The 144,179-nt window shown below is 39.6% G+C and overlaps 3 protein-coding genes and 2 long non-coding RNA genes across 11 annotated transcripts; 3 read left to right on the forward strand and 2 right to left on the reverse strand.

The window, feature by feature from the left end:
• Positions 1–221: 221 nt before the first annotated feature.
• On the forward strand, positions 222–2,318 carry si:ch73-257c13.2 (uncharacterized). Its single transcript, XM_051645722.1, has 4 exons — positions 222–534; positions 727–765; positions 843–939; positions 1,037–2,318. The coding sequence occupies exons 1-4, from the start codon at positions 431–433 to the stop codon at positions 1,976–1,978; spliced, it is 1,182 nt and encodes a 393-aa protein (XP_051501682.1). The 5' UTR covers positions 222–430; the 3' UTR covers positions 1,979–2,318.
• A 1,161-nt stretch (positions 2,319–3,479) lies between these two features.
• sec63 (SEC63 homolog, protein translocation regulator) lies at positions 3,480–19,950 on the forward strand. The gene is made up of 20 exons (XM_051645712.1): positions 3,480–3,698; positions 5,356–5,455; positions 5,689–5,803; positions 5,907–6,019; positions 6,309–6,370; positions 10,537–10,595; positions 10,714–10,764; positions 10,947–11,055; positions 11,164–11,258; positions 11,407–11,539; positions 12,042–12,134; positions 12,240–12,385; positions 14,430–14,577; positions 14,670–14,752; positions 15,076–15,132; positions 15,316–15,480; positions 15,568–15,729; positions 16,091–16,291; positions 17,041–17,145; positions 17,693–19,950. The coding sequence occupies exons 1-20, from the start codon at positions 3,575–3,577 to the stop codon at positions 17,828–17,830; spliced, it is 2,259 nt and encodes a 752-aa protein (XP_051501672.1). The 5' UTR covers positions 3,480–3,574; the 3' UTR covers positions 17,831–19,950.
• LOC127410450 (uncharacterized) lies at positions 12,231–28,511 on the reverse strand. 2 transcript variants are annotated; one of them, XR_007892127.1, is made up of 4 exons: positions 28,469–28,511; positions 26,078–26,161; positions 14,663–14,730; positions 12,231–12,377 (listed from the first exon to the last, which is right to left on the reverse strand). It is a non-coding gene; the product is annotated as an uncharacterized LOC127410450 (long non-coding RNA). The 2 variants fall into 2 exon arrangements; XR_007892126.1 differs by having other exon boundaries at positions 28,442–28,502.
• On the forward strand, positions 20,128–57,804 carry LOC127410443 (sex comb on midleg-like protein 4). 6 transcript variants are annotated; one of them, XR_007892124.1, is made up of 9 exons: positions 20,128–22,044; positions 29,013–29,253; positions 38,946–39,172; positions 41,474–41,600; positions 49,329–49,529; positions 50,454–50,648; positions 52,545–52,751; positions 53,044–53,202; positions 53,793–53,940. XR_007892124.1 is itself a non-coding variant. In XM_051645715.1 (9 exons), exons 2-9 carry the CDS (start codon positions 29,049–29,051, stop codon positions 53,916–53,918), a joined length of 1,419 nt encoding a protein of 472 aa, XP_051501675.1. In that variant the 5' UTR covers positions 20,128–22,044; positions 29,013–29,048; the 3' UTR covers positions 53,919–57,804. The 6 variants fall into 6 exon arrangements, 5 of the variants coding, with proteins under 5 accessions (XP_051501675.1, XP_051501676.1, XP_051501677.1 ...); XM_051645715.1 differs by having other exon boundaries at positions 53,072–53,202; positions 53,793–57,804; XM_051645716.1 differs by lacking the exon at positions 20,128–22,044 and adding an exon at positions 28,754–28,802 and having other exon boundaries at positions 53,072–53,202; positions 53,793–57,804.
• On the reverse strand, positions 42,646–50,635 carry LOC127410448 (uncharacterized). Its single transcript, XR_007892125.1, has 3 exons — positions 50,490–50,635; positions 49,370–49,506; positions 42,646–42,924 (listed from the first exon to the last, which is right to left on the reverse strand). It is a non-coding gene; the product is annotated as an uncharacterized LOC127410448 (long non-coding RNA).
• Positions 57,805–144,179: the final 86,375 nt, after the last annotated feature.

Raw genomic sequence — 144,179 nt, forward strand, 5'->3', positions numbered from 1 at the left:
ACCATTCACTTGCATTGTAAGGAAGTACAGATCTGAAATGTACTTCTAAAAATCTTTGTGTTCAGCTGAAGAAAGAAAGTCATACACATCTGGGATAGCATGAGGGTGAGTAAATGAAGAGAGAAGGGTCTAAAAGGGTCTGTATTTAAAATATTTATTTACTTATTGACTTTAATATAAGGCTATAAACATTATCATACATGGGCCTACCTACACAATAAAAACATTATAAAATTTAAAAATGGACAGCACATTTATGCTAAAAGGTATAAATAACAAATGTGGGAGACAAGCTGGCATATTACATTATCTCTGTGACAAACCAGTTCACAACTGGAAAAAAGAATCACATTGGAGGGAAAAGTCGATCTAGCAAATATGAGCGTTTTGCCACAAGAAGGCGACATTTCGAAACTCTGAGTCCGGAAACATGGCGCTGGAAACATGTATTGCTTTTTTATTAGCAGACAGTTACGATATTGACGATTTTTTAATTCTCAAGAAAAATGCATTTCGTAAACGCCGGAAAGCCAGGTGAATAAAAACTCTTCATCATCTCATAATGATGCCACCGCCTCGTTCGTGTTCATGCTGCGTTGTTTACACACCTTACAATAATTATGCTTGGTAACCTGCTGCAGCGCGTGGTTGTTGTTTTACTATTGGATATATTCCTGTTACCAGTAAAGTATCTTATACATATTATATTAATTTGTATTCCTATAGAATGAAGCAGAAAGTTGAACAGACTGACAAATTGCAAAGGTAAGATGATCCACAGTCTTTAGAAATTATGCTGTGTAGACAATGTTTATAATGAAGCTGTCTGTTTCACATATCAGAGGTGATGGCGAAAGACACATTTTCAATACAGTGCTACACAGCCTGTCGATCTGTGAGTTTAAGAGTCACTTTCAGTTGACACCAACCCAAACTGAGGTACTTGTTCTTCTTACAGGTATCTCATTTGTTAAAAGTATCAGAAATCAAGAGATTATTGATTATAAATCAAGTTGTTCTTTTCCTTTTCTTGTAGGAGTTGGTACGACTGCTGACACCCTGTAAATGGACTGCTATTAGGCAGGAGGGATGGACAGTGTGGCATGCAGTTCTTGCTAGTCTTTGGACTCTGTCGACCCAGGAGTCTTACCAAAGCGTAGCATGCCGCTTCCACGTCACAGAGTCACTCATTCGTGAACAGCTGGATGAATTCTGCACCCTTGTTACCAGCAACTTGGCTAACGCAATTCACTGGCCCCAGGGGGAGGAAGCAGAAATGTCTGTGGCCGGGTTCTTTTCCACTGTGGGGTTACCAGACACTCTCTGTGTAGTAGGAACCGGTTTCATTCCTATTGAAAAACCCACCGATGTGCCAGACCCAGAGGTTTATAAAGATGCAGGGCAGTCCTACTCTGTCAAACTCATGGCTTTTTGTGACCACAGGGGTTGTTTTACCTATGTGACAGCACAACACCCTAGAAACTGGCATAACTCAAGGGTCCTGTTAGCCACAGAGGTTGGCAAAGCACTGCAGGAAGACCCAGTGGCACTGCTACATGGCAAACACATCGTAGGTGATTCCACCTTCCCACTTTCAGAGCACTTTCTTACCCCGTTCCCTGATCATGGAACACTAGGACAGAAAAAGGTGTGTTATAACCAGAAAGTGCACGCAGCTCTTACAGTGGTACAAGGCTCCATCCATAATCTGAGGTCTTGCTTTCAAAGGATTAAATGTCTGCAGAAGCATTCCATATGCCAAACCAGTACAGCCGTCGAGGCCTGCTGTATTCTCCACAGCATGTTCCTAGAAACCTATAATGTGCCAGTGGACTGCATGGAGGATGACGTAACCCAAGAACCTTTCCATGAACTACCCTATGGGCACTCTGGAAGTCTTGGTGGAATATCTAAAAGACAAGACATTGCAGCCTCACTTGGACGAAGCACTAAAAAAAGGAAATATATGTACAAGTAAATATTTATTTGAAATTGAAGCTGTGGCATTATCACACGAGGTTGCATTTGATAATGTTTGGGAAAATATCCTATCTTAGATCATACTTTATTGGTTTAACATCATAAAAATGTCTTATATGTAGGCTAAATAAGGCAAAAAGCACAAAAATATATTTATTTTAATGTATGCATTAACACTGCAAAACCATGCATGTACTATGCTGGAGTGAAGTGTTTTTGCAAATTTTGCCTAATTGCAAGATTAAAAAGGACAGCTAACTTTTTGTTTAATCTCTGTAAGTATTTAAAGGGGTTGACTACAAAATATTTATAGTGTTTGTTCTTGTGAATTACACAACGTCAAGAATCTACTTCATACTTTTTTTGTTGCTTTTTTTATTTTTTTTATTGTAAACAGACCAATACAATAACAATCAGCATAAAACAGCAAAATTGTCACAAGAAGACTATTAAGAAATAACAGATACCAGATAAGTGACCTGGACATATAAATTAAAGCAATACAAATATAGTAATTTATTCATCAACTGATGTAGAGATTGAAAGCAGAGCAAATTAAGTACAAATAGTGGCAAAGCAATTACTACCATAAAGCGCATGCGTAGAACACGTACACTCCTCTGAAACGGCGCACAGATTTTTCGTGTTTCAGGCCTACGCAATACTAGAGATCTTATATATAAACATAAAAACCTCGGCGTTTTTAACCAAAGGAGAGAGCATACCGGTCAACTAGCATGTTACGACAGTTAGTCACCGTTTGCGGATACCATACAATCGAATAGGTAATGCCGTAAACTGACACCTACCTGTCGCAAAATTGTCCACGTCTTCTCTTACGTGAGAACCGTAGTAAACACCACACATGGTTTATTCCAAAGGGATTTTTAGTTCAGAACATGTTGAAGATTACCGGACAGACTGTCATTTCATTAAATGATGAGCTGTTTCCTCACAAAAGCAGTTTAGTCAGCACACTGAAATATCTCCCCCATAGACATCCATCCAAAAAACGGTCTCTGGTCTCCTCACCGATGTACCGCCATAGAATGTCCATGGTACCGCTGCGTTAAGGGCTCTGGTAATACCTAAACCAGCAAGCTGAGAGGCGTTATTAAATCACCAAAATAAAAGTCACTGACAATATTCGCGAAATACAAGCATATTCCACTGTGTAAATGGGTTGTAAATCCATTCTTTCGAAAATTTTCCAATTTAATTGAATTATGTTTTACGTACAATATACACAGAAAGTTGTATTGCCTGTGTTTCGTGAGTGACGGCACTATTTTCGAGCATATAAATATATATTCCCGCTGCACATTTGATGACGAGGGGTAAAAGAAAAAGTGAACAAATCGGTCATAATGCTATAAAATAGTAAACAATTCTGATCCATGATGCTTTTCAGGCAGTTGATGTATTAGTCACAATAAAAATAATCGAGACTTTTATTTTGAAAGCGATTGCTATCCGTGGCAGAAAATGCGTGGCCGCTGGCTTCATTCTCCCGCATATGTGAATAGTCCAACAGAGAAGAGACTGTTAGGGTGGTAAAGCGGCAGAAAATATCGGGGTTTAGTGCCGCTGCGAAATGGCTGGACAGCAGTTTCAGTACGACAACAGTGGCAACACGTTTTTCTATTTCCTCACGTCATTTGTGGGACTAATAGTCATCCCAGCCACCTATTACCTCTGGCCCCGGGATCAGAATGCGGGTAAGGCCCCATATGCTATTGCACGACCAGCTAACCAGTTACCTTGATCTGTTCTAATAGCCAGATTGTCACCCCTGTGAGGAGCGTTTGTTGACGTTTGATAACTGATTTTTAACAAAATGAGGGTCTGCTGTAAATTCAGTGATGGCTCGTTAAATTGTTGATATGTAGCATTAGCAGCTGACCCCCACTCAGTTAAACTACACTAAAGGGAATCAGTATTTTGTAATATTATTAATGGATCATGCTGATACGATGTTTGCACGAGTATTTCTTATGCTGACGCTTATTTGTGGTCCTGTACAGTTATAGAGCATCGTTATCTGGAGAGCTGAACTTCAGCCTGTCATGCAGCTCCAAGCAAACAGCATCATACAAGAGCTTTCAAAGTGTCTCACATGTTAAGGAGTAGGTCCATAAAAAGAAATGTATATTAGAGACACATCTTCTTAATTTATATAACCCCGGACGCCACCCCCAAAAGCATAATTATACCAGCCTGTTGGAGATGGTGTGGTATTTGATGCAACTTAAGAAATACAGTGTGTCTAAAATTAAAGTAGCAGTTACAGACATCTGTGGGCAACAATTGTTTTATATACACTCACTAAGCACTTTATTAGGAACACCTGTACATCTACTTATTCATGCAATTATCTAATCAGCCAATCATGTGGCAGGAGTGCAGTGCATAAAGTCATGCAGATATGGGTCAGGAGCTTCAGTTAATTTTCACATCAACCATCGTGGAGGGGGATGTGATCTCAGTGATTTCGACCGTGGCATGATTGTTGGTGCCAGATGGGCTAGTTTGAGTATTTCTGTAGCTGCTGATCTCTTGGGATTTTCACACACAACAGTCTCTAGAATTTACTCAGAATGGTGGCAAAAAATAAATCATCCAGGGATGATCAGGGGTGGCAGTTCTTTGGATGGAAACGCCTTGTTGATGAGAGCGGTCAACGGAGAATGGCCAGACTGGTTCGAGCTGACAGAAAGGCTACAGTAACTCAGATAACCACTCTGTACAATTGTAGAGAGCAGAATAGCATCTCAGAATGCACAACAGGTCAAACCTTGAGGCGGATGGGCTACAACAGCAGAAGACCATGTCTGGCACTTTATTAGGACCATAGTGTTCCTAATAAAGTTCTTAGTGAGTGTATAAATCCCTTTAGATAGTTTAAGAGATGGTTTTATTGTACAAAGATTCCCCCTGTCTTTTCCGTGTCTGTTATACAACAATAGTGTTTTTGGCACACTTGCAAACAGCTTGTGTAATATGGCGCGCAATGTAAGAGGGGCACACAGGAATCTGAATGTGAGTTCAGATTTAAAAAAAATCAAATGCCTTGAGGTTGCTTACCCAACTCACAAAATGTACCATGGTTCTTCAATGAGTATTTAGACATGGTAATACTGACACCGTTGTTGCACATGTTCTGTGATTACCATGACATGAATATGGTAATCACTGGGTATCATAGTATAAAAGTAGCATAGTATTGCCATCTGATAACCATTGTGCCATGGTAGCACCACAGTGCTTTTTTTTTTTTTTTTGTGAGTGGCCTTATGTTTGCATGGTGGATGTGAACCAGGTGGCAAAACATTGCCAATTTTCTGACTGTTGTCTGTTATGTAAATTTTTTCACAGAGCAATTACGGTTGAAGAGTTTACGAAGAGTTCATGGAAGATGTCTGTGGTATCGCCTTCGGCTTATGAAATCACAGCAGAGCATTGTTCCAACACTTAAGTGAGTGATTGTGTTTGCATGTGATTACTGTTAAGAGCGTTTCAGTGATATTAATCCCAACTTGCTTGTGTTGCCTGCCAGTACTTTTTAACATACTGCAGAAAGGTTTTTTTTGCAGTTTTTACGCATTTAGTGTTATCATTAATAAATCTGGGTAGTTACTGCTTGTTCTGTAACTTTGTGTATATAGCGTTAAATCTACCTCTTATTTTTATTCTCCTGTGTCATTTTAGAAAAGCAGCCCTGTTGTTTGGGTGGGCAGTATTTCTTTTACTGGCCTATAAGGTGTCTAAATTAGATCGTGAGTACCAGGAATATAACCCCTATGAGGTCCTCAACCTGGACGCAGTAAGGACAAAATTCTTTCTTCCCCTTTTGATAATCTCATTCTTAATCTAATCTTTAAAATACTTCCTTTTAAGATTTATAGATCTATTATATCTCTGTCTAGGGAGCATCTGTTGCTGAGATTAAGAAGCAATACAGAGTGCTGTCTTTAAAACACCATCCTGATAAAGGTGGAGATGAGGCCATGTTCATGAAGCTTGCTAAAGCTTACTCAGCGTAAGAATGTTTTCATCACCCATTTTATTAATTGTTGCTGCCTAAATGTAATGCTATGTTATTTATAGTAATTGAAACTTAGTTTTCATTATGCAGTGTGGAATGGGGGTGGGGTTTGGGGGAAACGACACGACACAATACAGTTCTTCAAAGCTTTTCATAAAAACATCATCCACTGTGGCAGAATTAAAGACTAAACCTTTCTATAGCTTGTCAGTATTGTGCAGCAATTAACGATCAATGGTTTTGACATTTTTGTAATTATGTCCACATTGATCATTTTTCACAGTTTGACTAATGAGGAATCCCGGAAAAATTGGGAGACTTATGGCAACCCTGATGGCCCAAGAGGTGAGGTGCCTTAACCTTTTAGCTTACATCCTAAAGACTCCGATATTCTTCCGGAGAAGTTCTTCTTTGTTCTTTGTTCAGGGGTAAAAAGAAGTTTAAAACAGCCGAGCAACGGTATACTGTTTGTAAACATTCAGACACCCGCCACACTACTGTGGAAGGCATTTAGAGGAGCATTTAAATATGAGGACGCTCAGTAAAACCTTAACTAATGTTACATTAAAATGCGTTTTCAATGACTTTATGCCTCATTCTATGAGTAGAATTCACATGAGGTTAGTGGTGCACCGATCAGGAAATTTGAGGCCGATACCGATCACCGATGTTTTTTTTTTTTTTTTCAACACTAAGATTGGCCAATACTGATACTGCTTTAAAAAAAAAAAAAAAACAAGTGCCCTTTGCCACACTTTTACAAGTTACAGTTGTGCTCAAAAGTTTGCATACCCTTGGAGAATTGGTAATATATGTACCATTTTTAAAGAAACCATGAGCAGGCAAAACACATTTCTTTTATTTCTTATGGGATTCATATTCAACTGTAGGTTATAACAGAATGGCACAATCATAAAACAAAACATGGCAACAAAGAAAAAAATGAAATGACCCCTGTTCAAAAGTCTGCATACCCTTAGTTCTTAATACTGTGTATTGCCCCCTTTAGCATCAGTGACAGTGTGCAATCTTTTGTAATAGTTGTCTATGAGGCCCCAAATTCTTGCAGGTTGTATAGCTGCCCATTCGTCTTGGCAAAATGCCTCCAGGTCATGCAAAGTCTTTGGTCGTCTTGCATGAACCGCACGTTTGAGATCTCCCCAGAGTGGCTCAATGATATTATGGTCAGGAGACTGTGATGGCCACTCCAGAATCTTCACCTTTCTCTGCTGTAACCACTGGAGGGTCAACTTGACCTTGTGCTTAGGGTCATTGTCGTGCTGGAAAGTCCAAGAGCATCCCATGCGCTGCTTTCGTGCAGAAGAATGCAAATTGTCTGCCAGTATTTTCTGATAACATGCTGCATTCATCTTGCCATCAATTTTCACAAGATTCCCTGTGCCTTTAGAGCTCACACACCCCCAAAACATCAGTGAACACCAGCATGCTTCACAGTGGGGATGGTATTCTTTTCACTATAGGCCTTGTTGTCCCCTCTTCAGACATAGCGCTTATGGTTGTGACCATAAAGCTCTATTTTGGTCTCGTCACTCCAAATTACAGTGTGCCAGAAGCTGTGAGGCGTGTCAAGGTGTTGTCGGGCATATTGTAACCGGGCTTTTTTGTGGCATTGGCGCAGTAAAGGCTTCTTTCTGGCAACTCGACCATGCAGCTCATTTTTGTTCAAGTATCGTTGTATTGTGCTCCTTGAAACAACCACACCGTCTTTTTTCCAGAGCAGCCTGTATTTCTCCTGAGGTTACCTGTGGGTTTTTCTTTGTATCCCGAACAATTCTTCTGGCAGTTGTGGCTGAAAACTTTCTTGGTCTACCTGACCTTGGCTTGGTATCAAGAGATCCCCGAATTTTCCACTTCTTAATAAGTGATTGAACAGTACTGACTGGCATTTTCAAGGCTTTGGATATATTTTTATATCCTTTTCCATCTTTATAAAGTTCCATTACCTTGTTACGCAGGTCTTTTGACAGTTCCACGTGAGAACTAACAAACTTATTGACTATTTATACACAGACACTAATTGCAATTTTAAAAGCCACAGGTGTGGGAAATTAACCTTTAATTGCCATTTAAACCTGTGTGTGTCACCTTGTGTGTCTGTAACAAGGCCAAACATTCAAGGGTATGTAAACTTTTGATCAGGGCCATTTGGGTGATTTCTGTTATCATTATGATTTAAAAAGGAGCCAAACAACTATGTGATAATAAATGGTTTCGTATGATCACTATCCTTAAATAAAAGAGTTTTTTTTGCATGATCAGTCTTATTTTCAAAATCAATGCCAAAATTTCACAATTTCTGCCAGGGTATGCAAACTTTTGAGCACAACTGTATATTCTGCAGTTATGTTTATGCCCCACACAGTAAAATTACATTAATTGTGAATTGCTAACATTTATTGGTATTGAAAACAGTTATGAATAGTGCTGTTGTCCATATCAAAGGTCATTGTGACATACTGGCCACCAATAAAAAACCTTGAGGGCATCACACACAGCAGAGATACGTTCAAAAATAAGAAAGTTGTCTATTACTAGCTCCAAAACTGCTTTATTTTTATTATTTTCAATAAAAAAAATGTTTACCGCCTTTGGCATTTTGTTGCGATACAAATCACTAATTAATAAGCAAATGCGTGAATGCGTGGTGCCGTTATATAAGGTTAAACAGTTATATCGCTTATTATTTAGTGGCATTGCGACCAACATCAGTCTGATTTAAATTGGGATGCTCAATTAAATTGGGAATAGCGCTGAGATGAGTGACTGATGAGATATTGAGAGCACCTGGAGAGCGTGGGTTCAGTTGGTTGTTTAATTGACACCGAGAGTGCTCATGTTGAAGGGGGAGAGGCTAATAGTGCTCATGATCGCTCAAACAGTCTCTATCGCTCCACACACACATCAGATTGTCATGACTCACGTTACATCACGTATACTCAGATTTGCATTTGCTTGTTTATTTTTTGTTTAATTTGTTTTTATGCCCGTTTGCAGTCTCTCTATCCACTCCGTGCTCACTGTGCAGTGAGTCAGAATAACTAATGTGTTGACTCTAGATATTGGTCAGCTTAATATTCATACACGTTATTCTTACACGTTTTAAAACAAACCGGCATATTTGTCTAAATTACAGCATGTCTGAAAGTTTAAATTCGTAAATGCTTAGAATTGCCCCCAACTCGCCCTCCAGTGGCCACACTGTATGCTTCAAGGGCTGAGCAGGCGCTCATTCATTAGAGTAGCAATGCATGTGTGCTACAAAAAAGATCTACCCTGAATCTAGGCATGATCAGCCGATCGCGATCATGGATTTAAGATGAAAATCAGCCTATTTAGATCAGTGGCCGATTGATCGTGCACCCCTACATGAGGTCAGTAAAAGATGCTTTTTCTAACCACTCGATGCGCCGATTGCACTCTGTTTTTGTAATTTATGATCACACTGATACAACTGCAAAGATTTGTGTATAAAGAGTGTTAATGGGAAGAATACAAACAAAAGAATGATGATAAGAGGGGCATATCTTACTATGGGCAGATGTGTGAATGGCTTTCACTGCAGAAGGCACATGAGTGTAGCAGCATATAAAACAAATGAGTGAATGGGCACTTCAGAGTATTTGAGTAGATTTGATTCCTTTTATAGGCTAATTAAACCAAAAAAAAATGCATGACATATTCTTGGAAAATGTCTCTACATGAACGATCGTACAGACTTAGGTAAATTTGCACCAGCTCGCTAATAAATGCACACCGGTGTGTACATGTTGACTGATCTTAACTGACTGAATGGCGTGAACAGGAATTAGCTGCCAGCCTCAAGGTAGGTGCAGCTCCAGGTCACACCTACCGATCACGTGGACCAATGGCAGTAAGAAGGTTTTTAGCAACCGGCAAGAAGTTTCGGTCACACTTTATATTAGGTGGCCTTAACTACTATGTACTAAACTAACATTTAATACATACCAGACTATGTATTTACTGTGTAACTACATGCTGTTCTGCAAAATTCCCACATTTATTGCTACTGAGGTTGAGGTACGGGTAGGTTTAGGAGTAAGGGCAGGGTTAGGATTAGTGGTTAGAGTTAGTTTTTGGGTAGGGTTAGATTAGGGTTAGGGGTAAAGTTAACAGTGTAACTACAAATGTAATCAAATGCAATTACTTAATTTAATTACAATGCAACAACATGTATATACATAAGTACATTGTATCAAATGGTTAAGTATGTAGTAGTTAAGGCCACCTAATATAAAGTGGGTCCGAAGATTTCCTAAAAGTTTGCCCAGGCCCGAACCAACAAAACAAACTTTAGAACACCTTTTTTTGGGGGGCCAGAGTTTGTTTTAAATGAGATCACATGCATTCGTTCTTTAATTTCGAATGAAGGATAGCAGGGTCTTAAGGGTTGATCCTTCAACATTTGTTACACTGAAAATAAAATAATTGTTCTGTTTTTTTCTCTCTATATTCTTTCCACTCTTAATCAGTGACAAGTTTTGGAATTGCTCTTCCTGCATGGATCGTTGACCAAAAAAACTCAATGCTGGTAAATTCCCATAATCATTGTTTTCCAGCTGGCATTTACAATTTTTCCATAATTATATTTGTTGCATAAGAGTGACATATTTGAATTGGCAAAATCTTCTTGTCTGTGCCCTTCTCAGGTGCTGCTGGTCTATGGATTGGCTTTTATGGTCATTCTTCCTGTGGTTGTGGTAAGGCAGTCTTCTAGTAGCAATCAGTAACTTTGACATTTAGTTTTAATTGAAAACGTATACCTTTTTGTATCTTTTAAATTTTTTTTTGTACATGCATTTTGTAAACTGTATTATTGAAACTCTTTAATTGATTAATACAAAGATAAACTCTTTAGTAATGTACATGCATTTGTGTTTAGGGCACATGGTGGTATCGTTCCATCCGTTACAGTGGTGATCAGATCCTGATCAACACAACACAGCTTTTCATGCACTTTATGTACAAAACACCTACAATGAACATGAAACGTAAGTGCACCACCATTTAGCGTGCATGCTTATTCTACACACCTTTCAGGATGTAATGTTGCCTGTGAGAAAAATAGGAGGTTCCTTAGTCTCTCCTTTGTTTGACAGGGTTGGTGATGGTGTTAACAGCAGCATTTGAGTTTGATCCTCGTAGTAACAAAGAGGCCATTATAAGACCAACAGACAACATTGAAGTTCCCCAGGTAAAATGTTCAGTTTCCTAAACATGTATACACAGATTGTGAAATGTGTTGTGGACATTTTTGTGCAAATGATTTGGAGTGCTTGAAGAAATGGCTGGTGATTTCTAATACTTGCATCCTAAAAAAAGTGTGCATATGTTTTTTGTAGTTGATTCGGGAGCTGGGGAACATTAATGTTAAGAAGAAGGAGCCTCCGTTCTGCTACCCCTACAGCCTGAAGGCTCGAGTCTTATTACTTGCACACCTTGCCAGGATGGAGGTTTCTGAGAACGTAGATGAAGGTAGTCCTTCACGCACCTGTCACAAGTGTCAGCCTTTGTTCTCATAATATTGCAGATCTTTAGACAACAACCTCTCTGACATAATTCATACTGACTAACATGCATCACATAACATGTTTATTTAGTTTTGGTTTATTCAGCGATAATTAATTATGATGGCTTAACTAAACGATCAATTTTATTAAACCCAGATGGGGTACGGTCATGACCTGACTGTACATTTATCCTATTTATTACACAGCTTTATACAAATAACAAAATGAATCAACATGAAATATTGATTTGAGTTTAAATTAGTTTATGATGTGAAACAAGACCTGAGAGTGATACAAGAGATATAAAACTAGCATAGCTATCTAGGAAATTGGGTGCCTGGAACAATGACCAGTTGTAATGTATACAGTCACTGTACAAAAATATTTGCTGCAATAAGAATCAACGATTCCAGAGGGTTCTGTAATTATTTATTGTTTATTAATTGGAAGATTTATATCCCCTTCAGATCAAAGGTTTGTGGAGAAGAAGTGTCCTGCCTTACTTCAGGAAATGATCAATGTTGGCTGTCAACTCACCATGATGGCAACCAGTAGAGGAGGTAAGTCAAAAAGACACCAATAAAACTCTTGAGCTAAGGCACACGTTGTCATTAATAAATGATTTATGGTTAAAATATGATTTTTGCTGGTGTTTGGTTTTATAGGCCTTCGAGCTCCCAGGCTGACTTCCATAGAGAACTGCATGAAGCTGTCTCAGATGGTGGTTCAGGGACTGCAGGAGGCCAAGTCTCCTCTACTGCAGCTGCCCCATTTTGAAGAGGAGCACCTCAGATACTGCATCTCTAAGAAGGTACAACAACAAATAGGGAAAGTGGGATGAGATAATTCGCTTTTCAAAAGTTGTCATCTAGGCAAGGAGAATTAATATTAAACAAATACACCTAATTATATTTCAGGATGCCTGCTTGCATTCAGATGAAAGAGCCTTTAACTTAAAGCCCAAAGTATACTTCGGTTGGCTAGCTTTTCAAATTTACTTCATTTGACTGAGGCATACACAGGCGGTTGTTGCACGCATACTTCGACTGCTATGAGAGACTGAACTATTTCTCTTCATTCAGTTTTTGACCCATAAATATGTTTTTATAGTCCTTCAGACTCGAGTTATACAAAAGCATGTATCTCCTGACCTCCTCGCACACGTTCTTGACCTCCACATCCACTGTTGTTGTTTTCACATTCGTCTCCTGTTGTTTAGCGGCAATTACATCTTTTAGCGCTTCTTCGTGACAGCAACGGAAGAATGAATGAATTCGTTGCCACCTTGTGGACCCACTAATTAGTGCAAATAAATCCAGGCGCATGGGCATTCTACGCGCATTCAGAGTACGCACGGTTAGTAAAATCGGGCTGCACATGTTCAGTGCCTAGCGTTCGTGACTGACCTAAGTATACTTTGGTCTGAAGGCCCTAAAATTAGTACTCCAGTGACACAATTTGCCCCATGTTAGGGTTAGGATGTCTCATCGGGAAATAAGTGTACAAATGGCTTTTACAAATTAAAATATCAACATATATTAGTTGTTTGTACTAAAAGCAATTTAACAATAGAATGTCCCATTGCGGTGTTGCTTTGCTGCACATTATTCACATTTTCATAAACCAGCCAAGAGAAGGTTTACTATTCAGACAATTTTCAACGTTTTTTTAATAGTTTTTCCTAGGGATGCACCGATGTATCGACCAGTTATTGATCAAATTAAAACCATCGGTAATCAGGATGACAACGTCAATATGGAAAAACCGATGGTTGATTTATAATTAATTAGTAACAAACTTTGTAAAATTCACAGAGTTTCAAATTCACAATCCAGAAATAATAATAGCCACAATATGTAGAAGGGTTGTGTAACGGGTAAGGATGGGCAAGGAGGTGGCGGGAACCGGCTGAGCAGTCAACGAAACATTTAATGACATAAATCAACTTAAACACACAGACACACACACAGCGGCCGCATGTCTCTCTCTCTCTCTCTCTCTCTCTCTCTCTCTCTCTCTCTCGAACTGGCGCCTCCGGCTCGTCTTTATCCCCCTCCCGACTGATTAGAACAATTCCATGCCCACCACCTCGTCACAGGTTGGCACTCCTAAGAATATGCAGTATTTATCTCTCTCGCATAAATGCGGAAAAAAACGCCATAAGTTGACGTGACAGTTGTGAAAGTGGCACTTACCTATAGGCTATATAATGAGGGAGACCATCCAAAATGCTTTGAAACCAGCAGACTTTGACTTCAGAGACATCAGTGTGATATCCATTAATGCTGCATGATTGATTGAATTAAGACTGAAATTGCAATATGGCCTTATGTGATTAGTAAACCTTAAAAGGCTGCGTTTTAAACTGCAAAAACAGAAGTGCAAAAATGTTTTGGAACTACAAAATGACCTTTTTTCATATCGATCGTCATCATGTAATCAGTCACTTTTTGTATCTTTTGTCTTTTTATCTTGTATTTATCTTTCACTGTGGCTCCCTTTAAAATGTTGGCCTGTCATGTGTTCAACAGATCCAGTGTTCTGTGGAATTAATTATTGTTAGAACAGTAAAAAAGGTTTTGTACCTCTTTGTAAATTTTTTGAGCATTCCTAAGTAAAACAGTGATCTGATGACAATATTAGGTAAGTTGCAAAATATCGGTATCATTATCAGTCTGTAGATTTTGTTAAAATCATAATCGGCCAAAAAGTTCCATCTGTGCATCCCTAGTTTTTCCAGCATTTGGATGCATAGCAGTCATACTACTTATACCACAGTTAAATAGTTGTTACTATGCAATGTCTATGTTTTTCAAAATCTGAATTTGGTTCCTCTGTGTTCTTCTCTCTCTCAGTATAAGGTGCGGACACTGCAGGATCTGGTCAGTCTGAAGGAATCTGACAGGAGAAACATGCTGAGATTCCTTGGGGAGGAGAAGTATGATGAGGTCATGGCAGTCTTAGGGAGCTTCCCTTACATCAACATGGAAACCAAACTTCAAGGTGGGTTTCTTCACTCTCAAGAATTCAGTAATTACTATTACTTGTGATTTAAAGATTTGAACTTTTTGTGTGTGTTTTTCCTCACTCCATAGTGCTGGATGATGAAGATAGCAATAACATCACTGCTGGATCCATCGTCACCGTTACGGTTACCTTGACAAGGAAGAGAATGTCTGTAAGTAGCACATTTAGTAGCACAAGTAGCACATTTACTAGAATGTCTCATTGGCTCAAAACACCCACCCAGTATGTTACTCATACTATAGCAGTTGATGTGTTGCATGTATGATATGAGATGATTGTCATGAATTGGTACGTGTTGCAGTTGCAGCAGGCATCCACAAGAGGTCAATGTTAAACTTGTTTGGATTATCAGTTAAGGATCAATTATAGCTAAATGGCTTTTTGATTTCTGTGACCAAGTTGTAGTGTTTCAGAACAATCTGTATTTGAATTCTTTACACAGAATAACAGTATACTAAATTTCTATTTGTTTAGGAGATGTTTGAGAAAGAGGAACCACCGCAGCCAACAGAGGAAACTAATACAGAGGAGGTGGTGATTTGTCTGCTTTTAATTAGCTACACATTTTAAATCACGATTTAATGATTTTAAAATGCATTAGTACTTTATCTTGCTACATGGTCGTTGTGATGTCCAAAGGTTACTTTGAATAGGTAAATTGATTATATTGAATAGTTGAATGATTTATTTATTTTTTATTTTTTTCATATGCAGCAAGGTGATGCCAAAAACAAAACAAAAGTCTGGCAAAACAAGAATAAAGGAGCAAAAAAAGCCAGCAAGTCCAAAAAGAAGAAACTGACTAAAAAGAAACCAGTCACCCAACAGCAAACAAAGGGAGACAAGGCTAAACAGGCCAATGGAAATGTGGCTGGAAATGTATGGAGCCAATTTGAACTCTGGATATGTTTGACTGGGTGTCTTTTTGCATTTGATTTCATTTAAATGCTGGTATTTCCTCCACAGGAAGTCGCTGCTCTTTCAAAAGAGGAAGAGGACGAGCTCTCTGATAAAGGCAGCGAATCAGATGAAGCAGAGGGAAACAAGGACTCGCCCAGTGAGAGAGACGACGAGAGTGACAAGCAAAGTGACACGGAGGTGGACGAGATTGCTGGAGATGATGAGGAGGTGTGTTTGTGTTGCAGACTCGGTTACTTTATAAAAATGGTTCTTGTTTTATTAGCTGTATATTATATAACATTATCAGTTCAATTAATTGCTGTCACCCTAATTGTTAGTATATAAATAATAGTTACATATTTAAATAGCTATAATGTAGTTTGCTTTTTGTAAGCAGCTTGAAGTATAGCTCACTTTTTTTTTCTTTTTTTTTTTTAAAGAGGGTAGCTTGACAATAGTTTAGCTACTTTAAATATTGAGTTGTCTGTAGCTTGGGAAGTTATAGTTTCAAAGTAAACTCCATAGGACTGGACTGCAAATGGCATTGAGTGCAGTACAGTTTTCTATAACCGGCATGTCTTTCCTGTAGGAATGGGAGGCCTTGCAACAAAGTATTCAGCGCCGTGAGAGGGCACTTTTGGAGACCAAGTCAAAGGTCACGCACCCTGTGTACAGCCTGTACTTCCCTGAAGAGAAGCAGGAGTGGTGGTGGCTCTATATCGCAGATAGGAAGGAACAGACACTGGTGTCTATGCCTAATCATGTGTGCACACTCAGAGACACAGAAGAGGTGAGGTTACAACCACTTGTTTACTGTCTATCACACTTTATTTATTATGGAGAGGAAGACCTTGCCTTGCTCCTTAAAAAAATCTGTTAATTGGTTTCCAGTTGTGGCAGTGGGTTGTGTCATGCTGGGATTGGGTAATGTTTTTGTCTAAGTGCACAGTCCCATTTGGAACAATGCAAGATTTTCAGTTTATTCATTAGGTGTTTTTTTTCTTTTTTTTTTTTCTTCTTTCAATTCTTGCAATAGGAAAACCAAGGCATTCAGAATGTAAATACATTATGCCAAAAGCAAATTACTTGAATTAATTGCAATTTGGTGTGCTTTCATTTTAATGTAGTAAAATATAATAAAAGAATGAGTGAGTGTTTTTCTGTGTGTGTGTGTGTGTGTGTGTGTGTGTGTGTATGAGAGAGAGAGACAGAGAGATGTGTTTGTGTGACTGGCTGAATGGTGCTAGTCTCCTGCACAGCAGTTTTTCCCATAGCCTGTTGCCAGGCAACCTCCATACTGCAGTCTCTGTCTATTTAAGGCACTAGTTACAAGGCAGCCAGACGCCCATCATAATTCTGTCTGACATAACAGGTGCCTCTTCTCTGTGAGGAACATGAGAATGTAAGGATGTAAACAAAAGGGTCATAGATCTCCTTCACATCTCAGCATTACTCCTTGTTCGCTGTTGTATTAGATTTTGATGAGTTTGCAGACGTGTAAAGTGAACAATGATTACGTTAACTTCTCATTTGTCCCAGGTTGAACTGAAATTCCCCGCTCCATCCAAAACCGGAAACTATCAGTATTCTGTGATTCTCAGATCAGATTCATACATGGGATTAGATCAGGTCAAGCCATTGAAGGTCAGTTTTTTTCTTTTTTTTTTTTTCTTCTAATATCACTTTGGAAAATGCTCTTTCCTATTTTATAAAATTGTCCTATGTGGCCTAATTTTCAAAAGCTATGTTTTATCTGTCCATCTATCTGTCCGTCTGTCCATCTGTCTGTCTGTCTGTCTATCTATCGCACGCTCGCTCTCTAGCTGTCTTATCGCGCGCTCTGTCTATTGCTCTCTTGCTATCTGTCTTATCGCGCGCTCGCTCTCTAGCTGTCTTATCGCGCGCGCTCTCTGTCTATTGCTCTCTCTCTTATCGCGTGCTCGCTCGCTCTGTCTATTGCTCTCTCTCTCACGCGCTCTCTCTATCTGTCTATTGCGCTCTCTCTATGTATATTGCTCTCTCTCGCACTCTCTCTATCTGTCTGTTGTGCTCTCTCTCTCTCTCTCTCTCTCCATCTATCTCTCTGTATCTATCTATTATGTTTCAGTTTCTTACATATATGAAGATTATGGTAGAAATGTGTTTAGGTATTTTCTAAAATCTTTGTGACCTTGGTTTTGTTTCTATTTAGCTGGAGGTTCATGAGGCGAAAGCCATGTTGGATAACCATCCACAGTGGGACATCCCAGAAACTGAGGAAGACGAGGATGACCAGGAGGACAGTGATGGTATTGAGGAGTCTGAGGAAGACGATGAAGACAACGACTAAACCAACCAATCAATTCATACAAACTTAAACACAGCTCACACGCCCGTGTGCCCACTCATGTTCACACTCACACACACACACACAAACAGACCTACATACCCACATAGCCTCAGACATCTGCTGTCTTCAGGGCCACAACAAGGACATTGACGCCCCATTTTCCTGTTTCAAACTCTCATGAATCACAAATTTGTCCAAACCTCTTATTTCGGCAATCATAAGACTTGAAGAACTGTTGGTTATCTTTCCCTGCATTCATCCAGCCATTATCAGATATTGAATGGTTGTTGGTGGGGTCCAGCTGTGTGTCAGATTTCTCTCCACTTAATGAAAGGTGTCTGACCAACCAATGCATCAGAAAAATAAAAACTAGACTACTGCTAAAAAAAAATTACACACTTCATGACTGTCATTTCCCAAAGTTGCAGTGTATTCTTCAAGGGTATTTTCAAACTTCATCATTTTGTAGTTTTATGTAGTTTATTAGAATGCAGATTTACCAGCTGTTCCCACTTTGACGTGGCCATGTGAAGCATAATCTAGAGCAAGCATGAACCACAGGGACACATGTGTGCGTACTGAGGTTGAGCAGGAATTCGGGGGAACCACTGTGGGTTGTATTTCAGTTTGACTCCATGGTCATGAAGCCTGGAAGTAAAGTGCTGTACATTTATAAATCTGTTTTGCCTTCTTCAAACTTTTCGTCAACAATGGAGGTTGTTTCAGCCTCACAAAGAAATAATGACTGCAGACGTTCCACGGCCAGGTCTACAGTTTAGTCCTGATTTAATGCCAAATGTTGCTAGAACTGCTATTCTGCTCTTCCACACATAAGCAGGTTGATATCAGGAGGCTTTCTTGGCACTCTGTTATCGCAAGGCCTAATTTCCGTTGTACTTTTTTTTTTTTTTTTTTTTTCAGATTTGGAACCGCCTTTAAGACAATTGACATTTGTTATTGATATTTGTTGACTTTTTAAACTGGAAACAGGAAATCCCCCACGGTTGCTGACTGCAACTGTTACAAAGACACAGTGTCTCTAGTAGAGACCTATTGCTATTGATTAGACTAATTCATTATTCATTGGCCATAGAACGAAAAACATTTTTTTTTTTTTTAATAACTTTAGAACAAATGTTTCCATTTTATTTCCATGGATCACTGGATCTAAATGCCTCAGTCATAGCTCATAGTTTATTTGTATTTATTTTTTTATTTTTTTGGTCTTACATTCCACTCAACAAATATGAACGCCTTATTCACTGTACAGATTTTTTTACTGGCCACAAATAAGGTTCCATCATCTATTGCAGATGGTTTGTGATACAGAAGCACCAATAAGATTGCAGGGAATAATTAAGGGTCCGTTTTTATTTCTGTAAATTTTTCTTAATTTTCTTTTTGTGGGGGGAAGTGTGGCAACAAGGCTAAAAAAGAAGTATAAAATGTGGCTTTTTTTGTGGATGTATTTGAATCCCCATTAAAATATATTTTCACTAGTGTAAGGTGTGACAGCGTATTGAATGCGCTGATGTAGTGATTGTGGAAAAGACTGTCTGCTCTGTGCTTTTGTCAAACATTGAGAGAGGTTAAGCCAACTGAGATACAAATATTTCAAATGTAATCTCTCCATTCATTGTTGATTTGCCTTTTTATTTCTGTCATAAATTTATCACAAGAATTGAGATTTTCTCGTTTGTTCCCAATAGCTAATGTATGTGTTTTAGAATTCTTTTTTGGACAACTGCAGATATTTAGTAGGAAATTCTTTTAATTATTTTCCACCTCTTTGTTCATTTGCATAGTGCAATCTTTATTACAGAGGAAAATTTTATTCTGACTGCATGTAACACATTCAAAACCAGTTTTATAAAATGGTAAAGGTTTTACAGATAAACAGACATTTTAGTATTATTGCTCCAACAAAGAATGTAGCCTCAGAATTCATGTTGTGTACTGAATGCAGTGATTCAAGTGTACAGATTATGAGAAATCAAGTCTTCGCATACACACACACACACACACACAGAGACTCACCGGCCAGAGAAAAGGCTTTTGCCTATGAAACAGTATCTGCCACTTTTGTTTACAAGGAAACTGTCATTGTAAATTGAAAATATATATTATTTGTATTTAAATAATTTCAAATAAAATAACTTTTAAATGACTTTCTTTTTTGGTTACCTTAACACACATATAGTTGGGGTTTTGGGTATTTTTTTACCCTGACAATTTTGATAAATAAAAAAGGGGTTTTATAAGAACTTCATAGACTAGACTAAGCTTTAATCTTGTAAGTCAATGTCCTATCCATTATTTAAAAAAAAAAAAAAATGTTTCTGTAGCTTCAACTGGAGGCTCTAATAGATCCTGCATGTTCAGACTTCTTTGAAAGTTTTCATTGAATTGTGGATTTGCCATATTGAATTAGGCTATATGACAGCCAGTTCTCCTAAATGTTTTATGTCTGTATTTTGAGAAGCTCTCCAAGCCTCTGCATCTCATGAATTTGAATGTCGATTTAATTTTATTAAATAGTCTTGAGTGTAAATGCGTTCCATAATTCTTCATATTAACGGTAATACTCACCGATAGCTAATTGTTGCAGTTTGGAGCAATGGAATTAATGTATCAAACCAAAACCAACGTCTAAACAAAATACTATAGGCTATATGTTTAAAAGAAAAAAAAAAAGGAATGTCTAATTCGCACCTTATTGTGACGAGACACTGATTTCCGTGGAATTGTCGGGCTTGTGTGCGTTCAGTGGCGTGTAAACTCAAATTGTGCCGTATTTCTAAATGTTGTACGTCACACGCATGACTGTCATGTTTTAAGTGGGTCTGTAGCCTATATATTGTAGCCTACTACATCAAAATCTTGTTTGTCCTAATTTTTTCACTAACCTTGCGTGTCGTCCGGAACAGGTTGCGATACATATTCACACGCAAATCTAACATAGGTGAGATCTTTTTTCCATCTGATTTGAATAGATTTCAGGAAGTCAACAAGATTAAAGAGCAAACTGACAGATTTTAAACACAGGCTATTTAAATAACTGTAAATGTTTTTTTTTTTTTTTTTTTTTTTTTTTTTTAATACTGAATCTCATTAATAAGGATCAAATGACAACTGAATGCATAAAATCATGAAAGACAAATAGTAGATTTTTTTTTCTTCATTTAAAACGTTTAAGATTCATCTATCCACAAAGTTGGAAAAACATTCAAATTAAACATCCACATAAATCAGCACACAACTTTACCAAAATATAGCCTACCACCAATATGAACTGACCCATATTTATAGGCCAGGCTTATTCTTTTAGTTCATTTTCTTTTTAAATTCTGGAGGGTCCACTTAGAGGAATGGCAGAGGGGGTTATAACAGCCCATTGGTAATATGTTGATTTCGCATTCAAGTAAAAAACTTAATAACAAAGATTTATGTGATGTTTAAAATAACGTAACTGATACATCTATTTTTGGTGGGTTGGTTTTTATGTAAATGGCTCTTAGATGCTGTGATGAAGAAAATGACGTTGTTGATGCAACAGCCTACATATCTTAAAAAAAAAAAAAAAAAAACAAAGAAAAAGAAAAAGAAAAGAAAAGAAAAAACACTTTTAAGCAAATCGAAAATTCTGAAACGCTGCATTATTATGCACGTAAGTGACAATAACCTGATAGGAAACATTGTGTTTAGCCCCGACACCTCCTAGGGATTTCATTAACAAGCTTTATGTGGGGTTTTCAAGTTGGCATGTTCCGAAACCCAATAACCGAATAGAGATTTCAAGCTCCACATACAGTATACACAGGGGCTAATGCAGTATTTATGCAATAGATTTTTTAGGATACAGTCGGATATCCTGTATGGGTGTTTATGTATTCTCCATCGTTTCGCATACCTTGGCGAAATATGTAAACGTTTCACCATACGCCCCAGTGTCTTGCCTTTTAATTAGATCCCCGGTGTGCGGATCAGCTTGGCACCGTCTCTACGTGCGAAACCGGCTGTTTTTTTTTGTTTGTTTTTTGTTTTTTTGCTCCGGGAACCCTGGCCACGGTCCTCGCGCGACTTCACTTCAGCACCGGCGGCGCGGGAAGAAAATCGAGCCCGGAGTCCAGCTCCTGCTCTTGGGGCAGATTGTTCTGCACAACTCGATCGGATGGATGACAATCTAAATGTTTGGTCACCTACAAACGCACGAGGTAAATAATTGTGGCACGAGCTCATTTTCCCAAATGGATCTTTGCTGATTTCAGTGTCATTTGAGACGGCAAGTTGAATGAGGCAAAAATGAAATGGCCACAGTAATGCTGTTTGGCTGGTGATTAATCAACATTATCGGCTATAATAACGTACTGTTCGGTGCCTGTAGATCTGTTTATCAGATGGAGTGCATGTTAATCAGTCACTCGTACAGTCTACTAATTTCCACACTAATGGTGCGCATAGGTACCCTAATTTTTTTATGTGAAAAATCTCTGAGATGTAGACGTTGGTATAACCGTCAAATAAATCATTTTTAGTACATGTTTGAATTATTTCCCACCATCTACCGAATAGAAATTTGAGTGGTTTATTTTGCTGAGTCAGTACATTTACCTATAAATGTTTTTTATTTATTGTGTTTTTTTAGAAACAACGTAAAGAATTCAGTTTTTTAGTCGTGAGGTTGTTTTTGTGCTATAAGGTACACGGTGTTAAATCCGCTGGGACAAAATACCTGCCCCACCTGTGCCACCGCTTGTTTTGCCGGCAATATCTCTAAAGTCTTATGCTAAAGGCCTACAGTTTTAACCTTGGAGTTATAGTGAGATTTGTGATTAATAAATGTGAATGTAATGTGCAATTTATTGCTTTCAGGTAAGTAAACTGCTTTTCAGACCAAAAAAATAAATAAAAAATTTGTTTAATGTTGGCCAATTGTCTATTAGCCTGTTGATTTCCCTTAGTTGATCAGATTTTAGATTTAACATGAAACTTTGAAATCATTAATCTAATAGTCATCATTGTCGGATAATTATTAATTCTCTTGCAATGGGTTTTGGAAAAGAGTGACTTCAGAGGTTAAGCACACTTGAAATTACAGTTGAAGTCAGTAGATTACATACACCTTAGCCAAATACATTTAAACTCAGTTTTTCACAATTCCTGACATTTAATCGTAGAAAACTTTCCCTGTCTTATGTCAGTTAGGATTACTATTTTAATAATGTGAAATGTCAGAATATTAGTAGAGAGAATTATTTATTTCAGCTTTTATTTCTTTCATCACATTCCCAGTGGGTCAGAAGTTTACATACAATGCTAGTATTTGGTAGCATTGCCTTTATTTGTTTAACTTGGGTCAAATTTTTTGGGTAGCCTTCCACAAGCTTCTCACAGAACTGGTGTAACTGAGTCATGTTTGTAGGCCTCCTTGCTCGCACACGCTTTTAGTTCGGCCCACAAATTTTCTGTCGGATTGAGGTCAGGGCTTTGTGATGGCCACTCCGATACCTTGACTTTGTTGTCCTTAAGCCATTTTGCCACAACTTTCGAGGTATGCTTGGGGTCATTGTCCATTTGGAAGACCCATTTGCGACTGAGCTTTAACTTCCTGGCAGATGTCTTGAGATGTTGCTTCAATATATCCACATAACTTTACTTCCTCATGATGCCATCTATTTTGTGAAGTGCACCAGTCCCTCCTGCAGCAAAGCACCCCCACAACATGACGCTGCCACCCACATGCTTCACCGTTGGAATGATGTTCTTTGGCTTGCAAGGCTCACCCTTTTCCCTCCAAACAGAACAATGGTCATTATGGCCAAACAGTTAAATTTTTGTTTCATCAGACCAGAGGATGTTTCTCCAAAAAGAAAGATCTTTGTTCTCATGTGCACTTGCAAACTGTAGTCTGGCTTTTTTTATGGTGGTTTTGGAGCAGTGGCTTCTTCCTTGCTGAGCAGTCTTTCAGGTTATGTCGTTATAAGACTCGTTTTACTGTGGATATAGACACTTGTCTACCTGTTTCCTCCAGCATCTTCACAAGGTACTTTGCTGTTGTTCTGGGATTGATTTGCACTTTTCGCACCAAACTACGTTCATCTCTAGGAGACAGAATGAGTCTCCTTCTGAGCAGTATGACGGCTGCGTGGTCTCATGGTGTTTATACTTGCGTACTATTGTTTGTACAGATGAACGTGGTACCTTCAGGCATTTGGAAATTGCTCCCAAGGATTAACCAGACTTGTGGGGGTCCGCAATTTTTTTTTTTCTTCTTCTGGGGTCTTGGCTGATTTCTTTTGATTTTCCCATTATGTCAAGCAACGACGCACAGAGTTTGAAGGTAGGCCTTAAAATACATCCACATACACCTCCAATTGACTCCAATTAGCCAATTAGCCTATCAGAAGTTAATTGGCTTGACATCATTTTCTGGAACTTTCCAAGCTGCTTAAAGGCACAGTTAACTTAGTGTATGTAAACTTCTGACCCACTGGAATTTTGATATAGTCAATTAAAAGTGAAACAATCTGTCTGTGAACAATTGTTGGAAAAATTACTTGTGTCATGCACAAAGTAGATGTCCTAAACGACTTGCCAAAACTATGGTTTGTTAATATGAAATCTATGGAGTGGTTAAAAAATGAGTTTTAATGACTTCAACCTAAATGTATGTAAACTTCTGACTTTAACTGTAGGTCCTTTTCCTCTGTGACACACACACACACACACACACACACACACACACACACACACACACACACACACACACACACACGCATGTTGGTTTTGCTATACTTGTGAGGACCCTCCATGGACATAATGATTTTTATACTGTACAAACTATAGATTCTATCCCCTAACCCTATCCCTAAACCTAACCCTCACAGAAACCTTTTTGCATTTTTACATTTTCAAAAAGACATCATTTAATATGCCATTTCCCTTGTGAGGACCACCCAAAAGGTCCTCACAACCAGAAATGTCCTCACAGAACAGGTTGATTTTCAATACATGGTCCTCACAAGTATAGCAAAACCTGTACACACATACACACACACACACACACACACACACACACACACACACACTTGCACACACAGTGCAGTGGTGTGTGTATTAACAGACCCTCAGGCAGTGTGTCAGAGTGAATAAGTGGATACACACAGACTTTATTATTGGTCCAAATAAGCCACTAGAGATGGGCTGTGTGAAAGTGTGTGTGGTTACAAGGTTAGAGAAACACACTCCAGTCACAGAGCAATTCAGGGTCATGCAAAAACCAGCCTTGCCCTTTCAAAGTTTGTGGTATGGTCTGTGTGAGGAAATACCACTGCCAGATAGATAAATAATTTTCTGTTGACCTTGTACCGAGACATCAGAGAAATGAGCAGGATATTGTGGAGCGTCATACATGTCCATTTAAAATTCACACTCCGCTCTGATCTGAACAGTAGGCCTGAAATAAGACATTATTGTTGATTAATGGCTTCAGAAGTTGCTAATCTTTTAGTGGTAGACAGAATGCTTTTTCATGGGCCAGTGAGCTTGGCGATTTTCTGAAGTGATTCTTGAGAGTATGATTATGATTGAGATTTAAATTGGTGAAATTTCAGATTTCAGAGTCTTCAGCATGTACTACCATATTTATCTGTTTATGAAAACCTTCAGCACCTAACCATTAAGTATATTGCCATTGTTAGATCCTGCACTTTTCTGATTGCATTGCTCTTGCTATATTTTCATGAATTTGCCTTTTTTAACGGTCACTACAATAAATACTTAAGTAGCCTAATACTTGCTTAATTTAAAATTTATATAATTTCATTACATTTTTCTTGAACTTTTTCTAATTCTGATCTTTATTGAAAAAATATTGATGCATTGTGCAATATGTAATATTATGAGAATGATTTTTAACTTTTGCTCTCCCTTCAATGTAATAAAGTTAAAAAGACCCAAACAAAGGTGGTTTCCTGATAAATTAAATTGAGGGTGGGGGCTTGATTATTAAGGGATAGAAAATGAGCACATCAGAGCTGGGACTAATTCACAGTGTTTTATCACTTTAAACTTTAATTATTTACCAAACTATGATTTACCATTTGGGGTAGAAAACAGTTTGCAATGCAACTTCCTCCTTGTACTTCTTGCTTATTGCCCCATAGCCCTAATCAAAACTGAGATATTCAAATATTGAGAATACAGGTACAGTAAAGCTAGAGGGAAGTGTATTTGAATATTGCTCACCGATTGAAGTCCAGAATGAAATTCAATCTTCTTGGTTTTCTGACTGGACCTAACAGTGACAGTGATAGTCAGGGCTCTTCACTTCTATTACACAAGACATCAGAACGAAGGGTTATTTCATTTATTTGAGTAGGCAAAATAGGCTCTGTACTGTACACTGTCTGCAGTGTGTGTACCTCCTCTTAAGTCCCATTTCGATGAATTTTTTTGCATTTCAAATGTTTCAGAATAATAATTTTGCATGTGAGCATGTGTGTACTCAGTGTGAATCAAGGGAGTGGGTGTGGCTGTGTCCTGGGCACAAGTGGACTTTAATGTTTATATTCTGAGTGTGTCGGTGTCTCTGATTTCTTCTTTTGTTGTAATTTCTCAAGAGGAGCCTAAGCCTCTCTCAGCCTACAGAGCACAAGGGCAAATACAAATAAATAGGATGAATGCTAATAAACCACTGGCCAAGTGTGGCCCTCACTAAAACACTTATCTATTACAGAGGTGGCTGCTGGTCTGCTGTGACAACAATGTATGGAAACTTTACACATTCATAGTGGGCATCTCTGTTTAATTTATTATAGGGCCTATAATAACCAAAGGGAAAGAGAGACAGAGAGATCATTATTAGTGAGTGCTCCGACCCCTGGATAAAATTATCTTCATGATTCCACCTGCAACCCTTTGTTGTTAGACTACTATATTGTGTTTCCCTGAAGTTAGCTCACTTGCAAATTATGCAAAAACCAACAGCAACATTGATTCAGTTTAATCATAATGAATTATAGAGGGGCCACTCAGAATTTAAAAAGAAAAAACAAACAAACAGAAAGCCTGTTTTGCTGTGTACACAGTACACTATCACACACAAATTAAACAGCACAACAACTTTAGTCATGCAATACTCTGCAATACTCTCTCAAATGCTGCAATACTTGCCTGAAAATAAAATTTCAGCAGTGATTTCACTCGGCTACTATTAAGATGAAAACAGTGTATCTTAAGCCAACTAATACCAAATGTTTCCCTTTGCAGGAAATTTGCACACATGAAAGCAGATTTAAAAACATATAATGAATTTTGAATTAATTCATTAAATTAAACCCCCATATCCTTGTTTAGGATAGATTTCATGAATGCATGTAGAGAGAAACATCTCTGAAAAGCCACAAAAGTACCAGCCAGTAAAATATGCATTCATGACAAAGAGGATGCTTGCATTAGGATATATCTTAAAAGACAGGATGAGGGAGAGGAAGAAGCTTTGTCCAGTATACTTTTTTCTTCTGTGGTGAAAAATCAGCTTTTCTCCTGTCCAGTTTTTCTAACAATAGCTCTACTGTTTGAAACAGTTAGCTAATTTGCTTTTTTCAATATATATATATATTATTCTGTTGGTTATTCAGTAAACGCCATTGCTTTATCAAATCCAACCACACATTTCAGGCTACATCTTTTGTTTGGACACTGAGAAGGGATGGAAATGGTTATTTATGGTTAAAAAAGGACTAGTGAATCAGTGATACCTTTATATTAAAAGTAGAGGTAGTGAGAGCTTACAATTTATTGGAGTTTTTTAAAACTTTTATAACATTTTGTATTATGCACAGAGGCTGTCACTACGCCTTAAAGGTTGAACATACACATGTAAATAAACTAATAAAAGATTTGAATTAGAGATGACATTTCGACCCTTCCCCCGTGAACAATAGAAAATGCAATCAAGACTGCTTTATTCGAGGCTTGTGGATGTCAAGGCCTAGATCAGATGAAAACTAAGCTCAAGATGAATAATAATATGCTTTACTTTAATAAATAAATGTATCCAATTTCTAGAAAGGACAGTAACCATAAATTAGGTGCATTTTTAAAGATGGACAGCGAGAGATGTGTGTGTGTACTATACTAAAACACCTGCTCCAGCACATACACTTATACATAATTAATAATAATGCACCCATGTTCGGGCTTAACCTCCATCCCATGTACACACAACATCACTAACAAAATGGTGCAATGGTGTCATGGTGCAAAACAAACAAACTCTCCAAAGAATAAGCCAGTATGTTTACCCATAACACAGACACACAACAACAACAAATAATTACCCTCTGATACTTAGCAATTTGTTGTCAGTGTTTGACTGTTTTGTACAACTTGTTGCACCCTTACAGCCATCCAGAATACCAGTTCAGGAAGATCCGATTACTCAACATCTTTGCAACAGTATTAAAACATGTAGATATAAATTCAGACAGTATGGGAAGTTCAAAATAATGAAGAATTGGACACCTTGCCCAGAAACTTATGGCATCTTTGCCACTATGCTCTTTAAAGCTTTCAAAGTAATTATATACTGGTGTGTGTGTAACTTACATATTTGTCCAAAAAAGCTCTGGGTACCTGAGTGGGAGGCACTCCTCTTCAGGTGGTTGCACGGTTTAAGTGTCTGGCCCAAGCAAAAAACTGTCCTCCTTTCCTAACAAAATCTTGATATCAATTTCTGCCTTTATTTGAATAGGCCCTAAGGAATGCATTGTTTCCATTAAAAATCTTGTTTGCGGCAAATATTAGCTCTTGGTGTGGATAGGCCTTTAGATTCCCATTGGTTAATATTTTACATTTTATAATTGCTGATGACTATATCATGCTGTAGCTTACTTTTCCACTCTCTTATTCTGAGGGTGGAGAAAGGACAGATATTGAAGATTTACTGGTCATTTTGTTTCAATATGTGGTTAGACTACTTTCCCTCTGACTTTGCTGTTTTCCATTTCAACAATATTTTGTACCCTCAGTGTGCATTTCCTTAGGACTCAAGCTTCTTTCTAATCTTTGGAATTTTAACCAGTTAAGGCACTGAGAAATTATTTTTATTTGTGATGTTTTCTGCACTTGAGTCTGGACTAATAGTCTTTCTCCCATTGTCTTTGTTTGTGTCTCCCAGTGTAATGTTTTGGTCGATGTGTGAGTTGCTGTGGGAATGAGACTGCGTGGCAGGGATTTGGAGGATTCCACTGTCTCCTGGATACCAAGCGTCCTGGGTGTGCAGAGTGTCAGGCTACGCCTTCGCCTTGATCGCCGTGACGACAGGGGAAGGGGCTTTTGGCAACTCATTGACCTGGAGGGAGAGGAATCGCAGAGTGGGCGGCGGTTACGAGATAGGACACCTCCTACTTGTTCACAGAGTGAGACATTAGTTCACGATAACGGCAGTTAAACAGCTGAGTATACAAAACTTGACATACTTATATTTCAGACGTTCCTGAATTGTTAAGGTGTTGTTCAGAATAACTGTCAGAACTTTATGCGTGTGGCCAGGAGTTATTGTAGCATTCTGGAGACTTTGGTTTTAAATCTTGATCCCTCTTGATGTTGTTTCCTCTCAAAAGTTTGGTTCTTCAGTGTATTAAATAGTGCTATACAATATATGCAGTATAGTTATGGGGAATCAGTAGAAGCAACCTTTAGAGTGTACAGAGAGAGACCATATATATATATATATATATATAGTACCATGAATTTAACCATCTGAATTTAATAAGGATTTAGATGGTTGGACAGGATGTTCAGCATGTTAAATGGAACCGCAGACATATGAGTGAAGAATAATTGGGAACAGGCAAGAAACATATTGTATAAGAGATGACATGGACAAAATGACAGGAAAATAGAGCAGATGAGATCCTCAGTTCATTACAAAAAGCTCACTGCTCCAAAAAGATTAATGGAGATTAATGTGTGCCATTCTTAATTATTGCAGTCCCTTATCTCACCGTGTGTGTGTGTGTGTGTGAGAGAGAGAGAGAAAGAGAGAGAGAGAGAGAAAATATATTTATCTCTTTTTATTGATTTTTGGGATATGCTGCATGACACCCTAAGTACTTACACAGTCACTAATTATTGTGCTATTTCTCACCTTACTCAATCACATGATCCTGTTGTTGTATAAGGTTTCACCTGACCCCTGTTTGTTGCTATGGTAACTTGCCATGTTTGAAGTAATTTGTGAGGGGTAACACATCAGTTTTGATTTTTTTAATTTATTCACAACACCTCTCTATGCTAGGTACTGGCTGGAGGATTTGGCAAACAATGCTGGCTTTTTTTTTTCTTTAATTATTTTGGTGTTAGCTGGTTGATGCCATCAGGTGTTGTGTGTGTGTGTGTGTGTGTGTGTGTGTGTGTGTGTGTTAGTGCAGATTGCATTGCATATTGTGAGCTGGTGCACAGTAAGTGGGAATGTTTCAGGAATAATTTCCAGTCAGTAGCTAAAGTCTATTCCAAGCATGTGACTCTGAAACCAGAGATCAATGAGCCTTCTCTGTTTGTCTTATCAATAGCTTCCAGAGGCTATAGAACTTTTGTCCCAGTCAATGCAACACGCCATCAACATGTCCAATCAGTAGTTCACCACAATGTGAACATTATAATATGCCCAAAAGTGGTCAACAGTCCAGCAGTTTACTTGGAATCCTGTAACAATCAAGTCATGCTTCTTTTCCTTCTCTCTCTTTTATATATTTGCACACTCTCTCTCTCTCTCTCACTCTCACACACAGTGGTTGTCCCTCATTTGCAGTGTTAATGGGTTTGAGATGATTGAGTTGCCACCAAAGATGATTCCGTGACTTTAATTAACTTTTGATTCATTGGCTTTTGTATTCAGCCATAATTAGAAATTAAATATAGCAATCAGCTGGATGGGTAAATGGCACCCAGTTCTGCGTCAGGCTTTAAAATGGGCTTAATTTACAGAATTCAGTGCCCACTGTACAAAGACAGACCAGTGAATGACTTCTTTCTGAAAGTTTTATGTTTCTCTAATTGTATGGAGGCTTTGGTTTAAAAAAAAAAAAAAAAAAAAAAAGAAATCTTTTTGTGTCACAGTTCCAGGAATTTGCCAATAGTTTGCTTCCTATTAGTGGTCAGTAATATGGATCCCAAAAACCACTGTCTCAGCCTTGAGAGCGAATGTTACTCCTGTGCAACTTGTGATCTGCCAACAAGATCATTTAATGAATCAATTCCATATATATATATATATATAGACACTAACAATAACTTAAGAATATACTTTTTTCAATCACTTTACACAGTTGTCTTTTGCAACATGTAGACTGACACAGTCAATATCTCTTCCAAAATTTACTAACACCATCAAAACACTTCATACAGTACATATCTCAAAATCAGCACATTCTACCATAACATAGCAAATGTTTTCACCCAGCAATTCAGTTTGTCATTCATAACACAGTGGCCTTAAAAACACTAAATACTGCTAAAATACACTCACTGAGCACTTTATTAGGAACACTATGGTCCTAATAAATTGCCCGACGTGGTCTCAAGATTCGACGTGTTGTGCATTCTAAGATGATATTCTGCTCACTACAATTGTACAGAGTGGTTATCGGAGTTACCGTAGCCTTTCTGTCAGCTCAAACCAGTCTGGCCATGCTCCGTTGACCGCTCTCATCAACAAGGCATTTCCATCCACAGAACTGCCGCTCACTGGATGTTTTTGGCACCATTCTGAGTAAACTCTAGAGACTGCTGTGCGTGAAAATCCCAGGAGATCAGCAGTAACAGAAATACTCAAACCAGCCCGTCTGGCACCGAAAATCATGCCACGTTCAAAATAACAAGTCACATTTTTTTCCCCATTCTGATAGTTGATGTGAACATTAACTGATGCTCCTGACTCATATTTGCAGGATTTTATACATTGCACTGCTGCCACATGATTGGCTGATTAGATAATCACATGAATAAGTAGGTGTACAGGTGTTCCTAATAAAATGCTAAGTGAGTGTATGAATAATAATTTATTTATATATTTATTTCCAAGCATCTGGGATTTTTTATTTATTTCAGAAACCAACATTTACAAACATGTGCAGGATGTGCAATACATGTTACATGAACAAATCCCAAATTATGTGATGATTCAAAATACATACATGCATGAATATAGCTTTGGGTCTTCCTCTCAATTGTCTTGCACCTCACTTATTCACTCCTCTTCCTCGTCCTTGTGCTACCAGTCTACCTGCTCTATCAGCGATGCTTGCATAACACAATCATTACCACGTTGGCTCATTTTGTTTAGATGGTAACAACACTGATACTGTAAAGCAGTAGCAGGTCATCCGCTTTCTTTCTTTCTTTCTTTCATATTATTTTGCATTGGCAAGTGCTGTTGTCATAGCAACCCACAGCTGATTATTGATCTTGCTGATGGCCCATTTGATTTTGTCTGATGTAGTTTGCACTTTGCTAGTGCTGGCATTTCCGTGTTCATGCATTCTACCTTTTGATGTGTTAAACGCATGTGGCTCCTTGTGAGAAAGGATTGTCTGTTACAGACTTGTTTGTTGCATTTTCTATTTCTCTTCTTTTGCATTTTGTACATTCTCTGCAAGTTACTCATTCTGACTATATCTTACACCAAAAAGTGAAATTATTTGTCATTGTTATTTATACAGTATTATGGGTAAGAGTTAAAATTCCCAAAAGGGATTTTTCCCCTTTTTCACCCAATTTGGAATGCCCAATTCCCAATGCACTCTAAGTCCTCGTGGTGGCGTAGTGATTCGCCTCAATCTGAGTGGCAGAGGATGAATCCCAGTTGCCTCCGCATCTGAGACCATCAACCCGCGCATCTTATCACGTGACTTGTTGAGCGCATTGCCGCGGAGACATAGCGCGTGTGGCGGCTTCACGCCACCCACCGCGGCATCCGCGCTCAACTCACCATGCGCCCCACCGAGAACGAACCACATTATAGTGACCATGAGGAGGTTACCCCTTGTGACTCTACCCACTCTAGCAACTGGGCCAATTTGGTTGCTTAGGAGACCTGGCTGGAGTCACTCAGCACACCCTGGGGTTCGAACTAGCGAACTAGCAAACTCCAGGGGTGGTAGCCAGCGTCTTTTACCACTGAGCTACCCAGGCCCCCCTGTTTTCATGTTCTTTGCTCTGCAGCTTTTGGCATGATGATGCTGAACTTGAACCCAAGTTTTTTGTTCCAGCTCTGTGTGTGTGGTTGAACAGGGTTTACGGCAGGGATTGAGTGACAATTGGCTTGACCTTCAGTTGACCTGGAAGTAGTTTATCACATGCAAGTAACCAAGTGGAAGGTCAGGGACAGGTCTGTTTGAAAATGTGTGTATGTACAGATGGAACCAAGAAAGCGTATATTTGAAGTGCTTGTTATTCTTCCTTTAGCTGCAGAGTGCTGATGAAGGCTAAAAGGAGGGAAATGTAATTTGTTGCCTCACTGCCCAATGGTTTAGCCTGTTTATTCAAAGAATTTGGTTGAATGTAATTTCACTGTCCAGCCTACATGGTGTTGTGGTTAATCTTCTGCTAGTGTATCTAACAAAATGATTCTGCACAGAGCAATCCACAATCCTGAAGACACATGACCTATGCTGTCTGCACACTCATCAGCATGCAATAGTGTCAGTGTGTCCCCCCTTCATTCCGAGGCACACTGAGGGAGTGCTGTACATTCCCTGCGTTCCTCTAAGGGGGGTGGGAGGGGAAGGAGGAAGCTTCTTTGACTGTGTACAGTGCAACGACTCACGTCAGGAGACAGATACAGCAGTGTTAGGATTATCCCCTAGTTTCAGCCATTTGTTACCTCCATAATCAGGCCAAGAGTGGGGGGCTCTACCCAATTGCACCTCAAACATCTTCTGCTTGAGTTTGGTCTAATGCATTAATCCTAAACAACCACTTTAGCTCCACCACTGATGAGCAAAGTGTCAAAGTGAAAACTGACTAAACTAACCTGCCTCATTTTGGCATTCAGGCTGTGCTGTTATGTGTATTTATATGTATTTGTTCATTGTTGGATTGTTGGCGGCATGCTTTGATAATAGGTGAGTTTAATATTTCCACTGGATTGCCTTTCTATTTATTGTAGCCTAAATAGGTTGTCAGGCACATGTGATATTATATCTGCTGCTATTCTTGGATTTTATTGTGTTGTATGTAGTACTAAAATGACTCATTTTGGGTTATTTAAATGTTTATGACAATATCTTATCAGTTAATTGTGTATCTAAAAGAGAATGGACAGGACTAAACGCTTTATGAATAATTTTACAGTATTGCTACACTGGCCTTCTGTGATTTGCAATAAAGCACCTGAATTAAAATAAAAAGAGATGCAGCATGCCACATTCATCCAGACTATACCCCATTCACTGCTTCAGAGGGATCCTTAAATTGCACCCGTTAGTTTAAGTATTGTTCTCTAATAAAAAAATAAAAAAAGCCACATGCAGGTAGGGTGTTAAAAGCTGTGGAAATTTTAAGTTCTCCTTTTCACATTGAGAGTCTTATTATGATCTCTATAAAAGATTATTAATTAACCTGGGTGATTAATTTGAAGACAGGCTAATATATCATATGTAGTTTTTTTATTTTTATAATAATTAAAAAAAAATGAATCAATAAAACTGTATTTAAAAAATATTTTGCACGTATAGGCTATGGTTGTAATTTACAAATTCTTACTTGACATACATGCAAATATGCATGCGCCGTTCAGTTTCTAGGTCGTTATGTGATCAACCAACTCAGTTTTGCTGGCTCATGAGTCACGGTCCTATTGCGATATATATTTGCAAATATTTTGGGTTTTGGGCTAAACGTCGTAAGATCTAGTCTTGATATAGACTTTGTTTTCAAGGTTTAGTCACCAGAATAATAACGTTGTCCATCAGCATTTTTGTAGCTATACGGTTTGGTTTCAGTGTTCATCATGTCAGCAGAAATTTTTGCAAATAAAAATAAAGCACATGAAAAAAGAAATTATAATTATATAATAAAAAAATAACAATAAAATAAAGAAATTAATAAACACTCAGGCTAATGTAGCCTACAAATTATTTGAGAAAACACAAGGGTATTTTTTGCGTCTGTTTTTTTTAAGATTCTGGAATTGTAGCTAAAGGCTATATTAAGGTCTTACTACAATACGGCTGGCCTTGTGGATTTATAGATCTAAAAATGCTCGGATAATCAGGTAGCTACGTTCAGTTTTACGCATCCCAAAGTATTTCCCCAAACAGCTTCTACAAAGGGTTTTTCGTATTTTAAGTCAAGGCGTCGGCTCTTTAAAACATGTCATTATTTAGCCATCAATTATACGCTATAGGCTATTAATTAGCCTACATGTGTTTCATAAATTATTTTAAAGAAAAGAAAACTGGATAAAATGCGTACAAGAACAGCTGTGTGCACCACCAATAACATTTGAATTAAATCAACTAACAGAATTCAGTCCATTTGCTTTTGGCAGGGCATTTCGTTTTGGGAATCTTGGCTGCACTAAACGCTGCTGTGGTGTAAATTATTCCGCAAGCTCCACATCAGCATATGACTGTGGCAAAGGGAGGATGTTAGGCGCCCAGTTGCCATGACGACAGTAAGGGGAAGCTGTAGCGACTGCGAAGCGCGCTGTGGAATCGAGAGCGCGCGGCGGAGGCGCTCAGGGCTGGCGGGGGTTTCAGAAACGCAGAATTATTGAGACCGGTCTGGAAAGCGATAGCGGCACTGAAGCGGACGAGTGAGCATTTGACCGGACGGGTTTGCACTATTCTCTTTACATTGTTAATAACGATTCCGCTCCAGCGCCGAGTGGTTGGTGAGTGTTTATAAATGAAATATGCCGCTAATTTCTCTGTAGATAAGAAGGAACACACGCATGAGGAACGGTGCTCTATTTTTGAAGCTCTGTTTTTAATGGCTATCTCAGACAGTCCTCTGGACGTTTTGCTGGGCACCGGGGTTTTGTGGTTAGAATATGCATTTATGACTTTCATGCAGCTATAGGAAACATGCGACAGTGCGTGAGAAATTGATTGATATGAATTCACTTGGCCTGGCTGTTGCATGAGTGTGTGTGTGTGTGAGAGAGAGAGCGAGCGCGCGCGCGCGCGCGCGCTGAGGTTAGTGCAATAATTTAATCTTTTGAAAGTGCATCTGAAAATAATGAGGAATTAGGTTCGTGCATAAGGTCTTATAGACAAATAGTAATTAAATAAATATTTTCTTAATATTTTGGCACAATATGTTACATTAGATATGTTTCTTGTTTAAAGCAGACAACTTTTTGTATTGTTAATGGACCATTTTTTATATTATTATTTTATAGATTGACAAGATTAATGAGTTGTGTGCATAATTCATATTATCATTATTATTTTTATTTGCATGGCAGAGCTTTCTGTCTATTGTCTGCAAAGACTTCAGAGAGGACTCATTTTTGAAGAATAGACTGTATATTTATAGCATGGCATATTTACTTAAAGAAATTAATATAAAATATTTATGTGCTCTGGATATTAAAATGTAAAAGATTCTAATGCATCACAATATATAAATAATTAGAAGATAGTAATAGCAATTAAACTATACAATTATTTAATTTATTGTTTTTCTGTATTATTTATTTTAGTGCTAGGATTTTGCTTAACTAATAAAATGTTTATTGTGAGTTTCTTTGTCGAAGAAAACATTTCTAAACCATAACTTATTACTTACAAGTTTCAGGTTCTGAGATCCAGAGTTCAAGGGGATACCTAAAAAGAGAGGGATGAGAGAAGGGGAGAGAAGGGGAAGCTGTCTGTCAGGCCAGGCCCCACAGCTGGAGGGGGAGGGGAGGAGAATGATTGAGGGTTGGGGGAGGGGGACTGAGTGAGTGAGTAAGTGTGTGAGAGAGAGTTGAGTGGAGGATAGAGAAGATGCTTTTATGTGGCTCAGTGTCTGTTTCCTCCACACTCACAGTGTGCACAGCGTAGGTCACCTCATAGCATCATTATCATCAAGCTTTTGTTCTTCACATAATTCATGCCAGGCCAGTTTGTCCAGAATGCCATATCTGTAGGATTTATGAGGATGTTTATCCAGTTTTGTCCCATTAATTATGGTATTATGGTATGCAGTTTTTTCATTTTGCCACCATAAGACTCCATCTTGAACTCCATTGTGTCTAGGTCTAGATCTGTCTCCAGGAACAGCAGCTAGTTTGCTGGTTGCAGTGTTTGGGCTGTGGACGTGCATTTGATTTGTCATATAGTGCTGGTGTGTTGTCTTGTTTTTCTTTCTCAAAATGGATATGTTGATGATGGGTTGATAAGCAAAGCAAATAAAAGCCAAAACACAACAGAAATAAGCCACAACACAATGACATTAAGATACAACACAATGGAACTAAGCCAAAACACAACATAAATAAGCCAAAACACAACATAAATAAGCCAAAACACAACGGAAATAAGCCACAACACAACAGAAATAAGCCACAACACAACAGAAATAAGCCACAACACAATGGAAATAAGCCACAACACAACAAAATTGAGCCAAAACACAATGGAAATAAGCCACAACACAACAAAATTAAGACACAACACAACAGAAATAAGCCACAACACGACAGATTTAATAAAATACAACACAACAAAATTATATGTATATAAAAAAAAAATAAAAAAACTGTACTTATTTGTCCTTAAGTGCCCTGGCCAATACCTGATTGGGTTTCTACTAGAACTCTTAATGCACATAATTTCATCAACATTTGCTCGAATCCGTACTGGGCAGTGATGCGAAAATGACTTCACAGTACCTGCAGCTCTTATAAGGTGTCCTGCTCCAACTAAAATGGGCTGTGTGAAGGCTGTAGCCCCTGCTCGGACGCCGAAGCACTCAGGGGAAATGCTCACTCTTGTAGTGACTTGCAGTGGGACGAGTAGCTCTCTGCATCTTCAGAGCAGTCTCATGATCTCTCATGCATTGAGTCGGACTGTCACACAACTTGATATTTAATAATATTTTAAAATATTTATTTTCTGTTAATTTCGCTGTGCTGTGGCTTTTCCGTTGTGTTGTGGCTTTTTTTGGTTGTGTTGTGGCCTATTTCCGTTGTGCTGTGGCTTTTCCATTGTGTTGTGACTTTATTTAGTTGTGTTTTGGCTTATTTCCATTGTGTTTTCAACTTTTATTTGCTTTGCTAACTTGGTTGTGTTGTGCACTTCTCCGCCACCTTAGTTTTAGGTTGGTTTGCTGTTTTTTAAATAAGCATTTACTGAGTAATACGAATTAACTGTGTGTCTTTACAAGGTAATGATTTTGTGGAGCTTCTTTTACTTGCATATTGTTATTGCTATTACCATAGGAATTAACAATAGTTCCATAATATGTGTAACAACTTTACAGTGTCTAAGAATTTCATACTGTCTACACAAATGTGTGTGTGCATGTTGGAGAGTTAGATGATGAGTTGATGGTTGGGTATTATAAAAGTTGTGGTTTTGTGTCTCAGTTGCTTTTTATAATAGGGTTCTGCAGTTGTCATTAGGAGTAATATAAAACATTCATTTAAATTTACACAGCCTTCACACTGTCCAATAAAACCCTAATAAAAAGTGAGTTTGTTAAGTGTATTTTGTTCAAATACTAGACTAATGTGCTCATTAAATAATTTAAAGTACTTCTAAGAACAATCTCCATGACATGATGCGGCTGACATAGTGTAGAATCATGTCAGTACTTGACAGATTAATAGGGTGAATACATGTAAAGTGAGACATTTAAGCTTCAATCATTATGTGTATATTCTTATATTAAAAAAATAGCATGGTCAAACCTAAACTAAAATGGGATAATATTTTCTATTATTTTAAAAACAATGCCAATGAGAAATAATCAGAATCTGTCTCACTTTACCTTTATTGCCCCTATTTTACTTCCAATCATCAAGAGAAACATTGCATATTACTAAAATGTTTAAATATGTAATGTAAATACACAGTAAAAAAAACTTTTTATGATGTTGTTGTTTCTTTTCTCTCAGGTCTTATGAGTATTCCTGCTGCTGCATCAGTTCAGTCAGGAGGTGGAGAAATGCAATCACCTGGGGCCATTAGCCCCTCCTTCCTCCAGCCCCCCAGTGGAAAAATTCCAGGTCGCAAAAGGGGTCGCCCACCCCTGAAAAGACACCCAGAATATCAGAGTCACTACCCAGAATCCCTCCCACCCATTAAAGTGCCCAAGAAGAGAGGGAGGAAGCCTGGTTTTAAAGTCAGTAAATATTAAAATGTTTCTGTTTTTGCTTGTTTGTAGGCCACAAATATAAGTCTTTTCCCATATTCATTATGAATCCCTTCCATGAGTTGTAAGTCATTGTGGATAAAAGCATCTGTCATCTGTCAAATGTCATTGAGTGGTACATTTGAATAGTCCAGAACAGAATGTGTGCATGGTGCACTTATGACTGTTTAGGCAGAAGAACAAACCGGACTGATGTCTTTATGTCCGCTGTACATGGGTAGGTGCACAGGTCTGATTGTAACTGTGTAACAGAAGGCGTGTTGCACTTTGACTGATGTATCTGCAGTCTGCTTCTATCGAGTTATTTTTAGTCTTGTGTGACTGAGCACATGCCTCATAATGTTGTTGCTGCTGGTTTAAAGAGCAACAGGCCACCACCGTGTGTGAGTGTATGTTTGTTGGCATATTAGCAGTAGACAGAGCAAAATACATTCATGCTTATCTAAACCTGATAGTTATTGCTTTTCCTAGAAATCTAATGTTAGAGATAGTTTATCTGTCACAACATATATTACACTATTTTCGAAAATTAATTATGTTACTTTTTCATTGTTAAAATACTTTCTTCTATCCCAGCTTAATATGCAGAGACAACTATAACTAAACCATTCATAGGTACATTTTCTCAAAAACTGTAAACACTGTCTCTATGGCTCTATAAAAGATGTATACCTGTTTGAACAATTTTGTATTCAGAAAGCTGTTTTGAATTTTTGTTATTTTTGCAATTCTGTTCGGTGGTGCAAAAATGTCTCTCCCAAAAATGGGATGGTTGATATGACAACCGTAACAACGTTTTGGCCTGTTTTTAACCTATTTAGTGCTAGCTTTTTTTGACCAATATTAGGGACCAGAGACATAATATTGCCAAACCATTATTGGCTATATTTATCAGGCAATTGGTCAGAGCAACTATGATGGAGAGAGACGGACTGGCATCAAAATATGCAAATGAGACACATAATTCAGTTTCTGTGATTTCCAGCTCCGCAATTCAGATGAATGAATGAATGAATGAACGTTACATTTATATAGTGCTTTTCTGACGCTACACTCAAAGCGCTTTACTCAGCGAACAGGGGACTCTCCTCAACCACCACCAGTGTGCAGCATCCACCTGGATGATGCGACGGCAGCCATAGTGCGCCAGTACGCTCACCACACACCAGCTGTTGGTGGAGAGGAGAGAGTGATAGAGCCAGTTAATGGATAGGGATTATTAGGAAGCCATGATTGATAAGGGCTGTCAGTGTCCAAATGAGACTGCTATTACTACCTTAAAAACTAGTTGTTTACTTCCGTTCTGTACACACATTTTCAGGAGTGAATTCAGTTGTAGAATAAAGTTGTCATCCCTGTAAATTACAGAACTCTGTACAGAAGTACTCAGAAGAGGATTGACAACTGTGTTTAACTGCAGTGTGTAAATGGCCATCAAAAACTCACTGACCACTTGATGGGCCTACCATCTGTGTGCCTCAGCAGAAATCGAGATTCATAAGACCAGGCTATGTTTTTTCCAGTCTTTAACTGTTCAGTTTTGGTGAGCCTGTGCCCACTGCAGCCTCAGCTTTCTGTTCTTGGCTGACAGAAGTGGAACCCGCCATGGTCTTCTGCTGTTGTAGCTCATCCGGCTCAAGGTTTGACATGTTGTGCATTCTGAGATGCTATTCTGCTCACTACAATTGTACAGATTAGTTATCTGAGTTACCGTAGCCTTTCTGCAGCTCAAACCAATCTGTCCATTCTCTGTTGACCTCTCTCATCAACAAGGTGTTTCCGTCCACTGAACTACTGCTCATTGGATATTTTTTGTTTTTGGCACCATTCTGAGTAAACTCTTGAGACTGTTGTGCTTGAAAATCCCAGGATATCAGCAGTTACAGAAATACTCAAACCAGCCTGTCTGGCACCAACAATCATGCCATGCTCAATCACTGAGATCACATTTTTTACCCATTCAGATGATTGATGTGAACATAAACTGAAGCTCCTGACCTGTATCTGCATGATTTTATGCATTGCACTGCTGCCACACGATTGGCTGATTAGATAATCGTATGAATAAGTAGATGTACAGATGTTTCTATTAATGTGGTCGGTAAGTATATATACTGACAATAGAGAATGAGAGAGTTTAATGAGATTGTTTTTATATAATGTACAGTATATATGGGTATAAATGTATATTTCATATAATATATATATATATATATATATATATATATATATATATATATATATATATATAACTATGCTTTTTGATTGTAGCTGAAGTCTCGCTTGATGACACCCCTAGCCATCTCCCCTCCAAGCAGCACCCCAGAGCCAGACATGAGCTCCATCCCCCAGGACGCTGCCACTGTCCCGCACTCAGCCACCCCACAGATCCTCACAGGTAACACATGCACAAAAACCTGGAGACATCCTGTTTCACTACCTGCAAACTAATTCCAGTAACTCGCTCTAACTAGTAAGGAAACAATAAAATGTGAGATGTAGAGGAATATAGAGCAATATACTGTCCTCAGAGGAACCACATTATGACTGAACCCTGTATCATTGTATTTTTTACTGGTCAGTGGGGACTGTAACTCTACTGTAATGAAGAGGAGGGCATGGCCAGGCTGTGAGGGTGCACGACTGGTGCTGAGTCAACTAGTCAGCGGGAGAGAGAGAGATAAATGGGAGCCGGAGATGCCATTTCGAGAGTGAGAGAGACACACGCGGCCGCTGTGTGTGTGTGTGTGTGCGTCTGTGTGTTTTATGTTGTTTTAAGTTGCGTTTATGTCATTAAAGTTAACATTGACTGGTCTGCCAGTTCCTGCCTCCTCCTTGCCCATTCCTTACCCGTTACATTGGTGCCAAAACCCAGGATTAAGGGAGGAGGCGGGAACCGGCAAAACAGTCAACGTAAACTTTAATGACATAAACACAACTTAAAACAACATAAAACACATAGACTCACACACACACAAAGGCCGCGTGTGTCTCTCTCGAACTGGTGTCTCCGGCTCCCCTTTATCTCTCTCTCCCGCTGATTAGTTGACTCAGCCTCCTCATCACATCTATCCATATATCTGAATTATGATAACTGTTATTATATCAAGGTGATATGATGGGATTTGTGTCTCAGGGTGAGAGAGGACAAAGACAGATATTTTTCTTCTTCTGCTATTTAATGGGTTAGTTTAGCCAAAAGTAAAAATTCTGTCACCATTTACTCACCCTCATGTTGTTCCAAACCTGATTTTTTTCTTCCATGCAAATTGTGGAGAATGTTGACATTGCTCTTTTGCCCACACAATGAAAGTGAATGGCGACTGAGGCTAACAAGCCTAACTTTTTGTTCCATGGAAGAAAGTCATATGGGGTTAGAACAACCTGGGAGTGAGTAAATAATTACATAATTTAAAACAATAATCACAACTACTGTGAGAATGTTTTACTTTAATTTGACTTTAATCTGTTTTGTTTTATTTGTTTTCAAGCTTCGAACTTATTCTAACCTTATAGAAATCACTTTACAACAAACTGCTCCCTTTCATGTGTCATTAATTTGAAATGTATTGATGTAGAATGCATACATTTCATTATGTGTAGTCAATATCAGGTGCTGATCTATGTGATGGATCAACACACACTCACACACTCATCATCTTTGAAGTCAGGACCCTGTGGTCCTGGCGGGCTTCCCTCCCATTTGGCAATAACATCCATCACTAGAAAGAGAGGGACAGGAAGAAAGAGAAAGAAAGAGTAGTTACATCTCTTATTTTAAAGGTTAATAGGCGTGAATGTCTCAGGGGACATTATTGAAGAGACCTGACAGCTCTTAGCTTGGAGACATCATCTTCCAATTTCTCCACATTGCAATGGAGAGATCAAATGTGTTTCCCTACCTTGGCTTTACACTGGGGGAAGAAATCATACTATTTAAAAAAAAAAAAATCAAAATGAATTTGTATGATTTAAATACATTCGTAAATTCAACTACAATATGATCCAGTGAAGGACCGTGCGTTCAATTTCAATTCTGCCATTCAAATATAGTGGAGACCTTACTGTATTTCCAATAATCCATCTCAACGCACCTGTCTGGTTCTGCATGACCATGCTGTTCTGAGTCTACTTTAAACATGAGAAGTTGTGAAGGTATGGCTGAACTCATCCTTGAGTTCTTGGAGCTTAATCCCTTTGCTGTAGGGAGCAGTTACTGAACAAGAAGCTTTTGTCTGCCTACCAGGTTTTTAGAATTTAAATCTGTGTGTAGTGGAAAAGTTTCTTTTGGTCACACTCTTTCTCTATATCTTATAAGAAGCTGTTAAAGGGGAATTCCACCTTATTTAAACTCATTAATTATATACAGCTTTACACATATGAATTCATATTTATCAAAGAAGCATTTTGTTTCTTTAGTTCTTTATAAAAGGTAATTTGATAAGGCAGAACTATGACAGTGTTTTAGTAGGGTATTTTCCAAGTATGAAGTGCCTATAGTAAGTTCAAAGCACTTCTCAATATACTGTACAGAAACCCTCTGGCAGCGACACGCATTCACATGCTTGCGTTCCAATGTGTGTATAATTTGCGGGAAATGTCTGTTGTGGGGATCGCAGAGGGAGTTGATACTGCTGATGGTGGGGGTCATGACCTTGATGACTGATGTCATTATAAGTGGCTCTGATGTTTTCAACTGTGTGTGCACATGACTTGTTTGAGGACACGTTTGTGTACCTCGCATTTGAATCTCATAATGCCCTTCCAGAGTGTGCTAAATTTTCACTGTCTGTAAACCTACATGTCTGGCATGTCAGTTATCTTGCTATCAATTATCTATTTTAAGCTTTGTGTGTATTGTGTTATATCATCCATTTTTGGAAACAGTCCTCCCCCACTCCCCATTCATTGTAGACTTTATCCTGCTACACACTCGCACACACTCACACATGCACATGCTACTTCTTTCTATTCTTTTTGCCCATGGGTGGCATTAGGAGTGTATGTGTGTGTGTGTGTGTGTGTGTCTGACTCCTGGTCATGGTGCTTGTGTATGACAGACGACAAAGGAAATCCCTCAGCATGGCGATCTGTCAGATTAAAGCATCCACATGCAGAACAGTGAGGACAGATTGTGTAGGAGGAGGAGGAGGGAGGGGGGATTCCTACACACACTGCTTTATCTGGCTCTCCTTTTATCTCTGTTATATTCTTGTAGCAGCACATACAAAAGCTGTTTTGTATTTGTTGTGATTGATCCCTTGTTTGTATTTCTTAATTTGAGTCATTTTGGATAAATGAATAAATGGAAATGCTTCCTATTTAGGAATGTTTGTTTAGATTAGGGTGATAATGAAAAATCTCTGGTTTGGCTTGTAAAACTGTAGATGATATTAACAGTATATTTGATTTGCTACAGGTTTATCGCAAAAGTTGTTGCAGATGTTAAGGTGCGGAGATTAAATTTGCTGTGCCAGATTTGAGAGGTTTTAAGTGCAGACTGAATGCCAATTTACAAATCTATGACTGTCCATGACTCCAAATTCAAAACACGATTTCTGTGAGTGAAAAAGTTTAACGTACAAATACAAATATGTATCGTAGTTCTCAGACGTTCAACAATTTTACCTTCTTAGATTATATGGTGTAGTTCAAATGCATTAGTTTTATGAGGGACTGCATGGATATATTGGTAATATTCTTTGTATTTCTATGTGATTAAATTATTATGGTGATAAGTGCCTGTACAGAGATGCTGCGTCTGTATATCCATACTTCCCTACTATGTAGTATGCCAAAATAGTAGTATGTCTGAATCCTCAGTATTCATAAACAGTAAGCGAAAAATACCCTGATAACCTAATATTTCCGGCGAGATTCTGAAGTGCGGATCGACTAGACATTTTCCTATCCTATAATCCCCTGGGAGCTTAGACATCATGGTCAAAATGCTGGATTTAAAAAAAACGGCAAAAGTCTAAGGCACATAAGATGTTTCACAAAAGCATTTGTCTTAAGATGGTTATTCATATATTCAGCTTTAGGGTGTCAATAGGAAATATAAATATTAGACTCCCAAACATTACTTTTGCAAATAGAAAAGATTAGAGGAACAGGGAGCCCTGCAACAGATGGCTTTTGCCCTCACAGAGCCCCCCACTGAACATCGAGTCAGTCTGCGATTACATGAAAACACATAAGCAATTGAGACAGCTTAAATAGATAGAAGAACTGTAGCGAATACTCCAAGAAGCTTAGAACATCTTATCAGCCAACAACCAAGAAAAACTGTGTCCAGGTGTACTTAGGAGAATTGGTGCTGTTTTGAAAGAAAAGGTGGTCACACCAAATATTGATGTAGCTTTTTTATGTTTACTGGACTTATAGTAGGATGATGTTAATTGATAAAAGAAAACTATATATGGCATTAAGACAAACTCTCTATGCAAACATTTTCACAAGTTTTGTTCCATGTGCTTAAATGGTGCTTGTTTAACAAATCCAAAATACATTATTATATCACTGATGAAGTATGTCTTGAATCTATTCATACTACTTACATGCATGCCTAAAGAATGTACTGTTTTACTGGTCGAGAAGTGAGTCCTTCATCAAATACAGCACATACTCTGAGAGTACGCAATTTCAGAAGCAGGTATTTGGGTAGTGTCTTTTTAATTACAATTTAAAATCAGATTTAATCATGATAAATTATTCCATTGCAGTTTAACAAAAATTTAAATGGAAAGGATGTAGCACTATTGATTAGTCAAAGAATCCTAAGCAGTCATAGATGTTTTTCTTTTTTTTTTTTTTCAGCTTTTCAACCCTCTCCCTTTCATTTATTGCTTATCTCTTGGGTTCCAAGACATGTTAGATCTGAGTATTTTTTAGATATGAAATGCAGTTCTCTCTTCCTGATCTCCAGAAACGATCTATAAATGTGGCCTCAAATATTTGTAGATTCCTTCCCAAATATTTGAGTGAAGGATTTAAATGTGAAACCCCAAGCCATTATGTGTGTCAGTAAGGAAGGCGTTGGAACGATGCTGGCAATGAAGTGAAGAACCCAGGTGCAGTTTATTTACATGAAGCGTGAAAAACAAAAACGTGACAACAAAACTTAAACATGAACTAAACTAGACTTGACTTGAATTCCAAACAACGTTACATAAACACAATACCTGACAAAGGACCATGGCAAACATAAGGGTATAAATACATGGACAAGGGTAACAAGACAACCAATGAACAGACAGAACTATAAACAAGATAGTAAGACTAATAAACTTAAAGAAATAGTTCACCCAAAAATGAAAATTTGCTGATAATTTACTCACCCTCAGGCCATCCAAGATGTATCTGAGTTTCTTTCTTCATCAAAACAGAATTTAAGACTTTTAGGATTTCATTTCAGGCCTCCTCCTCTGAACAATGCAAGTGAATGTCCTCCATTTTTTGACGGCCCAAAATGCATATTTATGACTCCAGTTGATAAATAAAGTTCTTCTGAACGCAAACGATTGATTGTTTCTAAAAATAAAACAATACTTATATACTTTTTAACTACAAATGTTCACTTCCGTACATCTCTGTGACACGCACTCATGAGAGGGATGACGTAAGCTTGTTGGTAAGGTCACGTGTCACGTGGAGGAGGAGGCAGGAAGTGCGTCATTGTTTACAATACAAATTTGCACAGAGCACAGACCAAGTGCCGTTCACAAACCAAAGCAGTCTAAAATCATATCAGAACCATATAAAATAAAAATAATTTCCAAATAATAATAATAAAAAAAAACAATGTAAACAATGACGCGCTTCCTGACTCCTCCTCCACGTGGGAGGACGTGGGACGCTGGCTCGGCGGCCTTGACGTGGGACGGGACCCTGGCTCGGCGGCCTTGACGTGGGATGGGACCCTGGCTCGGCGGCCGTGACGTGGGGCGGGACCCTGGCTCGGCGGCCGTGACGTGGGACCCTGGCTCGGCGGCCGTGACGTGGGACGGGACCCTGGCTCGGCAGCCGTGACGTGGGACCCTGGCTCGGCGGCCGTGATGTGGGATGGGACCCTGGCTCGGCGGCCGTGACGTGGGACGGGACCCTGGCTCGGCGGCCGTGACGTGGGACGGGACCCTGGCTCGGCGGCCGTGACGTGGGACGGGACCCTGGCTCGGCGGCCGTGACGTGGGACGCTGGCTCGTTATCTGCCTCCCCCACAGTGAACGGTGAACCACTTATCAGTAGGGCAAGGTCGATATACTGAGTCAGGCTGTAGGTACTCCATCCGTCAGGCATCAGGGAGGAGACCGGCTCATTCAGCCCAAAATGGAAACAGTCCTTGAGGGCAATCTCATTAAAGTCAACCATGCAGGCCAGAGCGCAGAAGTCCTCTACATATTCCTCCAGGGGACGATTCCCCTGACGTAAACGAAGAAGCTGAACTGCTGGGTTCATTTTGCGGTCAGGTATTCTGTAACGATGCTGGCAGTGACAGGCAGATGATGACAATGAAGTGAAGAACCCAGGTGCAGTTTATTTACATGAAGCATGAAAAACAAAAACGTGACTACAAACATTGACTTGACTTGACTTGACTTGACTTGACTTCCAAACAACATTACATAAACACAATACCTGACAAAGGACCATAGCAAACATGAGGGTATAAGTACATGGACAATGGTAACAAGACAACCAATGAACAGACAGAACTATATACAAGATAACAAGACTAATAAACTTAAACCAGTGACAAACTAGAACTGATAACGAGTTAACAAGACAATAAACCAAAGAAAACAAGACACATGAACATGGAGGGAAATGACATGATCACATGACTTGACATGGAAACAGGGAATCACATGACATGGTAGGGAAACTATAAAACAGGAACTAAACTTCCAAAATAAAAGACATTAACACAAAACATGATCAAAAACACATAAAATCATGACAGGTGTGCACTGTGTGTCAATAAGTATGTGTATGTGTGCGTGTTGTACAATTAAATGTAGATGTTGTCTTTGAACTGTACATCATGGTTTAAAGAAATATTCTGGGTTCAATATAAGTTAAGCTTAATCAACAGCATTTGTGGCATAATACTGATTATCACAAAAATTAATTTTTACATGCCCATCCTTTTCTTAAACAAAGCAAAAATCTAGGTTCCAGTGAGGCACTTACAATGGAAGTAAATGGGGCCAATCCATAAACGTTAAAATATTCACAATTTCAAAAGTAGAGCCACAAGATATAAACAATATGCGTGTTAACATGATTTTAGTGTAATAAAATCACTTAACCTTTTTCAACCTTTTCTGTGTAAAGTTATAGCCAATTGTACAACTTTGTTGCCATGATGATGTAATGTCAACAAACCCTAAAAGGACTGTAAAAATTATGATTTAAACATCTTTACAGCTCGAATAATACATGAGTTTTAACAGAAGAATTAATGTTTGTGCTTTTATAAAATTATAAGCTTCAGATTTCTGCCTTTAAACCCTACCAAAATTGGCCCCATTCACTTTCTTTGTAAGTGCCTCACTGTAACTGATTTTTGCTTGAAGGACATACAAAGTAATTTTTTTGTGGTAATCAACATTATGCCACAAATGCTGTCGATTGAACTTAACCCGGAATAGCCCTTTAATTTTGATGCAATATCATATGTTTTCAATTATTCCTATGTGTTGCTGTATGTAAATAAATGTATAGATCTATGTATTATCATATTAGTGCTATTGCTATTCAAGTTACTTACTACTGAGATTATTAACAGTTACGTCAACTGTATAAACTTAAGCATATAAAGAGACATTGCCAGATAAAAAAAAAAAAAAAAAGAAAAACTCAATTTCCAATTAATGAGAAAATCAAAAGCAGAACAAACACAGAGAATTACCCTACATGCAGGCGTAGGCAGCAGTGCAATTAACTGTGTGGTTGAACCACACTTTTTTGTTGATTCTCTAACTTAATCAGACAGTGCCCATAAGATTTACTGATTAAAATATGTGCAAATACTGCAGTTTCATATCATGCATATTCAATTATAAATGTGTGCTCAAAGTAAATGTAGGATTTTGCTAATGATACATTCTCTCTATCAACCCAGTTTGTATCTACGTGAATAAGCTGGTGAACACGGGTCCCAACCTAGACAGGCAGAAGGTGCTGCAGCTGCCGGATCATCTAGGTCCGGCGAGGCCCTCTGTGGTGCTGCAGCAGGCAGTACAGGGCTGCATTGACAGTGCATTCCAGCAGAAAGCCGTCTTCACCCTGCTCACTGAGGGCTATGGGGGAGAAAAGATATCAGGTTTATTTGCATGCAAACACACAAATGCATGGCTCATTGTAATTCTCTTTCTGCATTCTGATGCCCACTTGAAGGTGTTATATCCATGTCCTGTATATATATAATGTATTGATTCAGAGTCAGTGTTAGTTTCTGGGGCTTAGACATTTTTAAATACACTGTAAAGGTGGTTATACTTAATATAACACTATTTATGTTATGTAACAGTGTTACACTATGCACATACATTTGTATGTGCATACTATTGAATATTTATAATATTGCTTATTACATTTATTATTAACATAATCAATTATAGTAACATTTATTGCTATAATAAGTCGTTATTTTTATTTGTATAGCGCTTTTCACAATATACACTTTCAATGCAGCTTTACAGAAAATCATTCCTTAATGTTGCTCCCAGTGAGCAACCCAAATGCGTATGTAGCAAGGAAAAACCTCCATAAGATGTTTAGTTAGTGGAGAGAAAAACCAGACTCCGCTGGGGGAGCCCATCCTCCTCTGGCTTTACAATAAATGTACATATGAGCTATATTGGATGTGTGACACAAGTGTTAATGTAAAGTTAGCCAGTCATTATTTCAAAATAAATCCCAACAGGGTGATCAGGACCCAACACAAAGCATATTGCATATTGAGTTGAGTTGAAATTATTTGATCATGTGAGAATAGAGTGTGGAGTGATACAAAAGGGATGAAACTAGCATAATTAAAGAAATGAGTTGCAAGACTGCAGAATGCCACAAATGCAAAATGCCATGATTGACCAATCAGAATTAAGAATTCCAGACTGATGTGTAATAATTAATCATAGTAACATGATATATGTGTAACACAGACACTTTAAAGTTATCAACACAATGTTCTCAGAGTGTTCACTTTACTTGTCCTGAACTTAAACACTCTTTCTCTGTTCATCAGCCACCTTTGATGGTAAGCAACATCTTTTGAGCTTACCTGTGGTAAACAGTGTTGGCTACGTCCTGCGCTTCCTCAAGAAGTTGTGTCGAAGCCTGCTGTGTGAGAACCTCTTCAGTGACCAGCCTATCACCCCTTCATCATCCCCCTCTTCCTCATTCCACATTGAAAAGCACTCAGACGGGCAGCCCAAGTCAAGTGCGTACTCATCAAGCTCTTACACGACCTCTATTCTTCTACCCTTTGATTTTAAATAGTAGAGCTGCATTGTGCAACTGTGCTGTGGCAAATGTCAATATAAAGTTAATATTTATCAGCTATTCTTGTTTTGGTCTCTTTTGGTTTGGATGTTCTGTAATTGGGCCATTTGATTATTGAGCCTACACTTTTCCAATCTGCCCTTCTGAAAATGCAGAGAAGGCCTTTTGTGCTAACTGAGCTGTTTAAGTGCTAGTGAAAGGTTGAGTGCCTCTGAGTGGCCTGAGGTTTGAGTTTTATTGGCTCTCTCGCTCAACCGAATGTGGTTTAGTAGCTCTAGAGATTAGAGCATTAACCTCAGTATGATGCAATATTGTGCCTCTCGGCTACTTAAGCAAGGCTCTGTCATGATTTAAACCCATGTCAATAGCCACAACGGAGATAAGGGAGGAAAACCTACTTTAGAGGATACCTACATTTCTCATAAACACTGTTTGGTGAATTCACTATAAATAAATAGTGCTCCCTCACAGCGCTGTTTAGTTGCACACGCTGTTTGTGTGTGCGCGTGTTTTTTGTTGTTGTTTTTTTTTTTTTACACCTGATTCACTTAAGGAATGATTCAAATCAGGTAAGGGGGCATATGCCTCAATTCCTAATCTTGAAAGTCAGTTCTGACTGCTAGGTTGTGGAGGATGCAGCAGACTACTGCGGTCTGGTATACTTAGCTGGGTCTGCACAGCATCACTCCACCACTGTGGTCCAGATACCTGAATCTGGATCTCTAGCATTTGATCAGTTATTGCTGCCATAATTCATAGAAAATGTACACACAAATCTCTTTTGAATAAATTTACAACCAAATTTCAGCCTGCTTTTTGTGGATGGTAACAGCATGGTGTTAAATGTGCCAGCCAAATAGCGCTCACTTTTGTGAAGAAGGTGCAATCTCTAATGAGCCTAATATAAATAGAAAAGAGGTGTATTTACACTGAAAATAATGGCATTGACTTAAAGGGATAGTTCATCCAAAAATAAAAAAATTCTCTCAACATTTACTCCATCCCAGATGTGCGTGACTTTCTTCTGCTGAAAACAAATGAAGATTTTTAGCAACATATTTCAGCTCTGAAAGTCCATACAATGCAAGTGAATGGTGACCAGGCCTTTCAAGCTCCAATTATCACATAAAGGCAGCATAAAAATAATCCATATGACTCCACTGGTTAAATCCATGTCTGCAGAAGCGATATGATAGGTGTGGGTGAGAAACCGATCAATATGTAAGTCCTTTTTTTACTATCAATCTCCACTTTCACTTTCAGATTCTTTCACATTCTGAAAGTGAAAGTGGATATGTATAGGAAAAAAGGATTGAAATATTGATCAGTTTCTCACCAGAAGTGATTGCATCACTTCAGAAGACATTAAACCACTGGAGTTGTATGGATTGCTTTTATGCTGCAATAATGTAATTTTTGGAGCTTGAAATGCCTGGTCACCATTCACTTGCATTTAAAGAACCTACAGAGCTGAGATATTCTTCTAAAAATCTTCATTTGTGTTCAGTAGAAAAGAAAGTCATACACATCTGGGATGGCATGAAATTGAGTAAATGATGAGAGAATTGTTTTATTTATTTACAGTAAATACATACCTGTATGTTGCAGCGCTATTTCAGTGCATTTAGTGCCTTGTTAAACTGGGTTGCGGGTGGTTAGGAAATAAGATGCATGTTTTTATTCTGAATGTTATGCTGCTGTTAAGGGAAATTGCCCTTGTTATGTAATTCTGACCATGCAGGCCTATCAACACTCAAAAAACCCAATTAGAAACCACATCCAAATTAAGCCTTTAAATGCACAATTTTTCCTAACTTCCTGATGTTTTGTGTAGCAAACTCGATGGTGGATGACTACCATGGCGATTCAATGGACCCTAAGCGCTATTCTGTTGACCCCAGTGACTCTGCCTTTGGTGCGATGTCCTCGCCGTACACAGCTACCAAACCTTCATATGGTTTTCGTTCTGGCCCCGCCTACTCTGGAGGTGTGTGCAGGCAAGCAGCCAGTCCCAGCACATACCAGGAAGGAAACAGAAGTGGTAAGAAATAGGAAATTGCTTCTTTCAGAAGTTTTCACAGATGTTTTCCTCACTACTTGAATGTCTGGGAATACTCCTATTGTTACTAGAGAGAATTAAAACACTGTAAACTAAATGTTATATATTGATTGAACACCAACTTTTTCACTCTCTAAGTCTAAAGACCACACATCAGATTGTCTGGAAATTGATGGCCATTTGTGTGTACTGACTTGTACCATCTGTACTGCATATACAAAAATAATTAGCAAGGTATTTCTAGATTTAATCAAAACTGTAATCTTTGCTTCAGTCTCTGAACCTGGCTTCACTCTGTCTAGCCTACAGTCCATCCACAGAGGGAGGGCCCTGTAAGGACCCCTCCAGGTGGAGTGTTGATGAGGTGGTGTGGTTTATCAAGGATGCAGACCCTCAAGCGCTGGGCCCACACGTGGATCTCTTTAGAAAGCATGTGAGTTTGGCAAACAAACACCATGTATTTTGTACATGCTGTAACTGTCAGATAACAAAACCATGTGTAGACAGTGTGCACCATGTCAGTTGGGATCAGTTCAGTTTAGAATCAATTGATGAAATAACCACCAAGCTGAATAATATTAAATGGGCTAGACTCCAAATGTATGTACAGTTATATTTAGATCAGAACACATAGTATTAATTTAACAGCACTGACAAGACTTAATTGAATTTACTCTTGCAACTAATGCTCCACACTTAATTGAATTAGAATAAAAATTGTGAAATGGACTTGTGTATTATTTAACTGCAAAAGGCTGCAATTTAATTAAGTAAATATGTAGTTTGCATGTTCTGCGTGTTTCGAAGTGAATGAAATATTCAAATCACAATCACAATATTTGTCCAAATATTCACAATATGATTTTTGGGCCAAATCGTGCAGCCCTTCTTCCAACACACACACATGTACGCAAGTGCACGCACACAAATCCAATATCCAAAATACTTGCACTGTAAAAATATACAAAATTTCAAGCGTATAGTAAGCATTCTCTTGTGGACACTGTGTGATTACTTCTTCAGGAGATTGATGGTGATGCTCTTCTCCTTCTGAAGAGTGATATGATCATGAAGTACCTGGGACTCAAACTGGGCCCTGCTCTCAAGCTGTGCTACCATATCGACAAGCTAAAACAGAGCAAGTTCTGACCTGTCTCTGCAACATCATAACCCCTGTCCAGAAACACACAAACACTGATGGATTTACTCACAGTATTTACTCTCATGACACCAGTCCCCCTTTCATATACAGGACATTTTCGTCCTCCATTCTCTGGTTATTCAAAGACAAGCTCCAGATCTTCTAAAATTTCTCTTGTGTTGATTGTCTGCCTGTATTATGGGACATTTTACTGACCAGAGCATTTCCTTAAAGTGTTCAAGCATTTAATTGGTCAATTAACATTGGATCACTGCTCTAATCAAAAGGCTGCATTCTGTGATTTAATTTATTTCTCCACAAGCAAGTGAGCAGGTGAGTTTTAAGTGTAAATCACAAATCATGCTTCTTCAAATGGATGAAATTGGAATCAAGCATTTAGGATCACATATGAACTCGTTCATTTTTACAGAGCCACAGACTCTTTCTAAAACCCTGTGAACTTCAGCCACCTGCTGGTGAAAAGTAGTCATTGCAACTCCATTAAACTAACCCCCATTGTAACCAGGTACCATTCAGCTTTTATTTTCAGAGAGCAGCTACTTCAAAAGCCGACAGTGTGGGAGATGAGTAACAATCAGAATTCTGCATTCTACAGTTCTGACTAAACAGATACGCACACACACTCCAAACCAGCAAATTACAGGCACAAATGCAACTTGGCTCAGCAATGTACCAGTCACATCATTTGTTCTAAGTCAACCCAAGTAAGAACTTAACAGGATATACTACAAGGCATTTATTGCTATCTTCATGAAAAACAGTGCATTAAAACTCAGTAATGCATACCAGGTGCTCAACCAGCAAGTGAAACTGAACAAAAACAACTTTATGTCGCATACAGTGTACTGGAACACTGGTACTATATGTTTCGCACAATGGACCAAATGCATGGATGGAGAACAACAGCAGAGAGGTCTCATTACTCCAAGAATTGTCTCATTTGTCCTCCTTACTCAGAGAAAAAGCCAAAATGAAAAAGTTGTTCAAATACAAAATTTGCTTGCAACATATACAGATCGTTTTTTTAAAGTTGTAAATTGTGTAAATTGTGTAAATTGTCCTGATTTCAGATAAACATTTTCACTGTGCATATTACATGTGGTTTAGATTGATTGTCTTTCATAAACTCACAATGCATAGGTGAACACAAGCTGACGTACTTTAGAGGTGCTTTGACATGGTTATTTTACAGTAACGGCCATATTTCAATGTTTCAAAAAGTAACTAAAGCTTGGTCTCAAACAAAATGAAAATGTGCAAAGGAATAATTTTTCTCCTGAAGCATTTCAGGAAATTGTTATTATTCCTTTTTGTTTTTTTTTTGTTTTTTTTTTTTTTGTAGAAAAAAAAGATATTTGAATGGCATTCAGTATTACTGTATTTTTCAGACAGGTGAACTAATTAAGTCTGTTCTGATGATGTCATCTCCTAAAGTGGATATCACCCAAGTGTACAACTTTTCTGTCCCGCAATCATGTGTAAATATTATAATTAATGTAGTAGTCACAGATGAAATCTACAATTTCAGAAGTATCAAAAAGAGTAAATTAAATAAATCAGTTTAAATTGTCTAATGCATACATTCAACATTTACATATAATCAGCTACCAAGCTGTCTTTGTTAGACGTCATTGCTGTACATTCTGCCTCTTAAAGCAACTGCTACCTTGTGCATTTGTACAGAATCATTGTCTATAATTCTGCATCAGGGAAGCTGTTTGAGTGGTATGTCTTTTTCTTTTAATCCTCCCCCTGTAGCATCAGTTGGTAAGAGCTTTCTCAACGAAAAATGTGTAAAGTGAAGAATCAGCTAAATTTTTGCCACCAGAACATTATAAAGGGATTTAATCAGTGAGCTCTTAAATCAGTAGTCAGTTTAAGATGTCAGGGTTCTTTGGAATTCGATCCCTTGATTTGAAAAGCTGAGTATTACAATATCTTCATATAACCTTTCATCAGATTTGTTGAGTCTAGTGAGTTTAATTGGCAAGTTCAAAGAGGTATAATCAAGAGGTTTTGTGCCGATGGGATATTTCTAAATCTAAAGTGTGTAATTTGTGTGATGTTACTTTCTCTTATCCCAGCTTAATTTGCAGAGTCAACTATATTTCCCAGTAAAGTGTAAATACTGTGGCTATAAACATTACTCTGTTTGAGTGTCCCGCCAGCCAGACTCAGCAACATTGACTGAGTTTGAGAATGGTTTGAGATTGGGATGGGACTATCTTTTTGGTCTACCAATGGCAGATGGATGGAGTATTTGGGAAAGCCTGGTTAAAAAGACCAGCTTATGCAGTTCCCTGTACCAGTAGTGCTGGTTTAAAGCTTCACTCAGTAACTTTTGTCTTTGTGTCATCCTGGACTTACACTGACACCTAGCGGCTTGGATGCAGCATTATTTAAAAACATTTAAAAATAGTTTTAAGTTTCAGATGCCATTGTAGAAATTTAGTATTCACAGTCAGCCATGATTACTTTAATCAATGAGTGAAAGTGTCAAATAACAGGATGGTTACTGAGATTAAGCGAGTAGTATTCGGCTGGTCATGTGATTCTAACATGGCAGCCCCCTCTCCATGTAGAATAAAACAGCTTTTATAAGGTTACTGATATGACTGGAGTCTTCATTTTAATGTGAGTTGTCATGATTTCCTACATATATTGCAAAATTACAATTACAATGTTTTTAGGAGTTAAACTTTTTTTAATGAGGAAAAAAATTACTGAGTGCACCTTTAATGCTAGTCTTTTTAGCAGGGAGTTGTTTGAAAACATTATTTTTGCAATTTAGTTGGGTGATGTAGAAATGCAAGTTTATATAGATGAATTACTCCAAGTCTAATGTTAAAACTCTTATTAGCTTTAAAGCAGGCCTTTTTTTTGTAGTCAAATAGTGGGAATGTCTTGTTAGTTTTAAAAGCCCTTTAAGTAATACAATGCAATACAAGCACTCCTTTCTGTGGCTACACTTAATCCAATTTTAAGTAGGAAGCCTTGACATTTCATAATAATCTATAATGATTTGGGGCAGTTTATGCCCTCTTGCAGATATTCTGCTGACATAGGCTGGCCCAGAAGCTCCTGGCTAGATATTACCGACAATTGTCATGGAAAATGAGTGAGGTTTTAAGAATAATATGCTTTTCAGTTGTGCTGTGTATTTTCAGCTTTTTTGTATGTGTGTGAGTGAGTATGCCAGGTTGTATGTTTGCCTTCACACCATTCCTTGCCATTTTTGATATAATGGAAAATGTAAGTGTACATTTATGAATGCTGCTCTTGATGATAGTCCCATGTAAGGTTGTTTAAAAGAGACATTTGTAAACTCAAGTAAGAGTTTTAATGAAAAATAAAAGTGTGTACACAATACACAACTAGAGGGGGACTACAACACGGACCATTCATGTTGGTGCTACAATATGACTGTATTTAACAAATGATGATTTTATGCATACATTTTTTCATTGTTGTTTTTTTTTTTTTTTTTTTGCTTTATTCAGTTTGACTTAAATGTTGTGACTCTTGTAACTGAGGACAGGCTCTGTTTGTGAGGTTAATATAGAGCAAGGGTGTAGATTCCTTAGGTAAAATGTTCACGCCAAATCTACGCCATTGATATAGAGGATTATGAGAGAGTCCGAATAAAGCATAATGAACACCCTAACCTGAACTCTAACTGTATTTGTAGTTCTATATATTGCTATATCACTGAATAGATTGCTGTTTGTATTTCCTTTATCTCTGCCGTTGCTTTTGTGCAAACAGACACAACTCAGTGCTAGCCAGAACCCACATACAAATGTTAAATCATGTACAAGGCCATTAAACAATTCAAATAAAGTATTTTCTGCACTCGAGAGAATGCAGAGAGTATTCTAACATCTCTCCAATTTCTTGTTTAACAGTTTGACATGGCAGTTTTTTTCAGATTCAAGATAAAGACATGGCTTTTCTTGATCTTAAAATCATTCCAGTTTACTGTTTGTTTTCAAAGCAAACCTTATCATATCAGGTCCTTCAGCTTAGATGAGAAATTAGCTGTTTGTTAGTTATTAGAGATAAATATGAAAGAAGGCACTTTATTTAGACCTTGAAAATCAGGATGCAGACTTTGAATAGTCTTTCTTTTACTGGATAGCACATGCTTCAAAGACCTATCCTGTTTTCCTGTGTTGACTGTCTTCTACATATAGGTGGCACTGTTGTATCTTAAATGTGCCATATGGCTCTCTCTAAGGGCTTAATCGACAAAACTAGCTTTATTTTTCATAATATGGTAAATCGACTCCAGATTTTCAACCAAGACTTAAATTTAACATTGATTAAAAACATTTATATGATGTTTATGATGGAAAAGTTTCAAAAATGTAAAGATATATTAATGCTTTGACAACAAAGAAAATGTGGTAACACATTACACTAAGGTTATATTCGTTAACATTAGTTAACACAATAGTTAACCTGAACAAACAATGAACAATACTTTTACAGCATTTATTATGATTGACTAATGGTCATTTCTACACATAAACATTTTACATGTTGTTTACGTTAACATTTATTAGTGCAATATGAACTAACAAACAATGAACAATAATATTATGAAAATGAACAGTAACCAAGATAAATAAATAAGTCATGATACCTAATGCATTAACAAATGTTAACAACTACAACCCTATAGTAAAATGTTACCAAAAATTAATTTTTACCACTCACTACAAAGGATGTCGATCAGGAGTGTGCTTGTAAATATGTATTTACTGTATTTTAAATTGCTTTGTTTATTTTCCACTGTACAGCAATATATTTCTTTGCTGCTATTAGGGCCATCTTTATAAATCGTGAATTTACCCCATGTTCAAACTGTAGAACTGATTCATCCCCCAATATGTTAAATATTGGATGAATAAGAAGCATAACCTCAGTGACCTCTTAAATAATGTGCTGGATTCCCTTGAAATATATAAATATTTTTAAATTTTGCACAAAACAGATGTAGTTGTGTGCCCACCTCTACTTTACATCTAGGGTAGCATTCTGAATACGTCACTTATTGTGTGTAGTCTCTCAGGTGTGTAATATACCCTTTGAATAATATTAGATTGAATTAATTTATGTCTACGTTATATGAACATTTTTGGGCATCCTCACAAGCAAATTCCCAGATCTCTTGTTCAAAAACACACCCTAAATCTTTTTCCCCATCTAGATTTACAATTTTGTGTATCCTCTCCATATCAATAAGGTTGGCATATACAGGTGCATCTCAATAAATTAGAATGTCGTGGAAAAGTTCATTTATTTCAGTAATTCAACTCAAATTGTGAAACTCGTGTATTAAATAAATTCAATGCACACAGACTGAAGTAGTTTAAGTCTTTGGTTCTTTTAATTGTGATGATTTTGGCTCACATTTAACAAAAACCCACCAATTCACTATCTCAAAAAATTAGAATATGGTGACATGCCAATCAGCTAATCAACTCAAAACACCTGCAAAGGTTTCCTGAGCCTTCAAAATGGTCTCTCAGTTTGGTTCACTAGGCTACACAATCATGGGGAAGACTGTTGATCTGACAGTTGTCCAGAAGACAATCATTGACACCCTTCACAAGGAGGGTAAGCCACAAACATTCATTGCCAAAGAAGCTGGCTGTTCACAGAGTGCTGTATCCAAGCATGTTAACAGAAAGTTGAGTGGAAGGAAAAAGTGTGGAAGAAAAAGCTGCACAACCAACCGAGAGAACCGCAGCCTTATGATTGTCAATCAAAATCAATTCAAGAATTTGGGTGAACTTCACAAGGAATGGACTGAGGCTGGGGTCAAGGCATCAAGAGCCACCACACACAGACATGTCAAGGAATTTAGCTGCAGTTGTCGTATTCCTCTTGTTAAGCCACTCCTGAACCACAGACAACGTCAGAGGCGTCTTACCTGGGCTAAGGAGAAGAAGAACTGGACTGTTGCCCAGTGTTCCAAAGTCCTCTTTTCAGATGAGAGCAAGTTTTGTATTTCATTTGGAAACCAAGGTCCTAGAGTCTGGAGGAAGGGTGGAGAAGCTCATTGCCCAAGTTGCTTGAAGTCCAGTGTTAAGTTTCCACAGTCTGTGATGATTTTGGGTGCAATGTCATCTGCTGGTGTTGGTCCATTGTGTTTTTTGAAAACCAAAGTCACTGCACCCGTTTACCAACAAATTTTGGAGCACTTCATGCTTCCTTCTGCTGACCAGCTTTTTAAAGATGCTGATTTCATTTTCCAGCAGGATTTGGCACCTGCCCACACTGCCAAAAGCACCAAAAGTTGGTTAAATGACCATGGTGTTGGTGTGCTTGACTGGCCAGCAAACTCACCAGACCTGAACCCCTTAGAGAATCTATGGGGTATTGTCAAGAGGAAAATGAGAAACAAGAGACCAAAAAATGCAGATGAGCTGAAGGCCACTGTCAAAGAAACCTGGGCTTCCATACCACCTCAGCAGTGCCACAAACTGATCACCTCCATGCCACGCCGAATTGAGGCAGTAATTAAAGCAAAAGGAGCCCCTACCAAGTATTGAGTACATATACAGTAAATGAACATACTTTCCAGAAGGCCAACAATTCACTAAAAATGTTTTTTTTATTGGTCTTATGATGTATTCTAATTTTTTGAGATAGTGAATTGGTGGGTTTTTGTTAAATGTGAGCCAAAATCATCACAATTAAAAGAACCAAAGACTTAAACTACTTCAGTCTGTGTGCATTGAATTTATTTAATACACGAGTTTCACAATTTGAGTTGAATTACTGAAATAAATGAACTTTTCCACGACATTCTAATTTATTGAGATGCACCTGTATATGCGCTACAAGGCCTTTGGGCCCTTTTTTTCCTTTATTACTTTGTCTATTGGAAGAAAAGAAAGAGTGAATAAGTGACCACCTTGTTGTGTAGTAAAAAATGTAAAAAAGTATGTAGTGGGCATGAGGAACTTTGAACTCAACTGCGTGAATGTGTCTCCCTCATATAAATCACCAAAAACCTGAATGCCCTTATCAAACCAATGTTGTGTGAATCCTTCTTAGAGTACATATGGAAGAGCAGGATTACAATTAAATCCAACCACAACTTCCAGGGGAATCAACAAAAGGATTGCTGACTTCTTTTATAACATCGGTCAGGGGAATAAACAATGCCTTATCTAGAGCTTTTCAATTTGTGTCCATGAAGGTGCATGAATAGTATTTTTTTTTGCCACATCCATACTGCTCTCAACTGCACTGCCCAGAAATAAAGTACAAAATCAGGGAGATGTAGTCCTCCTTTGTTAAATGGCATATGCAGAGTTTTAAATTCAACCCTTGTTCTTCCATATTAATTTTCTAATCAAACTTTTGAGGTTGCTAAAAAACTGTTACAGTGGTACAGGGACCGGGAATGTTTTAAATAAATATAAAAATGTTGGAATTACATTAATTTCTATTCAGTTTACACTGCCAAGTAGTGGGTATAATTTAGAGAGTACGTCTCCTCTAGTCTCATAGGGATTTGTAATCCCAAATATAAGGGACACCCTATAACTGTCTCTGGTCTTTTTAAACTCAAAATCAGCTATACAATAAAGAAGGGAGGATCTAAAACATTTTGTTGAATATTAAACAGGTAAGAAACATGTTCCCCATCTGTCACTCACTCGACGTTGTGTCGATGTAGTGACACTAGGGGTCACTCTTGGGAGCCCGAGACACCTCTGGTCTTTGATAAAAGGCCAATGAAAATTGCCGAGTGGTATTTGCATACCACTCCCCCGGACATACGGGTATAAAAGGAGCTGGTATGCAACCACTCATTCAGATTTCTCTTCGGAGCCAAACGGTCGATGCTTACTGAGCTGACTGTTCATTAACCTCTGCTGGATCTGACGGCACATTTCAGAGTCTTCTCCCTCCTCTGCACTGGTGCACTGCAGAGAATGCCCCTGGGCGCTTCGGCAGAAAAAAGAGAGTATATTTTTCTAAAAGAGTATATTTCTCTAAAAGAGCGGCACACACGGAACGTCTTTTTAAAGACGCATCTTTTTAAAGATTCCTTTCCGTTTGTGTGTTATTCATGGTTGCGGTCGTTTCCTCTCAACTTCAGACGGTCACGATCGCTGTCTTTCGTGTCTGGGCACGACCCACGCAGAGACAGCGTTTGTGGATGGATCAAAGTACTCATTGCGAGAACAAGACCATGGCAACGTTGCGGTTGCGGCTCCCCGCCTCGGTCCTTCTACCTACGGGCTAGCACTGGGGGCGATTTGGGGACCCCAATGGGACCACCTCCACCGGGTATCCCCTCACGGACCTCCCATTCCCCAGCATGCTCGTCTGCCCCGATCGGCCTTCCGGAAGAGTCCACCGGCTCGTCTGACGGCGAGTTCGACCTCTTGTTTGAGCCCGCAAAGCTGATGAGCTCTCGAGCACAGCATCGGAGAGCGGGCTCATCCAGTCGGACGCAGAAGCCTCAGCTGGGCTCCCCCCCTCGGGGACGATTGCCCAGTCACATGCTGATGCGGAAATGACGGACATGCTTTCCTGGGCGGCCACAGGCGTCAGGCTAGAGTGGAACCCTCCACTCTCCCCTGAATCCTGGTTGATTGGTTTCTGGGCTCGCGGCGCTGCTCAAAGTAGCCACACCCCGCTCCAGTCCCTTTCTTCCCAGAAGTGCACAAGGAGTTGACAAAATCATGGAAGGCACCTTTTTCTGCCCAGTTCCAATCTTTCAGCTCCCCCGCCCTCACTACCCTCGATGGCGATTCTATTTGGCGATTACCCGTTGGATAAGGTGCTCGCGGTGCACCTATGCCTGCAAAGCGCCGCCACCTGGTGCGGATGCACAAAGCTCCCGTCCAAGGCCTGTAGGTTCACGGACCTCACTCTCCGGGCGACGAAGGTTATGGCGCGGTCTCTTGAAGCGGGCGATGTCCATCTTAGTGGTCCAGGAGCGCCACCTTTGGCTCAACCTGGTCAAGATGGGTGAGGCCGACAAGGCACGGTTCCTTGCTGCTCCATCTCCCAGGTTGGCCTATTCGGCGACACCGTCGAGCACTTTGTCCAGCAGTTCTCGAAGGAGAAGCATCAGACGGAGGCTATTTGGCACATCCTGCCCCGGAGCGGCTCAAGATCCCGCACCCAGCCTGCTCGTCGCCAAGGGCGTCCCCCTGCGGTGACTGCACCGGCTCCGCCGTAGCCCGCCCCTTCGGCCCGGCCCCGGCGTGGAGCCTACCGCAGGAAGCAGACGCCACCCGTCTCACGGCTGGCCGCCAAGAACCCACGGAAGGCTTCAAAGCGCCCCTGAGATGGGCGACCCAGCGATGACGAAACCCACCTTGGAGCTGGTAAACAGACCACTCCATCCTCCGATGGAGGGCCGGGAGGGGAATCTTTTGTTGCTTTTTTGTTGGCTGCGGTACCCAACAGTTCAGCAAAAGAGCGGTTTCCTCGTTCCCTGGGTCACATAACCGGTGTGCACAGCCGTCATTACGACCACCGTCCACCTTTTTATCCTTGCAGGGTTGGCGCTCCAGCGGCGGTCTCCCCGCCCCTGCGCGCCCAGCTGTGGCACAAATCCTTCCCCGATGTGACAGTCTCCACGGGTCGCGAGGACAGGCCTCTTCCTTTCCTGGTCCCAGGCTGTTCTGGGGGTGGTCACAAGGAGCCAGGTAAGTGCTTCGATGTCCCTGGACTCAGCACGGCCACAACATGGTGTGGCACCACGGGCTCCGCCCCGCCACGAGGCCCCACCTGCCGGTACGTCCGACGAGACTGTCCCTTTGGTCCCCCTCGCTTGGAGCTTGGATGCATGGCTTGCGCTTTCCAATCTGTCGTGGTGGTTGATCGCGCGGAGATCGCTACCCTCCTACGGAAGGATGCGATAGAACCTGTCCCTCCGGCCGAGATGAAGAAGGGGTTTTACAGCCCCTACTTCATTGTACCGAAAAAAGGTGGTGGGTTGCGGCCAATCTTGGACCTGCGAGGACTGAACCGGGCTTTACACAGACTCCCATTCAAGATGCTGACGCAAAAACGCATTCTGGTGAGCGTCCGGCATCAAGATTGGTTCGCGGCGGTAGACCTGAAGGACTCGACATCTCGATTCTACCTCGACACAGACCCTTCCTGTGGTTTGCATTCGAGGGTCGGGCGTATCAGTACAAGATCCTCCCTTTCGGTCTGTCCTTGTCCCCTCGCGTCTTCACAAAGGTCGCAGAGGCAGCTCTTGCCCCGTTAAGGGAGGTGGGCATTCGTATTCTCAACTATCTCGATGATTGGCTAATCCTAGCTCACTCTCGGGATATGTTGTGTGCACACAGGGACCTGGTGCTCTCGCACCTCAGCCAATTAGGGCTTCGGGTCAACTGGGAAAAGAGCAAGCTCCTCCCGGTTCAGAGAATCTCTTTTCTCTGTTTGGAGTTGGACTCAGTCTCGTTGACAGCGTGCCTCACGAACCAGCGCGCACAGTCGGTACTGACCTGTTTGAAGGCGTTCAAACAGAAAACAGCAGTTCCACTGAATCTCTTTCAGAGGCTCCTGGGGCATATGGCATCCTCAGTGGTGGCCACTCCGCTTGGGTTGATGCATATGAGACCGCTTCAGCACTGGATTCAGACTCGAGTCCCGAGATGGGCATGGCGCCGCAGGACACATCACGTGGTCATCACGCCGATCTGTCACCGCCTCTTCAGCCCTTGGACCGACCTCGCGTTTCTATGGGCAGGTGTTCCCCTGGACCGTTGCTGTTTGCAACGGGCTGCATTGGCACATCAACTGCCTTGAGTTGCTGGCAATTCTGCTCGCCCTGTGGAGGTTTCGGCCGTTGATCCAGGGCAAGCACGTGTTAGTTCGGACAGACAACACGGCAACGGTAGCATATGTCAACCGTCAATGCGGTCTGTGCTCCCGTTGTATGTCACAACTCACCCACCGTCTCCTCCTCTGGAGTCAGCAGCACCTCAAGTCGCTGCGAACCACTCACATCCCGGGCGACCTCAACACTGCACTGGACGCGCTGTCAAGGCAGGTTACCCTCAGGGGAGAGTGGAGGCTCCACCCTCAGGTGGTCCAGCTGATCTGGAGTCGATTCGGACCGGCACAGGTAGACCTGTTCGCTGCCCAAGAATCCTCCCACTGCCTGCTCTGGTACGCCCTGACCGAGGCACCTCTCGGTATAGATGCACTGGCACACAGCTGGCCCCTTGGACTGCGCAAATATGCATTTCCCCCAGTGAGCCTATTTGCACAGACCCTGTGCAAGGTCAGGGAGGACGAGGAGTAGGTCGTCCTGGTAGCACCCTACTGGCCCACTCAGACGTAGTTCTCGGACCTCACGCTCCTCGCAACAGCCCCCCCCCCCCCCGGCAAATTCCCCTGAGGAAGGACCTGCGGTGGTAGACACGATCACTCAGGCTAGGGCCCCCTCTACGAGGCACAAATTTCTTGAAATTAGAGAGGGGGACATCTATAGGGAGTGACTGTAGCAGGTAGTTGAATTTTGGAATACAGTTCATTTTAATAACATTAACATTCCCAATCATAGATAAATGTAATGAACCCACCTGCCCACATCACTCGAAAACCTTTTTATTAAAGGGTCAAAATTAACTCTAACTAAATCAGACAAATTTTCTGGGAATAAAATACCCAAATACTTAATGCCCTGTTTGGGCCACTGGAAGGCACCAGGCTGAAAAGCCATTACTGGGCAGTATGCTGTCAGAGCCAAAGCTTCAGATTTACACCAACTGACTTTGTATCCTGAGAACTTAGAAAAGGAATGAATAATTCTTTGGAGGCAAGGTATAGATCTAGTAGGGTCAGAGACAAATAATAAAATATCATCTGCGTAAATCAGAAGTTTATGCGCCATACCTCCCACCAGCACCCCTGGAAAAACATCCTCCTTTCTTATTGCGGCTGCTAATGGTTCTAGGGCAAGACAGAACAATAATGGGGAAAGAGGGCAACCCTGACGGGTGCCCCATCCAGAGTAAAATAATCTGAAATTAATCCATTTGTTTGTACTGCCGCTACAGGGTGTCTATAAAGTAACTTAATCCATCCAATAAACATACTCCCAAACCCATACATTTCCAAAATCTTAAAAAGATAATCCCATTCTACCATATCAAACACCTTTTCGACGCGTCAAGTGAGATGGCAGCGACCGGAGTCTGATCATTCGCCACTGACCACATGATATTGATGAAACGCCTAATGTTATCAGAAGAGCTGCGGCCCTGAATAAACCCCACCTGATCTATATGTATAAGAGATGTCATAACTTTACTTAATCGATTATCCAAAATTGTGACAATATTTTAATGTCTAGCTGGATCACGGATATTGGACGGTAACTCTTACACTCGCTCGGATCTTTGTCCTTTTTAAGAATCAGACTAATCCGGGCTTGTGTCATGGTTGGCAGAAGCATTCCATTATTTAATGATTCCGTATAAACTTCTAACAAAAGTGTAGCCTGTTCTGTAGCATAAGATCTAAAAATTTCAGCGGAAAAGCCATCTGGCCCTGGAGCCTTGCCTGTAGGTAGGGCCTTAATTACCTAGTCAGGCTCCTCCAAGGTTATCTCAGAATCAAGAGAATTTTTTTGCTCAGTCATCAATTTAGGGAGTTCTAGAGGTTCCACAAAGTTTCTAATATCTTCATCGGTAGACGAAGACGTGGAACTATAAAGATCAAGATAGAATTCTTTAAAAGTATTATTAATATCAATGGCTGAGGTAAATATTTCACCACCAGCAGATTTCACTGAGGGAATGATAGAAAAAGACTCTCTCTGCTTTATATATATAGCCAAAAGTTTTCCTGCTTTGTCCCCTGACTCAAAATATGACTTACCCTGAATAAAAAAAACTCCACTTTCTGCAACAAAATAGTGTTATAGCTGTATTTCAATCAGGTCATTTCTCTGAGGCCATCAGACGACATTTGACACTTCAGCTCTGCCTTGGCACTTTTAATATAGGAATATTATATAGGAATAATATAGGAAAGGATTCCAACTCCACGAGTTCTTGTGCTTTGGACTTTTTGATGAATGAGGCATACTGTATGATCTGACCCCTAAGAACCGCCTTAAGTGCCTCCCAAGCCACACCCACAGAGGATACTGAGGACCAGTTGGTCTCCATATAAACATTGATTTCAGCCTTTAACATTTTTTGGAAATCAGGATTTTGCAAAAGGAATACATTAAAGCACCAACTATATGATTTCTTTTTCTCCATATGTGGCAACACCTCTAAACTCACCAGGGCATGATCTGAGACTAAAATGTTTCCAATTGAGCTATCAACAACAGATGAATTGAGGGACTTAGATATATAAAAAAATCTATTCTAGAATCAATCTTATGGACTGATGAAAAAAATGAATAGTCCCTATCAGATGGATTCAAATGTCACCAAATATCTGCAAGACCAAGATTTTTACACATCCTGTGAAGCATCAATGTTGCTCTAGGGGGCTTACACATTTTGCTTCACTATGATCAAGGACTGAGTCCATCAAAAGATTAAAGTTTCCTCCCAATATTATATCATGAGGGGTGCCAGCGGCTTGCAACATCCCTTCAAGATCTATAAAAAAGCCCTGTTCATCAGCGTTAGGTGCGTAACTATTAGCCTAAATCAACCTTTGCCCCTGAATTCCTGCTAAAACAATAATGACTCTTCCTAATTTATCTTTAATCTGTAAAACATTTGAATTGTAGATGTTTACTTATCAATGTAATGACTCCCCTGCTCTTACTTGAGCCAGTACTAAAGAAAACATGTCCACCCCATTTTTCTGAAATTTTTCAGCTTCCTGTGAGGAAAGATGCGTATCTTGAAGAAATACTATATCATATTTCTTATGCTTAAGAAAATAACCTTCATTCTTTTTATGGGGTGCCCCAACCCATTCACATTCCACGTGGAGAGAGACAATCCACTCATATTAACATTTGACATTTTGACATATTAGAAAAAATAGATTGTGTGTCAAAAACAAGATTATAATGACCACATTCCCCATTAGTGCAACAATCAAACCCCGAACTTCGCCCCGAACCAACCAACCAACCAACCAACCAAAAAAAAAACAAAAAAAACAAAAAAAAACATGCGCACGTCAGCGCCAACCGGCGTCCATCCCTCTAAACACAAACAGTACATGTACGCCTGCGAGAGTTCCCACTACAACTTTGCCATTGGATTGCTCAAGTCTGGTGCTTCTGTGCAAATTTTGTGAGGCATAATTACATAACAGAATATACTCTTTAAAACAAACTCCAGCCAATATGCAGAATAAACACAAAGAATGTGTAGATTCATTCACAGAACTGTCTCAAAGGTGCTCCAGCCTCTAGTGGAACCAGCACACACACACACACACACACACACACACACAAAATGTCCGTTCAGTTTCCTCAGACAGACAAACGAATGTTCAGTGAGCTAGCTGTTCATGAGTGCAACAGATGACCTAATCCTCCCAAAGTGTTGCAAAAAATACTCCACAAAACAAACTCCAGCCAATAGGAGGCGTAAGCACAAAGAACGAGCAGATTCATCCACAACTGTCCCGAAGGAGTGTTATTCCACAAAACAAACTATAGCCGCTAGGCGGAACCAGCACAAAAAGAAACAAAACAGGTGCCCACCTTCCTCGGACAGGCAAGTGTGTGATCAGAGAGACAAGCTCACTTGAAGGCCACATAAGAAACACACCATGACTTCCTCAGTCCATCAACTTTATGAAGGACATCGCTTGCTGTGGGCATGCAAATACCCTGTGGCCATCCTTAGTATCCATTCTCAATTTGGCCGGGAATATCAGTGCAAAAGCGATCCTCCGTCAATGCAAAAGTTTCTTGAAGGAGTGTTATTCCACAAAACAAACTCCAGCCGCTAGGCGGAACCAACACAAAAAGAAACAAAAAGGCGCCCAGCTTCCTCAGACAGTCAAGTGTATATATCAGCAAGTCAAGTTCACTTGGGGGCCACATGAGAAACACCAAATGGCTCACTCACCCCAATGTCTCTATGAAAGACATCGCTTGCTGTTGGCGTGTAAATACGTTTACACATTCTTAGTGTCTATTCTCAGTTTGGCCGGAAACATCAGTGCAAAAGCGATCTTCTGTTGATGTAAGAGTTTCTTGCATTCAATGAATCGATTGCGTTTCTCTCTTGTCGAATTCGCAAAGTCTGGGAACAAGAACATTTTGTGATTCTTCCAAGAAAGCCTTCCTTTGCTCCTTGCCTCGCGTAACACAAGATCTTTATCAGATGATCTCAGAAATTTGGCCAGAATTGATCGGGGCCTGTCTCACTCATCGGATCTCCAAGCCTGGACTCTGTGATCTTGCTCGATTTCCAGTTTATGGCCTATTATGTTGAGCAGACTTGGGAAGAGCTCGTCTAGGAATTTCACCATATTTCTGCCTTCTTCATTCTCAGGAATTCCAACAATTTGGATGTTGTTTCGCTGATTACAATTCTCCAAATCCTCCAGTTTTTTCCAGACGCGTTCCAAATCTGCTTTGGATGCTAGCCGATTAGCAGCTAATTCCCTTTCCGATGACTCCAGATAATCGAGCTGTCTCTCGATGTTTTACAATCTTGTAACCAATTTCACCTCCATTGCCATAATCGATCGATGTATTACCACAAGATCCTCCAGGTCAGGAACAACCTTCATCAGCATTACAGACATGCTTGACAGTTGCCGTTGAATTTCTCCCACTGCACTGTCCAGACTGAGTCCCTGGTCTGTGGCCCTGTCAGAGGTATCAGCTTGAGCACGTAAGTGTCTTTTAATATCTCTAGAGCCTGAGGATTTGTAATTCTTTGCCATGTTGACTTAAAAGAACAGTTATGTAGCAGGGTGTATCGAACCTCACCGGTTTATGACATAAAATAATTAAAAACTAGCAAAGTGCGCAAGGCTCGCCATTTACACGTCCGACCCCCGCATGGCTCCACGCGACTCTAAAGTAAGACTTCTTTAAACTATCTCCATGTTTGGACATTTCTCTTCTCAGCTACCCACCAGTCTTTTGCAGTAATCTTCAAAACAGAGGTAAGAGAAGATAGTATTTCGTAGTCAGAAAGAGGTCGAATGGCTAGATACTCTTCACATCATTTCCATGAATGCAACTGGATCATCAACTTCACTGCTATTAAAATTTGGGAACTCTACTTTTACAGGTGGTTGGAATGGAATCACTGTGGTATTTCCAGAGGTAGGCAGGCTTTGCTGAACATTGTAAGTTTGGTTTTTGACTTTGTAAACTGATGGAGGAATTAGTGAGCTTTGAGGTGGATATATTGGGGTTCACATGAGAGGAATGATGGATTTAAACTTGTTGTCAATCTGGATATCTCATCGCTTTAAACTATCTACCATTGACTTGCCCAAGTCTTGAATGCTGAGTTCAAGTCTTTTTTGGATTCTTTCACATTCTCTCTCTATTCGGCAAGTACATTTTTCTTCCAATTTCCTACACTTATTCTCCACTTCTGTCTGAGAAAAACTGACACTCGCCTTCTTAGCACAGTCTTCTACTAGTGTTTCCAGTGTTGTGATTTGCTCTGCTAGCTGTTCCACAAACTCCACAACAGAAGAATATGGGTTGAGTTCTGGTCTTTCATCAAGTTCAGGTGGTGGTGGAAAAGGAATGTCATTAAAATTTTCAGCCATACCTTCAGTCTCCTCAACTCATTCATTTACCTCTTCAGAATCAATATATAGTTCGCTGAATGTGTTGATGAGTTCTTGAATGGGTTCTCTTCTGGTTACAAAAAGTTCAGTGGTAAAGTCAAGAATGGGTTCGCACTCATCCTCTGTCCTAATATGTTGGCTTTCCATATCTCAAACTGTTCAATAAACATCTGGAATGGCATGAGTAAATAATGAGAGAATTTTCATTTTTGGGTGAACTATCCCTTAAGTAAAATACTACACAACATATACAGCAATTAAAAAGGTAATGTAACAAGGTTAAAGGGAAAGGAGGAGGAGAGAACTGGCTTAACAAAATAAATAATCATTTAATGATTAACTTAAACAAAAAGACACAAACATAAACACATACAGGGCAGCTGCCCATAGTTCTCTCTCTCTCTCGAACTGCTGTCTCCAGTCGCCTTTATCCCTCACTCGCCTCATCAGGCTGATTGGGGTCCGGGCGTGCGTCATTCCGGCCCGGCCCTGCCCTTCTCCACGCTATGTTCCTCCCTGCACTGCCTCAGGCCGGGGAGCACCCGGCATGACGTATACCCCCCCCCCCCCCCCCCCCCGGCGGCAGGTCATCCCCGCCTTCTTCGACCTGGGAGGAGACAGGAGGGAAAAAACAACAACAACAAAAAAAAAACAGGTGAGGGAAAGGCCGACACGGAGCGAGAGAGACAGAGGAGAGAGAGAGAAAAAAAACCTCACTCACCGGTTCTCTGATGCGCCGTCGCGTGGTCCTCGGCCACTCCTCCACCCTCTAGTGGATGACAGCTGTGCCTCCCCAGGTGGATTGGAGGCAGTCCTCTGGCCCCTGGTTGACGAAACGCCCCGCTGCATTTTCGGTGGATGGAAGGGGTCTCCCCCGCCCTTGGCAGCGGTTCTCCCTCTCCAGGAGGTCGGCCAGGAGCCCCTCCCCGCTCGTGGTCAGCGGTCCTCTCGACCCTGCCGCGTTTTAGCAGCTGGTAGGGGTCTCCTCCACCCCTGGTCCAGGCGGTCGGCTAGGAGCCCCTCCTCCCCTCGCGGTTGGCGGCCGTTCCTCTGCTCTCAGGTGGCCGGGCTCCTCCATCCCCCGGCGGATAGCCGCGGCTGGTAGTGGACTCTACTACGGCAGATTTCAAATCACATGCTTCAAGCGGTTCCTGCGCCAGATGACCAACTACCATTGAAATGAATGAGAATGCTAATGGATAGTTTTGTTCAGTTATTACAGACCAACAAATATTTTTTTGCAGTATAAGGTGTTGCTATCTTCTCTATCATATTCTCTCAATCATATGGCTGATCACGGCCAAATATGCCCAAAGCACTGCAGACTTCACTCAAAGGAGTTAAAAGTGCCTTATCTATCGACTCTGATGAGAAAATCTCATTGATGGCAAAGTGACAGCACACTGACTGAAGAAATTACTCTAATCTACAGCTTATCTCTCTAGGACAAGAAGACCTCCAGAAATCTTACGTTGGCATGAATGACATTAAAACATTTCTGTCTGTCTCTGTGTGACTGCCATAACGAGCTCTCATCTGCCTCAGCTCTATGCTTCCAACTCTCCCTTCACCATTAGTCTTGAGTTCATGTAGAATGTTTTGAAATGAGGGGACAGCAGCAGATAAGACCAGAAGAAGTAGCTTACTGGATTTGACAGATGGAGAGTGGGATATGTCATGCCCTCCCTGTGGGTTCTGTCTAACTCCTATTTGAGTTATCAGTTTATAATGAAATAGTTTGCAATTAGTGATGTCTGATAATGCAAGCATTACAGTTAATATTGTATATACTTAGGGCTAGGGATTTGAACAACCCCTGCCCCTAAGTATAAAAATTTTGGGGCGTAAATCGTCCCACACCATTTGTGCTACAGACATGAATGATACCTCAAATTGTGCGGCTTGTTGAAGCAATCAGACTTGATTTTCACCTAGAGGATGATAAAAAATATGAAAAACTCCCATAGACTTACATAAAAGAAGGGACTACAGCTATCTAGGGAACAAAACACCATAGAGACTTGGGGTTTTGACCTAGGTGAAAAAGCAACCACAGAAAACACCTTAGGAACTGTATAGCAACACCTTGGCATTGTGACAGCTACTTCTGCACAGGCAAACACAACTCAGTATTTTCTTCAGTGTAAAAATATTGTTTTGTATTTGTTGCTTCTTCTTTATTTCTTTTGGTTAGAAACTGCAGCTTGACATAGCATCTTAAAAATGTGGCGCTCATGCCGAAAAAACAACTAGATGTTCATCCAAAAATGAAAATTCTGTCATCATTTACTTACCATCATGTTTCCTGCACTGAACACAAAAATAAATATGAGGCAGAATGTAAGCCTCAGTCACCATTCACTTTCAATGTATGGAAAAAATATTAAATGAAAGTGTATGAACATCATTTTGGATGAACTATTACTTTAAAAAGACCAACGATTACAACAGACAGATACTATAGAACTAAACAAAACTACTATTTGGGTAATGGTATGTTGGTCGGCCTTATTCAAATAGTATTAGTCATTTACCTCTGTCTAGAGATAATATTACGTTAATTAAGTGTATACAGATCTATAGAAACTAAGCAAAACTACTAATAAGAAATAGATAAGCTGCGGTAGTAATCATTCTTTTTAGTACAAGTCATTTACTTCTGGCTAAAGATCAAACTGACAAGTTTGTGACCATGGGACCCGTGCACATTTACACAGAATTTTATGTCTCAGTCACCATTTACTTTAATTAGATGGAAAAAGACACAGTAAAAGTGAATGGTGACAGAGCTTAACATCTCCTTTTGTGTTTCCTGGCAGAATTCATGTCACATGGGATTGGAACAACATGAGGGTGAATAAACGATTTGAACAGAATTATATAAACTGTAGATATATAATGATAAATTAACAGAATTGTCATTTGTGGGTGAACTATTCCTTTAAGGCAGACTGACAAAGGAACAGTAGATTCCAATCACAATGGTGTTTAACTGTTACATAAATCAAATCAACCATAAGTGAACCTTACAGATAACTGATAAAGTAATTGTAAGTCATTGTGCCCTTTTGTAGATTAATTTACATTAATGTGTTTAACCATGGTTGTAAACAAAGGTTATCGAGTTTGATCTAAATGAATAACTTTTTCTCTGTCATCAAGACAACATACTGTACCTCTCCTTGCTACTGATAATATCACTATTGAAGAATTTTAAATGTTTGTATGCTGGATAAAATTATCTTCTGAAATGTGATCTGTTTCTCACCCAAAGTGATTGCATTGCTTCATGAGTCGTATGGATTACTTTTATACTGCCTTTATGTGATAATTGGAGCACCAAAGGTCTGGCCACCTTTCACTTGCATTGTATGGACCTACAGACCTGAGATATTCTTCTTAAAATCTTCGTTTTAGTTCAGCAGAAGAAAGAAAGTCATACACATCTGGGATGGCACGAGGGTGAATAAATGATAAAAGAATTTGAATTTTTGGGTGAACTTTCCCTTTAAAACATTGACTACATATATATTGCTATTTGACATTAAATACTGCAGTACATAGAGTATGTCTACTCCATCTAACACTATTTTAAACAGCATTTTGCTGTTTAATTATTTTATAATTATCATGCATACAGCTTTTATGATCTCATTTTAATTCAGACTACATATAGGCTGTTTTGTCACATTGCTTTAAAATAGACGAGCGAATGCAAAAAACTGTGAAAAAATTTATAAAATTGTGATTAGTCACAGCACCTAAAATATACCATGTCTCAATCAGCTAGCTTCCTATGTCGTGAAACAGTATATCATGAACATGAATTCGGGCACTGGTAAGGGTACTGATCCCCTGAACAAAGGGATACCTATGACTCAATCACCTGCGACACGTTAACGAGCTTGCGCATTCAAGCACAGCTGTTATTAATCAGCATCATCGCTGTATAAATGACACTATCATTTATTTTCATTGAAGATATTCAAATGTACAGTGTTATTATAGCAGATAAATGGCATAAAGAAATAAAAATATATTGGAGTGTATTTTAAACCTTCTTTTAACAACTCAAATATTTAAAAGATTGTTTCACTTTCATGGTAATTATGAGTGAAAGACATTACAAACAACATCTCTTTTAAAGAGAAAATAAGGCTTGGACACTTGTGCTCGCCATCTAATGACTTGAGATACTCAGAAGATATGACAGTGTGTCTGGTAAGGGAACATAGTAGGCGTTTCTCAATATGCGTTCTTGTCTGTACTTGTGTTCTTGTGGACTTGAGAAATGTCATCAGTCACAGCCCAAGTACTGTTTCAATTCAAAGTCTGCATCTAGCCAAGTACAGTCCAAATGCCCGGATGTGTTCTTGCTTTGCCCGTTTTATCGAGGATGCATCGGGTGGTGACTTGTGTGGTCTTGGGACAGCCAAGTATCCCAGAATGCATTTCGCACCAACCAGCGAGAATGGCGGAAAAGAAAGCTCACAACTGTAAATTATAATTTCCGAACTACTACTATTGTTGTGTCACGGAATGTAGTTTTAAGATTTTTTAGGTGATAATTTAGTTGTTTAAACTTCAAATCTGTGGTCAGTTTATCAAGATAGAGCCTACTTGAAAATTTGCTCAGACGTTTTCGGAGATGTGAGGTCCCCCTATCTATCAAGATGACTGGGCGGTCAGCGCTCATGGTACCCTGCCAAGAACAGCCTTATCTTGGCAAGTCCTTTTGAAATTTGCCTCTGGCTCTTATGTCTCTCTAGTGGTTAAACAAGATATAATTTGTTTTGGGTATTTCTAACGGTGGTCTCAGAGTCTAAATCTATTATTTGTTCCTGGGCAAATCAGTTTGGCTGAGGGCAAAGTTAATTTATATTTTTATTTAACATTGCACTAGAGTGTTGCCTCTGTTCATTTGACCAAATTGTTTGCTTGTTTTTATTCCCTATTGTACAAACTTTTTATACTTGTTATAATGGCTATTATTGTGCATTAAAACTAACATTTAAGCAATATTTTAATCAAGGGATAACTGAGGAATTGACTGGCGGGAAGCTAACGCGAGCCTTTTCACCGGCAGGCAAAATTCTTCAAAAAGTGGATGGGAATGGGTATTGATTTTGAGTGCTTGTATCATTGCCTGTATGTCTGGGGAAGTGTTGGAGCCAGATTTGGGCAGTCTCCATCCATAATGATTAATATCTTATTGAAGCGGCAGTGTGTCACTCTTTGTTTATGTTTTTGTAGGAAAAGCGCATCATGTACAGGTCCTGCATTGCCAGTGTACATATCCATAAATGCGCCCTTGGCATCACAGATGCCCTGCGGTAGCACTGAGGGGAAAAGTTTTCTGTTTTGTAACATTTCTTCTGTGGCTCTACAGCAGGAAGAATCCTGATGTGGCACCCATCGATGGCATTGGCAGCACAGCGGAATACCTCATGGCCAGCAATGTGAACAAAGCTGGCCCCCACCTCCTCTGGTTTGAGGAAATGAATAGTTCTGTGGAGGATGGTCATCATTTCCTCCATGACGCTGTGGACGGTCCTGCAAACTGTGGCTAGTGGCATGGCAAAGATGTCTGCAGTTACCCTGTAGGAGGCTCCACAGGCAAGCCAGTATACCTGGCCAGCATCTCAATTCCATGGCTCCATCCATGGGCTCTTTTCCAGGGCAGCATCTGGACCAGCATGTTGATGTTGTTCCTGGATAGCCTGAAGGCTGGTTTCAAGTCAGCTCCAAAAAAGAACAGAGGATAGGCACATGGTTATTCATTTGTGCATACCTTTGTAAAGGACTTTGGTCCAGTTAAAAAAATGAAATCTCTTAGAATTTTTTTAACATTGTTTATTAATTGTTGTTATATTTACTATGTATTTATTGCTTATTTATGTGTTTTTACTATTTAATATTTATTCAACTGTATTCTAAATATATTGTCTGATATTGCCCTGCATTAAATGTTAACATTGCCGAGTTTAAGTTTTTTTATGTAATCTGTTTTTGAGAGGTGTTTGTCCATCCCATTTATATGAATGAGGATAGACTAAACATTAGAAACACCTCTCAGTATAACCCAGTACAGATCAACAGCACCACAAACTACGGCGGACACAAAAAATAAATCAATACCTTTCTAAAACATTAAATAAAGACTTTATACAATATTAAACTGCATTAATTTTGTTTTTCCTCATTCATTCATTCAACAACATCCAGAACAACAACCTTTTTCCCACCACTGGCTTTTTATTTGTAGGATACAGATCTAGGAACAGTCAAAATATATACATATTAACATTTTTACAATGAAAACAAAAAGAGGCAGGGTTGTGTTTTATATCATATTTCGTTTTATTGTAAATATACATTACAGTAAAGATAATTGGAGTTGGATATTGCCAAGACGAGCTGAGATGGTTTCGTCATCAAGTATGCTGCTGTTCCAACTGCAGAATGACCGTACTGCTTCCTCCAGTCTTTGGGAGTTTGTGCTCCCTAATCGAACTTGCCAAGTCCAAACTACCAAGTAGGTAAGTCCGAACCTGGACTACTTGGTATTGAGAAACGGCCAGTGAGCAATGATGCTCTCTGGTTTTAATGGTGCATTGTAGGATTTCTTTTAGGGAGTGAACATTTCAGTGCACTGGAACAATTTTGTGAATAGGACAGCCCTAAAAATGGCCGACTCTCTGATCAGTGCCCTGACTACTGAACTAGGGAACTGATTGAGATTGAGATTAGACTTTCCTTATACATTTATGTCAATTTTAACCTAGAAACTTGATGTTGATAAAAAAAAGTCAATTTACATGTTAGGTGTCAACTACCCACATACATATGAAAATAATAGTACACTGCTGTCTCTAACAGTTTTTCACTTCAATCTCACTAGCTACAAATCGAACAAACCCAAATTTATCAGTACAACAGGCATTAAAATATGATGCTAACTGTGAACGTTTCATCAAACTGTTATGACATTTTAATACCAGCTCTACAGAGGGAAAAGCTTTAGCTGTTCCTTGTCATTATGTATCTGACTGTAACCCACAGAGTAGCAGTTCAATAATGAAGTCTGCTGAGAAATGTCCTACCAGAGAGTGATAGCGCAGAAATTCTCCTGGAGACCAAGCAAAGATGACAGTGGCAGCTTAGGTGAGATTCTCCATTTCCAGCTTAATTGAAATGCCAAAAAAGAACTGTTCTACATATATGAGAATGACAGGTACAATTTCTCAGCCCCCAATTTTGCCTCTGTGCCTGGGGGAGAAATGCTCAGTAGTGGTGGCTGAGGTAGGTCTCACTTTATTTCCAACAGCCGGTCCTTGGGCTGGGAGTTTGGGATCTGTGGATGAAATAACCCATCTGAATTCCATGCCAAAGCATTAGCATTCTTGTTCTGTGGTCTGGGAGTTACTTAAAGGAAATTTACATTTGAGCATAAAATGGTGTCATAGGCTGTCAAATTCAGAGCTTATTAGCTTCAAATTTACATATGAAAAAGACATAGTCAGAGAAGATGTGTGAACCACTGGGAAATTGTTTTAGTTATGTGGTGCAGGGTAGTTGTCAGAAATACTGGTCGACCGGTATATCACCGAGGCCGATAAATCGGGCAATATTAAAAATAAAATGTAATTATCGGCATCGGCCTGTTTGCATGTGAATCGACTGAGACATGTAAACGACCAATCACGGTTCATTTTGTTGTTATGTGCCATTGTGTTACTACAATAATAGTGCAAAACATTCTCATTTAAACAGTCCACATATCAGAGCCACGACAGACGTGTTTGTGCTCATAATGTTAAAGTGCTTGCCTGTTTCATTCTCCCTCTCTCTCCTCAACAGTTCCCTGTAAATTTTAACTGTCTTGTCTAATGATAAAAAGGCAAATATCAATCAAACTAATATCATATACCATCTGCAAATATGTGCATATATCATTTAAACAGAAGTAATAAACCAACCTCACACAACTTCAGCAGATCCAGCATCCAGTGGAGCACTCAAATATCTTTCTCTGAAGCACGTATTCAAACAGTCTCTCCTCAACAGTTCCCTGTTGCTTTCAACTTTGTTTTCTAATATCAATAAAACTTTGTTTTCAAATATCAATAAAACGTATATTACATACCATCTGCATATCTCGTTTAAACAGATGTCATTCACGAACCTCATGAAAATCCAGTGTTTTCTTCCCGTCGAGCACTCATCTAATATTTCCTCTGAAGCGCATACTCTTCTATCAGCCAGAATCAAAACTTCAGGATCAGGATCAAAAGTTCATCTGATTCACAAATCATGATGGTCATTTTGTGACAATCCAACCAGGCGGTCCAGGCCGTTTAAACTGTCAGGAGAAGATTGCTGCTTGTGCTGTATCCGCATGAGCACGTGAGTGCAACTTCAAAATGAAAGTGCTTCACGTGTACTATAAGTAAATGTCATATTCACTCTGCACTGTATGTACAATTGGGTTGATTCTGTATTTTTTTTAAGAAACTGCAATTGTTAATGCGCACATGCCATCTATGGTTGCTGGACTGCTGTGTGTACTGTTATTTCCCTCTTCCTAATATATATATATACAGGTGCATCTCAATAAATTAGAATGTCGTGGAAAAGTTCATTTATTTCAGTAATTCAACTCAAATTGTGAAACTCGTGTATTAAATAAATTCAATGCACACAGACTGAAGTAGTTTAAGTCTTTGGTTCTTTTAATTGTGATGATTTTGGCTCACATTTAACAAAAACCCACCAATTCACTATCTCAAAAAATTAGAATAGGGTGACATGCCAATCAGCTAATCAACTCAAAACACCTGCAAAGGTTTCCTGAGCCTTCAAAATGGTCTCTCAGTTTGGTTCACTAGGCTACACAATCATGGGGAAGACTGCTGATCTGACAGTTGTCCAGAAGACAATCACTGACACCCTTCACAAGGAGGGTAAGCCACAAACATTCATTGCCAAAGAAGCTGGCTGTTCACAGAGTGCTGTATCCAAGCATGTTAACAGAAAGTTGAGTGGAAGGAAAAAGTGTGGAAGAAAAAGATGCACAACCAACCGAGAGAACCGCAGCCTTATGATTGTCAAGCAAAATCGATTCAAGAATTTGGGTGAACTTCACAAGGAATGGACTGAGGCTGGGGTCAAGGCATCAAGAGCCACCACACACAGACATGTCAAGGAATTTGGCTACAGTTGTCGTATTCCTCTTGTTAAGCCACTCCTGAACCACAGACAACGTCAGAGGCGTCTTACCTGGGCTAAGGAGAAGAAGAACTGGACTGTTGCCCAGTGTTCCAAAGTCCTCTTTTCAGATGAGAGCAAGTTTTGTATTTCATTTGGAAACCAAGGTCCTAGAGTCTGGAGGAAGGGTGGAGAAGCTCATAGCCCAAGTTGCTTGAAGTCCAGTGTTAAGTTTCCACAGTCTGTGATGATTTGGGGTGCAATGTCATCTGCTGGTGTTGGTCCATTGTGTTTTTTGAAAACAAAAGTCACTGCACCCGTTTACCAAGAAATTTTGGAGCACTTCATGCTTCCTTCTGCTGACCAGCTTTTTAAAGATGCTGATTTCATTTTCCAGCAAGATTTGGCACCTGCCCACACTGCCAAAAGCACCAAAAGTTGGTTAAATGACCATGGTGTTGGTGTGCTTGACTGGCCAGCAAACTCACCAGATATGAACCCCATAGAGAATCTATGGGGTATTGTCAAGAGGAAAATGAGAAACAAGAGACCAAAAAAATGCAGATGAGCTGAAGGCCACTGTCAAAGAAACCTGGGCTTCCATACCACCTCAGCAGTGCCACAACCTGATCACCTCCATGCCATGCCGAATTGAGGCAGTAATTAAAGCAAAAGGAGCCCCTACCAAGTATTGAGTACATATACAGTAAATGAACATACTTTCCAGAAGGCCAACAATTCACTAAAAATGTTTTTTTTTATTGGTCTTATGATGTATTCTAATTTTTTGAGATAGTGAATTGGTGGGTTTTTGTTAAATGTGAGCCAAAATCATCACAATTAAAAGAACCAAAGACTTAAACTACTTCAGTCTGTGTGCACTGAATTTATTTAATACACGAGTTTCACAATTTGAGTTGAATTACTGAAATAAATGAACTTTTCCACGACATTCTAATTTATTGAGATGCACCTGTATATATATAAAAAAAAATTCATGTGCAAATAAATTACTAAAATTTTATGACTAAACAGAAATCAAAATAAACTGCTACCTACCATTTAAAATACAATATTATTTTATATTTTTATATTTTATATTATTTTAAGTTAAGGTTTAGTGTGAAATTGAGTAAATATAGTGCTAAATAACAGTTTATTCATTTTTTTTTTTTTTTTGCAATTTTGCTTATGTTATTTACTTTATTAAATTGGGTGATATATCATAGACATTGGGTGATATATTCAAGACAATTAGAAAATAATAGAATAAAATATATATATTTTTTTCATATATCAAAGAGAAAATGCAACAAATCAATACAAATATAGAACAAGATTCAATACTTCCACACGGAAATTTCCTGTGATGCAACTGGCTGTCAATAATATATTGAGCTACATATAACACATAAGATACACATAAGCTGCACATAAGTAAAATTTAAGTCTTTTCTCAAGCACTTCAGTAGTACATCCAAATGACAATAGTCATATCATACTGTTCATGTGTTGTACTTGCTCTAGTTTACTTCTATGTTGTTTCTTCATCAAATAGCAATGTCAAATGTAAATCAAGTCAATCACTGAAACATCAGCGCCACCTAGAGTAAGAAATAAAATGTATAATATGTATGTGTACACGCATATAGAATACTGATAAATCACCACTGTTGTTAATTCATTGTTGCACAGAAAATCAATGTGATATAGTGTTTAATTGCATGAATATAGTAGTCATTCCTCTTGTAATAAACAAAGAAATAGATATCCTGTGATATTAAACTGATAAAAAAAATATATGAAATAATCATAAAAGTATCATTTATGGAAATGCAAAAAAAAAACAAACAAAAAAAACAAACAAACAAAAAAATAAATAAATAAAAACACACTCTAATGACCCTACACACTTTTGCTTCTTTATTTGGTTGCAATTTTGGCTTTTGTGTGTGTGTGTTTATTTAAGAGAAAAATTGAGGAAAACTAAAGAGATATGGGCACAACTCCAAAAAATAGATGAGGTACAGGGGGTGGAATGATGTCCCGGTTCACTAAAGAGCCGAGGTATGTGTTTAAGGGCTAAAGAAAATATGGTCACATTGTCCAAATGAAATCTATTCCATTTTATGCATCATACAATAACAGAGAGTGCCTTTTTGATAGTGAGTTACAGCCTTATTTTTCAGATTAGTAAATAAATTGTTTCTTAAATTTCTACAAATGTATTACAGTACCAAGAGACTTGGTACACAACTTTATACCATTTGGCTAAATTAAATGGAGATTTTAGATATGCAGCAATGTATAATGATCATATGGAGATAACAATAGTAAAATACGTAGTTTATGAAGTGTGAAAGAGATTGGAATGGGTTTCCTGCTTAAAGATAAAAATACTGGAGCCAGACAACAAAATAATTGAACATTTAATTTCCATCTGTATAATTTATGTTAGCCCTAATAGATGCACTTTCCTGAGCTGATAACTATGGTTTGAGATGGGAATTGTTGTAATATCCAATTTTAAATGCACCTGAATTTTTCAGATATTGTGATACAGTTTGTATGTGTGCATGTGTATGTGAGGCCAAGTCTGTGAATCGTCAAGAAGCCTTGTCATGGCTATTCACTCCAGTGACTCATGACTGCCTGTCAAGTGTCTCTCTGGAGCACCATTCCCCTTTATACATAACCATACTAAACATTATCCCCTCCTTCTCACACATCTTCCACAATAATTTAAGACCTGATACTTCAAAAGGACACACACACAAAATTGCTTGTGAGTGCGTGCACACAAACCTGAGAGGATTTGAGTAATCCCACGCTGCCAAATAGGCATTTGATGGGAAATGTCTGGAGGAAAGAAGAATGCAGGTATATTTTGGTGCTCAGAAAGTGTGTTTTTGTGTGTTTGAGAGAGAGGCCATTGGGGCAATGCGGCTGGTTTAAATCTCTTTTAGCACACTGGACGGTGTCAAACTGAGGTTAGAATTCAACCTTTCTGCAGTTTGTGCTACTGGACAGAAAAAAGTGCCTTGACAGCTTAAAAGGCCCTTGATACGCAAGCTGTGAAAAATGTGATAGGCTGGCATACAGAGACTAGTAATGTGTGCTGTCTGGTTTGTGCACTCACCATAACACCTTTTCCATTGCAGCAAGTCTTAACTCTAAAGCTATAATCAGCTATGAAGAAAAGTGGTTCTCAGTCTCTACCAGTTTTTAGGGACTTTTACAAATCCAAAAGACAGAAGAATTTAGAACAAACTAGTTAAATAAAGTGTTTACAAGATTTAAAGGCAGGCCCGGATAAAATTTTTGGTACATATATGTTTGGAGAAAATATATAAAATGCTTCAGAATGCATTTAAACATGGTGAAATATGTACTCTGAGAATCTGAGGCCCTGTTTATACCTGGTATTAAGATGCGTTTTGGGCCATTTGATCACAAGTGGACAGGCAAGACACATCACTGGTTGTAATACTGTATGTGTCGCTTCTGACCACTTGCATTTGGATTTCGAGGGTAGGGTCTCTGATTTCATGATACCATACAATAACCACAGTGTCTGCCAATACCAGGTGTAAACAGGGCTAGAGAATATTGTACTCTGGTAGCTGATAGCATAATCAAATTATACAAAATATTTAACCTCCAAAGACCCGAGCGTGACTGCTGTGTGCATTTTCCATTTACCTTTTTGATTTGAAACAAGTAGCACCTAATGAACATGCAAAAATAAAAATAAATACAAAGCAAATAGTTTTACTAAAAATATATGCCCACATACTGTATGTGGACATCAGGGCTAAGTAGTGAAATTTTAAATAATACCAAGCTACAGAAAGTGAGATTTTTAAAAATCTAATTGTTTATTATGTTTCCAGGAGTGTTGGTTATTCATGTTTTTGAGACGTTACAGACATTACAGCTGATTTTCTGTAAGCTGCTTTGGAACAAAGTGTATTGAGGAAAGCACAAATAAAAAAACTATACAAATAAAAATTATTTGACTTGATTAGACTTTTGTTACAATGGTTTTTTTCTACTTTGGCAAAAAAAAAAAAAAAAAAAAAAAAATGTCTCTTTGCACTCTCATACAAACAAATGATATCCAGTGCTGAATAATTTTACCAATCACAAATTAGCATAATTAATGTAAAAGTACTGGCCAGCATCATCCAATCACTGCCAACCATGTTAAAATAAAAATGTACATTAAAAATTCTGAAATTAAGTACTTATTACCATTGTCCCATGTCTCCCAACCATGCTGAGTGATTCAAACATCATATGCAGCCTGAAACTGAACTTTTTATAGGAAGTTTGAATTGAATGCACTTGGCTTTATAGGAAAGCTATAGGATGTTCCTTTGCTCCCTTGCTCCCTGTTTAGTGAATGACTTAACCTCCAGTGTGCTGTCTGTCTGCACTGGTCTCAGAACAGATTGAAATGCACCATATTTTCTTCCTAACTACATGTAAAGCCTCTGAAAGCAACATTTTTGTTCTTCTCAATGTGAAAATGCACAGTAAATATAGGATTTCTTTTTTTTTTTTTTTTTTTTTGGATTTTTCCCCTTTTTCACCCAATTTGGAATGCCCAATTCCCTATGCGCTTTTAAGTCCTCTTGGTCGCGCAGTGATTCGCCTCAATCCGGGTGGCAGAGGACGAATCCCAGCTGCCTCCACATCTGAGACCGTCAACCCGCGCATCTTATCACATGGCTTGTTTAGCGCGTTGCCACGGAGACATAGCGCGTGTGGAGGCTTCACGCCATCCACTGCGGCATCCACGCTCAACTCACCACGCACCCCACCGAGAACGAACCACATTATAACGACCATGAGGAGGTTACCCCATGTGACTCTACACTCCCTAGCAACTGGGCCAATATGGTTGCTTAGGAGACCTGGATGGAGTCACTCAGCATGCCCTGGGTTTCGAACTCCAGGGGTGGTAGCCAGCGTCTTTTACCACTGTTACCCAGGCCCAAATATAGGATTTCTAATGAAAACCTTGTGCTATTCTACACATTAGTGTGCATTGTGTTTATCAGCATAGCGTTTCACGAAAAATTGCTCATATTTTTTTAACTTCTTTATTTTCTCCGCTTTTTTCCCCACTTTGGAATGCCCAATTCCCAGTGCGCTCTAAGTCCTCGTGGTGCCGTAGTGGCTCACCTCAATCTGGGTGGCGGAGGATGAATCTCAGTTGCCTCCACGTCTGAGACTGTCAATCTGTTCATCTTATCACTTGGTTTGTTGAGCGCATTACCGTGGAGATGTAGCACGTGTGGAGGCTTCACACTATCCACGCACAACTCACCACGTGCCCCACCGAGAGCGAGAACCACACATTATAGCGACCATGAGGAGGTTACCCCATGTGACTCTACCCTCCCTAGCAACTGGGCAAATTTGGTTGCTGGAGTCACTCAGCACGCCCTGGATTCAAACCTGCGACTCCAAGGGTGTTAGTCAGCGTCATTACTCGCTGAGCTACCCAGGCCCCAATTGCTCATATTAAAAAAATGGCATCTCAGATTAAACTAGAGTCTTTTGACTCAAACAGGTTTCAATGTATAAACTTAATTTGGTTTCTCATGAGATGTTATTTTGTTGGCATTTCTCCCGAAGACAAACTCCGCTGTGATTGGCACCATGTTGTTTTGTCACATGACTCCGTATGCTGAAAGTTTAACCCTTTACTGACAGCCTAGATTCTCCTGAACTGAGATCAGTCAGTTTAATGAAATTAGATTATGAGTTGTGAATACGTAGCAAAGCCAAAATACAACGTCCATGCACCTGTGTGTGCGGGGTCGCACAAGGTTAATAAATAAACTTGTAAAGAGCGGGAATGTGTTGAACTTTAGAATGAGTGTTCAAATGCTACACAAATTTGCAAAGTTCTGCATGCACACAGATTCTGTGTGGTGCTGGCTATAGGTGGTTTCGTCTGAAATCGAACCCTTGTAATAATTAAAAAGTACACAAATCCACCTTTGGTAATCTCAGTCTTTATTAGTCATTATAGCCATTCTAGTAGAATCTCCCATTGTTGACTAGAAAGAGGCTACAAATGTGGGCTTAAACTCCCTAGTCTATTAGTTATTTGTCTTGTTTCACTGAGTATATTGCCTTTTGCACCCAGCAGTGCCATATTTGGCAGAGTTATTTGCCATAAACCACAAATAACTCTCTGTGAGTCATATGAGCCCACCCAACCCATTACTGATTCACATTCAGTTTGAAACAACTGCACTTCATCTTCGCAGCCATCAAACATTCCATTATCAACTGCCTAAAACTTATCCTGCCCAGCCACCTCGTGTAGACACTCATTCATCAACATTCTGTCTGACAGCAACAGCTTATGAGCACCAGTTAGCTCTCATCACCCTCCACAAATGGTGTCTCAGCTGTTAGACCTTCCAAACAGGGCAACAGCATTCTCATATCAAATCTTTCCAGCACCCGTCATGAAAACACACACACACACACAGAGTCTGGGTAACGGGTTTGAGGAAACATACTGGGAACACTATCAGTGTGTTTGGAGACAAAGTCAGATGACAGCTCTGATAGAGCAAGCGAGCGACATGATGATGTGGAGCGAGGGAGCAGCCTGGCAAGAAGGAAGGATGGAAAAAATGAGGGAGCAATAAAAACAATTGGAAAATTCAAATTAAGATAGGGAGCATGGTGGAGTAGCAGAAGCATCACACACGTGCCCTCTCAGATTTAGCCAAGTTTATTTTTAATGCAAGTTCCAAATTTAAATGATGGCTATTTCTGTCCTATACATCTTATATATACTGTCTGTGCAGTGTCAGCAACTGCCAAATTCCTCAAAGAGCAATCTTACTTGTTAAAAAAAAAAAAAGAAGAAAAACAAGTATCTTTGATGATTAAAGCTAATATTTGTACTTATTTTAAGTAAGCCATTTTTTAGGTTGATTTCACCTAAAAGTGAAATACTGTGACTTTGTGGCGCTATTATATTATGGAATGAGTTTGGAGTGGGACTATCTGCTTATACAACCAATAGAGTTGGAGGGTTGAAGATGGGAGTAGTTTTCTGGAATCATTTTGAAAACAGTGTTTATTTTTGCAATTCTGTTTGGGGACGATAGTGTTGCAGAAATTACACACTTCTAAAGTTGCATGATTACTGCATGCAAAAAGTGTTAGTCTAAAACAGGGATTTTAAAACTATGATCCGGGACCACCAGGGGGCCACAAGGGGGTACAAGGGGGTCCGCAGAAAATTAAAGAGAGAGAGAAAAAAGATTTTATAATATGTATTTTTAGGGTTGTTAAAGTTAACATTAAGATATAAATTATATAGGTTTAATGCAATAAAAAAAACACATTTACTGAATTTGAATTATTATAACTATTTCATTCTGCTTTCGAAAGACTTTTTAGAAATCAATAGATTTCTTATTTTATTCTATTAACAACCATCATTAAAAAAAAAAAAAAAAAAAAAATTAAACACCAAATCAGCATTTAATTTTGTGGAAAAAAATACAATGGTTTTAATACAATGACAATATAAACAGCAATTATTTTATTTGGAAAAATTTAGGAAACAACATGTCTTGGTAATGTAATGCTTACCATTTTTCTCTAACAGTATATATGTATTTCTATACATAAAAATATATAGCTACCTTTATTTCTAAAGAAGGGGGTCCCTCCCAAGTGGACAGTGTTGATGTAGGGCTTCTGCTTTGCATAGTAAAGTCTTAACTTGCATCTGTGGATGCAGCGGCGAATGGTGTTGACTAACAAAGGTTTACTAAAGTAATCCCAAGCCCATGTTCATGATATTCATTACAGATGAATGATGTTTTTTAAGACAGTGATGTCTGAGGGATCAGGGATCACACGTATTCAGTAGTGGTTTTCATCTTGCCCTTTACACACCGAGATTTGACAAAATTCCTTGAATCTTATAACTATATTGTGCATTGCAGAGGGTGAAATGTCCAAAATCCTTCCAATTTGTATTTGGGGAACATTGTTCTCAAAGTGCTGAATTATTTGCAGAAGCATCTGTTGGCAAATTGACAAATCTCGAATGATCCTTGCTCTTGAAGGACTAGGCTGATTTTGAAGGCTCCTTATATACTATGACATGATTGCCTCACCTGTTTAACATCTCCTGTTTCACAGTGCCTTGTTATTTTAACTTATCAAATTGTTATTAATCTTAAATTGCCCCTGTCTCAACTTTTTTGGAGCGTGTTGCAATAATCTGATTTGAAATTACTGTACATTAAAAAAAAACAAAAAAACAATGAAATTCACAAGGTAAAACATCATATGTGTAGTTGTAGTGTTTTCAATTTAGCAAAGACTGAATATAATTTTCAAATCACTACTTTTTGTTTTTATTAGCATTTATCATACTGTCCCAACTTTTTTGGAATTGAGGTTGTGTGTGTATATATACACACACAACCACACACAAAAGCGCGGCCGACTTCTCTGGGCTCGGTCTCGTCTTAGATGTAAAGTAGAACAGTGGAACCATGTTTTTTGGTCAGATGAGTCCACATTTCAAATAGTTTTTGAAAAACACAGCCATCGTGTTCTCCGGGCCAAAGAGGAAAAGGAACATCCAAGCTGTTATCAACATCAGGTCCAAAAGCCAGTGTCTGTATTGGCCAGGGGTGTGTCAGTGCCCATGGCATGGGTAACTGGCACATCTGTGAGGGCACCATTAATGCAGACAGATATGTACAAATGTTGGAGCAGCATATACTGCCATCCAGCACTGTCTTTTCCAGGGAAGTCCCGGCATTTTCAGAAGGACAATTTCAAACCACATACTGGCCGAATAAGCATAGAGTGTGGGTGCTAGATTGGCCTGCCTGCAGTCCTGACCATCTCCAATTGACAATGTGTGGTGCATTATGAAGCGCACAATATGGCAATGAAGACCCTGTTCAATTGTGCAGCTAAAGACCTGCACAGTGGATGAATGGGGGAAAATTCCACTTTTTAAACTTAACAAACTTCTGTCTTCAGTGTCTAAATGCTTAATAAGCATTATTAGAAGAAATAGTGATGTTTCACAGTGGTAAACACTCGACTGTCCCAACTTTTTTGGAGCGTGTTGCAATCATCTGATTTTAAATTACTGTATATTTTCAAAAAAACAATGAAATTCACAAGGTAAAACATCATATAATGTGTAGATGTAGTGCTTTTAATATAGCAAAAGGTAAATAGAATTACAAACAACTTCTTTTGCTTTTATTAGCATTTTTCATACTGTCCCAACTTTTTTGAAATTGGGTTGTATATATATATATATATATATATATATATATATATATATATATATATATATATATATATATATATATATATATATATATATATATATATATATATATATATATATATATATATATATATATATATATATATATATATATAGTAGTATTTGGCAGCATTGCCTTTAAATTGTTTAACTTGGGTCAAACGTTTTGTGCAGCCTTCTCACAATAAGTTGCTGGAATTTTGGCCCATTCCTCCATACAGAACTGGTGTAACTAAATCAAGCTTGTAGGCCTCCTTGCTCACACACGCTTTTTCAGATTGGCCCACAAATTTTCTATCAGATTTAGGTCAGGGCTTTGTGATGGCCACTCCAGTATCTTGACTTCGTTGTCCTTCAGCCATTTTGCCACAACTTTGGAGGTATGCTTGGGGTCATTGTCCATTTGGAAGACCCATTTGCGACCAAGCTTTAACTTCCTGGCTGATGTCTTGAGATGTTGCTTCAATATATCCACATAACTTTCCTTCCTCATGAAACCATATACTTTGTGAAGTGCACCAGTCTCTCCTGCAGCAAAGCACCCCCACAACATGATGCTGCCACCCCCATGCTTCATGGTTGGGATGGTGTTCTTCAGCTTGCCAGCCTCACCCTTTCTCCTCCAAACATGACGATGGTCATTATGGCCAAACAGTTCAATTTTTGTTTCATTAGACCAGAGGTAGACCAAAAAGTAACATCTTTGTCCCCATGTGCACTTGCAAATTGCAGTCTGGCTTTTTTATGGCAGTTTTGGAGCAGTGGCTTCTTCCTTGCTGAGCAGCCTTTCAGGTTATGTCAATATAGGACTCGTTTTACTGTGGATATAGATACTTGTCTAACTGTTTCCTCCAGCATCTTCACAAGGTCCTTTGCTGTTGTTCTGGGATTGATTTGCACTTTTCGCACCAAACTATGTTCTCTAGGTGACAGAATGTGTCTCCTTCCTGAGCAGCATGATGGCTGCGTGGTCCCATGGTGTTTATACTTGTGTACTATTGTTTGTATAGATGAATGTGGTACCTTCAGGCGTTTGGAAATTGCTTTTTTCTGAGGTCTTGGCTGATTTCTTTTGATTTTTCCATGATGTCAAGCAAAGAGGCACACTTTGAAGGTAGGCCTTAAAGTACATCCACAGGTACACCTCCAATTCAGTACTCCTCCTATCAGAAGCTAATTGACCAATTGTCTAAAGGCTTGGCATAATTTTCTGGAATTTTCCAAGCTGCTTAAAGGTACAGTTAACTTAGTGTATGTAAACTTCTGACCCACTGGAATTGCGATATAGTCAATTAAAAGTGAAACAATCTGTCTGTAAACAATTGTTGGAAACATTACTCATGTCATGCACAAAGTAGGTGTCCTAAACGACTTGCCAAAACTATAGTTTGCTAATATTAAATCTGTGGAGTGGTTAAAAAAATGAGTTTTAATGACTTCAACCTAAGTGTATGTAAACTTCTGACTTCAACTATATATATATATATATATATATATATATATATATATATATATATATATATATATATATATATATATATATAATAAAATGATCACACTTTTATTGAAAGTAACATGCCAAAATTGGACAGAAAATATATTAAAACAATATTAAATATATTATTCTTCATTCAGTTCTGTAACAATAAAATTTAACAGATTTTTTAACCAATTATCCAAATAATGTAAAGTTCTAGAAAACTATTATGATATGTAAAACAGCAGTCAAGTAATGAACTTAGCAGCTCTAGGCTAACATCTTGCAAATACAAAAAGTTTAAATATGCTACACAATCATTTTAATGAAAACAACAGGCAAAACACAGAATGGCAGAGGGCCTCTATTCTGTTTATGTAAACGTATTTCCACTTTAATTGAAAATTACTGTGCAAAACAACAGTGCAAAACAGCAGTAATAGAACTTTAACCAACCTCAAACTGTAAACAACAGATGTAGCCTCAAGTGAAGAACAACGTTTTGCAGGGCTACACAAATTTTAATGTAATTGCTATACACATAGCAAATTGGACTGCTTTCTATTTAAGTAAAAGTGACAGGTTTCTCTTCAAGAACAAAAGTTGCTCAGCTTTCTGGCAGGAGAGACGGTTCCTCTTCTCATCAAGAACATGAGATGCTGCACTGAAAAGTCTCTCACTCTCTGTGCTGGTGCTTGGGGCAGATAAATACCTGCGTGCAATCCGTGCAAGCAATGGAAAGTGATCTTTGTTCATGCGTCAGTAGTCAAGAGGATTGTCGCTTCTGGCAATGGGTAGTTCAGCTAGATAAGTCTCCAGTTGTGGTGTAGCTGTGGCACTGCTGTGGATCGGGGCGCTTTCCTGTAGAATCTCGTCAGAGATGTCAGAAAGCGAGGGAGTGTGCGCCTCATCACTTGTACACGACCGTTTCTCTGGCACATTTTGTTCTGTGCTGCGCATCGAGTATCTTCACCAGATGCTTTCGTCACCTCCAGCACTGCCTGTATCATTTCTAGTGCACGCTGCTTTTTCTCCACTTCAAAGTAATGTTCTTTAAATCGCGGATCTAGTACTGTTGCAATGCAGTACAGAGGGTTGGACTCAGTGTCTAGAAAGCGTGTGTTAACAGCCTCCAGTAGAGTGTTTTTAGCTGTTTTTAGGCCATGGTCTGCTTCTGCCTCTTTTCAGAGCAGACGCTTCAGTGCTGGGATCAAGGGAATAACTTCAGCAACAGATGCATTAGCTGAGCTTATTTCCTTGGTTAACTGTTTGAATTGAGCGAGACACAATATTTCCCATTAACATCCACTGATGTCCACTCAAAGTTGCCGGCATATCGTAATCTGTCATGTACGCAGCTAAGACTCACTTTTGTTCAAGCAGACTTTGCAACATATAGTACATACTGTTCTAGCGAGTAGCAACATCTTGCTGCAGTCATTTGGGTGGCATTCCAAACTGTATTTGCAAAGCTTGTTATCGGGAGTAAGCAAGCGGAGAATGCTTAAAGTGACCAACAATTTTTCTCCCTGATGCTGTTATTTCTGATATGCTGCGCTGACTCAGCACTCCCTCATTCACAGCCAACTGCAGCGTGTGTGCCATGCACGGTATGCTATTGAGTCCACTGTCCTCCATAGCCTTTGCGATGTTCCATGCATTATCTCTGACAATCAGATGCACTTTAGATTTGTCGATGTGCCAAGTGTCAAGCATGGTAGCTAAAGCATCAGATATCGTTGCTGCAGTGTGTGACCCCACAAACTCCTGTGCATGAAGCAAAACATTTTGCAATTTAAAATCAGCGTCTATCCACTGCGCTGTTAAGCTAAGCATGCTAGTTGGACTTACGTCTGAGCTCCAAATATCTGTGGTAAAACTTAGAGTTGGGATGTCTGTGGTCATGAGCTCATGAATGTGTTTTGCAACACAGTCAAACATTTAAGGTAGACAGATTTAAGATGCAAAATAGCATCTGCTTGGCAGTGTGTAACGCGGCTCAATATGTTGTATGAGCCTACGAAATCCAATGTCCTCCAAAACAGAGAATGGCTGGTCATCTAAGGCAATGAATTCCATTATTTTCTCTGTAATGCCACATGCTTCGGCACTATCATTTGCAAATTCCGTAGCCTTTTCAAAGACTGTGACGACTGATGGTGTTGGTGTGCTAGTTGGGGTACTTTTAAGCGTTGTTGTTGTTGTTTTGCTGTACTCTGCATATTGAAGTGGATGTCATGTTTTCAGGTGGTGTATCAAGCCTGTTGTGGAAAAGTGCTTCGGCACCGTACCCCCTCTTGAAATTTCTGCTGAACAAACATTGCAGATCGCAAATTTGATGTCCTTATCAGAAACTTTAAGTATTTCCACACCACTGACATGATAGACCTTTGCTGGGTAGCACCGTGATAACGGCTAGATAGACCGAGAGTGAAATCTGAGCACTGAGGGGCGGGGCGGGGAGGCATATATTTTCAGCCTTTTTTCCTCTTTCGGCCAAAAACCGAAAATGCCATTTTCGGCCAAAGATTTTCGTATCCTGAAAAATGAGTATCCTGCTGAACAAATTTCAAATTGGTTTCAGAATGAAAGCATATGCTTTAGGTGTATTAAGACAAAACTATCCTTCTGTTGACATTTCAATTATTTGTTGCTTTTCCCCTCCACTCAAACATACACCAACGAAAGTGAAAGCTGCGTTAGTCATTACAACCAGAGTTATTATTATTTCAAATTTTAATGAAGTTTTTATTTCTGCTTCATTTTCAATTTGTCCATTCAATTTAGCTTAGTTTTATCTAAAATTGTAATTAATTAAATACATTTAATGTGTTGAATACATTTAATAAATGGTAATATTAAAACATTTAATAATGCCCATAAAATTAAATACAACAACATAAAATAAAAACAGAAAAGATCAGATACCATTATAAAATATTTATATACTACAGTACTACACTTCACACTTTTCAGTCCCCCTGCTGTGTCCAGGTGTAGCCTACTTCCCTAAAGACAAGATACAATTTTTGACACTCACCTTGGGCTGACATTTCATTTTACATTATATTTAGTATGGATAATAGGTGAATAGAGACTTCTCCCCTCACTTGTGTTCTTCATTGTATTTTCAGACTTTGTTTTGGCATTGAAACGCAAGTGCCAGCTTTACAAGTAACACACAGAGGTTGCGCTACAAATATGTGACGGACTGAGTTGTACAATTTCAATCATGGTCAATTTCATCCGTCATATTAGTTTAAATGTCCCTGATACATAGTAAATTTGATTTTGTCCCAATATAATCAACATTTTCAGTTAGAAATGACTTTGCGTAGTAAGCGTGAGATGGGTGAGTTGGTGGGTTGGGTCAGTAAAAACCCTGACCCAACAACTTGACCTCACCAAAGATAAGATTGATATGGTCAGAGATGAACTGAAACACTCTTATGAGTTAAGGCGAAAGCGTAAAATGGACAGGCATCCCATAGCAGCACCCCTGTTCAACAAAGAAGTGTCCTCCCACCAAAAGCTGCCATATGATGAAAGAAACGAGGGCCCGTAGCACAAAACCTCACTGGCCCTCTTCCAAGAATCCCTCTCCAACAACAGTGAAAGGATGAACATCCCAACGAACCCTGAAGCAGCACCTGGAATGGATTTTAAAGACCTTGACAAGCTGGCAAGGAAAATTGACAAGTTCACGCCAAATCCTGCTAAGGGTCACGATATCCATGCTTACCTGCATGACATAGACCTCCACCTGAATATGAGGCCTCAGATGACTAAAAGAGACACCTTCTACCTACTATGGATAACATTCAGTCTTGAGGTGCGAAGTTTTCTTGACAGACAGCCAGACCACACAAAGTCTGACTACCAAATTCTAAGAGAGGCCCTGATTAAAGAATTTTCAGACCCAGAGTCTGAGCAAGAACTGTTTACCACCTTGAACACCAAACAGGGTCGGAAAGAGACCATACAAGCCTACTACCATTGACTACAGCAAGCCAACTTCAAGTCCCAGGACGAACATTAGATGGAACAAGTCAACTTCAAAACCATCTTCCTCCAAAACCTGCATCCCACGGTGAGATCATCCCATGATAATCTCTTCTATCATCTTGGAGTCACAGCCTGTCCTCACACAATGACAGCTGAACAACTGTGTGACCTAGCACATACGGCATAAGTTAAACAAAGAATTGCCTCAAGAAAGGCCCCCAAGGCATCATCAGTCTCAAAACTTACTTCTCCAAACCAAGTACTACTGTTCATTCACCTCTGCTGGATCTGACGGCGCATTTCAGCAGCTTCTCCCCCCTCTGCACTGGTGCCCCTGGGTGCTTCGGCAGAAAAAATAAAGAGTATATTTTCTGAAAGAGCATTTTTCCCCTCTAAAAGAGTATATATTTCTCTAAAAGAGCACACACATGGAACGTCTTTTTAAAGACGCGTCTTTTTAAAGATGCTTTTCCGATTGTGTGTTATTCCTGGTTGTGCTCGTTATCTCTCGACTTCTAACGGTCACGATCACTGTCTTTCGTGTCTGGGCACTGCTCACGTGGAGACAGCATTCGTGGATAGTCATGTTCTCATTGCAAGAATATGTCCATGGCAACGTTGCGGTCGCGGCTCGCCTTCGTAAGAAAACGAGCCACCCCAGAGGCTCCCGCCTCGGTCCTTTTACCCACGGGTATGAGGCCAGCACGGCTAGCACTGGGGGCGATTTGGGGACCCCAATGGGACCGCCTCCACCGGGTGTCCGGACCTCCCATTCCCCAGCACGCTCGTCTGCCCCGATCGGGCTTCTGGGTGAGTCCGCCGGCTCGTCTCATGGCGAGTTCGACCTCTTATTCGGAGCCCGCGAAAGTGATGAGCTCTCGAGCGCAGCATTGGAGAGCAGGCTCGTCCAGTCAGAAGCCTCAGCTGGGCTCCTCCCTTCGGGGTCGATTGCCCAGTCACAGGCTGATGCGGAGATGATGACATGCTTTCCCGGGCAGCCGCGAGCATCGGTTAGAGTGGATTTCACCGCTCTTCCCTGAACCCTCACGGCTCGGTGATTGGTTCCTGGGCTTGCGGTGCCGCTCAAAGCCATGCCCCGCCCCCGTTCCATTCTTCCCGGAAGTGCATGAAGAGCTGACAAGGTCACGGGAGGCACTTTTTACTGCCCGGTCCCGATCTTTTCAGCTTCCCCGCCCTCACTACCCTCGATGGTGGGGCGGCCAAGGGCTATTCGGCAATAAAGGCGCTCGCGGTGCACCTATGCCTGCAGAGCGCCGCCACCTGGCACCGCCACAAGGCCTGTAGGTTTATGTCGTCTCTGACGGCCAAGGCCTATGGTGCCGCTGGACAAGCCACCTCCGCCCTGCATGCCATGGCTCTCCTGTAAGTCCGCCAAGGCGCTAAAGGAACTGCACGAGGGTAGTTCCGCCCCGGGATTGATGCAGGAACTGCGCTTGGCGACCAACCTCACTCTCTGAGCGACGGAGGTCACGGCGCGGTCTCTCAGGCAGACGATGGCCACACTAGTGGTCCAGGAGCGCCACCTTTGGCTCAACCTGGTCAAGATGGGTGAGGCCGACAAGACACGATTCCTTGCTGCCCCCATTTCCCAAGCGGGCCTATTCGGCGACACCGTCGAGGACTTTGCCCAGCAGTTCTCGATGGTAGAGCAGTAGATGGATGCTAGCCGGCATATCCTGCCCCGGCGCGGCTCAAGATCCCACACCCCGTCTACTCATTGCCAAGGGCGTCCCCCTGCGGTGACTGCACCGGCTCCGCCGCAGCCCGCCCCTTCGGCCAGGCGTGGAGCCCACCGCAGGAAGCAGACGCCACCTGTTTTGCGGCCGCCCAGAAACCGTGAAAGGCTTCAAAGCGCCCTTGAGACGAGCGACCCAGGGACAACGAAACCCGCTGCTCTGGAGCTGGTAAGCGGATCTTCATCTTTTTGTTACCTTTTGCATTTTGTGCTGCATGCCCAAGTGGCAGCAGTATTCAAGAGCTCAGCAAGAGTGGTTTCCTTGTTCCCTGGGTCACATATCCGGTGTGTACGGCCGTCATCACGACCACTGTCCACCACTCCATTTGGCAGGTTTGGCGCTCCAGTGGCGGTCTCCCCCCCCTGAGCGCCCAGCTGTGGCACAAATCCACCCCCGATGTGACAGTCTCCACGGGTCACGAGGACAGGCCTCTTCCTCCCCCGTACCAGGCTGTTCCAGGGGTGGTCACAAGGAGCCAGGTAAGTGCTTCGATGTCCTTAGACTCAGCACGGCCACGACGTGGTGTGGCACCTCGAGCTCCGCCCCGCCGCGAGGGAGGTGGGCATTTGCGTTCTCAACTATCTCGACGACTGACTAATCCTAGCTCACTCTCGAGACATGTTGTGCGCACACAGGGACCTGGTGCTCTCACACCTCAGCCGACTAGGGCTTCGGGTGAACTGGGAAAAGAGCAAGCTCCTCCTGGTTCAGAGCATCTCTTTTCTCGGTTTGGAGTTGGACTCAGTCTCCTTGACGGCGCGCCTTACGAACGAGCGCACCCAGTCGGTGCTGGCCTGTTTGAAGGCGTTCAAACAGGGAACAGCGGTTCCACTGAAACTTCTTCAGAGGCTCCTGGGGCATATGGCATCCTCGGCGGTGGCCACCCCGCTCGGGTTGATGCATATGAGGCCGCTTCAGCACAGGCAAAGACTCGAGTCCCGAGACGGCCATGGCGCCACGGGACACACCGCGTGGCCATCACGTTGGTCTGTCACCGTCTTTTCAGACCTTGGACCGACCTCTCATTCCTGCGGGCAGGTGTTCCTCTAGAACTGGTCCCCAGGTGCGTCGTGGTCACGACAGACGCCTCCAAAACGGGCTGGGGCGCCGTTTGCAACAGGCACACAGCCGCCGGCCTCTGGACGGGTCCGCGACTGCATTGGCACATCAACTGCCTCGAGTTGTTGGCAATTCTGCTCGCCCTGCGGAGGTTTCGGCCGTTGATCCAGGGCAAGCACGTGTTAGTTCAGACAGACAACATGACAACGGTAGCATATGTCAACCGCCAAGGTGGTTTGCACTCTCGTTGTATGTCACAACTCGCCCGCCGTCTCCTCCTCTGGAGTCAGCAGCACCTCAAGACGCTGCAAGCCACTCACATCCCGGGCAACCTCAACACTACGGCGGACGCGCCGTCACAACAGGTTACCCTCAGGGGAGAGTGGAGACTCCACCTTCAGGTGGTCCAGCTGATTTGGAGTGGATTCGACAGGCACAGGTGCACCTGTTCGCTTCCCAAGAATCCTCCCCACTGCCCGCTCTGGTACGCCCTGACCGAGGCCTCCCTCAGCATAGACGCGCTGGCACACAGCTGGCCCCCTGTCATTCGCAAATATGCGTTTCCCCCAGTGAGCCTGCTTGCACAGACCCTGTGCAAGGTCAGGGAGGACGAGGAGCAGGTTGTCCTGGTAGCACCCTACTGGCCCGCCCAGATGTGGTGCTCGGACCTCATGCTCCTCGCGACAACTCCCCCTGGCAAATTCCCCTGAGGAAGGACCTTCTTTCTCAGGGAAGGGGCACAATCCGGCACCTGCACCCAGACCTCTGGAATCTCCATGTCTGGCCCCTGGACGGGATGCAGAAGACCTAAGCTGTCTCCCAACTGCGATAAAAGGGGAAGACCCCCAGAGATGCGCAGTCAGATCAGTGCTTTCCTTCCTGCAAGAGAGGTTGGAAGGGAGGCTGACCCCTTCCACCTTGAAGGTGTATGTTGCTGCCATAGCAGCACACCACGATGCAGTCGACGGTAAGTCCTTAGGGAAGCACGACCTGATCATCAGGTTCCTAAGAGGTACCAGGAGGCTGAATCCCTCCAGGCCGTGCCACGTTCCCTCATTGGACCTCTGTAGTTCTTCAGGGTCTACAGAGAGCCCCCTCTCAGCCTTTGCAGTCAGCCGAGCTTAAGGCACTCTCCTTGAAGACTGCCCTCCTGACTGCGCTCACTTCCATCAAGAGGGTAAGTGACCTGCAAGCGTTCTCTGTCAGCAAAAACGTGCCTGGAGTTCGGTCCAGGTTACTCTCACGTGATCCTGAGACCCTGACTGGGCTATGTGCCCAAGGTTCCCACCACCCCTTTAGGGACTAGGTGGTGAACCTGCAAGTGCTGCCCCAGGTGGAGGCAGACCCAGCCCTGTCGTCGCTGTGTCCGGTGCACGCTTTACGCATCTATTTGGATCACAGGCAGAGCTTTAGAATCTCTGAGCAGCTCTTTGTCTGCTTTTGGTGCACAGCGGAAAGGAAGCGCTGTCTCCAAGCAGAGGATCGCCCTCTGGCTCGTTGACACCATAACTATGGCATATCTTGCCCAAAACATGCCACTCCCGGTAGGGCTACGAGCCCATTCTACCCGTGGTGTAGCGGCTTCTTGGGCCTTGGCCAGAGGTGCCTCTCTAACAGACATTTGCAGAGCAGCAGGCTGGGCAACACCCAACACCTTTGCAAGGTTCTACAACCTCCGGGTGGAACCAGTTTCGTCCCAGGTAGTGGCACGCAACACAAGCGGATAAGCCCGGGATAGCCGGCCGGGTGTATCGCTTGCACACAGCGCCTTCCACCTCCTTTTGAGCTGAAGACGTGCGCCATTAATTCCAACTAGTGTTCACAAAATTGTTTCCCTGGTTGACTTCCTCCGAGCCCTGTGGCAGTCGAGTTTTCGGAGAGACTCGCTGCCGGCCCAGTACACGCGCTAACTAAGAGCCCGGTTCTGGTGTAGGTGCTCCGCATGTGGCGGTTCCCTGTAAGGCTAACCCCATGTGATCTATATCTTCCGCTAATTCGTTTCCCTGCTGGCAAACTGCGTCTTCCTTGGGCAAAGCCCCTCTGCCCCAGTCTCCATGTTTGTAGTAACTCCTCCCCCATTGGGCAGGATCTACCTTAAAGGCTCTCCACATGGTTGGAAAGACCACGTGACGTATTCTTCCACTTAAATATCCCCCCCTCTCTTGGGGCGAGGTGTGGTCTCCGCGGTGTCCTCCCCTTGGGAGGGACACCCCCCGACTAGACCTGGCAGCCCAGTCAGATAATCCCCCTTCTTTTTTAGGGAGTGGAAAAAGAGAAGGGGAAAAGAGGCCACAACTGGGTTAAGCCTGTCTCTATCTTTGGGTAGTCGACTTGTCCCCAAAAAGGGCCGTTCGACACTTATAACTGTGTTGGGGGAGGTTGCGTGTCGACCTGGTGTGCTGGCTATGAGGCACACAGCAAGTCTGCCCACCACACACCGCCAGTTCACGTAACACAGTTCAGCCTTGTGGCGTTTTGTATAGGGACCCCTAATGTCACTACATCGACACCAACATCGAGTAAGTGACAGATAGGGAACATCATGGTTACTGGTGTAACCTTCGTTCCCTGATGGAGGGAATGAGACGTTGGTCCCTCCTGCCACAACGCTGAACTACCCGCTGAAATGGCCGGACCTTATATCGGCTCCTCAGCGTAAAACCTGAATGAGTGGTTGCATACCAGCTCCTTTTATACCCGTATGTCCGGGGGAGTGGCATGCAAATACCACTCGCCAATTTTCATTGGCCTTTTATCAAAGACCAGAGGTGTCTTGGGCTCCCAAGAGTGACCCCTAGTGTCACTACATCGACACCAACGTCTCATTCCCTCCGTCAGGGAACGGAGGTTACACCAGTAACCATGACGATTTTTTTACTTTAGTTATTCATAAAGGTATATAAAACACCACTTCTAAAGCTGTAGTGAATTATGATGACACACATGACAATTCATTAATGTCACTGCATGTCATTTGCTTTGTATGGTTATGTATTCAGCCACAAATGTTTGGAATTAAGCAATGTTGCATTCGCAATGCGTGTAAATGTGAACTGCTCCCTGGAAATCAAGCGAACTAAACTTAAAGCACCTCCTGAGATAGTCTGAAATCATTTGCAGTGTTCTCAAGGATGACACTGTTCTTGCAGTTGCAAACTATTTTCAGATGACTGAAACAGCAGAAACAGTGAGCACTCTTGCGCTTATGGGTGGCAGAGCGCCTCTGAATACACAGCGAATCAGATCCACGCATCAACGGCTTTATTCTTTCATCTGTTCTTCAAAATAAAATCAACTGTGTTTCTTCAAACATGTGTCTTTGTGTCTGACAGCATTTCTTGTCACATGTCACTCCAAGATTTTTTGTAAGTCACCTGCCACAGAAATAACCCACCACTGCGCATAAAATATCCATATTTGGTGGGTTGGTGGGTGCTAATTTTACTCTGAACAAAAGGAAAAACACGAAATTTTATAATTTCATTAACCAGAGGTTACATAACAAAATCTCACAATTAATTGAATGGAATCAAGCAATAATATTTATAAGAAAGAGAGAGAACCACTCACTCTTTGGCCAGAGCTTTAGCCTCAATAAACCATCTGAAACCGAACATAAACGCCAAGGCACTGAAACCTGCTTAAAATTAATAATAATTCAATGGGACAGAAACAATTCAACTAGAGCCTGACCGATATGGGATTTTTGAGACCGACACTGATTTTAGAGAGGGAATATTCACCGATTACCGATATGGTGGCCGACATACTTAATTTTTGAGCTGGAATGAAAACAGACCTTTTCTATGTGGATTGTGCACCGATATTGCACCGATATGACTATGCAAAGGTACACAGAAGGCTACTTTCTTAACAAATATTTTTTATCAAAGAATATTTGACATTATTATTATACATTGTCAACAAATTCTAGAAATGAACACTGAGAAAATAAAGAATAAATAAAAATAAAATAAATAGCTTAATAAACATCAGTACTGTATGTTTAGTATAAGCCAATTGCTGACCATTTAAATAAAGAATAAATAGAAATACAATAAATAGCTAAATAAACATCAGTACTGTATGTTTAGTATCAGTCAAATGCTGACCATTAAAATAAAGAATAAATAAAATAAAATAAATAGCTAAATAAACATCAGTACTGTATGTTTAGTATCAGTCAAACACTGACCATTAAAATAAAGAATAAATAAAAATAAAACAAATAGTAAAATAAACATCAGTACTGTTTAGTATCAGTCAAATGGTGACCATTAAAATAAAGAATAAATAAAAATAAAATAAATAGCTAAATAAACATAAGTATTACTGTTTAGTATCAGCCAAATGCTGACTATATTATTACTGCCGAGTCAAGATAAACAGCAGCAGCCATGTTACACCGTATTCTGCTATACAAGTTCAGGGGAAACTTTCAACGGTGGAAAACCAGACTTTTAAATACTACATTTTATAAATGCAATGACTGGAATTGTTCGGTTGAAGGGGGTACCAAACTGTGAATCCTGAACAAAACAGTTTGGTGAATACATACTTCCACTCAGCTGACAACAATGAAAGTAGCTACGTGATTAGCTAGTTAGCTATAAGCTCATTGTCACGGAGAGTAAAAGACGGACGTTCTTTATTTTACTTTCCAGCATTGTGTCTCACCAACTAGGTAATAACATAGTGTGAAATCAACACTCAACAGACAAAATCCACCACCACACCGTTGTCTGCTGAGCTGCAAAAAGATGCTCTGATGTTTACCTATCAATCTGCTACATTACTGACTGCACTGACAAACTATAGCTGGCTAACAGCAAACAGACATGAGTGACATGGTTGTCAGGGACAAGGTTAACATTATATTAGTTATATTGAAAAGGGAAAATGATGGGGTCATTGTTTATTAAGTTTCCAGTATGTATTTAACAGACTAGTTAACAACTTACCGTGATGACACCACTGAACTCCGCCCTGTCTGCAGAGCCACCGTCAGTTCAGCTCTGTAAACAATGGAGTCGGAACGCGCTCTGCTGGACAAACTACGTTATGACACCAATTCTAATGCATTATTTTCTGCATTATATGTTCTGAAAAAAAGTTTGCATATCGGCGCATATCGGTAAAATATGCGCCAATACCGATATATCGGTGAAAGGCTAATATCGGCCGACCGATATAGCGGTTGGGCACTAAATGCAACAGTTATTACATCTAAGATTTATCCTTGGATCTGTCCATGTTGTCATTATTTCTGTGAGAGAAACGTCACTGTGGGAATGTGTGGCCATGGAACTTGTGTCATCCACAGACATGTGGCGTTCGCTGATATGTGTGACTCTGTGAGCACTGAATGTCCCGTGTAATTAAAAGGAATTCCACTGATCATGCAAACTAGAACATAACTACATGCAACACCACAAATTTAAATGTTTATCTATTCTGCTGTTGCTAATAAAATAAAAGTATGAATACATCTTACCCATGTTACAGACTAAATCAACATGAATGTTTTCAAACATTACTTATTTATTTTTTCCACAAATCATCCCACAGGCTGGAGATGACTCCTTGGCGGGCCAGATCCGGCCCGTGGGCCATATGTTTGACACCCCTGCACTAGATTCTTTGAAGCAATTAAGTTCAATGTGTGAGCTGCACACCATTGGTGAGGTAGTAAGAAATAATAATAATAATAATAAAAAAGAATAAAACAAAATCTAGTTCATTTTAAATGCATAAAACAATAGAAACATTAAATGAACAAACAGTTATGAACCTGAAATCAACAGCAATGACATTGCTAGGTCAAAGCTAACACCTCAAAACTATGACACGCTTACTATTAACCATTACTACATAGTAATAGTCCATCACCAATTCCTTAGCTGAGGTGCATATCTAACTTTAGTAATGTAAAATGCGCACATGCTCAAAAATGTAAACCTGTGAGACTACTGCGCTTCAGGGTAAGAATATTATGATATTGATATGAAAATGATTTAATAAATGATTAACAATTTACTGCAGCTGCCTTGTTAATATGTAATCAGGTAATCTATAAAAAAGTAACTGTAGTCTGATTATGAGTATTTTAAAATGTAATTTATTCCAATTACAAGTACTTGATTTTGTAATCTGATTATGTAATCCAGATTACATGTAGTCCATTACTACCCAGCACTGCTGGTAGGTAGCTGTGCAATAAGTGGCATAATGTACGGTCAACCAATCATAATCGCAAAATACGTAATTTCTGAGTGATTCAAAACCCATCCGCTCCACGTATGATCACCCTGTCCGGGTTTATTTTTCTATAACGATTGGCTGACTGTATATTATAATGCACGCCAAACAAAAACTGTATGTTAAGACCTACTTAGCTGTTAACACTACAAAAAAAAAAAAAAAAAAAGACAAAATAAATTGTGCTTGACACCCATGTCTAGAAATGTATTGTGAGGAAAGATATCAAAAATTCTAAAATACAATTTTAAAACATTAGAGAGGGAGCAAAGGGAGCAGGAGGAAAAGGAAACTGCATGACTCCAGAGCTAAGCAGCATGCCAGCAGTGAGGTGCTTTGAGATTGATTAGCATGGGAAACACACTCACACTTTCATACTGAGAAACAGCTGATTGGAGATAATTAGAAGGGATTCAGGGTTAACAAAAAATAAATAAATAAATACTACCCCCAAATTGTGCAAAACTCCTTCCTGTATCCCCCGGAACATTTTACCTGGAAAAAGGCGACATGCTCTGAGTGGTTTCACAATGTTAATCAGAGTGTGTAAAGGGCCAAATAAGTCTTATTCTCAGTGAAAAGCAGGGGACAGTGGGGGAGATTACACTTCAACCTGAGTGCTCTTAGATAATCAGCACCCAGTCAGAAACGTATGCTCCATTCACATCATACAAGTCCAAAACAGCCACTCCCCTCCATTTTTGATAAAGCTTTGCTCCTGGGGAAGAGCCCTAATTAGAAATGGGCACATCAGTTGAAACATTCATTAACATAATTATCATTTCTATAAGTTTTTTTTCTAAGTAATTAAATGCTCAAACAAATTCAATGGATCAGGAGCAATAAATTACAAAGAAAGTGCATCTGCAACCAAATGAAGATCCAAGGAGAGGAGAGTATGTCCTCTGTGAGGAGCGATTGATTTCAGGTCTTTATTGAAGCAGGAGCGGATACTTAATCACTTCTAATTAATATGCTAAAACTTTCCCTCTAGCACTTATCTCTTACCACAGCAGCCAGAGCTTTATTATTTAATTACTGAGAGGAAAAAACAACTCTGACAGGGAGATTCAAAAGCTGAAATAAATTCAGCATCCTCTTCACACGTGGGCTAAGTATGTCATGTGAACGGCCATGTTCAACAGGATAAAAGGACTCTTTCTGTCAGGAGGACCTGCCTTCAGGGCATCTTTTTAAAGTGCTTTTCAGATTGCTCTACTGCCTTGCAAATTGCCTTATCTAATGCAGCAGTGGCGAAAGATTTAATCATCTTATCAACCCTGAACATCAGCCCCCTCTCTTCAGCCCATATTTTAATAAGTCCATATGTATAACTAAAGCAAACCCTGAACACGTCTGTTTGTCTGTCAATGTCATTTACACTTCAAAGTATCAGGAATGAAACCGGAGAGCGGGCATCTCGTTGTCAAACATGTTAGGGAAAATTGCTTGCTTGACCCGCGGCTGTCGTTCTTTCATTCGCATCTGACTGTGGTTAAACCTGTAGCATTGATGCTGGCTTATCTCTGCCACTCAGAGGTTCAACACACTCTCTCTCCAGATTGCCCTGGAGGAGGATGTGGAAGTCACACATGAAACTGACAGGAGAGAGGAGGAAAGAAGGAGAGAGGGAGGAAAAATAATAAAATTAACATCTTAGAAATTGTGGAAAACAAACTTGTTGGAGGCAGAGAAAGGGCACAGAGATCTCCTGGGTGAGAAGTTGTGTTTGTTTATGAGTCCATAGGCTTCAGTATAAGCTTTGCAAAGGCTACTATATGTTTTTAATTTGTGTGGTTGTGTTACTGTATTGGTAAAAGCTTTATTTGGAAATCTTTCTGCATTCAGCTTATCTTTCTTTTTTATTCTCGACATTTCCTTTTATTACCCTTCTTTTATATTTGTTGTGGTTTAACCTCAAATTTGCATCCTTGCACTCCACCTAGTTCACCCCAAAATAAAAATTCTCTCATCTTCTAATCGCCCTCATGCCATCCCAAATGTCTATGTCTTTCTTTCTTCTGCAGAACACAAACAAATATTTTTAGAAGAATAGCTCAGCTCTGTAGGAGGCCAGAACTTTGAAGCTCCAAAATGCACATAAAGGCAGCATAAAATAATTCATATACGACTCCAGTGGTTAAATCCATATCTTCAGAAGTGATATGATAGGTGTGGGTGAGAAACAGATCAATATTTAAGTTCTTTTTACTATAAATCTCCACTTTCAGATGTAAAAGTGAAACTAAACAGGCGCCACATGAGACTTTCAGGCCCCATTTACACCTTGGTGATCGGATTGCTATCAGACTGCACTTGACCACATTAAATGACAGGTGTAAATGCGTCCAGAATGCATTGTGAAAGGATCATAATCAGATCACTGAAACCACATTTGGAGGTTGTCAGGAACGGATTGTGACCATTCAAAGGTGTAAATGCAAATGTGTTTTTGTTTTCCGGATACAACTATGTGAGTAATTAATTATGTGATGAGGTTACGCTGTTGTTTTCTGTTGTTAAAGTGCTGCGTTGCAGGTTCTTGCCTTTTTCTTTTAATTCAGCCATTGCAATGTGAAAAACACAACAGATACTTCCGTCTTGGAATCTTGCTACCTGAACAATGAACATTATGCCATTAATTATTCCATTGGAATACACTTGGAATATCTCGTCTCTCTCCTCAAATCCCACTCGCTTGCATCTCTCTCCTGTTCCCTGTCTGTCACTCACTCGACGTTGTGTCAATATAGTGACACTAGGGGTTCGCTCTTGAGAGCCCCAATCACCTTTGCTTTATTCAGAAAAGGCCAATGAAAATTGGCGAGTGGAATTTGCATGCCCCTCTCCACCCCGGACATACAGGTATAAAAGGAGATGGCATGCACCACTCATTCAGACTTGTTCTTTGGAGCCGAGCGCATGTGTGTGTTCGTCCCGTCACCTTGCTATCGCTGCTGGATTTTATGGCGCATATCAGCGGTCACCCTTGCATGGTCGAGTGTTGTGCTTTCCCCGGGGCGCTTCGGCGGCTGAGTCCACAGGTGTAAAAAAAGAGTATATTTAAAAGAGTATATTTTCTCTAAAAGAGCTCACACAAACGATTGGCGTCTTTTTAAAGATGTCCTTTCGCCTTTGTGCTACTGGGTGTGGCTGTTATCTCTCCCCACCAGATGGTCATGAAATCTGTCTTGAATGCTTGGGTCGCCAGCATGCCGAGGCAGCTTTTGTGGATGGGTCATGTTTTCACTGTGAGAACTTGCCCATGAGAACGTTGCGGTCGTGGCTCTCTTTCTTCTCCGTGAAGCAGAGAGCCACTGCGGCTGCTTCCCGACCCGGTATATCCTGCGTTGAAACTCAGGCGGCTGGATCAGTGAGTGCCGTGGGCAATTTGGATGTGGATATGGGAGCTTCTCCGCCGGCTCAGTTCCCACGGACCTCCCATCCCCCAGCATGCTCATTCTGCCCAGTAGAGTTCACGAGCGAGGGCGGATTTAATGTCTCGTTCATGGCTCGTGACGAGGATGAGTTATCAGTCGCAGCATCATCATGTCGAGGACTTTGCCCATCGGTTCTCGATGGTGAAGAAGCAGACGGAGGCCATTAAACACATCCTGCCATGGCGCGACTCAGCTGCCTACTGGCCGTACCCAAGTCCCGTACCCTGTCTGCCTCTCACCAAGGCCGTCCTCCTGTGGTGTCGGCCCCGGCTCCCCCACCATCGGAGCCCATGCGCCGGCCTCTGAGAAGATCCTCCCGCAGGAAGGCGGCACCACCTACCCGTCAGCCAGCCGCTAGGAACCCTGGACGGGCTTTGAAGTGGCCCTGGGACAGGCAACCCAGGGACGAGGTTGCTGACTCTGACTGGCCTGACCCAGGTAAGCGTACAGGCTCCACTCCCGCCCCTGGGCCAGCATGAGGTGAGTACCCTCACAACATCACCAGGAGCCTTCTGGGCCCTGGCACCCAGTTTGCCAGTTTCCTATGCGTACTTTCACATATCGATTCTTCCTCGACACAAAACCTTTCTTTGGTTTGCCTTCGAGGGACTAGCATACCAGTACAAGGTCCTCCCTTTCGGTCTGTCCCTGTCCCCTTGTGTCTTTACCAAAGTCGCAGAGGCGGCCCTGGCCCCGCTAAGCGAAAAGGGCATTCGCATCCTCAATTACCTCGACAACTGGCTGATCCTAGCTCACTCGCGAGATCTATTGTGCGCACACAGGGACCTAGTGCTTCGGCACCTCGATCGCCTGGGGCTTCAGGTCAACTGGGAAAAGAGCAAGCTCTCCCCTGTGCAGAGCATCTCTTTTCTTGGTATGGAGTTGGACTCGGTCACCATGATGGCACGCCTTACGAATGAGCGTGCTCAGTCGGTGCTGGCCTGGCTGAGAGCCTTTAGGTAGAAGGTAGCAGTCCCGGTGAAACAATTTCAGAGGCTCCTGGAGCATATGGCATCCTCGGCGGTGGTACTTCCCCTCGGGTTGATGCATATGAGACCGCTCCAGCACTGGCTACAGACTCGAGTCCCGAGGTGGGCATGGCGCCACGGCACCCATCGCATGACTATCACACCACGGTGCCGCCAAACTTTCAGCCCTTGGTCAGATCTGGCATTTCTACAGGCAGGGGTTCCCTTAGAGCAGGTCTTGAGGTGTGTCACAGTCATGGGCAGGCAGTATCAGGGCTCTGGACAGGGCCCTGCCTGCAATGGCACATCAACTGCCTAGAGTTGCTGGCGGTATCGCTGGCCCTGTGGAGGCTTCGGCCATTGATTCAGGGCAAGCATGTTTTGGTCCGGATGGACAACTCAGCAACTGTGGCATACATAAATCGGCAGGGCGGTGTACGCTCACGTCACATGTCACCGCCTCCTCAGCAGACGTTGAAGTCTCTCCAAGCCACTCACCTCCAGGGCGTCCTCAATCGTGCAGCGATGCGCTCTCATGGCAGGTAACGCTCCGTGGAGAATGGAGACTCCACCCCCACGCAGTCCAGCTAATTTGGGAGAGATTCGGAAAGGCTCAGGTGGACCTGTTCGCCTCCCGAGGCTCCCCTCGGCACGGATGCCTTGGCGCACAGCTGGCCTTGGTGGCTGCGCAAGTATGCGTTTCCTCCAGTGAGCCTCGTTGCACAGACGTTGTGCAAAGTCAGGGAGGACGGGCAACAATTCCTGATGGTTGCACCGTACTGGCAGTAGCCCCTCCCTTGCGCATTCCCCTGAAGCAGGACCTTCTCACTCAGGGGCAGGGCACGCTCCGGTACCTGTGGTCAGACCTCTGGAATCTCCATATCTGGCTCCTGGATGGGATGCAGAGGACCTAGCAGGCCTTCTGCCAGCAGTGGTACACACGATCCCTGCACCGTTTCGTATAGGAACCCCTAGTGTCACTACATCGACACAACGTCAAGTGAGTGACAGACAGGGAATGTCTTGGTTACTGATGTAAACTCTGTTCCCTGATGGAGAGAACAAGATGTTGTGTCCCTCCTGCCGCGGTGCTGAACTGACCGCTGACATGGCCGGGACTCTCTCTTCGCTCCTTTTTTTCATTGGCCTTTTCTGAATAAAGCAAAGGTGATTGGGGCTCTCAAGAGCGAACCCCTAGTGTCACTTCATCGACACAATGTCTCGTTCCTTCCATCAGGGAACAGAGGTTACATCAGCAACCAAGATGTTTTCTAATAACTGACACTCACGTGAAACTAGGCTTCACGCATTTCAGATAAGAAGCATATACAGAGCGCCGAACACGAGATGAATATCATTAGATTTGTTTTTCGGTGACCCGAAATGTAGCTTTTTTGGCCGCCAAAAAATGTTCAATGAAGGAAAAACCCTGACTTTTAATGTAATGGAAAGCATTTTAATTATTCATCACAATTTTAAAATTCTGTTCATTTTCAATTACCACAGCCTCTAATGTAATATGTTAGTGTTTTCCATTTTGCACAGGTAACTTTGATCGGATCTCTATCCGTTTCTCACCCACATCTATCATATTGCTTTTGAAGATATAGATTTAACCACTGCTTTTCGGACCTTCAGATTTCTGGCCACCATTCACTTGCACTGAAAGGACCTACAGAGCTGAGATATTCTTCTAAAAATCTTAATTTGTGTTCAGCAGAAGAAAGTAAGTCATACACATCTGGAATGAGTAAATGATGAGATAATTTTAATTTTTGGGAGAACTATCCATTTTTAACATCCTCCTCTCCTGTCTGTGCCATGCTGTCTCAATCGCAGTTGGCACTGGTATTCCCTATTGACACATCCAACTCAACTGGGAAACTCATTCACTCCTTCACCAGCTACAGTCTTTTCTTTTTTTATAGTCTGTCTTTTTATGTCTCACACAATATAAGTGTGAAATGTTAAACACAATAAACAATAGATAGTTTACAATACTTTTTATCGGTAATAATATAATATAAAAAAAGAACAATAAACTGTTGAGTTAGTTATCTTGAACAGAAGTGAATTAATAAATTGCAGTACATTTAAAATACTAAGAAAAACAGTTTTAAAATCATTTCCTTTATCATACAGTAGTGGAGACCAGGGTTGGTTGGATCACTTTTCATTCTTTTTTAAATATCTCTAGTAGAACAAACATTAAGATAAACTACAGGTACACATGAAAAACTTCTTGTGACTTCTTTAGTTCTTGGTTGAAAAACAGGCAAATTCAGTATCACATTTTGTATTATTTTTTTTTTACTTTTGTTAATTACTAAAATTAATTTGTGCATTTGATCAAACGATCCCTCCTACGCGTTGGGTAGGATTTATGTCAATAAGACTACAGTTTAAAGAGGAGGGAAACATACAGAAAAGTATACTAACACAAATTTTCCTTATAGGATTTTTATATAAATATAAATAGGTCATGCTATATGATTAATCGTTACAAGTGTCTTAATGCTTTTTTTAAATAACTTATTTTATTTATTTATATTCTGGACTGGGGGGGGGGGAGGTGGTTGTACATTATCCCCTCGCACTCTTTACATACTTTATCACAGGCTTTCAAATCTTATATCAAAATATTCCCATCTCTATTAACTAACATTTATATATTTTAAATGTCTTTCTCCAAATTATGTTTAAAACTATGTTTTATATTTAGGTTTTTTGTTTTGAAATAGAACAACTGAAAAGTTGTCCTCACTTTCACAGGTGAAGGAAGGCAAACATTCAGACGTCACAATTTTGAGACAGATCCCATCAATTCTCTAAAAAAGGACCTTGTTTCAACCAACCCTTATATCCATCCAACGCCAATCTCCCTTACTGTGTTGAGGTTCAAGGCTAGTACCAACCCAATCTGGTTAGTTTTTAAATGCACTGCTAAATAAATATAAAACTGAACACATGCTGAGTTCATCTAACCCTGCAGGGTTATACAAAAACAACACAATATTGGGAAAATAACCCAACAAAACCCAGTATTTTTTGAGTGTTTAGACTGCATCTAAAATATGGAGTAATTGTGAATGAAATACTATGAACAATACTTTGTTTACAATGAATGGTCTTTTGTAACTCTTAAGAGAATGCTGAGGTGATTGTAGTGTATCAAGGTGTGCTGTGATTCCAAGTATGTTCCCTAATATGCATAGACACTGTTGGGGAGTCACAGAATACATGTAACGGGAATTCCACAACAGTTACAATTTAAATCATTGGTAATTAGAATACAGCTACATTCAAAAAGTATTTTTATTACTGAAGAGATTACTTTGTATTTCATTGTCATTTGTTTCATTTAATATTTAGTCCTTTCAGATGGAAAACATTTATACATATAAATGATGCAATCCAAAGTGCATTTGAGCAGCGGTGAAACACTTTCTTATGATGTGTTACATTTATACGAGCAGACAGAAAAGTAAGTTTGAAGTAAGTTTGGAGCAGAAGAAATAGAAATAAACCTTGTGTAAATTGTCAGCTTTACGCTAAGCTAAAATGCTATTTCTAGCCATTTTACATGCACATGTTTCCAGGCGCGATCATATTTTTTATCAAAAAAATTCACGCTGGATCATAATTTCTTTTTTTCTAGTAAGACCTTTGATATTAGGGCAAAAATTATATTCTTGATAATAATTTTTGTATTGTTTTCCTGTAAAAATATCTAAAAATCCTTAAAACAAGATCAATTTGATTGATGGCGTGGGCATCCACACATGCTATGTCTCTGTGGTAACACGCTCAACGAGCCACATGATAAGATGCACAGATTGACAGTCTCAGATGTGGAGGCAGCTGAGATTCGTCCTCCGCCACCTGGAGTGAGGCGAGTCACTACGCCACCACAAGTACTTTTTTTGACATTCCAAATTGGGAGGAAAAGGGGAGAAAAAATTAGGGTACAATGTGAGAAAGAGAGATGAGTGAAGGGATGTCATGGCTTAGATGAACAAGGTAGTTTACTGTCCATTATTCTGTCTTTCATGTCCTAAAAGATGAATCTCATTATATCAAGGTTGCACCTAATAAGCATTAATCCTACAGTAGAGTGGGACACACATTCACAGGCCTCACACTCTCAAATATACTGTACACACGCTCTCTCTATCAGAGAGAGACCTCTGAAAAATGTGTTTCTTTCAAAAAAATTTATAAAAAATAAAATAAAATAAATTTCCTGGTAATAGTAAGATTTAAACTAATTATTTAAAACACATTTATTTAAATATGCTTCATTTTGCCAAAGTATAAAATGAGTTCAATAAATGCCAAAGCAAATACAGTTGCTTTGCTTTTTACCAAACTGTACTGTCTACAACATTTGAATTTTGTTTACTAAGGTTTAAACATTTATACATTTAAATTAAATTAATTGTATTTTTGTGTGTGTGTGTGTGTGTGTTAAATTCTTTACATTTATGCTTTATTCATTATATGTAGATTATTTTAAAATTACTTATTCAGTTTGATGGAAATGTTTCATACAAATGAAAAATGTACATATTAAAAACAGACTGAAATATTTTTTGAGTATCACATAATTGGAAAGGAGAATCATTGCTACTTTGACTAAATATTACTAAACATTTTAACAATGTTTGTTATATGTAATATATTCTACGTGTGTGATCATATTTCATTAACCCTTAAATGCATGGTAATTTTCCCAAACACTTACACATTCGGTTCTTTAGAAACACGGCACTTAGATCTATCAAAAATGTATGTACAAAAAGCCCAAATAGTGTCCAATTTTCAAAATATTTTCAAGACAATTAGAAAATAATAAAATAAAATATATTTTGATGTTTTATTTTTCAAAAATCAAACAGATAATGCAACAAATCAGGACAAATCTTGATCAGGATTCATTATTTTCACACTGAAATTTCATGAGACATGGCTGCCAAACACACACTGAGCTACACCTAACACATAATCTAGACATAAGATACACATCAGCTACACCTAAGTTACACATACGTTACATAGTTACATATATGTATCTTCTCAGGCACTTAGTGAGTCTAAATAGATGAACAACTTATTTCAGCAGTACACCCAAATGACAAGTCAAATCATACTGTTCATGTGTTACACTTGCTATAGTTTACTTCAATGTTGTTTCTACATCAGCTAGCAATGTCAAATGTATATCAAATCAATCACTGAAATATCAGCACTACCTTGAGTAAGAAATAACAAGTATATTATATATGTGTACACGCATATGGAATACTGATAATTCACAATTGTTGACAATTCATTGTTGCACAGAAAATCAATGTGATATAGTTTACTTGTATGAATTTAGTGCTCATTTCTCTTGTAATAAACAAAGAAATAGATATTCTGTGATAGTAAACTTAAACATGAAATAATCATAAAAACATTTTTTTATGGAAGTGAGAAAAAAACCCAGACACTCTTACATACTTCAGGTCTCTAAAGGCCCTATATATACACTTTTGGTACTTAAACCATTCTAAAAAAAAAAAAAAAAAAAAAAAAAAAAAAAAAAATTGTTGCAATTTTTATTATTTATTTTAATTTGTGTTACAATATTTATAAGAGATAGATTGAGGAATACTAAAGAGGTTTGGGCACAACTCCAAAAAATGGATGAGGTACAGGGGGTGGTATGAGATCCCAGGTCTCTGAAGAACCGAGGTGTGCGTTTAAGTGTTAAACCTTTCTGGGTTAGGAGCCATAGGTTTATTTATCAGAATGTCTATCTAAAAAGATCCTGGGGGAGAAAGTCTGTATAAATAGTTTAAAAAAAGGATAGTCCTATCGACCTTCAACTCAGCGGAGGCTTCAGAGTCAGACTTGAGTTAAAGTAATTCAGTGTATTTCCGTGAACAACATATTTAGCTTATAAATAAACATATTTCCTCCAAGAACAACAAGGTAATTGTTGTTTTAATTAAATGAATCAATAAATCCATACTATCTATTTTCTGAAAAACAAAGAAAATGACGGGAAAGTGTAATATGAGAGGAATAGAAAAAGATGTGTCATTTTAATTGAATCAGAGAGGATAAAAAGCAATTCTTAATATCGCCCAATCTCCATTATGGTGCATGAGCTCCCATAATATCTGACCCCTCTTTCTAACCACCCCTCACACCTTCACTCTTTTTTCAATCTTTTTAATCTGCACAGGTAGGAAAGAGAGGAGGGGTAGAGTTGGGTTGAGTGAGTCAGGATAAATCAATCATCTAAAAATAACCCACCTGTCATTTCATTTAATATCATTCAGTGGTGTTTGATGGTGATATCTTTTTGATAACATTGTTTTAAAGATCAAATAATGTTTGCAGTAAAATGGTGCAAAAATATCAAGGCAAGGATGTGCACCATGCACTAAATATCTTTTTTTGTTTAGGTTGCATTGGCTGATATAGCAGTCGTCTATGAACGGAGTGTTCATCTCATGTCAGCGTACATGATTTTGAATGGATAATTCACTCAAAAATGACAGATCTGTCATCATTTGCTCACCCTCACGTTGTTCCACTGAAAAAGAAAGTAATAAGAGTTTGGAACACAAAAAGAACTTGCAAATGATGTCCATCACTCACAAACTTGTAAAACCAACAGCAATAACTGTATGACATGTACAGTATTCCCTGCAGACTATGATTCATACTACTGTATGTACCAAAGACAGGCAGAAAACAACTGTGGAACATAAAACCCCTGGGGGGAAGTGCTTCCATATCCTGAGCCTGTTTATTATTCATTCCATTCCACCACACATTTGTCATGTTATCTGTTTCTCATGCCTTTAGAGGATCTTTGCACTCTGGCTTGTATGAGAGGACGACAGGACAGGTAGATAAAAGCACACTGTAGCTGCATAATGACCTGGCTCAGCTTTGCCAAATGAATAATATTAAGGGAATAATGTTCGCTAAATAGGGACCAAAGACTAAGGGGTATAAATGTATAATGCCATTTACATTTAAGGCATTTAGCAGACACTCTTATCCAGAGTGACTAACAAAAAGTGCTTTAGTTATATACATATTTGTTATATAGGCATGAAAACAATCTCAACAGCAATCTCGTCAACATGATATGATATCTGTAACGTTCCCTTTCAATTGCAGCGTGATTAATCTTGTACAGTACAAAAGGCGCTAGCCTAGCGTAGCTTCTAGATATCACATTTATCACTCACTGGCAGATGAAGCTCTGTGATGCTGGAGAACAAAAAATGTTCCCATCACCGATTCTTTTTCATTTTTCATGTTTATCTTTGCACACTTTGCTAAAATTACAAGAACAAAGCTGTTAAGAGCTCAGACAAACTTAGAAGCTTGTAAATATGAAACATTGTGATTTAACACTTTTACAAACCCTCATCGTGCAACGTTCACACGCTGTTTACTTGGAGTCCCACAGAAACCCTACCCCTAAACCTAACCTTAGTAGCAGCAAATGCAAATCTTGTGATAGTTTTAGAGAACAACTTGCACTGTATGTAATCAATAACTACATTGTACAAAACGTTTAAAGTTTTAATGGAAGAACAAGACACCTAATATAATGCTTGCCCCATTTTTCAGATATATTTGTACTCCTTAACAACTTTTCTAAAACAATTAGCTTGCCCATGATGCTGATGATGGCTTTCACTCGTCAAATGGACTCCGTGCTTATGAACAGAGGGGTGTGACAAACCCTCCTAATTAGATTCCTCACCTCAATGGTCCAATACTTCGCTTAAGACATCAGGCAAAACAGACCATAATCTGACAGATTGGAGGCAGATGGAGAAATCCTGTCTTCCCTTCAGAGATGCCCTGAGATGTGGTGCATTTCCCCTCTCTTCACACCCTATTACTCTCCTATCCCACCCTAATCTCCCTGATGAAAAAGGAGAGGGATCCAGGACAGAATGCGACTTGTGGATACACATAGTCCTGGTGGTCCACAAACACAAAGGCAAAACCACCGCAGCATACCGAGAGGGTTCTGGCTCAATGGGCAGGAGACATGTAGCTCCCGTCCACCTCGAGGGAAAATGGCACATTTGGAATTCAATATAAACTCACATAACACTCACATCTATCCTTATTAATAAAACACATAAATATATCCAGTTGGGTCTGGCCTGTCGGAGAAAGTTTTTAAGGCACTTTGTCTGGGGGGGTGATAGGCTGTGCTTAAGGGAGTTCCTGACATCTGGTGCTTGGGTATGTGAGCAATTGCTATAATGCACTCACTCCATTACCTTGCCACATGGACAAACGGGTAATGGATTTCTTAAAGGAAAAATCCTCTTCCTATACTTCTTACCTGCAAAAGTAAACCTAAAACTGTTACTTTACTAACTTAACTTTTAAAGTAAATATAACATATTTACGAATACCACTTTTGTTGATTATTAGTGTTGTATTTATAGCACATCATGACACATTTGTACTATTTAGAAGAGTTGCCTTTAATATAAGTGTTGTTTTAGATGGCTAGTGTGTGCTGGAAGGAAAAGCTGAGAAAAGCATAAACTGAATTATCACAATGACAAAATGCCCACTAGAATGCCTACTAAAAGTGCCTGCCTAAAGCATTAATGAATGCTGAAGATGCTAAGTATGTCCAGAAGGACTTATTCTGATCACAAAATCTTCTGAATGCTGACTTAAGGCCTACATATCTGAAATTGAGCCTCACTCAATAGTTAAACACTTCAGTTTTAAAGGGATAGTTCACCCAAAAATGATATACTATTATTTAATAATGATTAACTAATAATTTACTCACCCTCATGCCATCTGAGATGTGTATGACTTTCTTTCTTCTGCAAAACACTTTTGAAGATTTGTAGAAAAAGATCCAGGCTCAGCAGGTCCTTAGAATGTGAGAGGATGGTGATTAGATATTTCTAGGTCCAAAGAGCACAGATAGTCAACATAAGAGTAATCCATCCTATCTCCAGCGCTGACTTTAATGTCTTCTAAAGTGAATCGGTCACTTTGTGTGCGAAAAAGATTGATATTTAAGCACTTTTTAACTATAAAAGATCGCTTCCAGTCTGGCGTTGATGAATGGCCGAATTTACCTGAATGCTCCTGTGACGCAAGCGTGTAGGCACGTTCCTTCGACTCATTGGTTGTGTGTCTGTCATGCATCAGTTCACGTGTCATCACAATAACGTCTCGGGTAAATTTGGCCATTAGTCAACGCCTGACTGGAAGCAACCTTTTATAGTTAAAAAGTGCTTAAATATCGTTCTTTTTTGCACACAAAGTGAAAGAAAGTCATAAACATCTCAGATGCATGAGGGTGAGTAAATTATCAGAGAATTTACATTTTTGGGTGAACTATTCCTTTAAGATAAATTCAGCGAAATAATTTCTGATTTGTTTTACGTTTTCCTATTTTTTTTTAAAACTCTCCAAATACCAGACCATTTCTAAATTTCTTTTTTTTTTTAAACATCTTCTCTTTTAGATTTTTCTCTAAATTAAAGGCTTTCAAAAGGAGAGTAAAAGCAAAAACATGGACAATTGTGTGTTTGTTCACACCACAGATAAGATCACGTCTTTTCCATTTTTCGTGAGAGCACTAATTCTAAGCACAGTTTTCATGCCACAATAAAGTGCAAGTGGGCTTGGGTGGGAGTGTTTGCGCTATCTGTGGGTGTATGTGTGCAAACTGTGTGTGTTTTGTATGTTAATGAAGTGGCGCAAACAATGAAGCGCAATTTGCTATTTTCCTGAGAAATAGGTCATTGCTCTAAGATGTTTTAAAAGCATGACTTATCTCAGCACAGTCTAAAAGCGTTTTTTCCTACATTTGCAGTTTGCAGATTCACCCAGCAGGTTGTAATAAAGTCCATGTCCAAACTCTGAAAATACAGTGGAACATCAAATGATGTCCCTGACAGTCACTGTTGTAGCCAGTAGCGATTTTAACCACCATGCAAACCACGCAATTGCATGGGGCCCCGGACATTGGGGAGGCCCACGCCCCGGTAAGAAAGCTCAGCAAAAACCGCTTGAGGGGTGACATGATGGTCTGTGTACGCGTACAAATATGATGTAGTCAGTGTTCTTAGAGTGGTTCACTCTATGTCTACCGGGTACGGGGTCACTTTTTCAAGTAGGACTCTGGGTTCGGGTTTGTAATTTCTGAAAAAATATACAGGACTTCCGAACTTGTTTTGCCCATTAGTTAGGGGCCGTTCACACCGAACGCATTTTTGTGTGCAACTGCTCTGTTTTTCCATTGTTTTCCTTTGTAAACATATGCTGGACAAACGTCCTTTACTGCTGCACTGCTTCTCACTGTTTCTTCAGTGTCTCTCGCAGGACCGGTATATTTTTAGACACTGTGTCAAGTTAAAAATAACTTCAGGTCTCAAAAACGCACGTCGAAACACTTGTGTTCTGTTTCATTCGTTGCGCTGTGTCTAGACTGTTTTTAACGCAGGTGTCACAAAGATTTAATGTTTTGAAGAAGTTCAGGTTGCAAAGAGGTGACTGTTAACAATGTTTAACATCATTCCAGATTATTCTACACCAAGCAAAATTTCAGCGCTTGATAAACGGCAATGTTTTTATTTCCTTCTGCTCTAGTGTGCTGAGGGGCCACCATGCGTTGTATGTTTACTGTTACTGTTACAAATGTTGCCTACGATGCTAACATAAAGTACAGCCTTTTGCAACATGATGAACAATACACTGCAACATTAGAATATAAGCTCCAGGTGAAAGTAAATAAGACAGAAATATATTACTATTGAATACAATAAATCCTCAAAGTAATAATAATAATACTACATCATACTGTATAATAATGAAAAACTGGACAACAATGAATAATTGTTGGGTTATAATAATAATAAATAACAACTGAATACCAAAATGTTAGTGAGTGAAGTAAGTAAACTTTTGTAAAAATATATGTAGGTAAATATTGCTTTTTTATTACTGTATTGTCGAAAAACTGGAAAACAAGCATTTCTTATCTTGAAATAGAATTTTATTTCATTAAAAATTTTGAATGTACTTGGCTACAACGGCTGATAGGATGAATTTAAAATTATGATTTAAAATCAGTTTTATGCTATTTTATAAGCACAAATTTCAAAATGGGGCCCCGGGTTGGTTGGTTGCTTGGGGCCTCAGAAATTACAAACCCACACCTGGTTGTAGCCGTTTGATAAAAAAAAAATATTTATGAGATATATATTGAAAACTATCAATAGGTCATGATCTATTTTTCAATTATTATAATCATGTATATATTTACAATTGTATTTATGATCTCATTTCTATTGTTATTTTTCCACCTGTTATCGTAGAGTGATTTTTAAGTCACTGCAAAAGGGGCCGGTGGAAGAAGTTGGAGAGAGTAAAATTTTTGTTTAACCATTTATTTTGATAATATTTTCATTTTGTTTGAAGTGTAATTTGAATTTAGAAATAGTTTTGGTTACATTTTTTTTTTTGTTTCAATAAATGAATTACATTTTTCAAAATAAAATCGACCGGTAGAAGTGAAGTGTGTTCCAATATAATCACTGTTTGTTAATACTAGCCATGATTTGTGTGTCAGCAGATGAAAATGATTAATAATACATAAATTCTCTATAATTTAACCAAGCATAAATCCAAATCCTGACAAGAACCACATTTTTCAATTCGTATAAAAGGAGCTTGTCACTGTCTACAAAAAATATGCCTTTAACAGGGTTAATGTACAAAAGAATGCAAGTCCATATTTCTATTCTTCTAATTCATTGCATACAGTCCATTTACACTACGAACTTCTTATGAATGTGTCTTTGTTTATATCACTGGGGCTTGACAGGGAATGGACTATATAATAGGATGCATACGATGCCGAGAAGAACCTCAACCAAATTAAACTTAGCGCATGCTTGCATGAAAATACCAAAACTTCATGTCCATGCCCATTGCATTTGCATGTATGAATATTGCATAGCACTGTGCTTAGTGTTAGTGTTTGGGTCCATATGTCTTCTGTATGTCAATTCTCATTCAATCTGGTTAGACTTTCTTGCTTTTTTATTCTACCTCTCAATGTTTTTAATAGAAAGAAAACAAAATCACTGATAGCGCCTATAATGTCTGTGTGCATTTCTCCCTTTCCTTCTCTGCTAACAAATGCTCTGCAGTGATAACAGAATTAATGTCTCAATTAATAAAGTAAAATAGCAATTACCCTCCCTTGATATTTATCAAGAATTAAACTGGCTTTTTGCTTTATTTTCAAAAAGGATTGTTCATGTTTTTAAGCCAGACAGCTACGTTTTTTTCAGTCTGTCTAATTGACTCTAATTTAGCAGCTACTAAAGTGAATGGTGACTGAGACTAACATACTGCCATCTCTTTTTGTGATTAACAGAAGAAATACAGTAAAATCATATGAGTTTGGAACATGGCGAGGGTAAGTAAATTATGACAGAATTTCTATTTTATTTTTGGGTGAACCATCCCTTTAGGCAGAGAAAGAAGGATTGGTGTACTAGTTTGCTGTGAACAAAGGGGAAAAGTAGAAAAGAAAAAAAAAAAGAGGGCAAAAAAATATTTTAAACACCCTTTATTCTAACCTGTCTATCATACACTACCGGTCAAAAGTTTTGAAACACTTACTCATTCTTTATTATAATATCTATCTATCTATCTATCTATCTATCTATCTATCTATCATATATATATATATATATATATATATATATAGATAGATAGATAGATAGATGGATATTATAATAAAGAATTAGTTATTTTTATTTTTTTCACATTTTTTAATAATAGTAAAGTCATCAAAACTATGATATAATGTGTTATATTTTAGCATCTTCAAAGTAGTCACCCTTTGCCTAGAATTTGCAGACATGTACTCTTGACATTTTCTTAACCAACTTCTTGAGGTATCACCCTGGGATGCTTTTTAAACAGTATTGAAGGAGTTCCCATCTATGCTGGACACTTATTGGCTGCTTTACTTTATTATTTGGTCCAAGTCATCAATTTCAAAAACGTATTTTTTTTTTTTTTTAATTAAATTTGAGTTTTATAAATTATGAAATAAATTAATATAGTGACACAATTATATTTTGTCTACAAAACTAATTTCAAACATTTAAGCATTCGCCTTCAGATCAAAAGATTTTTAAGATCATGAGAAACATTTCAGTCAAGTGTTTCAAAACTTTTGACCGCTAGTGTATTTGAGCCTTGTCTATACATTTAAGGCCTAAGAGGTAGTAACCAGACATAAGTCCAAGTCATTATGCTTGTTACATTCAAGTCTTGAGTCTTAACCTTCAAGACTCAGTAATAAAGTATACATTTTTCATTTTTAAACTTTATAAAGTCCATTTTTACACAAACAGTTTGCTTCACAAAGGTCAAACAAGTGTGAGATAAAGTGTAGAGTGGTTTCCAAGAATGAATATTGGCACTGGAAGGCCCACACTGCTGACTGCAGACAAAGAGATAAAAAACAAAAACACACATTTTAGCTTGGAAGTGGTAAATTATCTGTTATAATAGCAGATGCAAGGTTCATGTTGCACTGAGACAGGGTGCTATTCTCTTATCATCATTGACAAGAATATCTTTAAAATGTATATTTAATTATAAATATTGAGTGTGTAGCGTTTTTAAAGATATGCAAGTTATTCTTCTATTGTAGTACAGAGCAAAGGGAACAACTTTAAATTATATTTTTACTGACAGGGATATCTGTGATTTTCTCTCATAATACTGATAACACTTATTTTATGAGCTTGATATTCTGTAGGTTCGAAATTAAATCACATGCTGATAAAGTTTAAAGTTCCATTATACATTAGGTTGGGATCACATAGCACAGCAAGACTTTAAACATTAAAAACATATCTATTAAATAGATCTCTGCTTGATATCAGGGATAAACAGCTTAATGCATCTTGAAAACAAAAGGTCTCATCTCATTTAGTCAGTTGCATTGAATATTGTTGGTTTACAACATAAGACCTGCTTTTACGTTTATCGCTATCAATTGGCCAAAAGTCCATTCTTATGCTGCACTCGAGATGTTATAGTATGAAATCAGGCTTGACATCAAAGTATGAGTCGTTTAACTAAGCTTTTGCAAAGAAGAAATTATAACAGGACGTACGTAATTTGTACTTAATCTATACGGCACCTTTCCCAAAAATTTTTATTTAGGCTATGTAACAATATTTGTAGAGCCTCAGATGTCTCATAAGTCCATTATGTGCAACTAAATTGGATCTTTCAGCTTGCTTTCACAGTTTATATGAGACAAAGGACACACAATGAACAATATTAATGCATTCTAATTATTTCAAAGCCATTGTACACTATCTGAGAATCAAAAAAGTATACAAATCACCTTTAAAACAATACTCTGCAGTCTGTGCATGCCACATAATAGGCCTTAATTTGGAATACTTGACAGACAATAGGTATAATGTTATATAGTCCATATTTTATAGCATAACTAACTAATTGCAGTAGAGGGCTGATCTATTCGGTAACACTTTACAATAAGATTCCATTCGTTAAAGGTGCACTCAGTAATTCTAATCCAATACACTTTTTGTCAAATTCTTCAAATATCTCTTCAAAGTCTGCTAGCCGTCTGTTCTGTGGGTGGGCTGAAAAAAAAATCTAGTATTTGTACACAGCCCTGGCTCTGTAAATGGGACAAAAACAAAGTGGATCAGATTGATCCACACAACACTACTCTAGCCAATCAGCAACAGGGGGTGGTTCTTGCACGTACACGTGCACAGGCTGGAAGGTGGGGGCAGAGCGAGAGGCAAATCTGGCTGATGCAAACTTTCTAAACTCCAAGGAGGACAAATGGCTGAGAAACAGACCAAGAGAAAAAGGTCAGACGAATATAAACTAAAAAAGAAGGATTATGATAAGTCGAGGGCTAGGAGCCGTGTCAACATCGGCGAGGCTTTTCAGTGGTGGAGAGACCTCCTAGAGGTAAAAGGCTTGAAGACGGATGCAGAAGTTGCTCTTTTTCTTTTCGAAAGGTGGGTAACATACATTTTGCTATGTTTCACAGAACCCATATATGCTGTTGTTGTGATGTTAGATTTAGTAGCAGAAGAGTTGTGAGTGTCTGAAGCTGGTGTGCGTAAAACCGAACGTAGCGTACATGAATTTAGGGGGTGGAGCTTCCAAAGGAGCACTGAAGGGAGGGATGTGTTTGTTTTGGCAGTTGAGTTTGAATATCAACAGTGTTTCTCAGGAATCCCTGAGTGCACCTTTAACATTAGTTAATGCATAAGGTATCATTAACAAACGATTAACAATATATTTAGTTATTTCTTTAATCATCATTTAATCTTTGTTAATGTTAGTTAATAAAAATACTTTTGTTCATTGTTAGTTCATGTTAATTCATAATGCATTAACTAATGTTAACAAATACAACTTTTGATTTTAAAAATGTATTACTATATGTTGAAATTAGCATTAACTAAGATTAATGAATGCTTAATAAAGTATTGTTCATTGTTAGTTCATGTTAGTTCATGTTGCGTGGAGGGAACGAGACGTTGTGTCAATGTAGTGACACTAGGGGTCACACTTGGGAGCCCGAAACACCTCTGGTCTTTGGAAAAAGGCCAATGAAAATTGGTGAGTGGTATTTGCATACCACTCCCCCGAACATACGGGTATAAAAGGAGCTGGTATGCAACCACTCATTCAGGTTTTGTGCTGAGGAGCCGAGACAAGGTCCCGGCCATTTCAGCGGGAAGTCCAGCGTTGTGGCAGGAGGGACACTAGGGGTCCCTATACGAAACGCCACAACTGGCTGAACAGTGTTGCATGAACTGGCGGTGTGTGATGGGCAGACCACTGTGTGCCTAGAGTTTTTTGAGTGGAAATACGTCACATGGTCTTGCTGAGCTTTGTCAGAAGTATGTAATGTGGAGAAGTCCCATGGTAGGTCCTACCCTACGGGGGAGGAGTTTCTACAAACATGGTGACTGGGGCAGAGGGGCCTCTGCCCAAGGAAGATGCAGTTTACCAACAGGGAAACGAATTAGTGGAAGATATATGTCGCATGGGGTTACCTATAGGGAACCAACACATGTGGAGCACCTACCCCAGTGCAGGGCTTAGTCAGCACATGTACTGAGCCGGCAGCAAGTTTCTCCGCAAATTCGTCTGCCACAGGGTTCGGAGGAAGTCATCCAGGGAACACAGTTTGTGAACACTACTTGGAGTCAACAGTGCACGTCTTCAGCTCAGGGGAGGTGAAAGGCGCTATGCGCAAGCGATACACCCGGCCAGCTGCCCGGACTTACCTGCTTGTGCCTGCCACTACACGGGACGAAACCGGTTCCACCCGGAGATTGTAGAACCTCGCAAAGGTGTTGGGTGTTGCCCAGCCCGCTGCTCTGCAAATGTCTGTTAGAGAGGTGCCACTGGTCAAGGCCCAGAAGGCCGCCACACTCCTGGTAGAATGGGCTCATAGCCCTGCCGGGGTGGCACGTCCTGAGCGTGATATGCCATTGCTATGGCGTCAATGACCATGTTCAGTCAGTTTTACCAGAGACGAACTGCTGAACATTCGACAGCATACACCATTCAATATTTTCCCGCATTTTGAATATTCAGACGTTTTGTTTGACATTCTAGTCAGAGGCATGGCTGTGTAGTTTAAACGCACTATGAGACGCAGGCGAGGGAGACGAGCAGGCGCGCTGGTCAGGCTCCGTCGGTGCGGCTTTTGAACAACGCTGCCGAGCATTCATCTAGCAAATCTCCGCTCTCTCCCTAACAAAACGGACGAACTACATCTCCTCACCCGCACAAACAAGGACTTTTCAAACTCTGCTGCCTTGTGCTTCACAGAAACCTGGCTGAGTGAATCCATTCTGGACAGCACGTTACATCTGCCGGGCTTTCAGCTGTTCAGTGCGGATCGCATCGTGGAGTTAACGGGGAAAATGAGAGGCGGTGGAACATGCTTTTACATCAATGAAAGTTGGTGTACAGATGTAACAACGTTAAAGAGGATGTGCTGTCCTAATTTGGAAGCACTCTTTATTAATTGTAAGCCTTTCTACTCGCCACGGGAGTTTTCCTCGTTTATTCTGGTGAGTGTGTATATCGCACCAAACGTGTGTTTGAACACAGCGCTGCAACAGCTGGCTGATCAAATCACAGACATGGAACAACAATACCCAGACTCAGTTATTATTATTCTTGGGGATTTTAACAAAGCAAACCTCACACGTGAACTGCCCAAATACAAACAGCACATCACATGCCCAACCAGAGACAGAAATATATTGGATCACTGCTACACAACAATAAAGGATGCATATCGCTCTGTCCCTAGAGCAGCTTTGGGACTATCTGATCACTGTCTGGTTCATCTTCTTCCAACCTACAGACAGAAATTAAGATCTGCTAAGCCTGTATTAAGGACTGTAAAGAGATGGACCAACGAAGCAGAGCTGGAACTACAAGCCTGCTTTGACTGCACTGATTGGAGTGTTTTTGAGGCTGCAGACACCAATCTGGACGAGCTCACAGATACTGTTACATCATACACAACTAACGACCCTGCATCAGTGTGGAGTGGCATGAAACAACTTACGAATTACAGGACTCCTGCCCCCAACCCTGTGGTGGACCAACAACTGGCTGACGACCTGAATGTGTTCTACTGTAGATTTGAAAGGCCCAATCTCACACCCACTCTGACCTTCACTTCACACAAACACCAACACCTCCTGCAACCCCCCTCCTGCCCCCTCCTGCTACTCAACCTGCACTTAAGATCTGTGAAGATGATGTGAGCCACGTCTTTCGACTACAAAGGATAAGTAAAGCACAGGGCCCAGATGGTGTTTCACCTGCATGTCTTAGATCCTGTGCTAACCAGCTGGCCCCCATCTTCACACAGATCTTCAATAGATCACTGGAGCAGTGTGAAGTCCCATGCTGCTTCAAACATTCCACTGTCATCCCCATCCCAAAGAAACCAAAAATCACAGGACTTAATGACTACAGACCTGTCGCCCTGATGTCTGTGGTCATGAAATCATTTGAGAGACTGGTGTTGGCCCAGCGGGTTTCCTCATCCCTGGGTCGCCCATCTCAGGGGCACTTCGAAGCCTTTCTCGGGTTCTTGGCAGCCGGCCGTGAGACGGGTGGCGTCTGCTTCCTGCGGTGGGCTCCATGCCGGGGACGGGCTGCAGGGGCGGTCTGTGGCGGAGCCGGTACAGTCTCCGCAGGAGGACGCCCTTGGCGGCGAGCAGACGGGGTGTGGGATCTTGAACCGCGCCGGGGCAGGATGTGCCGGATAGCTTCCGTCTGCTGCTTCACCGCCGAGAACTGCTGGGCAAAGTCCTCTACGGTGTTGCCGAACAGGCCAACCTGGGAAATGGGGGCGCCAAGGAACCATGCCTTGTCGGCCTCTCCCATCTCGACCAGGTTGAGCCAAAGGTGGCGCTCCTGGACCACCAAGGTGGACATCGCCCGCCCGAGGGACCGCGCCATGACCTTCATCGCCCGGAGAGCGAGGTCGGTTGCTGAGCGCAGCTCCTGCATCAATCACGGGGCAGAACTACCGTCGTGCAGTTCCTTTAGCGCCTTGGCTTGGTGGACTTGCAGGAGAGCCATGGCGTGTAGGGCGGAGGCGGCTTGTCCAATGGCATCGTAGGCTTTGGTCGTCCGGGACGACGTAAACCTACAGACCTTGGACGGGAGCTTTGGGCGCCCGTGCCAGGTGGCGGCGCTCTGAGGGTATAGATGCACCTTATCCACCGGGGGGATCGCCGAATAGCCCTTGGCCGCCCCACCATCGAGGGTAGTGAGGGCAGGGGACCTGAAAGATCAGGACCGGCCAGTAAATATATCTCAGCGCCCAGACACGAAAGACAGCGATCGTGACCGTCAGAAGGTGAGAGCTAATGACCGCAACCAGGAATAACACACAAACGGAAGGGCATCTTTAAAAAGATGTTCCGTGCGTGCAGCTCTTTTAGAGAAATATACTCTTTTAGAATATACTCTTTTATTTCTGCTGAAGCACCCAGGGGTGTTCTCTGCAGTGCACCAGTGCAGAGAGGGGAGAAGCCGCTGAAATGCGCCGTCAGATCCAGCAGAGGTGAATGAACAGTCATGAGAATTCAGCTCAGTGAGCATCGACCGTTCGGCCATGAAGAGAAAATCTGAATGAGTGGTTGCATACCAGCTACTTTTATACCCGTATGTTCGGGGGAGTGATATGCAAATACCACTCGCCAATTTTCATTGGCCTTTTTTCAAAGACGAGAGGTGTTTCGGGCTCCCAAGAGTGAGCCCTAGTGTCACTACATCGACACAACGTCGAGTGAGTGACAGATAGGGAACTAATGTTAACAAATGGAACCTTATTGTAAAGTGTTACCATCTATTCTTAATAGTAATAACGATAATGATGAAGATGATGATAATAATAACTTCACAAGTATGAGACCATGCAACAGTTTTAACACTTACGTAAAAAATAAATAAATAAATTCACGCAAAGGCCTACAGAATACTTTTGGTTCTTTAGGAGGAATTACTATAAGAGAGATTCTGTTTTCCTGATAATTAATGGAATTTGAAACTGGAAATACAAGTCTGTATTTAAACTTCAGGTAATGGTCTAATAAAAAGTCAAAGTTAGGAGTAAAAAGAACATATTTTATTTCAATATAATTAGCAGCATTGGGATAAAACCTCTGGCGATAGACAGTATAAACTGCAGGTGGTGATTTGACATTTAAAAAAAAAACTTGATTCTTTGTTCTCTGAGAAAAAAAAAGTGGTACTCAAGGAAATATTTGAGGGTGTTGTTTCTGATGGATAGATAAATGAATTGATAGACAGAGGAGCAATTCAGATGCAAAACAGCAGATGCATCAAAAGCGCACTGCCTTTTGTACACCACTATGTACAGTATACACCCAATACAAAAAACAAAAAAACAGAGTACAATAGTGTTGCATATGTGCAGAATATACATACAGTTGCATTACAATTTAGTGCAAACTATAAATGCATTAGCTGGTAATGCCATTGTGTATATGAATGAGAAAAACTGTCAATGCAGTGCAATGTTATTACTCCTCATAAGGGTTACTGTCAGGTGTAATACAGTATGTGGCCAAGCACTGTGAGAAGAGGAGGAGAAAGTATTGTATTGTTTGATAGGCAGGAAGGATTACCATTACTGCTTCTTTAAACACCATGGTAGAAGAAGGTGTCTAAAAATGTTCAAAGACTATTATAGAGCTCATAATAGAGGTGATGTGTACATTGGTTTATTATTGACTCCTGTGTTTCCACCATCTTCTTCTGCCTCTGCCTCCAGCTGGTGCTGGGTAATGGTAATGAGGTACACACAACCTTGCTGATCAATTAGTTCAGGCATTTTGGGATACTTGAAATTACCTCATCTGGCATTGCTGCACTAACAGACCATAATAATAATAATAATAAAAAACTGGACAGGCACAGCTTGCTACACATAGTGAAAGAACTGTTTCAGAAGGTACAGCCTCCTTATTGAAGAGTGTAGGTGTGTTGCCCACTAGTCCAAACCATTTTGCAGATCAGGTGGACTCCAAAGTAAATGAGAACTACATATTTTCCACCCTCTCTCCCTGACTACTTCACATACAGCTGCAGGAAAAAAGCCCTGTATTGGTTTACATTTCTGCAGAAATTGATTATAACAATTTTCCTAAACTAAGTCACAACAATAGATAAACACGGTCTGCTTAAGCAAATAACACACATTGTTACATCTTAATGTCTTAATTGAATATGCTGTGTGAACATTCGCTGTACAGGGTAAAAATACATTTCCTGTAATTAAGAATCAGACCTGCAAAATGATGAAAACATAATTGAAACATTTACACACATACACATATATACATATATATATATATACAAATATTTATATATATATATATATATATATATATATATATATATATATATATATATATATATATATATATGTGGTATTTGTGAAGTGATATTTGAAGAGCAAATCAAATATTATGACCAATTTATAAAGAAACCTTTGTTAAATTCAAGGGTTCAAGGCATTTTTCCTGCAGCTGTATTTAAAATGATTTGAAATGGTTTTATTGTGTATTAGTTTGTTTAAAAGTATGTTTTTTTTTTTTATTATTATTATTGTTCCTATAGCTTTACTGGTAGTAGGACCAAGGTCATAAATTAGCATTGCGCTAGCAGGACCAAGGGAACTTACTAATAAAATGTACATGTTGAATTCACTATGTCATTTTTATACATCTGCCAAATGAATAAATATCAACGTAAATAGCATGCTCTGTCTACTTGGATAAAGGCATCTACCAAATGAATCCATGTAAACTGTGAATGATGAAGGTGAAGAGTCAATTACTTGCCAATGAGGTAAAGTGATGAGGTCAAAGACAAGGCAATCAATAAGGTCACTTTTGAAGCCAGTGCTGAAATCAGCAACAAGGTCATTACAGAGAACAATTGAGATAACTGAAGTCATTATTGAGTCTTACAGTTTAACAAACTCTAATTAGATGAGCCTATTCTTATGATAACTGAAATGGTTACTAATTGCAGAAATCTGATGACATGTTTATAAACAGTGGTTAGACTTGACATGCTTTCTGTACCTTCTAAAAAAAAAGATCTGACACTAAAATGAAAAACAGGGCTTAACTGAATATTAAAAATACACCAACACTGCATTTTAATGCTTTGATTAAAGAGGTCATGACATGAGGAATCAAATTTTCCTTGATCTTCTGACATATAAGAGGTAATTGCGCTATAAAAACATACTGCAATTTTCAGAACTTAAAACTTCCTCCTTAATAGAAAAAGTGCATTTATTTAAACCAAGCTGCAAAAATGGCTCGTTTGGAATTTGTGGAACTTGTGTCGTCACAAGGATCAAATACATCTGATTATGACTGCCTCTTCAGCAAGACATCAATGCCTATTTTTACGTCATTGCAACCTTGGCCTCACCCACTGGTGCTCAGTCAGTCACACAGGTGAAGAGGAGAGAGATGCCTTGGGAGATTCATCCAAAGTTGACTTACACAGGACACTTTCATCTGGATTTAAATGTTTTTCTACATAAATGTGCACGGCTTTGACCATTATCATACATCTCGCGCCACTTTTAAAAGACGCAATTTCAAGTTATAACTCTAAAAAGGATCCCCCATTGTGTTTCATTCAGCTGCACTCTCTTGCTGTTGTGCTGTTTTAAAGGTGTCCTGGACCGTTTTTGCACCCATCTGTGCTATTTTTAATTGTTGGTCTTTTGTAATCATGCACTACATGGATGTCTTGGATCATTTTGATCTGTTTTAAGAGCAGTACAAGTGGAACTTTTAAAAAAGTGTCTCATTCTGCTGCTGCCATACTGGTTGAAACACATGCAGTCCTGCGTGTAAACAAACACGGAAGATGTGAGATGTGAAGACCAGCGTCTCTGCTTTGGCCTGTTGAAGCCGATTGAAGCACCCAACATCACTGTGCATTGTATTACATTTGTGTATTCAGAACATATCAGCATGTATTGCTTGTGAAACAGACAATATGAATCAAGCTCTGCTGTTGGAAACAACTGTATGTACTCAAAAACATCTTTCATGTAAGTTATTAATGGAACAATTGATGGCATCATTGGAAAGACATCTGAACTATATGACTAGCTGATGAGTTCACCAATGAGTTAAGTGATGAATTCAAAATTGAGGTCTCTGAAGTTGTAATGAATTATATACAGTTCTTACACTTTACCATTCTTTTAATCTGTCAGTTCCTTCATAAAGTTCTCATTTTGTTCAGTGATTAAAAGGAATACTCTGGGTTCAATAAAAGTCCAACTCAATTGACAGCGTTTGTGGCATAATATTGATTACCAGTAAGCCGGTTTCACTGCAGCACGTTGTGAGAGTTTTCTCTGAAACCCTACACCTCCCCAGCTCCACTGGTCTAAATCTGCTACATGGGGATTGTATTTATGTCTAACTGTGCAGCAGCATGTAATACATACTTGATGCTGCATGTTTTGTTTTCCTATTTCTACATCGGCATGTCCACACGCTTAACTCATTATGCCTGTGTATGCTCTAGCAGTAGCAAGTCTCCACATAGCAGATTTAATCCTCCAAGACCCATGTCCTATTAATATGTCATACCCACATTAACATAAGAGTTGTCATGACTGAACTGCTGTTGACCCCTGGTTTATGAGTTCAGACTGCAATGGGAAAAGTGTGCTCAATATTTTAGAACTGACAAATCTGATGGATATATACAGTATGAACATGGACAGTCAGATACTGTACTAGTAGATACTGTACCATACGTAGACACCGTGTTTACTCCAAGATCTGCATGTGCAATGTAACAAACAACATCTTATTAATTCATAACAGAGAGATAGAAAACACATTCATGTTCTGCAGTAAATCAATTAACAAAACAAGTAAAAGAACATAAACACTTGCATACATATTGTAGTATTTTAAATTGTGTATGGCCACTGGAGGATCTTAGTTGTGCTGTTTTCAGCAGATTTAAAATCAAATCACTTTGTCACAACATCATAACCACGAGTGTACAGATGGTGAAAATCTTAGTGGATGCTCCACAACAATGCAATGTAATTTGACATACGTATGTAGAGTTCACATAATACAAAATACAGATAGGCTCAATGTACAGAAATACAATACAATATACAGTGCATGAGGACTACAGAGTGAAGACAAGAGTGCCAATAAATTAGAGCCCAACCAATATGGGATTTTTGAGACTGATACCGATTTTAGAGGGGGAAAATTCACAGATTACTGATATGGTGGCCGATATAGTTAATTTTTGAGTTGGAATGAAAACAGACCTTTTCTATAGTACATGACTATGCAAAGGTACTCAGAAGGCTGCTTTCTTAAACAAATATTTTTATCAAAGAAAATTTGACATTATTATTATACATTGTCAACAAATTCTAGAAATGAGCACTGAGAAAATAAATAATAAATAAAAATACAATAAATAGCTTAAAAAAACAGCAGTACTGTGTGTTTAGTATCAGTCAGTTGCTGACCATTAATATATATAATAAATTCAAATAAAATAAATAGCTAAATAAACATCAGTACTGTATGTTTAGTGTCAGTCAAATGCTGACCATTAAAATAAAGAATAAATAAAAATTAAATAAATAGCTAAATAAACATCAGTACTGTATGTTTAGTATCAGTCAAATGCTGACTATTTTAATACTGCCATTCAATTAGGGGTAGATTGTAAAAAAAAGAAGCATTTACACCTGCCGAGACAAGAGAAAAACAGTGGCAGCAGTGTTACATCGTATTCTGCTATACAAGTTCAGGGGAAACATTCAACGGTGGAAAACCAGACTTTTAAATATTAAATTTTATAAATGCAACGACTGGAATTGTTCGGTTGAAGGGGGTACCAAACTGTGAATCCTGAACAGAACAGTTTGGTGAATGCATGTTTACACATTAGCTTTCACTCAGCTGACAAGCAATGAAAGTAGCTACGTGATAAGCTAGTTAGCTATAAGCTCATTGTTACGGAGAGTAAAAGATGGACCAGCATTCAACTAGGTAACAACGTAGTGTGAAATCAACACTCAACAGACACAATCCACTACCACACTGTTGTCTCATGAGCTGCAAAACGATGCTCTGATGTTTACCTTTCAATCTGCTACATTACTGACTGCACTGACAAACTATAGCTGGCTAACAGCAAACAGACATGAGTGACATGGTTGTCAGGGACAGGGTTAACGTTATATTAGTTATATTGAAAAGGAGAAATGATGGGCTCATTATTTATTAACTTTCCATTATGTATTTCACAAACTAGTTAGCAGCTTACCGAAAAGACACAACTCAACTCCGCACCGCCTAACTCCACCCTGTCTGCAGAGCCACCGTCAGTTCAGAGTCAGCTCTGTAAACAATGGAGTCGGAACGCGCTCTGCTGGACAAACTACGTAATGACACCAATTCTAAAACATTGTTTTCTGCATTATATGTTCTGAAAAAAAGTTTCATATCTGCGCATATCGGTAAACATATACGCTGATACCGATATATCAGTGAAAGGCTAATATTGGTCGATCGATATATCGGTCAGGCTCTACAATAAATACTCAGTATACATAATACACATTTGCAATATTGATACATACACATTATAATTATCTTTATAATGTGTATGATTTTTCAGTGGTTAGTTTATTGACTAACTGTGGAACATGGATGTGTTTTTTGGCTCTTGTGTTATGAACTAAAAACATTTAGGATGTTTTTTGTAGACTGTACATGCTAATCTTGGAGTATTATGGCTTCTGCATGGTTTTAAAAGGATATCCTGCTAATTTGTGTTTTGAAGATTCCAGATCCTTGAGACTGTTTTAAAGGGACACATAGCATATTTTTTCAAATGTCACATTGAGTGCTATATTATGTGCAATACATCTTTCATCCCCCAAGATGTTTACTATATATTCTTTAAAAACGTCTTAAAAACGTTTCTACTTTGTGCCTCATTTTGTGCTATACTGAATCATGCTTGAATATAATTTTGTGGAAAATGTTCTGGAAAAAAGAACGATACTGCCAACACGACAATCTTGCAATATGAAAACTGTAAGCCAGTTTTATTCTTTGAAATTATTAAATGGAATTGCACCATTATTGAAGCTAAATATTACTGTTAAAGGGCAGCTCACACAGAAATATTACTGTTTTAAAACAAAGTTCTTTGAGTAGGTCAGTGGCTGAATGATGAGACAGGAATTCCCATGCTGTAAGATGGCAAAATGCAATCTTAGATTTTTTTGGTCTCTCTCCTATTGTCTACAATAACAACATTATAAATAAAATAAAAAATGGTAAGAAATATATATATATATATATATAAACACACACACACACACACATATCATCATATATTGCTTGTGAAACAGTCACAATATAATTCAAGCTCTGAAGAGGAACTGTTATTGAAAAATGGGGCAGTTAAAACTGGACTATTGGATGAAAAACTGTAAGTAACCAATTTAATTCATGAATATTTCATGTCATGACAGATTGATAGTTTATGGTGCTGCTTGAGTAAACAGTTTGATACATTCAGATGAAATGTGTTGGGTGTACATTATGTGTTAACCCTGAAATGTAGCTTTATAATGTTGTGTGGAGTTCATTTTCTTTGAATTGCATTTCAAAAATGGCTGTATTGAAAGGGCTGCACAATGTTAGCCAATCACAACAGTGGGCATTTACACTTAAGTCTTAAAGGGCCAGACAGCTTAAAACCCAGCGTTTCACACAGAGGGTCAGAGGCAGGGTGGAAACTTGTTATATATTACTAAATTATGACTGTTTAGTGCAAAAAAAAGCTTTAACATTATAAGTGGACCTCAGCGAAGATAATAAAACAAACAAACTATCTATCTATCTGTCTATCTGTCTGTCTGTCTATCACTCTTTGTCTTTTATATCTTATCATCATCTATCTATCTATCTATAGTTGTGCTCAAAAGTTTGCATACCCTGGCAGAAATTGTGACATTTTGGCATTGATTTTGAAAATATGACTGATCATGCAAAAAAAAAGAAAATGTCTTTTATTTAAGGATAGTGATCATATGAAGCCATTTATTATCACATAGTTGTTTGGTCCTTTTTCAATCATAATGGTAACAGAAATCACCCAAATGGCCCTGACCAAAAGTTTACATACCCTTGAATGTTTGGCCTTGTTACATACACAAGGAGACACACACAGGTTTAAATGGCAATTAAAGGTTAATTTCCCACACCTGTGGCTTTTTAAATTGCAATTAGTGTCTGTGTATAAATAGTCAATGAGTTTGTTAGCTCTCACTTGGATGCACTGAGCAGGCTAGATACTGAGCCATGGGAAGCAGAAAATAACTGTCAAAAGACCTGTGTAACAAGGTAATGGAACTTTATAAAGATGGAAAAGGATATAAAAAGATATCCAAAGCCTTGAAAATGCCAGTCAGTACTGTTCAATCACTTATTAAGAAGTGGAAAATTCAGGGATCTCTTGATATCAAGCCAAGGCCAGGTAGACCAAGAAAGATTTCAGCCACAACTGACTGTAAGCCCACAGGTAACCTCAGGAGAAATACAGGCTGCTCTGGAAAAAGACGGTGTGGTTGTTTCAAGGAGCACAATACGATGATACTTGAACAAAAATGAGCTGCATAGTCGAGTTGCCAGAAAGAAGCCAATGCCACAAAAAAGCCCGGTTACAATATGCCCGACAACACCTTGACATGCCTCACAGCTTCTGGCACACTGTAATTTGGAGTGACGAGACCAAAATAGAGCTTTATGGTCACAACCATAAGCGCTATGTTTGGAGAGGGGTCAACAAGTATTGTGCTCCTCGAAACAACCACACCGTCTTTTTTTCATATTTTTTCAAGTGTCACATTGAGTGCTATATTATGTGTGATACATCTTTCATGATGTCTTTCACAATTTTTCTTACAGCATCTGTTATCTTCACTTTTATCTCCCTTTTCACTGTTCACTTTTATTACAGTAAAAGCAATCCCCCAATATGTTTACTATATACTCATATATATATATATATATATATATATCAAATATTGTTGTTTTCTACTTTGTGCCTCATTTTTTGCTATATTGGAACATGCTTGAATATAATTTTGTGGAAAATGTTCTGGAAAAAAGAACCATACTTCTGCCAACATGACAATCTGGCAATATGAAAATTGTAAGCCAGTTTTATTCTTTGAAATTATGAAATGGAATTGCACTGTTATTGAAGCTAAATATTACTGTTAAAGGGCAGCTCACACAGAAATATTATTATTTTAAAACAAAGTTCTTTAAGTAGGTCAGTGGCTGAGTGATGAGACAGGAATTCCCATGCTGTAAGATGGCAAAATGCAATCTTAGATTTTTTTGGTCTCTCTCCTATTCAATCTACAATAACAAAACTATAAATAAAAAATTCTAAGAAAAAATCAGCTTCAGGCATTCTACCATGTTTTAGTCATTTAGTTATATATGCATCTTCCTTTGCAGATATATTCATAATATTCACTTTGCACTGCTCTACACAAGTTTATAGATTTAGCAGATGGCATGCCCACAGCTCTCGAGGGCAGCAAGTGAACATTGTGAGAAATTTTAGATGTTTCTATTTGTATTTATAATTACAATATGTATTGATGTTACAATAACCACTCTACATTGTATAAGGGTCTATCTATAGTAAATAAATTGCTTGTTTATATAGTTAAATCAGTTAAAGGATTCCTTCACCCGTAAATGAAAACTGTCTCATAATTTACTTACCCTCACGTCATCTAAGATGTGTATGACTGACTTATTTCTGCAGAACTCAAATGAAGATTTTTAAAATAATATCTCAGCTCTTTAAGTTCATAAAATGCAAGTGAATGGTGATAAGGCCTTTGAAGCTCCAAAAATCCAATCAGCTTAAACATAATTCATCTGACTCCAGTGTTTTTAATCAATGTCTTCAGTTGGTTTTGGGTGAGATCAAACCAAAATATACAACTCGTTTTTTACAGTACATTTTGACCAGTCTCCTTGGTGATCATGATTTCAAGCTCAATTACACTTTCTATACCACCATCTAGCACTCTGCATGCATCAAACACTAGGAAGTGTAATCGAGCTTTAAATCATGATCGTGTCAAAAGACTGCAATGGCAAGATGTTTATATTTTTGTCTTTTCTCACCCAAAACCAACTGGATCAGTGTATGGATTACTTTTATGCTAACTTTATCTCCTTTTTGGAGCTTCAAAGGCCTGATCACCATTCTCTTACATTGTATTACATTGTATGGACCTACAGAGCTGAGATATTCTTCTAAAAAATTTCATTTGTGTTCAGCAGAAGACATCTGGGATGGCATGAGGGTGAGTAAATGATGAAATAATTTTATTTTTGGGTGAACTATCCTTTAACTTGGTCCTTTAAAAAAAAAAAAGAAGACAATCACTACAAAATGATCACAATCACTGGGATACATAATTTGTACAGTGGGGTTCAAAAGTACACATCAATAGCACTATGTAACAATTTTTGTTCCGGGGTAGTAAGTGTTATTTCCTAATTGCTTATGCCTCAAAAGTATAGAAAATGGCTATTATTCCCCACAAACTTTGCTTTTGTGACCAGGACAGTGATATTTTGAAATGTACCTATTTCCAATGATAAAACGAGCAAATTTGTGTCTTTTCGTTCACATAAAGTCAGAAAAAAACAACATATGAATCAAAATTAACATGTATTTATACTAAAGTAATACAAAAATGACTACAAAAGATTTAGAAGTGAGCAGTTTTTCGAGATTTACGATTATACTGTAAATCACTTTCACGAATCAGCCCCCAAATGTACTCATCATACTTCAAGGCGTCCAGCAAGGCCTGTTGCTGTTGTAATCCTCTTTGAGGTGCACCGAGTGAGCCAGTGGAAGAGATGGGTACTTGTTACGATTATGGAGCAGCACAGCTTTGAGGCTCCTGGATGAGCTGCCAATGAAGAGGCACCACTCATTCTGGTTACAGGCGATTCCGAATGCCTCGAACAGACTGGTCACATTGTGGCAGAAGCAGAGCCCATCTTGACGGCTGAAGAAGCTGGAAAAAGGTTGGTGACGCTTCCTCTGATCTGCGACTTGCACACTTTCATCCAACAAGTTACACTGCTTGAGCCTAGACGTCAAAAGCTCAGCACTGGACTTGGTGAGACCAAGATCTCTAATCAAGTCGTTGAGGTCTTTTTGGTTGGGATAGTATTGGTTTCTCTCCTCAGCTCCACCTCTGAAATTGTCATCTGGATCTACAACATCTTCCTTGCTCTCTGACTTGCTGCTCTCTTCTAAAGACGACTGCTCTCTCTCCGGAGGAGTGGGTACGGGGAGCTCATGGCAGTGTGGCACCAGGGCGATGGATGAAGGAAGGTCCGGATATGTGATAGCAGGTGCATTCTTGCCAGTCCGACGTTTGGAAGGGTCCACCATGCAGAAGTATCAGTTGCTTGAATGGTCAGTGGGTTTCTACAAAATTCTTGGGATAGCTAACTTCATGGCTCTCTTTTCCCCTCTGTACCATCCTACAAAAATACATTTATTTCACCCATGACTAACGTGTAAGAGATTCTTGCAACATTTTTCTTAGTTTATATATTTTTTCAATAACATTGAAAATTGTAAAACATTTTAAAATTAAAAACTTTTACAATTTTAAAAATTAAATTTTATAACATAAAATTCCAAGCAACAATTGTCCATCTTACCTTCCAGAGTTTTTTTTTTTTGCAGTGCTCGCAGGTGAAATGAGGTGCCCAGGGTTTGTCTTGATCCCCGACAGGCATGCCGAAATATGCCTTGTAGGCCTCACACTTCTTAGCAGATGCTTCCACAGAGTATTTTTTCACTCTTGTTTTGATAAATTGGCAACAGACATAGCAAAATGCATCTGCCGGATGCTTGCAGCCTCTTGTTGCCATCTCAGAAAAATGCAGATATGTATCCACTTAGGCAGCTGGAACTAAACTGAACTGGTGGGCTTAAGCCCCTGTATTTATACTACTATTTATATTATTGGAAAGTTCTAGAAGATACTCCAAGTTTACTCAGCACTGAATCTATCTGGAATGTTCTGGAAAATAGGTACATTTCAAAATATCACTGTCCTGGTCACAAAAGCAAAGTTTGTGGGGAATAATAGCCATTTTCTATACTTTTGAGGCATAAGCAATTAGGAAATAACACTTACTACCCAAGAAACATTTGTTACACGGTGTAATTTGGGAATCAAAATCTAATTTAAACCTGAAAATACAACAAAATTAAATTAAAAATTTTAAAGAACAAACATATACCCTAAATAAATGTATATGAAATAAAGCACTATTTCTAAGTCACTAGTCTTTTTTTCTTTTTAATTTAAACCAGAAAATAAAAAGATTCATGATTTTGAAACATTTTATGCAAATAATAATAATTCCTTACATTTATAAAGCACATTTCTAGGCACTCAAAGCATTTTAGATAGTATAAGGGAAATCTCCTCAACCACCACCAGTGTGCAGCATCTACCTTGATGATGCAACAGCAGCCATTGTGCACCAGAACGCTCACTACACACTAGCTATTGGTGGAGGAGAGTGATGTAGCCAGTTCAGGGATGGAGATTATTAGGGGGCCATGATAGATAAGGTCCAATGGGGGGAATTTGGCCAGAACACCTGAGTTATACCCCTACTCTTTACAAGAAGTGCCTTGGTTTAATATCTCACCCAAAAGACAGTGCTTATTTTACAAGACTGCAGGGTGAGCACCCCCTACTGGCCTCCCTAATACCACTTCCAGCAGCAACCTTAGTTTTCCCCAAAAGGTCTCCCATCCAGTTACTGGCCATGCTCAACCCTGCTTAGCTTTAGTGGGCAACCAGGCAAGAGCTGCAGGGTGATATGGCTGCTGGCTAACTAAAGTTTATGATGTAAAATAAAGAAGAAATATTTAAGGGTCTGCACTATTTCTAGGCCACTTTTTAAATGTTAGCTAATTTGTGACATTGACCACATTAAATCCTTTGCATGCACAAAAGGTCCAATTAGATTTCCTTGTTTCCATTGAAGCACACAAGATGCTCTTTGGAACATTCTCTACCATGTTGGGATAACATGGATCATTAGGTTGTACACAAACTTGAGGAATCCATGCCAGATTGAGTGCATGCTGACATTAAAGCAAAAGGGGAACATACCACATATGCTTCTATGACATTCTAAAATACAGATTATTAATTATTATTTAATTCAAATTTTCAAATTCTTATGCTGATGATCTAATTTGTAATGATTTTTTTATTATTAAATTTGAAAAAAGCAAAATTTCATTTTCACAGAAGTGGACTCTGAGTCTTTTGAAACCCACTGTACGTAGACACACACAGAAATATAAAAAACTTCTAAAAGCAAACTTATTCCTAAAATTAAAATGTTCTTCAGATTTATACATTAACCTGTAGCACTTCCTTCACCCCTTTGAAATGAAGTGCTTTGGGTTCGTTAAAGTATTAAGAGTTATATTTACTAATGGGTATTCATTCTATATAGACTTATATGAACTAAATCTCTTCAAAAAGAAACAACAGGACTTCAAGAGTATGGTTTTATATAACAAAAAAAAAAAACTTTTATTTATTATTTCTCATCTTTTAAATGTAAATAAAAAATATAAAAAATGAATTTGTGTTTGGTTTTGGTTTTTATTGTTTGAGACAAAAATGAATCAAAGATTCACAATCACTTCCAATCAATACAGTTCTCAAATAACAATGACTTGGTGGATACACAAGAAATAGAGTAAAGATTCAAAAGTTCACTTATTATGAATGAATCAATTTAGATATAAAGTCAAATAACTCAAGGAATCGAATGGAGAATTGAATCATTCAAATAGGGACTCAAATAATTCAAAAGAATCAAGTAACCAATTAAAAGATTTGAACAGCGAATAGACAACTCAAAAGAACCTTTCGTGCACAACTCACAGCTTTTCAATGTTAAAACACTTATATAAACACATTTGAAAACCAAATTCAAAGGTATACACTCTTAAATACTCTTTTCTTTGGTATACACAGATATTCACTGGATCCAGTCTCTTTTAAAGTGTATATAAGCCAGCAATTAGCTTAGATATGAAAACAAACAAACCAAATATCCCCTTGCAGAAATTGCCATGCTTTGGTACGTTGAGGCGTAAAACTATGTCACCGCTTCACTCTAACAGAGCAAGTAATAAAATAACTTTACTCACAAAGTATAATGGGGTCGTGGAACCATTAGCATTAGCTCTTGTGATCAACAGGGAACCGAGAAGCGCAGCGGGCAGCAGCGAGAGAGCAGCAGGTGAGAGGGTGATTGCGATCTATGTGCGAGTCGGCGCCTCCTGCGTCGCAAGAGGACTCACAGACATACCCGGTAGCACAGAGCTCTATCTGGAGAAGAATATCCAGCACCGCCAGTTATCCGGAGCGCTACCTGGTTAACGATCTCCAAGGAGGCCAGAGGAGCTCAGTCTCCGGTTAATCCAAGACACCCTCGCGCTTAACGAGCGAGTAATACACAGTCTACACAAGCAGTGCACTTTCAACACTTCTATTACTCTCAGAAATCATGAAGGAAAAGAGAAATCACACTTTACTCAAAAGTATGAGAGAAATATTAATGAGCAGCACTCTGCGTATATAACTCTGAAATTCTCATCTTCTTTTCTGCGTCACTCTGATCTCACACACACTACATGACCTAAGTCCTGCCTCCAAACCAATCACAAGTTTTTCCAAAACAAAATTGCCACTTAGGAAACCAATAAGGCTTTAAATAAAATACACTGCAGACATAAATTTAGTATGAGACTCAGAAAAGTCACATTTTCTGTACACGTGAACGCTACACCTGCATGTCATCAAGTGTTATAAAGCAAAAATATGTAGTTTTTTTTTTTTTTTCTTTTTAAAGCAAGCACTTTCCACTCCACTTCGGTCACTGTTAAAAGTTTGAATGCTGTGATGCCTATTGTTCAGTCCCCTCTTAGTCCTCCGTAGAGGAAGTTATGAGTCATGTCCAAGTGGAGTGAGGCTAGTGTTCTTACAGTTGTTGAATATTACTAGTGTTTTTTTCACTGTAGAATAGAGCAGGCACCACATTGAATGAGGAGGTTCTGCAGACGATTATTTAAAAGTTCTAGCTGGAATTCAGAAACGTTGGCCACCGTCTTTCAAGAACAGAACTCTTACACTCTCGTTCTCTTTATTCACACACACTCACTGTTCACTGTTCTTAAATAGGTAACACTGAATTATTTATCTCAGTTAAATCAAGGATCTTTGGAGGATTTGTGTACAGATGGATAGATAGATAGTTATACAGAAAAAGAAATTAAGAAACCATTTATTTCTTAAGAATTTGTGGTGTCACTGAAAAACACAGTATGTGTGGCCATAAGGCACGAAGGCAAGTGTAGATGCACATTTAAAGCCTATACCCCCATCATTTAAACTAGCAGTGATGACCTGCAATGTGCCGTATCAAAATATTGAATCTTGAGCACAGTAGCAACCGCCTTTCAAGTGTCTTTGGTCAGCCAGGCGCACAAACTCAATTTAGTAGTAATGATTACTTTATTGACAAGTCTGTGGCTTGCTCACTGTGGTATTGGAAACCAAGCCTCTTTGCAGCTCCAGAAATGCAGGGAGAAGTTAAAGACAGACAGAGACTGGAAAATAAATGATCACTCTCTCAGAAGAGGGGCACTATTGTGAATAAAGCCTTGGCATTTTTTATTCATTTACACAAAGTTTACAAACAAGCATGTGTTTTTCTACAGAGACAGATTTGAACCTCCTGTTTTGTCTATTTATATGTGAATATGTGTCATTTATAATGAATCTAAATGGTTTGTGAATAGACGAGCGTAGGATTATAATTAAGCAATAGGCCTATTACAATCGCAATCATGCTGTTGATGCGATTCGGATATTCAGTACAACAGCACAATTGCGATTGTGATACAACAGTTCTATAAACAAGAAGTTACAGTAATATTGAGTAACATACATTTTAGACACAATATGGCCAGTTATGTAAACAATCAGCACTAGGAATTTGACAATTGTTGTATTCATCCTGATCTCGTGAAAATTCCGTGACTGTGGCAACATTTCTGCCTGCCACACACAATCGCAAGTCTGACCCATCCTGGTGGCCCTGTCTCCGAATAGGTGAGCGTGCAGGATAATTTGCAGTACCAGGCGAAAGGCTTGACTTTGGAAGCAAACACCGCTCCTGTTATAATGAGCAGAGCTATTATGCCACAAGCGTTCAGAAGTGTAGATAGACTTGTACCCTGATCCTTCCTGTTGCAAGTACAGCAGTCTATCTTTTGAGCTACCGCAAACTTGATTGCAGTTTAATAAACTTGTAAATGTACTGGGTTATGTAATGCAAATGTAAAATGTATCACCTTACAAGTTATAGTTAGAGTTTTGATGTCATAAGATAGCATAATGTGGGGAACAGAGCTAAAAGTAAGTGATTATTAACTGATAATCTGCCGTTTTACTTGTGATTTGTGTGAAAGGGGATAAAAGTCGTTGTTGTTACGTATCTAGTGTTTATTTTACCAGGAAACTGCCACAATACGTACAATGAGCCACATAAAAAACATTTTGCAAAAATGTAGATATAGTTTCTATGAGACCAGGTTGGTTGTATAACTGAAAACTGATAGCATAAATCAGCCACTTTATAGCACCTTGTTTTTGTATTTTTCTATAGGACAAACTGTATCTGCATTTGGTAGAAATGTCAGTATGGCACCCCCACTAAACATTTATATTTCTTTCAATAATACACACACATGCGCGGGCGCACACAGACCAGAGTATGTGAGCGGAGCGGAGTGGAAGCAGAGCGAGGAGTGGAGCGGCATAATTTTACCTGAAGCGAGGAGTGGGTTTTTAAAAAAAATCAGAGTGTCAGAGTGTCATTGTTTTCTCTCACTCCAAGAGTGCTCCACTGTGATGGCCACTCCAATACCTTGACTTTGTTGCACAGCACCTGTTAATGACCCTTAATGCAATAATTCACCATGTGTTAAGCAGTGTTAAACACTATTGGCATGAAGATGGAATTTCTGATATACCCAGAAAGAATGTGATAAAAACAAAAAAATCTAGCGGTACTTGGTAATGTTCGACCTCCAGTGCGAAGGTTA

Source organism: Myxocyprinus asiaticus, chromosome 19, assembly GCF_019703515.2.
Source record: "Myxocyprinus asiaticus isolate MX2 ecotype Aquarium Trade chromosome 19, UBuf_Myxa_2, whole genome shotgun sequence".
In the NCBI taxonomy this organism is placed as follows: Eukaryota; Metazoa; Chordata; class Actinopteri; order Cypriniformes; family Catostomidae; genus Myxocyprinus; species Myxocyprinus asiaticus.

Excerpts from the sequence above, each read along its gene's own strand:
- si:ch73-257c13.2 (XM_051645722.1), top strand. The coding sequence starts at position 431 with ATGGCGCTGGAAACATGTATTGCTTTTTTATTAGCAGACAGTTACGAT. Across the intron at positions 766-842 it reads CAGACTGACAAATTGCAAAG|AGGTGATGGCGAAAGACACA; the intron begins GTAAGATGATCC and ends TTCACATATCAG. Across the intron at positions 940-1,036 it reads TGACACCAACCCAAACTGAG|GAGTTGGTACGACTGCTGAC; the intron begins GTACTTGTTCTT and ends CTTTTCTTGTAG.
- sec63 (XM_051645712.1), top strand. The coding sequence starts at position 3,575 with ATGGCTGGACAGCAGTTTCAGTACGACAACAGTGGCAACACGTTTTTC. Across the intron at positions 3,699-5,355 it reads GCCCCGGGATCAGAATGCGG|AGCAATTACGGTTGAAGAGT; the intron begins GTAAGGCCCCAT and ends ATTTTTTCACAG. Across the intron at positions 12,135-12,239 it reads GATGGCAACCAGTAGAGGAG|GCCTTCGAGCTCCCAGGCTG; the intron begins GTAAGTCAAAAA and ends TTGGTTTTATAG.
- LOC127410443 (XM_051645715.1), top strand. The coding sequence starts at position 29,049 with ATGAGACTGCGTGGCAGGGATTTGGAGGATTCCACTGTCTCCTGGATA. Across the intron at positions 41,601-49,328 it reads CACCCCACAGATCCTCACAG|TTTGTATCTACGTGAATAAG; the intron begins GTAACACATGCA and ends CTATCAACCCAG. Across the intron at positions 50,649-52,544 it reads AGACGGGCAGCCCAAGTCAA|CAAACTCGATGGTGGATGAC; the intron begins GTGCGTACTCAT and ends TGTTTTGTGTAG.